A 144,179-nucleotide genomic window follows, 5' to 3' on the forward strand; every position below is an offset into this window, starting at 1 on the left:
ATCATCAAGAGAGCTCTCCAGTGTTCTACATGCGATCATCAAGAAAGCTCTCCAATGTGCTGCATATGATCATCACGAAAGCTCTTCAGTGTTCTACATACAATCATCAAGAAAGCTCTCCAGTGTAGTACATACGATCACCAAGAAACCTTTTCAGTGTTCTACATACAATCATCAAGAAAGTTCTCCAGTGTTCTACATACGATCATCAAGAAAGCTCTCCAGTGTGCTGCATATGATCATCACGAAAGCTCTTCAGTGTTCTACATACAATCATCAAGAAAGTTCTCCACTGTTCTACATACGATCATCAAGAAAGCTCTCCAGTGTTCTACATACGATCACCAAGAAACCTTTTCAGTGTGCTGCATATGATCATCAAGAAATCTCTCAAGTGTGCTGCATATGCTCATCAAGAAAGCTCTTCAGTGTTCTACATACAATCATCAAGAAACCTCTTCCGTGTACTGAATACGATCATCAAGAAAGCTCTCCAGTGTAGTACATACGATCACCAAGAAACCTTTTCAGTGTGCTGCATATGATCATCAAGAATGCTGTTCAGTGTTCTACATACGATTATCAAGAAAGCTCTCCAGTGTGCTGCATATGATCATCAAGAAAGCTCTCCAGTGTTCTACATATGATCATCATGAAAGCTCTCCAGTGTTCTACATACGATCACCAAGAAACCTTTTCAGTGTGCTGCATATGATCATCAATAAATCTCTCAAGTGTGCTGCATATGCTCATCAAGAAAGCTCTCCAGTGTAGTACATACGATCATCAAGAAAGCTCTCCAGTGTTCTACATACGATCATCAAGAAACCTTTTCAGTGTGCTGCATATGATCATCAAGAAATCTCTCCAGTGTGCTGCATACGATCATCAAGAAAGCTCTTCAGTGTTCTACATACAATCATCAAGAAAGCTCTCCAGTGTTCTACATATGATCGTCATGAAAGCTCTCCAGTGTTCTACATACGATCACCAAGAAACCTTTTCAGTGTGCTGCATATGATCATCAAGAAATCTCTCAAGTGTGCTGCATATGCTCATCAAGAAAGCTCTTCAGTGTTCTACATACAATCATCAAGAAAGCTCTCCAGTGTTCTACATATGATCATCAAGAAATCTCTCCAGTGTGCTGCATATGATCATCAAGAAATCTCTCCAGTGTGCTGCATATGATCATCAAGAAAGCTATCCAGTATACTTCATATGATCATCAAGAGAGCTCTCCAGTGTACTACATACGATCATCAAGAGAGCTCTCCAGTGTTCTACATGCGATTATCAAGAAACCTCTTTAGTATGCTACATATGACAACCAAGAAAGCTCTCAAGGATACTGCATATGGTCATCAAGAGAGCTCTCCAGTGTTCTACGTACGATCATCAAGAAACCTCTTCCGTGTACTACATACGATCATCAAGAAAACTCTTCAGTGTACTACATACGATCACCAAGAGAGCTCTCCAGTGTACTACATACGATCATCAAGAGAGCTCTCCAGTTTGCTACATACGATCATAAAGAAAGCTCTCCAGTTTGCTACATACGATCATCAAGAAAGCTCTCCAGTGTAGTACATACGATCACCAAGAAACCTTTTCAGTTTGCTACATACGATCATCAAGAAAGCTCTCCAGTGTAGTACATACGATCACCAAGAAACCTTTTCAGTGTTCTACATACAATCATCAAGAAAGCTCTCCAGTGTTCTATATACGATCATCAAGAAAGCTCTCCAGTGTGCTGCATATGATCATCACGAAAGCTCTCCAGTGTTCTACATATGATCATCACGAAAGCTCTTCAGTGTTCTACATACGATCATCAAGAAAGCTCTCCAGTGTAGTACATACAATCATCAAGAAAGTTATCCAGTGTTCTACATACGATCATCAAGAAAGCTCTCCAGTGTGCTGCATATGATCATCACGAAAGCTCTTCAGTGTTCTACATACAATCATCAAGAAAGTTCTCCACTGTTCTACATACGATCATCAAGAAAGCTCTCCAGTGTTCTACATACACTCATCAAGAAAGCTCAACAGTGTTCTACATACGATCATCAAGAAACCTCTTCCGTGTACTGAATACGATCATCAAGAAAGCTCTCCAGTGTAGTACATACGATCACCAAGAAACCTTTTCAGTGTGCTGCATATGATCATCAAGAATGCTCTTCAGTGTTCTACATACGATTATCAAGAAAGCTCTCCAGTGTGCTGCATATGATCATCAAGAAAGCTCTCCAGTGTTCTACATACGATCATCATGAAAGCTCTCCAGTGTTCTACATACGATCACCAAGAAACCTTTTCAGTGTGCTGCATATGATCATCAAGAAATCTCTCAAGTGTGCTGCATATGCTCATCAAGAAAGCTCTCCAGTGTAGTACATACGATCATCAAGAAAGCTCTCCAGTGTTCTACATACGATCATCAAGAAACCTTTTCAGTGTGCTGCATATGATCATCAAGAAATCTCTCCAGTGTGCTGCATACGATCATCAAGAAAGCTCTTCAGTGTTCTACATACAATCATCAAGAAAGCTCTCCAGTGTTCTACATATGATCATCATGAAAGCTCTCCAGTGTTCTACATACGATCACCAAGAAACCTTTTCAGTGTGCTGCATATGATCATCAAGAAATCTCTCAAGTGTGCTGCATATGCTCATCAAGAAAGCTCTTCAGTGTTCTACATACAATCATCAAGAAAGCTCTCCAGTGTTCTACATATGATCATCAAGAAATCTCTCCAGTGTGCTGCATATGATCATCAAGAAATCTCTCCAGTGTGCTGCATATGATCATCAAGAAAGCTCTCCAGTGTTCTACATACGATCATCATGAAAGCTCTCCAGTGTTCTACATACGATCATCAAGAAACCTTTTCAGTGTGCTGCATATGATCATCAAGAAATCTCTCAAGTGTGCTGCATATGCTCATCAAGAAAGCTCTTCAGTGTTCTACATACAATCATCAAGAAAGCTCTCCAGTGTTCTACATATGATCATCAAGAAATCTCTCCAGTGTGCTGCATATGATCATCAAGAAATCTCTCCAGTGTGCTGCATATGATCATCAAGAAAGCTCTCCAGTGTTCTACATACGATCATCAAGAAAGCTCTCCAGTGTTCTACATACGATCATCAAGAAACCTCTTCTGTGTACTAAATACGATCATCAAGAAACCTATCCAGTGTACTAGATACGATCTCCAAAAACGCTCTTCAGTGTTCTACATACGATCATCAAGAAAGCTCTCCAGTGTACTAGATACAATCAACAAGAAACCTCTTCCGTGTACTAAATACGATCATCAAGAAACCTCTCCAGTGTACTAGATACGATCACCAAAAAAGCTCTCCAGTGTACTGCATACGATCTATAATGTCTGTATATGTAATCAGTCACAATAATATATTTAAATCAATGTGTTTTTCGCATGCAGTTCTATAATGACTGTTTTGTATATGACGGTAGGTGAACACGTCAGAAACGAGAGTAACCACATGAAATCACACCCATAAATATGTACGGGTATATTGTTCAATGTCGTTTTGAGTGAGTGAGTACTAGTTTTACGTCCACTCTAACTTTGCGGTGACGCGTAGACGGGCGACTTAGATCTGCTTCACACAAACATGTGCCGACCACAGGAATCGAACCATCTCCCGTGCATATGGCCGACACCTTTTCCATTGAGCTCTCCCGCCGCGTGCGCCACTATTGCTTTAAAGTTCGTACACGACAAGGAATAATTTACTGGATTCCTGTCTAATATAAACGAGTAGACAAGTGAGGGACAGTTTCTCGCCGATGCAGTGATTAGACAATAATTACAAGCTTCAAATATTAATATAATTACTGAAAGGTGATCATAATGTGCGACCTGCAACTGCTTATCTTGTCACTATCATAACGTACAACATATATATCTTTTAAATTTATACATCAGTATCCGTTCACATGTATAGCCTACTGGTCATGGACTGTGCCCAAATGGGCCAATAACAGTTTGCTCAAATACATTGGCGACAATTTTACTTGCTAACTTCCTGATGGGACTTATCTTGATTATGTTGAATGAATTTGCTCATAATATCTTCATTTTCTTAAGTACTTTATACACTTGCGACAACAACCACTTGATCTCTGTTGTAAATGAATAAGTTCTAAACTAAAATCGGCGCAGAATATTAATGGACCTCACCGTCAATGATACCGGCATTTCCGTTATATACTGAACCAAATTAATAACCTCACAATCCTTAAATTTTAACATTTGGACCAGTTATCATTGTGGACCCTTATTGTGTATTTAAACAGTAATGGCCTACTATTGTCTTCAGATAACACCCGTTTTTGTGCAGGTGAATCGATCAAAATCATGTGCACAGCACTATAGTGGCAAAAGTGGTTTTTCACGTGCAACTGGTCACGTGTCCATTATACCGCACGTGTTTTCAGCCATACTTGTTAGCAGTCATTAACAAAAAAGGAAAAACACAAGAAAACAAAAGTCTTTACGGCCATTTGTCAGGCCACGCCTTTCAAATGTGCAACGTCAACGTGCCATCGGCATGTTGCAGACGGGAACGTCCGTAGCTGAAGTCGCAAGGACGATGGGTTGTAGTCGACGGACTGTTTATGATTTACAGACGCGTCTACAGCAAACGGGTACCACCGCTGATCGCCCTCGGCCAGGTCGACCACGTGTGACGTCACATGCAGAGGATCGTCAGATTGTCTTACGTCACCTCCGTGACCGATTTTTGACGGCTACATCAACCAGAAATGAACTGTTTAGGGGTAGACTGAGTGCGCAAACTGTTCGAAACCGTCTGAGAACTGCTCACCTTCAAGCACGACGGCCATACTGCGGGCCGATTCTGACTCAATTACACAGACGTCAACGTCATTTGTGGGCACAGCGACACCTAGGATGGACTAAGAAGAATTTGAATCAAGTCGTCTTCAGTGATGAATCCCGATTTAATCTTCGATTTGCTGATGGTAGGGCGAGGGTGTGGAGGCGCCGTCATGAACGTTACGCCCAGTGTTGTGTACAGGAAGGTAACAGATTTCGAGGCGGAAGTGTCATGGTGTAGGGTGCTTTCTGTGGCAATGCGCGTTCCAGGCTTCTTGTCATCCGTGGCAACCTCAACGCTGCTGCTTACCGCGACCAGGTACTGGCACCAGAACTTCTGCCTTTTATGGCAGCACATGGACCCGGTTTGATCTTCCATCACGACAATGTCAGACCCCACACAGCAATTTTGACAAGGAATTTCCTTCAGAATGCGGGAGTCAACGTCATGGACTGGCCGTCAACGTTTCCCGAACTTAATCCCATCGAACACGTCTGGGATGCTCTTGGCAGAAGACTGCACACTCTCCAGAACCAACCACAGAATTTGCAAGATCTTGGCACCATTTTGGAGCAACAATGGCGTCGTCTTCCCATTCATGTGTTCACAAGCATCACAAGGTCCATCCAGAGGCGTTGTGTGGCAGTTGTACACGCTACTGAACTTGTGTGCCATCAGATTCTCGTGCTTGGGACTTATGATTTAAAATGTTGATGTTATTACCGAATACCGTAGGTGCTTGGAACAAATTATGGTTACCACCGTTAATTAAAATCCTTCTTTGGACATTCATGATTAAAAACTACCTTCTCTGATACATTTGTCCGTTGTATATCATATATGGGATTACTTTTAAAAATGTGAAGTTTTTAATTTGACTCAATATATAAAACTTAGACTCCTAATATACAGAAAGTAAAACCTTCAGGGAAAATTTGAATTATCTTTCATTAACTAAACAACAAACTGAATGAATTATTAATTTAATGCATAGTAATTAATATTATAAAGTGCGCTGTCATCAAAGACAGCGATCATATGTCATCAGGTGTACACACTGTATATCGTTGCTACATACAGAAGTAAACTGTATCTGCGTCATCCAAGCTTTCACAATTCTTTTAAAAGAGTAATGAGTTTTGTCAGTATTGTTGAAAATTGTTTTCAGCGGTTTCAAGATAGAGGATTGTGTCATTCTAAAAACGGTGTACGGAAGTAAGAGGTTGGAGGCGGTGTTGAGCTTTCAAGCTTCCATATTTCGAAACAGATTTCGCACATGAGAAGTAGGTAGCGGTGTAGAGCTTTCAAGGTTTCTATCTTTCCTCAAAACGTTTGAAAAATGAATTGTCATGTGTTATATATGTTGAACCGCTCTACTAACTACAGCAAATGTCATTACAGTTTTGGTTTAGTTGATGAGTAATTGCCATAATATGGCTGTTGCGGGAATGAACGAATTCGAGAACCTAAAATCTCAAGTCTTTATTTCAGTAGTTTAGGCCTCCGGTCCAGAGAACATATTACAAACACAGAAGGCATGAATATCAATTATATGAAAAATTACTCTTTACTTGTGGACACATAAAGCATAATTCAATACAACTAAAGGGCACTACAAAGTTATTCAAGTATCAATTTCAAGTTTGCTTTCAGAAAAGCTTTCTTAACTGGTGTTTTACATAATTAGACAAAGCCACAGTTTCAAACATACTATTTTCAGTCAATATTTCAACACATATGTCCACATGTCTGGATGCTTAAGATGGCCAAAGCTTGTATCGCTGTTACAATGAACATGTTGTAATAACATGCACTTCATCTTCCGTAACAAATGTAGATTTTCATTACAAAATTTAAAAATCCAGTCTTCAGGGTCTATTCCACTCCACGATTTCTACACAGCTCAACTCTTAATCTTTTACTTGCAAAGATGAGTAGATTTCCTTTTCTCTGGTACTATAAAGGATTTAACCACTATAATGTCTTTATCATTCACCAGTCAGGTTTGTCACCTGCAATCATTCTTTAAGAGAAACAAGAATTAGAGCATATTATTTAAGTTTTGGTCCTTTTGATAAAATGACACGACATGTACTTTGACTTTTCTGCTTGTTGTGCTTAGTGTATTTCTGGTCTTATACCATAAAGAGTTTCGTGCAAAAATTACACCAAAATACTTTGGTAACAACTTAAACCATCATATCTCATTATATTTTTGTCTGATTACACCACCTTTTAAAAAAAACATTACTTTGGTCATGCCTAAATTAATTCTTAAACCATACAAATCTGATTATTCTAACTTTATCACCTACATTGGCAATGACATCAGCGATGAGGTAATGGTTTCAGCAAATTCATTCACAAATATGGATTACTGTTCTCATTAAGAAACAAAGTAAGCAGTAGAAAACTGATCCCGCACCCTTGCCTTGCGACCACTGTACATTCGAAGTCTGATATTGTAAAGCGATCTACCAACACACAAGATTGAATATCCGTATTAGTAAGAGATACAGTTATAACATTTAACATTTATTTCAATTTATAGACCCTTTATCTATTAAACAATATTTCTTGTAAAAAATCATTTGTTGTAAAAGAATGAAGAAACCACAACGGAATAATGATACTCATTCACAATTAACAATGTAAATATCAAGTCATAATCACAGGTGACAACAAACGCAGTATTTAGATATTGATTTGTCTAAATATAGAATACAATCAACAGTAGGGGCATGTTGATTGGAGCGACCGTGATGACTTCATCTGCATCGCAATCTCACGTAAGTGTAGTTCTCTACTTTAAATTTCCATTAATGCATTGTAGGGCTTATTAAAAAATGATATTGTAACATATATGGTCACATTATTGACAGTGTCTGCTCCAGAGAAATGGGTTGTTTTGATAAACGAACAAATGCATATATATATCATCGCAATGTAAACCAGAACAATTGTTCGTCAATATCGATAGCATATGGCCATTACAGGAATTGCACATGTGGACTGCCTTTCATTGAAACAAAGTGAAATTAAAGTTCTTAAAAGTGCATATTTTCTGTCTATATGTGATTACTATAATAGGAACATGAATGTTAAAGCTGGTATTTGTTATGGTCAAATACATATTTATGGTAAATCTACATAGATAACCATATAAACCACATACAATAACAGATTATATATACTCTATAGAGAAAGGTAAATAAAGGCTACAATTTGGACTAATATGCCATAACACATTGCATATAAGAATATTAAAAAATATATAAACATACATTTATTACAAACATAAGTTGAGTAAGAGAAGGAAACGTGATTTGTAACCCTTTTTGTAATAGTTGAGAGTTCACTGCATGTGTCATGCCTTCAGTGGTCTATACAGGATGCATGATTGTTTTAAGCATTATAGACCCCTGAAGATCCGGGTTAGAATAGGTCTTCAACAACCCACGCAGGCCGCAAGAGGCGACTAACGGGATCGGGTTGTCAGGCTCACTGACTTAGTTGATGCATGTCATCGTATCCAAGTTGCGTGGGTCGATGCTCATGACGTCAGTCACTGTATTGTCTGGTCCAGATTCGATTATTTACAGACCGCTGTCATACAGCTGCAAATTGCTGAGTGTGGCAAACAAACAAACAAAACAACAAACACACAAATTCAAGTCTTATAGTGTTTGTACGCATATTTCATCTCTAGATATTCATAGACACGTGTTGACTCTAAACAATGAACAACAAGACCAAACTCATTCTGATAAACCACCATATGAAATATTGTTTGTGCACTCCACCACAGCACAGCATGTTTCAATCTCTGGGGGGAGTCGGATAGATGTAGGTCCCACAATCCCTTGATGTTGCTATAAATGACCAGGCAATAACTAGTTAACCAGTGCTCATGCTGTCAGCCATCGGTTATCTGATCAGGACCAGGAATATTTATAGGTTGCTGTGACATAGCTGGAAAATTGCCTACTTCTGTCAAAAAACACCCACTCACTCCCTCAACCAATAAGGACGAAATGTTTCAGAACTATTTTCTACAACCTTCAATGTAATAATACCACGAGAAACATATCAAGATGACAAAATGTGTATTCAATTTTCTCTCCAATGGATAACAAATAAAGTGAAAATAGCAAATTTGAAAAATCTTTTTATCAATCTTTTAAAAGCATAACTTCCATCAGAGGTTTTTGTGGTTTCACACTGAACATTTTTATTTGAAACACCTTGTGTCAGTATTGTGTTCTCACTATTACACAGCCCGTCATTCAACGGAGAACAGCAGAATGTGTCATATTTTAGCTGCTACAAAAATGATATGATTATGAATCTATGAATGTGTGGATTCAATACAGTTATTATACACAGACAAGTGAAGTGAAATAAAGAAAATTGTTAATTGAAACAACTTTTGTAAAACTGCACTTCACTCATTTTCACATCACATTAAATATCAAAACATCACAGTGTCTCATATTGGAAGTCACTGCAACAATACTGTCAACATAGAGATACTCATGTGATAATTCTAAATACTTTTTATGCACAGTTCAACCCTCTCGTGCGGCAAAACATCACGTTTAGCAAACTTTGTTAGTTTTTGTAAACATGAAATAGCAGACAAACGGGACACTTTTATATCCGCTTCAGTTCAGTTCTCGTCCTTAACACAGCTGATTCTACAACCTTGAATTACACTGCTAACTTCACACAGCGTCATGTCCTAAGTCAGCGCATCGTGAATCAGTGACTTCTTGGTGTCGTTGATGACGATGTCTTCCCCGCTGATCAGTTTCATGTTGATAGTGTAGTTATCTGGCCACGGACTAACACCAAACAAGGGGTACAGGTCTTTCCTAAACCTCGCATCAAACTTGGCTAAAACAACGCCCCTGTTCAGATCGATAAAGGCAAGTCTGCCCCTCCCCACATCCAGCACAACACCATAGTGGAGGGTGGCCTCTGTGCCGTGGGTGCGGGACATGGTGTTCTGGTGACACTCGCCCAGATCCCTGTCCCGCCACACCCTGGTACAGAAACTCCTCCCGTGTCTGCCACAGCTCTTTACACTGACACACCAGGAGCGACGCTGTAGATGAGCCCACACCTCAATGTCCACCTGTCCTGCCTCCATCACGCCCATCTCCAGGAGAGGCCACAACCACCACCCTCCATCCACCACCCTCACCCAGGTTAATGTCTCCCAGTATCTGGGAGTGCTGTATACCGGGGTGAGAGCGGGGTTGGGTGGAGAAAGGGGGATAGGGGTGGAGGCACAGGTCCCCCAATACCTCCGTAGCCTTCGCCTGTTATCACTTGGCCGTGTGTCGGGCGGCGAGTTGACCAGCTCACCGTCTGTAGTTACGTGGCACCAGTCTGTGTTGGCTTGAGCGGCGTCCAGATGTAGTTTAGGACCTGGAAATATGAGTTTCACCAAGTTTATCAATTCTGTCACTATTGTGACTCATATCGGAATAGATATACTGTAAAACTATTTGTATGTGAATTCTAAATGTATTTTATACAAAGTTACACGGTTTAATGATCAAATTAACACCATGTAAAACATTTTTTGACAAACATTTGTTCCGCTCTGTTGCTGGGATATCGAAGTCAGACATCGAGGCTCTTTGTCAAAATAAGCAGTAATATTTACATTACTTCATGTTTAAATACCACTGTGTGAATTCTAAACTTCTCTTGTACAATAGAGAATACAATGAAACAGAAACCTACATCAAGTGGAGACATTTTGACATTTGTACAGACAACAGATATCACATGAACAGGTAACTTCTATGTCCGCTTCACAGTCACACCATCACACTCGCTGGGCGGGGAGACTGTCTTGTCTACTGGCGGGGAATAGCGGGGTGTATGTAATAACTATATGTGTGGGAATTCTAAATGTTTATTACACATAATCACAATAATTGATAAATGAATAAACACCAAAATAATATATTTATTACATCTGATATCAACGTTGTTTTGTCTATCTGTTTATACTGATATGTGAGAATACTTACACCGACACAGTTCTATTGTAAAATGGTACATCATATTCATATTGCCTCACTTAATCTATTTCTGGTTGATATTTCATTCAAAATCCTTCTTCAATCGTGCTGTTTGTAATCATGTATTTTTAAGGAAAGTAGCGTCTGTGCGAGCATTGCACAGCATCCAACTCATTCGTACCATCACCAATGTAATGTTTTGTTACTCTCCTCTGATGCGCTTCATCTTTTCACATACTTTTACTGACTTAGGGACATAACAATAATAATAATATGAAAGTTGTATATGGTGTGTTATAAATAACATTTATTTCCATACAATACTTTTATTACCTTCTCAATCATAATGTAGTTCATTACGGCTTCAACACAGACATATAGCTTGCTATACATGCAATTAAAACGCAGGTGAGAGATCTATTTTTGTGTTATTCAGGATTTAAGAAACCTAAAGTTCAGATTACGCACAAATAGCACTTCGTTAGTGATTAGCACATACTGATGTAATTTATTAAATCTAGTTATGATGTAACTCATTGTTTTCAAATTATGTTGAATTAAGACAAATCATAGACGATTATGCAGTGTATTATGTCTACATACTAATATCATAAATACCCTGGACTCATACGTCAACATAGCGTCTTACAGAGGCCGAACTGAAATACGCGACTTCAAGACTGACGACGTGCAATCAAATTACATTCGAGCGAGAAGAGTTATGATAACACAGATAACGGAACTTTGGCAGCTAATGGTTTCAATGTATTCATCCTAATTGAATTACGATATAATACACTGGAGGAGGATGAGGACATGGTAGAATAATACTTTGCTTTTGTAACTATCCACACATTTTTTATAATAGTAGGTGAGTGAGTGAATATGGTTTTACGCCGCCTTTAGCACTATTCCGGCAATATCACGCGGGGTACACCATAAATGGGCTTCACAACATTCAATGAACATTCAAAAAAATTAGATCTGACGTAGATTTCATCTAAGAGTTCGGATTTCGCCCAAATGGCATTTCGTATATGATTACGTGTACCAATCAATTCTTAGAAAACGTAAATATAGACATAATAGATCTAAATCCTTTGAAAAGTATGTTCAATTCTGACCTTTTGTCACTAAATATACATATAAATGCATTTTCAAGTTTCCTTTGTGCGAGACAACGAAACCAGTGTTTTCATGAGAAAAAAACATAAACTAAATGCCAATGATTGTCATTGACCTTATGATGGACACGAAATAAAGACTCAAGGTTTTTGACAGCCAACGTCTCGTACATCTGTCATTTTATACCACAAATAAGTTTTATCACGTTCTCTACTTAAAGTTTCACTTCTGAATCAATCGCCGCATCGCGCAAACGCAGCCGTTAGCTGGCTCTGCAATAAATAAGGAACTGCGCCCACATGTTTCATGTTATCACTACCTCCTTTGATCAACTGATGCATGTCTATCGATGTGATTTGAGAATATAAATACACGGAGATGTCAAGGGGAATTGTTGTAACCATACTGGAACATATACAACGGTCACTAGGTTCCACTGTCTGATGAAACCAGCTGGACAAAGCTTTCCGCGAATCGTACCTCGTGCAACCACGTACAATATTACCGAGTATATGCAGTTAACCAGCGCGCAACCATGTGAAACATTACCCAGTGTATTCAGTAAACCAATGTGTAATTAAAACGGCACCTAGCTTATGCAATGAACTCATGTGCAACCACCTGTAACATTACCCAGTGTATTCAGTGAACCTGTGTGCGATAAACTACATTATTACCGATTGGACTTAGTGAACCCCTGTCCAACAAACTGAAACATTGCCGAGTGTATTCAGTGAACCCGTGTTCAAACGCCTGAAACATTTTCTAGTGTATTCAGTGAACCCGTGTGCAGCTACCTGAATCATTACCGAGTGATTTGAGTGAACTACGAAACGGCCTTCTGAAACACTACCGAGTGTATTCAGTGAACCCTTGTGTAGCAAAATGAAACATTACAAAGTGTATCCAGTGAACCCGTGTGGAACGACCTGAAACATTACTGAGTGTATTCAGGAAAGCCGTGTGGAATCATCTCAAATATTACCCAGTGTATTTCACCTGCAACATTACTGAGTGTTTACGCTCAACCCGTGTGCGACCACCTGAAACATAAACAAGTGTATTACGTGACCCCGTGTATAACCACCTGAAACATTGTCCAGTGTATTCAGTGAACCCGTATGCGACCACATGAAACATTACTGAGTGTTTTCAGTTAATCTATGTGAAACCACCTGAAACATTACCGAGTGTATTCAGTGAACCCGTGGGCGACCACCTGAAACACTACCGAGTGTATTCAGTGAACCCATGTGCAACCACCTGTAACATTACCGAGTGTATTCAGTGAACCCGTGGGCGACCACCTGAAACATAACCGAGTGTATTCAGTGAACCCTTGTGCGACGACCTGAACATTAACGAGTGTATTCAGTGAACCCGTGTGCAACCACCTGAAACATTGCCGAGTGTATATACTCAATCCGTGTGTGAACGCGTGTATTCAGTGAACCCGTGTGCTGTCCCTTGAAAAATTACCGATTGTTTTCAGTGAACCCGTGTGCAACCATCTGAAACATTACCTAGTGTATTCAGTGAACCCATGTGCAACCATCTGGACATTGCCGAGAAGGCAGGGCGGGACAACTTAGGAATGGCCAGGAGTCCGAACTTGACCACACAGAAGGAAGCGAGCTACAAAAACATGTTTTATATCATTGGAAAGATCTCGAGGAGACAAATCCAAATAATGTGTGTCCCAGTGTGTACACATGTTTACAAGCTCAAAAATTGGCTCAGAAAATGCATTACTGCAGAAATTTCTGGCAGAATTTTTTTTTTCTGCAGAAATTTCTGGCAGTAATTTTTTTTTCTACAGAAATTACTGGCAGAATTTTTTTTTTTCTACAGAAATTTCTGGCAGATTTTTTTTCTGCAGTAATATTTAGCAGGATTATTTAAATTCAGGAGAAATAAGGTTCAATCATTGGATAGTTTAATCTGGAGATGCTTTAAATGACCTTTTTCTACAGAAATTTCTGGCAGATTTTTTTTTTCTTAGGGAAATTTCTGGCAGAATTTTTTTCTGCAGTAATATCAAGCATCAATCTTTGGAGAGTTTAACTTGAATTCAGCAATTGAATATATTTATCTTGGTATTATATTTACCAAATTTATCAGGAAAAGTTGACGTTACTCGAATTAAACAATGGAACAATAATATTATGTTGGCCTCATACATTTGTATACTAAACAGGTGCAAATCCTTGACCTTTGAGCTTACCGTATAATTATCTAAATTATTATGAGAATTTCAGTGACCATCTTCAATGGCCTTTTTACGACTTTGAAGTGTACAACATAAAAGGTGAATGTGATTCTCAAAAAATAAATTTCATAATTATTCCATGGGGCCAACCAATTATATAATCCCCTGTTGAAATTCAAAGAAACAACCTACATGTGATATACTGTACTCTGAAAGTAGGTTAACTTCAGACATGGAAAAATAAAAGAACACAACCAAGATTTTACGATATAACTGCATATATTGTTTCATAAATTTCATTGTGCACATCTCATCTAATATATATATATATATATATATATATATATATATATATATATATATATATATATATATATATATATATATATATACAATTCTAAATACACAGCTTTACTAAGAAACACAAAACATACAAAGTACAAAACTCCTGCAATGCAATCCTCGGCAATATCTTAGCCACATAGCTTAGACAAAAAATATGTACATTTCAGCAATACTTGCTGCTCCTTCATTATTGTTCTGATACTGACGCTTGTCTTCGGTGCTTTGTCAGAGTGATCTGAAAGTAATAAAATAAATGTAAAGAATATGAGAACATAATTAAAATCACAGTGCATCTATACAATAAAAGCAAAAATAGTAACCTCATGAAGTTGGGTTGTTTCTCTGCCCACATTACACATATTCTTAGTAACGCTGACTAACCCTAATATTACACATCACAATACATATTTCAAAAGAAATGCAATATTTATTGAAATTACCTTTGATTGTTTTTGCAGTTCTTCTCTATTGCCTCTTGAACTTTAGTTGGGAGGGTTGTCGCTTCCCTTGGGGCAGGCATGAAGGGCTTGAAGTCTGATAGCTTGGTGGTGGGTGTCCGGATGTCCCCAATCTTGAAGGAGGGCATCGCGGGTTGTTGCAGGCTTCTGTCTAAGTTCCCTTGCAAATACACTAAACAGTTGATCCAAATCTTCATGCGTGTGCCCCACCACGAGAAAGAAAGTTTCACCTGAAAATAGTATTTACATCAGTATTATCACTATGAAAACAAATCAAATCAAATTGTACAAATTGTACAGAATACTGATTTGAGTATTGAGAATATTAAGAGAAAAATCAATCTCATGCATTTTTCAAGTTTCAACATTGTGTGCAGATTCTTTTATACTGGGGATGAGCAATTGGACATGAAATGCTTTTGCTTCAAAACAATTCTAATGTGGTTTAAAACAATTTACATAAATTATAAAAATATTAACCACTGCTGTGATTTCAGCATTTACTTTGAATTGTATAGTATAGCCTCAAGGAATAAATACGCAATACATGATATTGTATGTGGAGTCATATACCAATAATTTCATTGATAACTATCTTCATGATAGCACTAAAAGTGATACCTTTGATTGCAGCATCCACTTTTGACTGGCCGACAAAATCTTGCAGCTTTACTGGTCCTGGAAATGTCAAATAAATATTTGAACAATACATAAATTGCAACTTTAATGTAATTGGATAGTCATACAAATATAACAATTGCCAATTTCCATTCTCAGAAATCCACAATGCCTCCAAAATTAGACAAGCCTACCAGACAAACATTGAATTTATTCAACAGGCCCGTACCAAGCATTTAGCTAAGACAAAGATAAATTTCTATCCTTCTAAACGTGTGTTACAAATATAATGTAGAAACAAATGTCTTGACATACATGGCACGATCCCATTACAAAACAAATCCCATTACATCCTTTACTAATAATACTGGATAAACTACAATAACATAACCCATATATGTGCACTGTGGATACTAAGCTCCACTGGTTTCTAAATAAGAATCTACATAACTCCCTACCAATAGGATATGTAGACAGTAATATATGTTTTGGTTACAAAAATACTGTTGCTAGGATGCAGCAGTGAACTTATTGTTATGTTTGTTTGCTTGTTTCTATACCAATATTCCAGCTATATGACAGCAGTCTGTAAATATTTGAGTTTGGACCAGTCCATCCAGGGACTGATATCTTCAGCATCAGGTTACGCAATTGGGATACGATGACACACATCAACCAAGTCAGGGAGCCTGACCACCCGATCCCGTTAGTCGCCTCTTACAACAAGCATAGTTGCCTCTTATGGCAAGCATGGGTTGCTGAAGACCTTTTGTGATGCATGCCATATATATAGCTAATATTAGCAAATTCCATTCAGGAGTATACACTGAGCAACAGCGGGCAGCTAATTTTGGCTTATGGCACATGTAACTAGTACTTTGGGGGAACTTTTGTACTGAAAGTGTTGTTTCATTGGTTGCCATCAGTTACAGAGACACATGGACAAATTGACTTACTATGAAACTGGATGTAACATTTAATTAAATAACTTTGTGCAACATACTTCCTTATAATAATTATGGTTTCTTTTATTCACTGTGGCACATGAACACTCGCTCACCTGGAATGAGTAAGTGAGTTAGGTTAGACGCCACTTTGAACAGTATTTCAGGTATATCACGGCGTGTCAACTTGATGTGGGAGGAAAGCCCAGTGTGATGTAGGTCTTAGACATTTACCACTGGTCAAACCCATGAGCATGTGTATGATGCTGAACCATGAACTGAACACATCCGGGGACAAAACTCTGCACTAAAGAATATAAACCGAGGAGTAAGAAGTGAAAAACTCCCTTAATATTGGAAGAATTATTATGGCATTATAATGTGAAAAGGAACAAGTCTTGAGTCCCACTACCAACTAACCACATTTCATTATTTTGAGCAATAACCGAGTTATGGGTGGCAAATTTCCAATTCAAGAAATTGGGATTGTCAATCAGGTAAAGTTTCATTGTCCAGTGGTCTCTGAGAAGATTGCTTGTATTGTGCAAAGAATTGCATTTTGAGAGAGTGCAAATTAAGGGCATGTAATGGTCAAAATATAAAATATTACGAAAACAGAATCTGTGATGATCCCCATTACAATCTCTACATACTGGATTTCATTAGAGCACTAAAATTACTGCGCATGTATCACCTTTCAAACAAAAATGAATTAAGAAGCAATGGTCGTAAATAGCTTTATCAATATTGGTGTTATGGCATCAACACACTTGAAGTTTTGGAGAATATTTGTTCTAAATCTAAGATGGCTAAGTGGCAGTCAATTCCAATTCCATTTTTGATGAGTTGATTTCCCACAAATACTTGATGGAAATAACTTGATTCTGATTGGACAATCAGGTTATGAAATCACAATAATCCCCCTCTTATTAAAAAGGCTGTTTTGAAACGGAAACTAATATTTTATAAAGTAGTAGTTTTTTACAGTCATTGTCTATAAGCAATTTAAAATATTTATATTTATAGGATACAACATGCAAAGTTTCACTACAATATTGAAAGGATGTGTGGCAATACATTTTGTGCAGAAAACCATAAAAATCTACAGAGAGAATGAATTTCAAGTTTTGAGGACAACAGAGGGCTTGACATTGGCACTTTTCATTTTAGAAATGTTACGTCATATCTTTTGTGTCACAGTGAGTGATATGTCATCCTAGTGGCTAGCTTAATTTTCTTTTGGGGTGCCCACTTCATGGTAGTTTTTGTGCTACATGCTTTCAATGCCTGACCTATGTGTAAACAAACTGTTTAAGCATATACAGCACCACTGTCGGTGATTTTGTTTGTTTGTTCACTTTCTTGTTTAACACTGCACTCCCAACAATATTTCAGCTATATGACGGTGGTCTGTACAGAAGTCTGGACCAGACAATAAAGTGATTGACATCATGAACATCAATCTATGAATTGGGATATGTTGACAAGCGTCAACCATGTCAATTAGCCTTACCACCCAATCCCGTTAGTCGCCTCTTACGACAAGCATAAACACAACATGTTTTTAATCTGGAGCACGGTTACCTGTAGATTTATCCATGCTTAATTTCAGATTTGAAACCTCATTCTCTGTTTTCGTTTCCAAGTTCAATTTAGTGCAGTTTACAAGTTACCAAGAGAAACATTGAAAACACAGTATTTTTATCTCCTGATATACTGAATAAAATTGGTAGCATATATATATAGGTATTAATAGAGTTAGATAAAGTGACAGTAACATGAGAATGATATGAATTTCAAGTCTAAAGACACTAGTTAGTCTGAAAATGTCATGTAATACTGAAAATGTCATGTTTTAATGAAAACTTGATTTTTAAACATTTTGATAATGCCATACAAAAAACATTCATAAACAAACATCTCACAAAACTGTGATGCAATAAGATCAGTGTCATGTATTTTCAAAATGGTATTCTATCATTAAGTATTGTGACAATGTCTTGCGCACTTAACATAAACTGTATGTTTTGGGCCATAATGTCAGTGCCCCAGCTGTAGTGTTCGGAACTGGTTGAAATTCACAACAAGAATGATGAATAAATCATACAACATTTGTCAAGATTAATCAAATTCTCTCAGATACATGTAGCCTATAGATCCTATAATTGCATCAGTGTTACAGTCGCGCTCGCATGTTGCTGTATATAAAATAATTAAACCTTTGAGACATTAAAACAGTATTATCTCACGTAATTATTCCAAGCTGATGTAATTATTCCAACTTTTTTATTTCCAAGTGTATATTTTTAAATGATATTGAAGTTTAAACAATTGACATAAGAATCGCAAGTGTGTGGTTTTTTGTTGTTGCTTGAATGGGCAGTTAAAATAATAATGTAAAAAGTATCCAGTTGGTTATTAAATTACATTCATTTTCCCTAAACCAATATCAGCAGTTATTGCTTTTTTATGACATAAGTAGAAATAAGTTATAATGTGTATTTTTATATAAAACATGAATTACCAATAAAAACATCATATTTGGAAGGCAATCTGCCATTAATATAATGTAAGTGTCTTGTAGGGATCAGCAAACAGTACCGACAAACATTAAGGATGTGCAGGGGCAACTTAAGATTAAAGATTTCTTGAAATGTTAATGGTTATCCAAAAACTTAAAAAAGCATCAATTAATCATCTCTTTTATAGCACTGCTTGTGAAAAAGAATTATTGTTGATTTGTCTCACGATTTCACTACTGAAAAAACTTTTCGTGAATATCAACTTTGTCTTTCATGCATTGTACACATGCTTCCATAAAAAAAACATTTTGTATAATAGAATGTTATGTTAATCATTATCAGATTTAACTCAAGAGTTACAAATATCTATTTAGATATTTATCTAGTTTACATAACCCTAACAATGACTACTGAATTTCTTCCATTTAAAATTCTTGTTATCATAAAAACTTTAAAATAGGCACGTCAAGATAAGTCGTATTCTACATCTGAAATCAATGTTAGTGACGAGACTTTAATAGACTTTTTAAAGCATTTTACACTGATGGACAGTCATGAACATGATTTTTTGTCCGCTTTCCTAAACTTACATTTAACCTAGCTGACAAACCCTTTGTGAAATAATAATATGAATACACTGAATGGTATGAATGACCTGACAAACATCAGACTATGTTTATTCATTGTCTTTTTCTTATGCATACTACTTAAGTTTGCCAAACTCTTAAAACATGTAAACACAATATATCATATTAAAGTTAACAAGTTATGTAAAGTATGTTTTAAAACTTTTGCTAGTTCACTTACTTAATAATATTTGTATCAAAATGGATATTAAATTGAACTAAACCTGTAAAGACAAATAAACAGGCAGAGATAAAACACAACAGCAAAATGTGAGCCTTCATGAAAACAAACACATGTGTGGATTTGAATCTCTCATAGTGCATGATCCTATCTGTATTACAACCACAAATTCTGACTGGTGATGAATGATTCTTGTCAATGTTTTTGATAACCTTGTTACCTCAGGGAGCAAAAACATGTTATTATTTTCACAAGATTATTCCTGTTTCACAAAATTTTGGTTGAAAAAGTATGTACCAAGGATGATAATTTGTGAGATTTGAGAATAGATGCCTTGAACATGAATAAATCCTAAGTTATGTTTTAAGACACTATGTCCCCAAAAGAGTTACCAGGTACATATGATCTGACACTCCCAACCTTTCGTAATCACAACATTCAACTTTTGGCTTTTGCATAGAGAATGGAATCTATTCATATACGTATGTGAAGGTTTTGCCTTATTGTATCAACAAGTTATTTCAATGAAAATTAATAATGTTTAACTTGTTTGTAAATTGATGAGAAATAAGTTAGGTTTATTATGCAGATAGCAAATGTGTGCTTGGTAGTAATAATGAAACAATAGTTCAAAGAAATACATTCATTGATACTGTGTATGTGCAATAACACTAATTACTTTCAGCACGTGATACTGTGTTATCACACAAGACCATATCAGACAACCCATTCACCTGTAATCAGACAACCCATTCACCTGTAATCAGACGTGACACACCTGCTTGTGTGGGCCACTTCACGTTCTTATTACATAGGAATTAGCAATCAATGCTGTCAACTTATTTGTATGTTATGATTACTGCTCCTGTGACAATATGACATATCGCTTTATAATAAAAATGTATGATGCATGTTTGGGTAACCTAAAATATACAGTTGTGACTCATCACTAACATAGCCCCACACGCACCAGAAAACATTGGATCATCGATAAAGATAAAGTTGTGAGTCTTGAATGAGTGAGTTTGGTTTAACACCGCTTTTAACAGTATTCCAGTTATATCGTGACGTGTCAGCTTAATGTGGGAGGAAAACCACGAGCACAGATATGGTGCTGACAACCTAGAAACATTGGACGAACCGGGATTCAAACCATAGGTTTCTGGCGTGCCCAAGGGACACAACTTTGCACGGTGAATTGCAATGCCTTAGACTACTGGTAGTGTCTGTATATAATTAGTATCAGGTCTTATCCATAAAACTCCTTGTCAAACCCTTACGTTTATCGAATTTTGTTTTCATGCTAAATTCGGTTCCATTTTGAAGATCACTTTTACATGTATCCAGTTGGAAACAGCAATTATTAATAAAGATTTTGCATTATTCCGGGGCTTTCAGAAATTCGATATCGACATGTCCTATAAAAACAAAGAAAGGGTTCTATCACTAGGATCACTCGAGAGTATGTCTCGTAAACTTGCCTAGCCCCACGCCTACTGTGTAAGCACCACAGAGTAGCCCGAGCCACCCACCAACTCACACCCTAATTAAGTCATGGCCTTGTCGGCAACGAGGGAAACACTTACCTGGTATACTACGTACGTAACACCAATATAATGCCACGTGAAGCCATATATAGGCTACACAATCCGCGAACTTTCACAGATCCCTGGCTCTTCGGCTCTTCCTTTCCCAGCTCATGTTGAAATTTTGATAAAAAATCATGCACCGTGCTTAGATTCCGAAACGAAATTTAAATTGGCAACACCATCGGCGATGGTAAAAACACCCAGCGAAACGCAAGACCGATGGAGTACCTCACCCCTACATTCGCCTGACATGTTTATTCTCGCGTTCGTAGCTCAACTCTATCTAATATTGCTGATGCAATAAATGAACTATATTTAACCATATTGCACATAAACATTACTTACCAATTTCAGTGCTTTTCTTTTTGGGCAGATTTCTTGAAGAAAGGTGTCTGTCTTGACTGTTGATGACGTTGGTAATATTTGTAATGGGTAGCAACATGTTCGATGAATATGTTCATAAAGAAACCATGATACAAACAGAAGGTCAACGTTCTTCAAGATATATACAGTGTTTGGTTTACAAAAATAGAATAAAATGCTCCTTACCCATGATAACGTTGTTGAAGCAGAGCTGGTGAACCCTGCTTAGGCATCCACAGCTTCTCACTGCGACCAGAACTTGGGTTATCGATGTGATTTACCTACTTGTCGAATAGTTATCAATTGACCGCCTGACTGAACGTTCTCGAAGATTTAACGATACGTAATTAGGGTTAAACTTACTTACTTTGGAGATTTAACGTGCGCTTTCCGACTGATGCGTATTTCGCACACGGTAGGGTTAAATCTTCAAACACCATTTTTATGGTCGGGCGTCCACGGCTGATTGGTTTTGCAAATCAAACACAAGGGTGTATATCACGCCCCCGTGAGTGTTCACTGGGTGGTCACGTAATCTGTTGTAAGGTTTGGCACCAGCATCTCAGGTTACAATTTGATATTAATTCAAGTAATCCACTGATAATGTACATAGGTAGTTAACCTAATTACATTTAGTTTTGTCCTACAAGGAGCGAGTTTACTCTTTTTTTAGACATAGACTTTGTAACAGGCTCTTCCCCTGGAAAAACCTATATTGTAAATAAATATTTTGCCGTTTCCATCAACCTTAACACGTGATGTTCTATAACTGTTGTCTTGTACACTATCCATAGTGTAAGTCAGCTCGAGGAATTTTCATATAGTATTATCATTAATCAACATATCCTATGCAACAGATATGTTGCTATCCGGACAAAACTATTTCAACATTCTATATTGTATCGCTAATGTAAACGAATAGTTTTTATTATAAATACAAACCTACATGTTAAGCGGTAATACCAATCACGCATTAAATAACATATATGAACAACTGTCGGATTATAAAGTCTCACGTCGGTTCCTTCGTGCAACTTCATGCCTGACTTACATTCATATTGTTCTTTCAACACACTTACGCTTCTCCAAATTGAGAAAGAAGCTGTGTACACAGTGTTCTTGCGAGGTACATTTACGCGTCCGGTTTGGCGGCAACTTCAAAGAGTGGACGAATGGTTGCTCCTTCAGGTAGCTATAATTACCCTCTCTATAATGCAATATCGTATTATCCATTTGTAATGAATGATAGTAACACTTGATTGGATTGGATTCAGTTAAATCTACATTTCTCAGGGTCTCTAACATCGAGATTTGAAATATCTTTCATGTAAATACCTTCTTTGTCTTGTGACTTGTATATATTCGTGTATATTCGGAATAGTACCTTCGCATTCCTGAAGTCTTTGCACAATGGCACAAACAACGTGGTCTCTTTCTGTGAAAAATAGCACTCTTTATTTCAGCCACGGCAAAGATCCCGAACCACGCGCAGTCAGCAATGTTACGTCTGGTTACCGTCTTGCAGTTACGATACAGGTAAGTCGTCAAAATATTTATTGTTTTATTTCTGGATACGCCGACCCTAGAACGTGGAAATATACAATTTAAATGTGTGGCTTTGCTGACATGCGAAACGCGTTTCGTAAGAGTCTAAGTGTAGTGTATTTATTTCTACCAATTTTGATAAAAGATACGCAAACAAACTAATCTGAAAAGGAGATAGATCCATCTCCTGTGGTTTTATTATGTCTTGTATAATGTCTATGACAATTTGGAATACCCAAGCGATGCATATTGTACGTGCTGTGCCGCCAGACTTCCTGCCAACAAGGCAATTAAATTTTCTCGGGTATTGTCACTTCATACGGTGATACATTGTCTCGCGCGCGTGGTCGAAGGGTATTGTTTATCAGCGCCACCTTTATCATGCCATGTGATCGTTTGGTTGATTACACTGTATGTTACGGTTTCGCCGATCCTCAACTTTCAAAGCCTCCAATAAAATTATGTGATCATTATCTTATCCTTATTCCCCCCCCCCCCCCCCCCCCCAACACACACACACACACTCCAAGAGCAAATTCACTGAGGCTTGACCACTACCAATTAACAGTTGTTAGTTAAACAGTTCGCATCTAGTATGTTATTGTATATATTGAAAACCGTGAGCGTGCTACTATGGGGTGGGGGAGGGTTTAGGGAGGGTGTTGGTTCTTCACCTGGTCACTCATCAATCAGACTGTATACGGTATACTTCAATAATGATAAAATACCATTAGTCCTTGGGGTGCCCGAGTTACTTTTCTTTTCGTCTGTCGATTCATATTTTGGAAAATCAAAGGGGAACCACTCCAGCTTATGCAGCACACACATTTGGGAAGGTGGCTTCAATCATTAATAATAATATTTCTTATCATGGCTTCACACTCGTTCCGAACTTTTTTAAGATCGGACACCAGGTTATGCTGTCGGAAATTCAAGACATTTCTTTATTTTCTTGAGTAGAGATAGGCCTATCGGAAATTCGAAATTGAACAGCAACGCCAAATATACATTCCGGCGCAGTGATCAGCTGGTGTCAGTGGTGAGGAGCAGCCTAGTCCTGTACCAGGCTGGCCGCATGGAGCTCTGGGTGGTTTGTGCATTATGTAAATCATGACAAGTTCAGTCCCTCGTGTTATTTAATGCCACACTTGGCAATATTCAAGCCATTTGAAGACAGCCTGGTCCGATGATTGTTGTTATGAGCAACAATCCATGCCACCATGCCATGACACTGTCAACATTGGTTGCTGTGGACCAATTCTAACCTGAAATTCCCCAGTTCAGTAGCATAAAAGCCCTATCTACTCCTACAAAATAAGAGATATGTGATAAGGACCTCTGTATTTGTTGCATTGTCTTGTTTACAGGTTTATGCATTCCATGATGATGACCAGGACCTACAAGTGACCCTAGTTCAGGTGAGTTACAACAATTCATACTCAATGAAAATGAACCATGTCACCTCATATGAGCTAATACTTTTACTTTATGTTTGGGGCTTATCAGGGACAATTACTTAATTATTTAATCTTGGTCATGAGGCCGTTAGCGGTGACATGATGACAACAGCAACCTACATGACATGTACAGGCTCCTAATTGGATAAGCAATGAAGCCCAGTTGCTGATTCTTTGAGTGGATAGTCTGAACTGGGCATTTCATTTATCCTCAGAAAAAATGTCATTTATATATAATGTACATTTTTCAACTGAATTAGTTTGACGTTGACATTATGTTGCAGGGGTTACTCCATGAGGAATCAGCACAGGAACATCATGAGGTTAGTAAAGCAGAAACAGAAACCCAGATAGCCCACCTGTACCTGTAAAGTTTGCATACTATTGTACCCGAGGACACAGGTGGCCTATTCATCTATGGCGCCGCAATTCGCTGTACAGAGTTGCATCCCCTGGGCACACCAGAAACCTATGATTGTGGGTTTGACTCCTGGTTTGCCCCGGTTCTAGGTTTGTCAGCACCATACCAGTGCTTGTGGGTTTCACCGAAGTGGTAAACGTCTGAGACCTGCATCACTTCGGGGTTTCCTCACACATTAAGCTGACACGCCGCGATATACATGTAACTGTAATACTGTTAAAAGCGGTGTTAAACTCACTAACTTCTTTATGAACGTATACTTAATCTTGCCATAGACTTAAAATGCCAGAAGTTTATAAAGCTATTTTGACCCAATATTCAGCACTGACTAGTGAGTAACATATTATGGAACCATACACCCATATGATATGTTTCTTTTATTAGAATCTACCCATCATGGAATACCAGGATCTTCCAGTAAGTACTTTGTCAGATTTGATACTACTTTAACCTCATTTTACAGTGCATATTAAACATTGTGTGTACACATGGTTTGTTATTCTTAATTATACTAAAATATTACTACATGTAACTGAAAGTTATTATGATTCACATGATCAAATAAGCTATTTTGAATACCTATGATAAGAGAAGTATGCAATTTATGTAACTTTATGTACCTACTAGGGTATCTTTTCGAAAAACTACTATTTTCAGGTGATACATTACAAAGGAAGAGCATCACAAAAGAGTAGAAAGGTAATTAAACTTTAATCATTTCATGAACAACATACCTGTATACTAAATGAATTACTATATTAGCTTGAAAAGTAATGTTATTGCTGTGATGGTAAGGCTCAGTGACTGCATGTCTTGAATATGTCTTGCAGACTTGAATATGAATACAATCAAAAATTATGTTGTTTTTGGTAATAGTTATTTTTTTGTAAGAGTGGTGTTTAAGTAACAATGATATCATTCATATGCATAAGGTATTTAATACTTTCTTTATCAGATTCCACATTCAAGTTCAAGGCTTAGAAGCGTGAGGAAAACAGGATCTGAAAAGGTAAGTTAGGAAACAATAACAATATGGATTGGATATATATAGACGGCTTAGTTTTGAATTAATGCTGTTTTCAAACATTCCTTTAACACTTAACCTTTTTAATAAATGGTTTCACACAAATAAATGCTCTCACTGCAATGTTCCTCAATCCATCTGTTATAAAACTTCCGTTTGTCATCTTCTCTGAACTAAGTGCCAAGTCATAGAAAAGGAATATCAATGTCAAATACATGTCAGGCAGACTGATCAAGTACCTGATTGTTTTTTTTGGTGTAGACTACATTTAAGTACCAAAATTCTATAAAAAGGACCCATTTTAGGATCTTTTTATGACCTTTTATGCTTCTAATTAATCTGACCTATTATTTTCAGGCATCTAAGATTGTGCAAACTGAGAAAATGGTAAGTTAATATATATGTAACTGATTTATAGTTAATTGACTAAACCCTAATATGTTAAAAATGGTAGATAGTTCCTGATATATGTAAACCAATAGTTTGATTCTCTTTCAGGTTGAGACATACTTGCAAAGAAGGCGGCACAATAAAAAGGTGAGCAGATTGTAGAAATAATGGGCAGTAACTGACACGTTCATATGCTAGTGTATACATGTATGTGGATTTTCATGGGCCATGGACACTGTTGCTGTGCATGCCTATAACTGAAATTGATGACTCACCCTGATTATGATCCTTGGCAACATTACTATCCACATGGGTTTCATTCAGATGAGAGCTAATGATTCACTGTCTTATCCAAATGATAATCACCACATTTCCTATAGCAAGATCAGTATTGTGAAAAACTGGAAATTAACACAGGCAATGGTACAGGCACTGTGTTAATACAATGTGGATGGTATTTGTGTATCTTTCTTCCCTTATTTGGCTTATTTGTCAAACAGCATCTGGTATGAATTATGATATGAATTATCAGTATCCAGTTCAAACAATCTGATATGCCCTTGCTTTAAATTGTTAAAATATAAATTGAAAACTTCAAAATAGAATATACAGAAATGACTGAATCCTCTTTTTCCACTTAGTACCATGCTTTAATATAAACACACATAACACTGATTTTGTCCATAGATGTCCCCCTGCAAATTCAATGTTGGCATGATTGTGGAGGCATTGAGGAGGATGGCTTTTGGTATGTAATTACTGTTTACATTGTTGAAGGAAATTTCATATATTGAATTGTTTTCATCATGCTTCACACAAGTATTTTTTTATGATTATGTTCAGATTGCAACGATTTGCTAAGATACTGATGGATCATGATCTTCCTTATGTATCAATATTTATTATTTCATATCAATTAATTGCTTTAACTCTCCTGACTGAAAATCAATTGTCTGTCCCCCTTCTTCATACTAGGCATTTCATCTGAACTTTTTAGCACTTTGAAACAGAAACTTTGCTTGAAGGATCACACTTTTTGTGACTCTTGAAACTGCTCACATAAATGCATTGCGGCAGTAGTGAAAACGACATTTGTGTTCATTACGGAACCATTTCTGCAGTTTATGCTGAATAACATAATGTCCTTTCTGTCTGATCATTCCCATCTGTTACCCAGCTACAACCTATGCCAAGTAACTCCTGTTTTCATCTCTTTTGAAACCTCTGGGTTTTAAGCTGACATTTTATGTGATGACATGCAGATTAACACATGTTAGTAGCATCTGAGTAGTATGATTCTTATAATTTGATGTTCTTTTTGAAGTCCAGTTCATGGTTACAGTTACTGACAAGAACTTGTTATTGTATTATCAAAATTAGGGAGACATGTGATAGAAGTTAAATGTTTTCTGACAGGAAGTGCATAGTGGTTTAAATTGGTTGGTTTGACTTATGTTTTTAAAAGAACTTCTATACACTTTGTATTCCAGTAGTGTTGTGTTTTCCATCTGCTAATAATAGATTCTGGGAAAATGTCAGTGGGGCAAAAGTTATTTACAGAACAGTGAAAATGGAAATTCATGTTATCCTTCATTTTCTGCCTCAATCATGATTTATTTTTTATCTTTATAAAACAAATACAGGTATAAAACCAAAATATTATCGGTCCAAAAGGAGAAAGTGAACCTACATTGGACTGGCTACAACTTAGACGAGTGGTTATCAACAAACAAGATTAGGTTAGAGGTAAGCAGAATACAAAGATAGAGCATAAACATAATCAGTTATAAAAGTTTTCACACAGATTACAACATGATTAATGATTTTCATACCATCAATAGTTTCTCATAGCTTTTTATCTGAATTTTTACATTTATCTTCGGAGCTCATCACTATTTACATATTTGTATTGTCTAAAACTTTTCACTGTGACTTTTTTAAGCCTTCAAGAATTGGTAAACATGTAACAAGAATTAATGAACAGGTTACAAGAATTAATATATAATTATATATCTGATTTAGTTAAAGAAAGGTGACGAGGTAGAGGCCCCATGGCTGGTGCACAGAGCAGATAGGTACCCAGGTCATGTGGAGCGCATTGATGGAGGTAACTCTAAGAACATTTAAATAGCCTATACCCCTTCAATTGTACGTATGCTAAGTGACCTTGAACTTTAAATATGCTATGATTCAAATTTATTAAGTCTTACATTGTCGATCCCTGACCTCGTCATACCAAAAGACGTTAAAAGATGGTACTTGTTGTTACCCTGTCTCGCTCTCTGCATTAGGGGGCTAAAACAGGGACTGGTCAGCTTGGAGTCATGTACTGTGTACTGAGTAGGGTATTCATGTTAAACTGCGGAATGGTATTTTAGTGGGCTAGAATCAGTCCGGACTAGTACAAGCAGCCACACACACACACACACACACACACACACACACACACACACACAGGTACGTGCATGCACGCCGCTATATATGTGCAATAATCTTGGACGCATCGTTAAACCCAATTTCAACTCACCTCACCTCACCTCTCTTACATTGTTCATGTGGCTAAGGCATGTGGAATGTGTTTATTACTGAAATGAAAAAGCATTTTAATGTTTCTTCATATCTTTTCAGAATATGTGCACATAGGTTTCAATGACCAGACGAAAAAAAGAATTCATTTCAAGTATGTTGAGAAGAAAACGTAAGTAAAGTAGACTATTTACATTCATAATACGTCTTATGCCCTAGACTCTATTGTAAACTCTAAGCTGCATATAGGCTTCTGATGCTATATTAGACAATATGGATCCACTCATCTATACAGCTATTTTCTTCTGTGATAGGACCCATTGCTGGAAACATCGCCTCACCCATGAGACATAGTGCAAAGTCGCCCAAGGACATGTCTTGTAATATAGCATGTGAATAAATATTTTTTTGAAAGATCTCATGAAAGAGTTTTATTTTTTGTGCTTGTAATCATGTGAACTAAAAATGTTTTTTTTGGGAAAAAGGTCATTTAAAGCAACTCCAGATTAAACTATCCAATGATTGAACCTTATTTCTCCTGAATTTAAACAATCCTGCTAAATATTACTGCAGAAAAAAAATCTGCCAGAAATTTCTGTAGAAAAAAAAAAATTCTGCCAGAAATTTCTGTAGAAAAAAAAAATACTGCCAGAAATTTCTGCAGAAAAAAAAAATTCTGCCAGAAATTTCTGCAGTAATGCATTTTCTGAGCCAATTTTTGAGCTTGTAAACATGTGTACACACTGGGACACACATTATTTGGATTTGTCTCCTCGAGATCTTTCCAATGATATAAAACATGTTTTTGTAGCTCGCTTCCTTCTGTGTGGTCAAGTTCGGACTCCTGGCCATTCCTAAGTTGTCCCGCCCTGCCTTCGAGTGTATTTCAGTGAACCCGTGTGCAACCACCTGAAACATTACTGCGTGTATTCAGTTAACCAGTGTACAAACGCCTAAAACATTGCCGAGTGTATTCAGAGAACCTATGTGCAACCACCTGTAACATTAACGAGTGTATTGAGTGAACCCGTGTGCGACCACCTGAAACATTAACGAGTACATTGAGGGAACCCGTGTGCGACCACCTGAAACATTAATGAGTACATTGAGGGAACCCGTGTGCAAGCACCTGAAACATTACTGAGTGTATTCAGTGAACCCGTGTGCAGTCTGTTGAAAAATTACCGAGTGTATTCAGTGAACCCGTGGGCAACCACCTGAAACATTACAAAGTGTATTCAGTGAACCCGTGTGCAAACACCTGAAACATTTTCTAGTGTATTCAGTGAACCCGTGTGCAGCTACCTGAATCATTACCGAGTGCTTTGAGTGAACCACGAAACAACCTTCTGAAACACTACCCACTGTATTCATTGAACCCGTGTGTAGCCAAATGAAACATCATCCCTTTCTGCTGGTTGAAGTGCTGTTCCAACATGTTCATAGAGAACGCAGAAGTAGATTTATTCGCCGGAGTAGGTAGAGACGCTGTGATAGGGTCAGTGGCTAGGTCTATAGCCGCAATGAGTTGACTGACTAACGGACACGCAATACCATAAGCTTACTAGGACCCTCGGCCATGGTTCGCTGAATCAATGGTACTCGTATAGGATCAAGCAAATGTTCTTAGGATCTGATTGATAAAACGACTAGCTCCGTCGTGTGTGTGCTTGCACTAGTCCCGAAATGGGCTTCACACATTGTACCCATGTCGGGGAGCGAACGCTTAAACAAGTAGCTAGGCTACTCTACCGCCCCTCAACATTATTCAGTGAACCCGTGGGCAACCACCTAGAACTTTTCTATTGTATTCAGTGATCTCGTGTGGAATGACCTGAAACATTACCGACTATATTCAGTGGACCCGTGTGTAGACACCTGAAACATTGCTGACTGTATGCAGTGAACCCATGTGGTACCAAATGAAACATTTTCTAGTGTACCCAGTGAACCCGTGAGCTACAACCTGAAACATTACCAAATGTATTGAGTGAACCTGTGTGCAGCCAAATAAAACATTACTGAGTGTATTCAGTGAACCAGTGTGCTACCACCTTAAATATTACCGCGTGTATTCATTGAACCCGTATGCAACCAAATGAAACATGATCGAGTGTCTTCAGTGAACCCGTGTGCAGTCACTTGAAACATTACCGAGTGCATTTAGTGAATTCGTGTGCTAACATATTTAACATTGACGAGTCTATTCAGTGAACCTGTATCCTACCAACTGAAACATTATCGTGTGTATTAAGTGATCCCACGAGCGGTCACTTGAAACATTACCGAGTGTATTCAGTAAATCCTGGTGCAACCACTTAAAACATTACCGTGTTTATTCAGTGAACCTCTGTGCAGCCACCTGAAACATTGCCGAGTATAATCAGCGAAACCTTGTTTAACAATCTGAAACATTATCGAGTGTATTCAGTGAACCTGTTTCAAACCACCTGAAACATTATCAAAGTGTTTTGAGTATACCCGTGTGCAAGTACCTGAGACATTGCCGAGTATATTCAGAGAAACCTTGTGTAACAATCTTAAAAATTACCGAGTGTATTCAGTGAAGCCATGTGCAGCCATCGGAAACATTATCGAGTGTATTCAGTGAACCTGTGTGCAACCACCTGAAACATTGCCGAGTATATTCAGCGAAACCTTGTTTAACAATCTGAAACATTATCGAGTGTAGTAGGTAAACCGGTGTGCTAACACCTGAAACAATACTCAGTGAACCTGTTTGAAACCACCTGAAACATTATCGAGTGTATTCAGTGAACCTGTTTCAAACCACCCGAAACATTAGCAGAGTGTATTGTTGTGCAGCCACCTGAAACATTGCCGAGTATATTCAGCGAAATCTTGTGCAAGTACCTGAAACATTATTGAGTGTATTCAGTGAACCTGTGCGCAAGTACCTGAGACATTGCCGAGTATATTCAGCGAAATCTTGTGCAAGTACCTGAAACATTATTGAGTGCATTCAGTGAACCTGTGCGCAAGTACCTGAGACATTGCCGAGTATATTCAGCGAAATCTTGTGCAAGTACCTGAAACATTATTGAGTGTATTCAGTGAACCTGTGTGCAAGTACCTGAGACATTGCCGAGTATATTCAGCGAAATCTTGTGCAAGTACCTGAAACATTACCGAGTGTATTCAGTGAACCTGTGTGCAAGTACCTGAGACATTGCCGAGTATATTCAGCGAAACCTTGTGCAAGTACCTGAAACATTACCGAGTATATTCAGTAAACTCGTGTTGAAGTACCTGAAACATTATCGAGGGTATTCAGTGAACCCGTGTGCTAGTACCTGAAACATTATCGAGTGTATTTAGTGAACCCGTGGGTAACCACCTAAAACATTGCCGAGTGTATTCAGAGAACCTATGTGCAGTCACTTGAAAAAATACCGAGTGTTTTCAGTGAACGTGTGTGCTACCACCTAAAAGATTACCGAGTGTATTCAATGAATCCGTGTGAAACCACTCGAAACATTACCAATTGTATTCAGCGAACCCGTGTGTAGCCAAATAAAACATTACCGAGAGTATTCAATGAACCCGTGTGCGACCATCTAAAACATTACTGAGTGTATTCAGTCAATCCGTGTGCAATCACTTGAAACATTTGCTGAGTGTATTCAGTCAGTCCGTGTGCAGCCACTTGAAACATTACCGAGTGTATTCAGTGATACCCTGTGCAACCACCTGAAACATTACCGAGTGTTTTCAGTAAACCTGTGTGCAACCATCTGAAACATTACCGACTATATTCAGTGAATCCGTGCACAGCCACCAGAAACATTGCTGAGTGTATTCAGTGAACCCATGTGGTACCAAATGAAACATTTTCTAGTGTACCCAGTGAACCCATTAGCTACAATCTGAAACATTTCTGAGTGTATTGAGTGAACATGTGTTCAGCCAAATGCAACAGAATCGAGTGTCTTCAGTAAACCCATGTGCAGTCACTTGAAACATTACCGAGTGTATTCAGTGAACCCGTGGGCAACTACCTGAAACATTACAGAGTGTATTCAGTGAACCCGTGGGCAACCACCTGAAACATTACAAAGTGTATTCAGTGAACCCGTGTGCAAACACCTGAAACATTACCGAGTGTATTCAGTGAACCCTTGTGCGACGACCTGAACATTAACGAGTGTATTCAGTGAACCCGTGTGCAACCACCCGAAACATTGCCGAGTGTATTCAGTGAACCCGTGTGTTGTCCCTTGAAAAATTACCGATTGTTTTCAGTGAACCCGTGTGCAACCATCTGAAACATTACCTTGTGTATTCAGTGAACCCATGTGCAACCATCTGGACATTGCCGAGTGTATTTCAGTGAACCTGTGTGCAACCACCTGAAACATTACTGCGTGTATTCAGTTAACCAGTGTACAAACGCCTAAAACATTGCCGAGTGTATTCAGAGAACCTATGTGCAACCACCTGAAACATTGCCGAGTGTATTGAGTGAACCCGTGTGCGACCACCTGTAACATTAACGAGTGTATTGAGTGAACCCGTGTGCGACCACCTGAAACATTAACGAGTGCATTGAGGGAACCCGTGTGGAAGCACCTGAAACATTACTGAGTGTATTCAGTGAACCCGTGTGCAGACTCTTGAAAAATTACCGAGTGTATTCAGTGAACGTGTGTGCTACCACCTGAAACATTACCGAGTGTATTAAGTGAACCCGTGTGCAACTACCTGAAACATTACCGAGTGTATTCAGTGAACACGTGTGGAGCCACCTGAAACATTACCGAGTGCTTTGAGTGAACCACGAAACAACCTTCTGAAACACTACCCACTGTATTCATTGAACCCGTGTGTAGCCAATTGAAACATTTTCTTGTGTATCCAATGAACCCGTGTTCAACAATCTAAAACATTACCGAGAATTTTCAGTGAAGCCGCGTGAAGTCGGGTCAGCTTGGGAGCTTCCTCCCGGCTGGTCTGTATGGCTGTGACTGTGGTCTGGACAGATTGCTGTCCCCAGATGCGGCCTCTTGGCCTTGACTCTTCTTAGCCAATACTGTCTGCTTCTTTTTAAGCATCTCCATCTCTTGAGATGTAGCGGAGAAGCAGGACTCAAACATCGACTCCATCATCCCTTTCTGCCGGTTGAAGTGCTGTTCCAACATGTTCATAGAGAACGCAGAAGTAGATTCATTCGCCGGAGTAGGTAGAGACGCTGTGATAGGGTCAGTGGCTAGGTCTATAGCCGCAATGAGTTGACTGACTAACGGACACGCAATACCATAAGCTTACTAGGACCCTCGGCCATGGTTCGCTGAATCAATGGTACTCGTATAGGTTCAAGCAAATGTTCTTAGGATCTGATTGATAAAACGACTAACTTCGTCGTGTGTGTGCTTGTACTAGTCCCGAAATGGGCTTCACACATTGTACCCATGTCGGGGAGCGAACGCTTAAACGAGTAGCTAGGCTACTCTACCGCCCCTTAACATTAAAACCCCATTCAGACACACTATACTGCCTCAGAGCCGACCAGTCCTTATTTTAGCCTCTTAATGCCGAGCGCCAGACAGCGTAACAACAAGTACGCGGCCAGGGATCGAACCACGGACTTTCGCAGGGATACGCGGAAATAACTTAAGAGATAGTATCTTCTAGTGATATTTATATGAGAATATTGAACAAATTACATTACAACCGGTAGTGAAGTGTGACTGTAAATGCTATGGCTACTGACGATCTTGTTAAGGAGTATGACGGGAAATTTGAAAATTGACGTTTTTGAATCAGTAGTGCATACTACCCCTACGATTTGTCAAACATTCATTCAGTCGACAAGGCATATCGCGTATGAGTATCCAAATGCCGACTTGAGGGAGTCTGGCCCACTCCTCCCGCCCCTAGACGCTCCGCGCCTTGCAGACGCCGCACCGCTTGTTCAGATACAAACATTACTTGGTATTAACATTTATAGTTCTGAATCATGATCTCCTACTTTTCTAAAGAGTACGTATACCGACCTGCCAAGTATCAAGAATTCCCTCACTAAATACACCACTACATACACCACCACACACCTCACTCGTAATAAGTCCAATGATTTTGGTCTCTCATTTCATTTCAATGAACAAATTCCTCATTCAAGAAAGAATGTCCAAAGTGTTATGTTTCTATGAAATGATTGATGCATTACATACAAAAGTATTGAAATTCTGTTATACACATTTTTGTAGTTGGAGCCCTATCAAATCGAATAATTCCTGCTAATGTTTGTGAATGAATACATTTGATGTTTGTATCGTATGGGATTTAAGTCAACTTACACAAAACAGGAAGCCATGAACTGACATCTCCCACATAGTGGAGGGCAGAACCATCTGAAACGACCATGGGAACGTCATACATTATGTCCACAGATCATTGCAAACACAGGCTGTTTAGACATTTAAGTATGATATGGTGCAGCATGTCTCATTCTGTAACTCAAACAAAAGATGTCAAGACAACATTGCCCTCGCACACACTGTGTACAATACAGGGGACCATTTTTTACTAATATTAGAGAACGACGATTTGATATTCCGAAAAACATTATTGCAAGGTTCATATCTGGAAATAAAAATATACATCTGGTTTTGTAGCTGTAGCTGAACCTCTCCCCTCCCAGAATCTCAAACGGTCTGTCCCTTATGTAATTATATAGCAATTTAGAATTAAGAGAGGTATGGTATCAAAGCATTAAGTAATTAATTACTATGGCTGTGCAAACATCCAAAGAAATTGTTTCTGTACTTTTACAGCATTTTCCCCAATGATCTCCACAGAATATACCAACCTTGCTTCATAGAGAAAATACTGTCTTGATAATGGGTCATGGCTGCCTTGTCGTCTGCAATCATCTGTATAACCAAGAAAAGTTACATGTATTTATCATAAGCATTATAACATCCTAAGAAACTATGGTAACAGGCCTTACAGGATGTAACATACCTTAAAGGATGTAACAGGCAATCCAGGATGAAACAGGCCATACAGGATGTAACATGCCTTACAGGATGTAACAGGCCTTACAGGATGTAACAGACCTTACAGGATGTAACAGGCCATAAAGGATGTAACAGGCCTGACAGGGTGTAACAGACCTTACAGGGTGTAACAGACCTTACAGGTGTAACAGGCCTTACAGGATGTAACAGACCTTACAGGATGTGACAGTCCTTACAGGGTGTAACAGACCTTACATGATGTAACAGGCCTTTCAAGATGTAACAGACCTTACAGGATGTAACAGGCCTTACAGGATGTAACAGAACTTACAGGGTGTAACAGGCCTTACAGGATGTAACAGGCCTTACAGGATGTAACAGAACTTACAGGGTGTAACAGGCAATACATGGTGTAACAGGCCTTACAGGATGTAACAGGCCTTTCAAGATGTAACAGACCTTACAGGGTGTAACAGGCCTTACATGGTGTAACAGGCCTTACAGGATGTAACAGGCCTTACAGGGTGTAACAGGCCTTACAGGATGTAACAGGCTTTACAGACTGTAACAGGCCTTAAAGGATGTAACAGGCCTTATGGAATGTAACAGGCCTTACAGGTTGTAACATGCCATACAGGATGCAGCAGGCCGTACAGGATGTAACAGGCCTTACAGAATGTAACAAACCTTACAGGGTGTAACAGGCCTTACATGGTGTAACAGGCCTTAAAGGATGTAACAGGCCTTACAGGATGTAACAGGCCTTACAGGGTGTAACAGGCCATACAGGATGTAACAGGCCTTACAGGGTGTAACAAGCCTTACAGGATGTAACAGTCCTTACAGGGTGTAACACGCCTTACATGATGTAACATGCCTTTCAAGATGTAACAGGCCTTACAGTATGTAACAGACCTTACAGGATGTAACATGCCTTACAGGGTGTAATAGGCCTTACATGGTGTAACAGGCCTTCAAGGATGTAACAGGCCTTACATGATGTAACAGGCCTTTCAAGATGTAACAGACCTTACAGGATGTAACAGGCCTTACAGGATGTAACAGAACTTACAGGGTGTAACAGGCCTTACAGGATGTAACAGGCCTTACAGGATGTAACAGAACTTACAGGGTGTAACAGGCAATACATGGTGTAACAGGCCTTACAGGATGTAACAGGCCTTTCAAGATGTAACAGACCTTACAGGGTGTAACAGGCCTTACATGGTGTAACAGGCCTTACAGGATGTAACAGGCCTTACAGGGTGTAACAGGCCTTACAGGATGTAACAGGCTTTACAGACTGTAACAGGCCTTAAAGGATGTAACAGGCCTTATGGAATGTAACAGGCCTTACAGGTTGTAACATGCCATACAGGATGCAGCAGGCCGTACAGGATGTAACAGGCCTTACAGAATGTAACAAACCTTACAGGGTGTAACAGGCCTTACATGGTGTAACAGGCCTTAAAGGATGTAACAGGCCTTACAGGATGTAACAGGCCTTACAGGGTGTAACAGGCCATACAGGATGTAACAGGCCTTACAGGGTGTAACAAGCCTTACAGGATGTAACAGTCCTTACAGGGTGTAACACGCCTTACATGATGTAACATGCCTTTCAAGATGTAACAGGCCTTACAGTATGTAACAGACCTTACAGGATGTAACATGCCTTACAGGGTGTAATAGGCCTTACATGGTGTAACAGGCCTTCAAGGATGTAACAGGCCTTACATGATGTAACAGGCCTTTCAAGATGTAACAGACCTTACAGGATGTAACAGGCCTTACAGGATGTAACAGAACTTACAGGGTGTAACAGGCCTTACAGGATGTAACAGGCCTTACAGGATGTAACAGAACTTACAGGGTGTAACAGGCAATACATGGTGTAACAGGCCTTACAGGATGTAACAGGTCTTTCAAGATGTAACAGACCTTACAGGGTGTAACAGGCCTTACATGGTGTAACAGGCCTTACAGGATGTAACAGACCTTACAGGGTGTAACAGGCCTTACAGGATGTAACAGGCTTTACAGAATGTAACAGGCCTTAAAGGATGTAACAGGCCTTGTGGAATGTAACAGGCCTTACAGGTTGTAACATGCCATACAGGATGCAGCAGGCCGTACAGGATGTAACAGGCCTTACAGAATGTAACAAACCTTACAGGATGTAACAGGCCTTACAGGGTGTAACAGACCTTACAGGGTGTAACAGGCCTTACATGGTGTAACAGGCCTTAAAGGATGTAATAGGCCTTACAGGATGTAACAGGCCTTACAGGGTGTAACAGGCCTTACAGGATGTAACAGGCCTTACAGGGTATAACAAGCCTTACAGGATGTAACAGGCCTTACAGGATGTAACAGTCCTTACAGGGTGTAACACGCCTTACATGATGTAACAGGCCTTTCAAGATGTAACAGGCCTTACAGTATGTAACAGACCTTACAGGATGTAACATGCCTTACAGGGTGTAACAGGCCTTACATGGTGTAACAGGCCTTAAAGGATGTAACAGGCCTTACAGGATGTAACAGTCCTTACAGGGTGTAAGACGCCTTACATGATGTAACAGGCCTTACAGGAGGTAACAAGCCTTACAGGATGTAACAGGCCTTACAGGATGTAACATGCCTTACAGGGTGTAACAGGCCTTACAGGATGTAACAGGCCGTACAGAATGTAACAGGCCTTAAAGGATGTAACAGGTCTTATGGAATGTAACAGGCCTTACAGGTTGTAACGTGCCATACAGGATGCAGCAGGCCGTACAGGATGTAACAGGCCTTACAGTAACAAGGTTGCCGATAAAAGGATAGGAAGGGCGTGTGTTACAGGTGTATAGTCGACGAAGTCATCTATGTCCCCCGCCCATTTTAACACGTTATGGTCCCAAACCAGGTAACTGACCCAACATTTCTCTTAGCCCATGTCAAAATAGCTGCAATGGAAACTCAAAAATAAACGTTTCATGCTGCAATGTTTGCCATGGAATATTTAACAGTTTATTTGTTATACTCCATAAGTGAACCCACCCTACATTAAAATTTAAATCCAACTTATTGCCATGGATACGTAAAAACATAAAAGTTTCTAAAATTCCTAAATAGCAAAAGGCACCAGTTAAGTATGTGCCTGGTAGACATCCAAAGCTTTGTAAGAAAGTATTTAACAGTTTTTGAGTTACCTTCCGGAAATGAATACCACCCTTATAGAACCTAAGTCCAACTTGTTGCCATGGAAACGTATAAAATATACATTTCCAAAATTCCTAAACAGCAAAAGGCACCAGTTCAGCATGAGTCTAATAGACATGCAAAGTTTCGTAGAGAAGTATTTAACGGTTTCTGAGTTATGCTCCGGAAACGATTTCGGGACGCACGCATGCACGCACGCACACACGCACACACGCACACACGGACGCACGGACGGACGAAACCCATTTCAATATCCCACGCCAACTTCGTAGGTCGTGTGTAATATCATTCCGATATTTACACATGTTCATTTAGCATTTCCCGATGCAGATTAAGTGTTGAAGCCAGATGACATCACAGTAGTTCAACCATTTGAGCAAAAAAACTGAAAATGACACCTTAATTCTTATTGGTGCTTTACTCCAACTCATTTTAGAAAGGCAACCCTAATCAGAATGCGCCACAAATCATAACAGAGGAAATTATATATAGTGAAATAATAATGTGATGACATATGTTTGATAATATAAGATATTTTCCATAAACGTATTGATAAAATCAATGACATATTTTTCGACTTTAAATCCAGCGCTTTGCGTCACCGACACTCGTCCTCTCCATGCAGGCGAGAAATAAGGCAGAGATTCCAGCTTTACCCGTATGATGAAACGTAATGGGTACGATGTGATTGTTGTTTACCTGGATTGTTTTGCTATTATTACGATGGATAAAGGCCACTGTGGGGACACGTTGCAATGTTTGCAGCGGCGTATTGAAGACTTAGGTTTCACATTAGTCTATGATAAATTTGTAGCACCAACCTCAAAAAGGACATTTTGACATAAATATAGACAGTGTTGTGGGAACTTTAATTCTCCCCGAAGATAAACACGTAGATCTGAAAGAATGTTTGGGTCAATTTGAAATAATTGTTGAAAAGTTAAAAAGTTACAAATACAGCAAATGCTAGGAAAACATCACGTGCGGTTCATGGCGGGCGGACATTTATGAGGCGTCTTATTGTCTTATATTAATCGGAAACGTAAGTTATTTATCCTTAATGCGTTGTCGAGGTAACATTCTGTGGACAGTTTAATGGAACTACTTTTGCTTTTAAAGGTAAAGTACTTCCCAATCAGGAATGTGCCACTGATGCATGCGAGGAACTACAAGAAAAATAGGAACCACAAAAGAGTGAATTTATGAGTACAAAGTGAGGGCACAGTTAAAATAGTTTTAGTCTGGTAACCAAAAAATATCGCCAGATAAAAGGACACAAGTAATCATGTTATGATCTCCTTCAGGGTTAAGTAAGAAATAGTTATATCCTTTGAAAATAACTTATACAGTTCTTTAACCGGAATTAAAGTAATCATATAGTCATTTTTAAATTGTATCTATCAATCTTACCTGAATATTTGATTTTAATTGCTTTTAATGTAATTGCTACAATTTCACAAACTAATAACTCGCCATGCAGTTCAACATTGCATAATCGGATGTTTAACAAATACTTACACTTTCAAGCATCGCGTACAAAGGTGTTCTGCTGAGTCTTCCCTGTTGAAACTGTCTTATTTGAAGGACGTGGCTTTTCTGTGCTTGTCTCCGTTGATTGTCAGTATCTAGATGCAATGTGTAAAAGTCAGTTTATGAGTTAGAGGCCATCATGATGATCAACGTGGTAATCAAACCTCGAACTGACAAACAGCTGGTTGATAGTGTGACAACGAATGTCTACATCGGGAAATGATCTTCTCAAAACTGCACGGACCACTAGGGAATACAAGCGACTAAACCTTTTCCGTGACCATAATAGGTATATATTTTTGTCCATTGTAAGATTCCGCCTATATTATAAGCATGTATTCATGAATCACTATCGTGTACTGGTGATAGAAGGTGTTCGCAAAAAGGTGAACTATCCTCCTGTCCTGTACATAAGGGGACATAATTTTGTGCGCACCATAGAACTAGACTAGTTTATTATCCCTACCAGTGCTGTCTGGTATTGATATCGGGAAACTTATTACATACATACATTTACACATCTGCCTCTGATATGGCATCGTCGTTCTTAACTCGTACAGTTAGCTGACACTTAAACCTAATATTTTACAACAACGAATAATTAATAGGTACAATAATTATCGAAAATGTTTGAGCAAAATGTGAACTTAGAAGATTTGAAAATGTGATATCTGAATACTAAAAATGCCAACCCATTACACACAACACTGAAGTTGTTACATTTACCTGGGAAGTCACGTGGTGTCTCAGAAGAATCTCCGAACATTAGATGGTCCTGGCGTTCATAGTCAGTCTGTAAAGGCAACACAGTTTGATGAAACAGATCAACCTCAACCCCTATGAAGATATGAGTATCAGGTTATAAGAGTGTATAACAGTTCAATGCTCCTAGGATCCTTTAATTAATTGATAGTGACTCTAAGACAACTTTCTACCGGTAAATGTTGTTGATCTGATATTCGTTTGTTGACACCAACATAACACTTACAGTATCAAGCCGTGGCTCTTTAAACCTTGAAATGATGCCTATGTTACGGTCCACGTAGCTTAATGTGTTCTGCCACTCAGCTGAGGAATGAAAAGAGAGTTTACATATCATGTTAATCGTATTTGTCAAATTGAATAGTTCTATGAGTGATCGAGGGATACATCTATTTCAAGTTCCCTACCTGTATATAGAGGACTCCCTACCTGTATATAGAGGACCCAGCTGTAGCATTACTTTGTCCTTCTCCTGAAACAAACAAAGTATCTTAGCTTTGCCTGATTCACGTGCGTGCGTGCGTGTGCGTCTATGTATGTATATTTAGTATTTATGTGAGCATGTGTACATGTGTGCGTGCGTTGAAGGACACGAGGAGCAAGGAGATGGGCACGAGGATGCACCATTGGCTTAAGGTGCAATACAACAAAAGTTGATACCAACGATTTGGCCATTCCTCTATCATTAATCCCGCCGTGATGTTGCTGGACTAGTGCTAACCATACTCACTCAGTCATTAAACTGACATTGTGTGATATAATTGAGTTCTAAACAGCGTTAATCCCAAAGCCTCAATCCATTCACTTTATTTTTTATAGCATAGTGTACTTAGTTCTAATCGATTTTGTTAGATATATAAAGTCTAGATCCCCTGAAATCACCCCCACCCCCTGGATCCGCCTATGACACACCACAGTCTGTAAATGTTTCGCAACACGTTCATTTGATTTGACTGTCATGTTGTAACCACGTTAAGGATACTGATGATTTCTGTACCATTATGTTAAATATATGTTACCTTTTCCACATTATCCAAGTCTGCTGCAAGCTTTTCTACGTCATCAAAACCTGCAGTAAAACCTTTTTTTAATGAAAAGACATCAACCATCAACGGAACCCTCACTACCACTAATGAAGATAAAATGAATAATGAATGACAGTCATTATTACAACCTTCGATAATTATACGCAAACAACATCCATTATAACAACACATTCTAACAGCTATAATACATGTACTAACACATTCTCCTATGACAACTTAGAATAGAACAATGTGATCAACCTCCTGCAATGTAAAAAAGAGGCTGTGAGCGAGGTAAAACATTTCTCACTTTGGAGACATTTCAGCCATACCGTGACGATCGGAAAAAAAAGAAAGTTTGTTGAAAAGCAGGATCGATTTACAATTCTAAATACTGATTTTACAATTTGTAACATGGACAGAGACTGGCACTTGGCACTATTCTACAACGACACATTGCAACCGTAGCTTCAAGATTGTATTGTCAATAACGACAGTGATGTATTATTGTGAAAAATAGGATTTTCCCATAGGATTTACTCATTGGTCCCTGAACTCCTATTGACTATACACCTTTAAGAAAGTTAAGCACCCCCAGAGAGTTTCAATGACTAATAAAAACCGTACAGGTATGAAGTTACTGACACAATGAGCTGGGATAAACGATTATGATGTAGAGAACAAGAAACCACCACCATTGTCAACGGGGATGAGATTTTAATCAAAGCATTGTAGCACAACAAGAGGGGACGTTTCCAACCTGAAACAAAACCCCTCTTACGTATGGAGCTGCAGAGTTGATATCAAGAGGCTATTCCTGGATACAAAATGTCACTTTGAATCCCCAGAGGACACCCGTTGTTCAAAGGTTCAGTTGTTACTAAAGCTACACTTGCCCGGAACACTGCCTGCACTCTGCATCTCATCCCTCAGTCAGACGTCGGATCTGCTGATTTATTTGTTTTCTAACGCCGCACTCAGCAATATCGGTGAAATAACGGCTGTCTATAAATAATTGAGTCTGGACCAGACAATCCAGTGATTGGCATCATGAGTATCGATTCACGCAATTGGGATACGATGACATGCATCAACCAAGTCAGCGAGCCTGACCACACGATCCTGTTAGTCGCCTCTTACGATATACTGCAATTCACGTAGATCCTGTGAAGGAGGCTCCAGTGACTGTGTACGACGCATAAGGAAGTCTGACTCATGGCGGGCAATGACAGAGTCATCACAGCGTTGTTTAACGCCGCACTCATCAATACTCCATCTATTTGATGTTTCATTATAACCTCCGTGAAGGTTTTACTTTTTCTCTTGTAACACTGGGTATGAGATTTTACTTTTTCCAAGCAAGACGCGGTGAGTTTAGTACCAGATATAGCTTGGACATTCAATGTTCTATAATCGGAGACCAGAATAAAAACGGCTCGGTAATGGATGATGGAATCTATCACACAACCTCCTGATCTTTTATCAGGCACTTTGACCATTAGACCACAGAACCAGATAAAGAGACATGTGGTTCATTCGAAGGTACTGTGTGTAGTGTGTATTTCCTGTATTTTACGAGCTTTTTTCAGTCTATGGTAACGCACTTTTACAAATGATTTTAAGCAAATAGTAATTAATGTTGGTTAAACTGTCCTCGTTTTATTCCCTCCACTCGTGTTTTACATTTTCAACTAAAACCTCGGAGACGTGTTTTCTCCTGTGCCTAAACATTGCAAGACAGCAGATTTAAATACCTAAATTTGATTCTGAACAAACTGCATTTTGGAGAAGGCATATTTGACATGCTGAAGTTCTGATGTCACCGTCAAACATGAACTGTCACATTCCTACGACTAAACATCATTCTTATAATCAGCAGAATATTGTCATCACTTACTCTCTTGACTTTCCTCCGGATCCTTCAGTGATGTAACAGTAGCCGGATCCTTCAGTGATGTAACAGAAGCCGGATCATTCAGTGATGTAACAGACGCCGGATCCTTCAGTGATGTAACAGAAGTCGGATCCTTCAGTGATGTAACAGAAGCCGGATCCTTCAGTGATGTAACAGTAGCCGGATCCTTCAGTGATGTAACAGAAGCCGGATCCTTCAGTGATGTAACAGACGCCGGATCCTTTAGTGATGTAACAGACGCCGGATCCTCCGGTGATGTAACAGAAGCCGGATCCTCCAGTGATGTAATAGAACAGTTTTATATGTAAATACGTCATGTGCAATTAACTCTACTACGGTAAGATAGTGTCAGCTCTTAAAAAATGTACAGGAAGGTAAATTATCTTGTTTACGCTTGTATAGTGTACATCCTCCCGTGCTATAACTGTTTGCTGTTTATATCTTTTATAAGTATCAACTGAAGACTTATAGCATATGAATTACAGAAAGGGACATTGTGGCATAATAGACAAACTGTGAAGTGTCACACCAACATTCCCAGTTGAGTTGGATGTACATGTACGACGGCATCATCCCGACCCACATAAACTGCAACACATGGCACATGCACACCAGGGCCAACATTCCCCCACTTGTGATCCGTACTCTTATTTCAAATGCGACTTGCTAGGCAATACTTTACGCTGATGGTAAACATTTTTAGACAAACTTCCATCCATCCCAAATATATATTGCTAAATCCATCGGCTCATTGGGACTGGAAGATTATCCTGATGGTTAAAAGATCTCAAATTTTGCATTGCCAACAATTCGCAGTTGATATAAATAATGTTGTTGGTTTGATATTAAATAAATATCTGTTTTACCAATCGAAAGATATGCTCCTGTTACAAATGTACCCACTTACCCCTCGATTTCCAGCAGCCAAGACTTACTTAATCATACTTGCTCCATAGAGGTTAACTGAATTATTTTGAAGCTTAAAGGAATTCCGGTGATGCCATTTGTTTATTTGCTGCTCACATAGCCCGTGCATGGTTAAAAAATCGTGACGTTTACAAAGTATAAATTTCACCTTTTGAGGTAAACACGATTTTGGACCGGAACTACTTTTCATGAGGAATCCCCGAGTGAAACAATTCTGTTGCCACCCCCACCACCACCACCACCACCACAACCCCCACCCCCACCCCCATCCCCACCCGACCCCACCACCGTCTACCACGATCTTGAGGATCGGCAATATCGGACAATAAATTAACATTTATTTTCGCACAAGGTTTCATAAGAACGTTTATTTACATATTCGCGTTACATTAAATAAATATTACCCAGTACAACTTCAACGTTCAACGTATTAAGCCCGCCCCTACCCTGCCGATGTAACTCGGCAATCTCATTAAAATCAAGTCACCGACCAATCTGGAGCATTGTTACCAGATAGAGAAAGTGACAGTTGGAGTTTTCGAAATCATGCAAGGTTTGCTAATGACAGTTACGGGCTGTGTGACCGATTCCGTTTCTCCTGCTTCAATGGGATAAACATTTGAAACGGAAGAGACTTCCCCCAGGTCGTCGAATTGGAATTGGAATTGAAGTCGCCAGTAACATGCCACTAGAAAACTTCAGAAAGGTCTTAAAGTTGTACATGTAATTAAAACGAATAATGATTAAAGCCAATATTTCTAAAGAAAAGCAAATAGATGATGAAGCAAGGTATCACAGTGATTGAAGGATGAGAGAAGACAGTCGAGAAATGATAGTTGTAATTGCAAAATACATCATGATATTAGAAATAATCCAGTGGTAAGTTGATAAAATAAAGGGTATATGGGCTCAATTAGGAAGCTGCGGCGAGTTTAGATGCAACCGTTAACTAAAGCGTCTAAGGTCAGTACTGGTGATGAAAATAATGTTCACTCACATGACAGAATTAGTGAGAACAAATACTTAACGTTTCGAATTATGTCCATGTTTTCCAGATTTAATCCAACTGTAGTAGAGGCATAAACACATATAACGCATGTGCTGTGACCTATTGCATGGCCATGGACTACGACTGACGCGCAAATATACGAAAGAACCCCTTGAGTTACTACAATTTACGAAAAATACGACATTTTGGTTACTTGTCGCGTATTCACACTTTTTCCATTTTTGACTGCTTACCAACAGATCGCACGAACGAGACCATATCTTTCACATTATTCATACACACCTTCTGGATTTTATTACATAAAACACAAAACGAACATTGTGACATTATTACGTTCCACAGAAAGGACCTTGAATCAAAGTGAAGAAGAATTGCAAACATACCTGTTTTGTCTTTTGTCCCGGATGCTTCCCCCTCTTCCGGAATCCACTCACTGCAAGGACAAACAGTTGAATATTACTGATTTGAGAAGATCTAGCCTGAAATATAGACTCCTATAAGAATAATATGGACTCCATTCATATGCTGCTACATTTTGATTTATTGTTCTGTATGTGCTGATCTGAACATTCGTTTTCTTGTCCTCTTTGTCCATGTCACAAAATTACTCTCCAATAAATGCTTTTATCATATAATGGGTAGGTTTCTCGGCAGGATAAAGCCAACGGATAAAAACGATATCCGTTGGGGTCATATGCGGATAGAGATGCAAATATCAAAGGTCAAGTAGGGAGTACTTTCACTGTTTATAAACAAACATGGCGTCGTCCTCGTCATTCGGCGATCGAGTCAGAATTAACCATCTGGAATCTGGATAAACTACAGGGATAATTGCTATCATTAGTTTAATATACTGAAAATCAGTGTCTAACTGTGTCCATGTCACAAAATTACTCTCCAATAAATGCATTGATACCTCCCACATTTTTAGCTGTTGATACCTTTCATACCTTTTTTTCTAACCGTTGCCACTACCTTGCCTACGAGCCTCTTTGGCTTTTCTTCAACGAACTGCTTTGCTGAAATTATGAAAACAGGGACGTTTTGCCGAGAAACGATCTAAATATATGTCAAGACAGCGTCGTTGTAAGTGTTACACTGCTTAAAGTTACAGAAACATTTCGATTGTCTCCTGGGGAGAGTGGTCCTTGTTGATATCAAATGTCATACTATAAATGAATATGTGACATGAGTTATACTCAATCCGGATGAAGGGGCGGTCGGGTAACCAAGAGGTTAAAGCGTTCGCTCGTCACGCCGAAGACCCGGGTTCGATTCCCGACATGGGTAAAATATGTGAAGCCCGTTTCTGGTGTCCCCCGCCGTGATATTGCTGGAATATTGGTAAAAGCGGCGTAAAGCCAAAACTCACTCAATCACATTCCGGATGAAATACTGTCAATACAATACCAATGGTACCTGACTGATACATATATATTTTAGTTCACGCGCTTTGATTCCATTGTTTTGCTTGTGAAGCGGTAATTAGCAAAGTGTGTTCATACCAGCGCCTTGAATGAGCCTCTTGGCAGGTTCAATAGCTGAAAAGTAGGAAAGTGGTGAATTTTTTTTTGAACAATTTGACTATAAAAGACCCACAAATATAAGAGACACGATCATTGAAATTATGTCTTTGTTGTTTTATGCCAGTTATACCACAGCCGATTGTAGAAAATCGAGTCTAGACGAGATATACCAGTGGTGTTATGAACAATATCCAATGTCAATGAAGTATGCTGACATATAATGCACCAAATCGTTGAACCTGACCCCACGATTAACTCAGTTGCCACATATGACAAGTAACAGAGGCTTAGGTCTTATTCTAACCTGTGTCCCGACGCGATTGAAAGAATGATTATACACTTTGGATCCTCTTCTGAGGAAATTGATGATTTGTCAATCCAATTGTAAAATTGGATACCATACATAAATATGTGACATGCATGATTTGTCAGTTAGTGACGTCTTAATTTGAATTTCCATAGTTTCTTTACAATGTGTACACAGCCATATATCGACTAAACACTGTGGACACATGGAGTGCCGATATTGACCTTTTCCACATTTCGCCACCTCTGGTTTGAAATCGGCACATTTTCAAACTGAAGTTTTGTTCACTAACTGTTATTCTAGAAGATTCCGCAAAAATTCTGTAGTTATATTTAGTAGAGTTGATGTATGAATAGTTTTGTTATTGGTGGCTTCAGGATCAGAAAAAAACATACAAAGTTATGCCAAAAGGCACGTTATTTGTATTCTTATGTCACTCTGTAAAAAAATATATTGACAGACCAACATCGCCACCTTAATTCATACTGTGGCAAGGTTGTTATTGACAATTTGAAATGACACAAATAATTAATTATTGTCTAGCTACTACTATTTGGTGTGCAATTTGTCATATTGTAACTTGTTTTTAACAGTGATGGATATTTACTGATTATTTTATATATTTATGCACAATGAAATACGTATATCGAAATGCACTACTCGATTCATTTCCGGTTTCCTGGCAGCAAAATGCGAATTCCAGTGTATCTCAAGCATACGTTTGTTGGACCTCAGCTCACTTTTCTGTATTCGACACAGAGGATACAATTCTTTGGCAGAAATGTCCTTTTGTTAAATGCACGGACAGAGAGTTAAAACATGCTCTCTGTTCCCGTTAAATGGATGTGACTCACTCTGCACAGAGCTATGCAGTCGAAACTTCGTTTTGATCCAAGATGGCGAAAGTGTGAAAAAGGTCGATAAGACCCTAGTACCGATAATGAGGTTTCTCGGTGTACATGTCGCAAATTTGCCAAAGTGTTTATCTGCAATAACCCCTACCAGACGAAAACTGTGGATCGGGTTGTTGCAATGAGCAGCCTGGTCGATTGGGTGTCCTTGTCATCCTGTCACCAACTGTATTATTTGTCCTTTCACCCATTGTATAAGTTGTATTATGTAGCCGACACATCCCTACCTTTGCCTAGATGCATCAAATATTTTTCAGAAAAGAAAATATACTCTGGCTACATTAACAGTCAACAAGAACGTTTTCACGCACTTCTGGTTTCCCGGGTTTGGAGAAGAACATATCATGCAAGACATATTTGAAGTCACACACCTTGAGCTACCTTAAAGATATATACACTTTCAGTTTAATGACCTTGAACCTCAATTACAGCCAATCACATGCTGGAATATACAAGAAAATATGGGTCCTTGCTTTTACAAGCATCTCATAGAAACGAATGTACAAAATGTCTTCATTTTCCAGTGAATGTTTCTAGCGAACATAATGCTTTTTGTAAATGTATACCCTGAGTGTAAATATGACCTTCAAGGTATTCAAGAAATTTCAAAATCTCATGCAAATATGACGTCATGCAGGTCACCGTGACCTACTTTTGGTATTAAAAGAATGTCATCTCTTGTTATACATTCAAACAATATTATAACCATACATATAAGCCTTTAATAAGTCTGATGAAGCTGTATTATTTGTGAAAATTACCAACATAGTTTTAGAAGGACCTCAAATGTGACCTTGATCGTATATGTAGGCCCCATCCCAAGAATGACATGTGCCATCTTTCATTGACATAGTACTGTGTTATTGTCCAAACAATCTTTACGTCAAGATGTGACCTCGTCCTTGGCCTTGACATGACAGGTGACTGTGTCAAATATTTCCCATGGTAATGAAAGAAACACATGATATAATACCCCCGGGATGTCCAAGTACTGCGTGGTTTCAATAACATATCCTGCGCTGTGGTCATATTCTGAAAAGGATCCAACACAATGATTTACATACCCTTTGCAAATGATATTCCTCTATCTTGGAGATTGATAAGCTTGGTCTTATCATCAATGAGTGCCTGTTGAAACAGATAACGTTGATATTAACAGATGTTCTTGTATAATGTATCATAATGTTCACTGTATTATATATAAAGGGTGCGTATACCTCCGACCTCGCTCTGTTATTTATTGATTCAGAACATCAACTTCCACAACATGATGGAGATAATGATATCCTTACAATTTAGTGTAATCATCTTACCGATCTTAAAAGTTGGAAAAGGTCCTTCTGGTTTTCCATTCCGTCCTGGAGCTTAATCATCTGTGTTCGACGAACATCGGTCTGCCGGTCACGATCCTCCTCCGCTGTAACACCGACATGATAAAACTGAACCATTGACAGCAAACGGTACATAACCAGCCTTACCATTATCACTCTCTACAAAACATAGGACGTGTCACAGTTAGCACTAACGCAGTCATATGAGACACCACGTCGCTGGATACAATAATGTGAAAAGTGAATATGGTATGCATACCTAATGATAATCCCTTCTTTAATGGTTCAGCAATCATGCTCGATCTGAGAATGTTGGACTGAAAATAAAAATGTCAATGTTACAATTAAAGTTGCCATTATTTGCTGAAATATACATTTGTTAGTTAAACATTGACTAAAAAGCAGATTGTTAACAAGATTTTCACTGCCCACGATGCAATTTTGGAAAGGGGAAAAGTGAACTTTACCTTTTCAAGTGCTATATACTAGTATCTTTGTGCCAATAATATTTTATTCCAAGACGGTTTAATATCGCCTTGAGTGTTGGTTATTATCAGTTCAACTTTGCAGTTCAATATGGTATCAAGAATAAGATCTATAAATTGCAATTGCTTCAATTGCGTTTGCATAGAAAGTTTGTGTTTAGAACAAATTCATTGTAAAGATCCATCAAAATAACTGTGAATACATGATTACAACTACATGTATACATGTGTTTAAATCCATGATCGTCCCAAATAGTTGTTGTTTCCGTTCAGTGAATTGCCAAAATGATAGTCGCAATCAGATATATCGATAGCTTTTTCTCGTAATGCAGTGGAGCTATTGTGAAACACGAGGAAGGGTTCGGAAGAACACGTGGTCAGAAAATACCCCAGAAATACATCTTACACTTGCAACATCCCAGAGCCATTCCGAGGAGACGAGAACAAACATAAAACTTACGACATCAAGTTCCTGTACCAAACGGAGTAACTTGAGAGCATCCACTTCCCACAATAAGTACTCCATCTGTCTTTTCCACTTATCTGAATAGAAATGAAACAAGCTAAATTGTGCGTCATTTCTTTGTGCAACTCACCACTAAACATAATGTAAAGAGAACTTTACCAAATCATATTTTCAATGTCAGAAGCATTTTTAAAAGTCATACCATCGTGCAGACCAGAGAGTTGTCTCTTCATCTCGTGTACTTCCTGAAAGATAGCGTAAGACAATATAAGTTGTCCACCAGTTTCGAGGGGGCCATGAGTTGATGTACTCTCTGTGCTACTTGATGTTCCCCGAGCCCGACTGAACAAGTCTGCAGTCTGCACCGAGTCCTCGAAGGACGAGGGGAACATAAACTAACAAAGTGTTTATCAACCCATCTCATCATTGAGACCAGTGAACTGGTTATAATGCAGGTCTGTCCTAGGCATGCATGATTTTGTCCGAATCGGTAAGAAGACCACAGTTAGCGATTTAACCACTTCGATTTTTATTAGCTGACTAAATCAAACACATAGTTATTTCCCCTAGATCTGTTTCATTCGGAAAAGTTCGTAAATATCCGGAGAATGGCCTCTTACATAATTAATTCGATACAAAATTGCGGTTGGTAGGTTGCAAATGTAATGCCAAAAGTTCGAACAGGTAAGAAACAAATGTGCTGGAGTACATTGAAAAAAATAGAATGGGTTTCAGCCAATCAAAATCCGACATTCACGTGTAAGGTAAGATAAAAACAGATGCACTTCATATTGCCTTTTACCTGCGTATATATTTCATAAATAATATATCTTGATGCTAATACTTTGAACTGTCCAAGATTAATATATCGATATTTGTTATGTGAGGGCACCGGTAGTCCAGTCGTCTATGGCGCCGCAATTCGCTGTGCAGAGTCGCGTCCCTTGGGCACGCCAGAAACCGTTGATTGTAGGTCAGAATCCCGGTTCGCCCTAAATTATGTTTTTAAATTTGTCAGCATCATAATCGTGCTCGTGAGTTTCACAAAAGTGATAAATGTCTGATGCTTGTATCACTTCGGACTTTCCTTCCCACATGAAACTGACATTCCGTGATATAACTGTGACTGTGACTATTGTTAAAAACGGCGTTAAACCAGACTCACACACTCACTTACCTACTGTTCTGTAAGGATGACATACAACGCTTTGGAATATTGCTGAAAGCGGCGTAAAACCATATTCACCCCCCCCTCCCTGCAAAGCACTCAGTTCACGGAACCACGTTTTCAAAAGGCTGTCTAATCGACTCTGTCAGGGTCTTATATACTTACAGTCAGAACATATAAAGTTAAAAAATATCTGAATGTTGTTTTTACCTTCTCTGCTTTCTGTAACCGCATCCTCAATTCTTTAACACTGGTAGGATCTTCGTTGAAAGCAATATGTTTGAATGGCTATTTATCTAACATGATGAATACATAAACTCCTCAGAACAAATTTAAAAATGCTTGCACTTACCAATATTGTTTATACCACAAAATGCCATATATGACAAGGATGTGAAGCTATTATTAACGGGGTCACGTTTATTGATTTTATTTCTAGATAGCAAAATCTACGTTTATACATTATAATAATGAGGTGAAAAGTGAAATTAAATCGTTTACGGCATATGCATACCATTGTTTATATGTAACAACGTTATTCACCTGTCATCATATGCATATATGTTACTATTAATGTCAACAATAAATCCACTTAAAAAATATTTCTTCCGTTACTTTACGCATTGTCATTTCATTGATTTATTTGTCAGATTGACTGAGCTTAATTATTGTCTCCTTAACTTAGCTTACTGCTCATGCATGCAAAGAGAACAACAACCGTCTAATGCATATCAATTCATGTTGATCTACATGAACATTGCTTCATAACAACCATAGTATGTTGTAAATTGCAATGATTCCGTTGATAGTTTGGATAGTTGAAATGAAACTATCAACGATTGCAACTTGGATTAAATCTTACAAGGTTTGTGTGTACATGTATTTGCATGTCCTACCAATAGATCGGTTGGATGTGTGAGAAAATAATTGTAACCGATTCACTTATTTTAGAAACTCTTGCGGTAAAACAACTACATCTCTCATACATTATACGAATACACATACCCGTTTGAAATCGCCACGCTCGACCTCTGGGCCTGCAGGGCAAAATGCGGGCATCAATAACAATGTTCTCATACGCTGATAGATCCCACTTCCAGACATCAATCAGTGATATTGTTGATGCGTGCACTGATCTGGAAATGAAAAAAAGTCGTCCTGACATGGAATCGAACATGAGATACATGTCACTGGCTACTGGGAAAACTATCTTTAGAACCAGGTAGATCATAACGGTCGAGCCGTTCTATTGAACCTACCTTAATGTGTCCCTCTCTTCCCTTGACCGACAGACCAGCAGAGTGTCGCCCAGTCTGCTCAGTCTCCTTGCCACCTCCAGCATCAGGACGGTGGCTTCACGTTTAGAATGAAGCCTCACCTCAACGTTGTTACTGTTTATATTTTCTAACAAAAGGATGCAGTGTTCTTTGGTAAGAAATCCTAACTGACTCTCGTTTGCATCTACCTTTGTCTCAGCTAATGCTGCCCAGAATGCCATAAGTATTTGGTCATACTTGAATGAATTCATCAACAAGGAAGTTTTGGAAACGAATGCTGAAGATATTACGGCAAGACTTTGTAACTTTGCAAAGAACACTCCAGGATCTTTCATATCATTCGTGCAAACAGCTCCATGTATAACATTAATGCTTTCATTGGTAAACCGACGTAATTTTGCAGTCACTTCTCTGGCCACTGAGGTGTTGTAACTCTGCACCATATCAGCTTCCTTGTCACAGGTTATCACTGTCAGTACAACCGGGGGCTGGTTGGGAATGGCTAGAAACATGTCACATCTTATTGGAATTGGTCTTTCTAATACTGGAAAATCTAGTGTTATTGCTAAGGATTCTGTCAAATGCACAAAACACGTTGTGTCATCACAGGTGTCCGGTTCTGCACCAGTGACAAGGTTGCAACGATACAGGGATTCATCAGCTTCCAGTAGTGAAAGCAGCATGTCCTTGATGTCCACTATGTTGCCCGGCAGGTTGGTTGGAGCGATGTTGACGCCGCCTGTGGATATCAAGGTCGGTTAATTCACTTCTTGAAGTAAGTATATACAGCGAAACAAAAGTATTCTGCTTGCCACGGAAATGTGTTGGATTTTGTTTGCCAATGATAATAACTGTCTTTTCAAGTTATTGGTTTCGTATCTGAATTTCCTTACATATGGCAAACCATCAGGAATCACATGATCAGTGACTAGAAACAGTTCATATCGTAGTCAGAAGCAATAAACGTTGTGAGGAAGTTACCAAAACGCAATGTATTCGCAGAAAAATGCAGAAAGCATGCTGGTATCACATGCACGACTATGCAACCTCCGAAAATGATAAGAAATTGTTGCTTTGAATCAGTGATCATCACGATACCATTAAACCAAACATGACAGTAGCGCACACTGGAAATCATGATAACAACAAACTGTGAAGACTGTGAGGTACGATTCATCACATTAGGGGATAGACTTAGATCATCATCAAGTATAAACACAATTTAGAGCCATAGCTCACAAGGGAATAAGCTATCAACGAAAGTTTAAATGTAGCATGACCATGGCAGTAGCGTCAGAAACACTCAACCGTTTTCAGTGACGAATCGATTTTCCTTCGTCTCTACTGAGTTGTATTTGACACAGCACGACCTCAGTGGTGGTGGTTTAGTGATTGTGTGGGATGGCATCACTCACAGCCACACGACAGTATTCCTCAAGTCTTGATTGACAACTCATAGCTTTGTTATCATGATGTGATTTAGAGGCTGGTCATGGTTCATCACCACTAACTTTCCAACAATTCATGTGAACACTTGTTTTTTACACGAGTGTATATGAATTAAACTACTCAAAGTTTGCTAAGGATCAAGTTTTGAAGATATCAAAATATCCTCCAACAAATACAGATTGAAATATCGCGGTACACAATGATTTGGAACACCTATAGAGCCTCAATTTCATGATGAACGGTCATGATGTCATTGGCACTATTTGCACAAGGTGCTAAAAAAATGTTTGGAGGTACAGTGAGATAATCGCTGTAGATCATTATCAGAGAGCAAAACCAACAACATTTGCTACTACGGATTACAACAACTAATGCAATTATGTCTACTCAACGCCAAAGACGTTGTTTGACGCATAGTCATGCTTGAAACTAGGTCACCACAACGTCTTGTTGCAGATGTCATTGGGTGTTAGCCAAAGTGTGATCAGCAGGGCATAGAATCGATGCCAGACATTTGTATCAGCTTCCCAGCGACATTCAGGTCGACTACATCCCATCACACAGCCGGAAAATAGGTGTCTGCTGATTGTAGCAAGATGTCACCACTTTGTGACTGCCACCACACTCAGAAATAACCTGCGGAACGCCAGTGGCGTTAACGTTTTTCCTTAGACAGTACGCAATCGTCTCCGTGATCCTGCTATTACTGAAGACAATTTTCACATAGCACCATCCAAACACTTATAGGGAGCAGAGATTGCTTCACGTGGATTACCACATTGACCCTGTCTTCTCGCAATATAGTCGTTGGCTACTTCAACAGATGCACATAATTTACCTTTTAAGGTGGTGAACCTTAACAAATGTTGAGTGATATATTTCTGCTATTCTAATTAATCATATCAACTGCATTTACCTTACTTGTTAACCCAAAGAAAAGCAACAAGTGTACCTTTGCTCATGTAGTGACGCTTAATGCCAGTGATATGTTCTCTTGTCTGCTGTAACTGCGGGCGCAGAAAGTCTTTGCTGTTGAAATAATTGAAACCATCCTCCTTCCCGTTTGATGTTTTAATCTGAAAATACTGTCACATGTAACAATCAGCAGTTCTAAAACATACAGAAAGTCAGTGATAACTGATATTTCAAGTAAATATAAAACAGTGGCCACAAGCACATATGCTTTACCTGTATCTGTATCTTTGCTACTGATACAAACATTATGATCAACAGGTCATTTTCGTTTTCAGGTGTATATTGAGTGATCCTGCGATACATTTGTCCAAATAAGTATATACAAATACTAATTTACAGACATGTATTTAGTTTGGACTTACTGTTTGTACATGTGTATCACGTGACCAGCTTGGAGTACCTGAAAGTCAACATTCAGTTATAAGTCAAGTCTGGTGTATTTAGTACCTGATAAACGCCGTCTTTGAATTAAAATTTAGGGATTACCGATAATAACTTTTAATTATTGTATGTTTGAATATGATGCATTGTCAGCAAAGTTCTCATATACATGTAAATGAACGTATTAACCATGACCCTAAAACAACATATAATATACATAACTTCACGTTACATCAATACCTTTCAGGAACAGCCATTGTCGACCACAAGGTTCCAACAGATAACTTCCAGTTTCATGCACCACATTCTCAAACTTGGACATGTTCAGATCTTCCACATCAAATGTTGAGATTGTGGACGAGTGAACTGACCTGGAAAGGGAACATATAATAATAATAATGTTTCATTTGAACCAGAAACTGTGAGAAAGTTATCATCCCATTGCTCCTTTTCTCCACCATATTCTCGGACACACGTCAGACACGTCAGAGATGGGAGTACTTGAGAATATATCTGACACTCACTTGTCTTATTTGAAGGTCAGTCTCACCTATTGTAACAGACAAGTATATGATATAGGCAGGCAACATGGGAACGGTTACGTTTAAGGTTAAAGTCACTGGTTCCATATCGAAAAGCATGACGTCAAATTGAAAATCTTTCATTCTTGTGAGAATACAAACCATTTTGGTTTTAGAATGACATATGAACGAAAATATAAACTGTCAATGCAATAGAATAACCAGTATAGATTATCCGCCGAAACAGATTCTATTTATCGTAAAGAGCAAACTAGCGGTGAAAACTATATGAATGGATCACTGAAAATCAGTGATGACACCAGGTAGCACCAGCGGCAGTACCGACAGCATCAGCCACTCACACGATTTGAACATAAGTTTCTGTGTTTTCTTGTCATCTAATTTAAAAGACGAATTACAATAAATGGCATCAAATTGAGTACCTGTATTGGGTCGTATCTGATGTTAAGTGCATGTATTAGGTCTCATGTTGAGTACATTGAGGATTATACAATATCGAATTCAATACATGTATTGTGTCGTATCTAATATTGAGTACATGTATTGTGTCGCATCTAATGTTGAGTACCTGTATTGTGTCGTATCTAATGTTGAGTACGTGTATTGTGTCGTATATAATGTTGAGTACATGTATTGTGTCGCATCTAATGTTGAGTACAGGTATTGTGTCGCATCTAATGTTGAGTACATGTATTGTGTCGTATCTTAAGCTGAGTACATGTATTGTGTCGTATCTAATGTTGAGTACATGTATTGTGTCGTATCTTATGTTGAGTACCTGTTTTGTGTCATATCTCATGTTGAGTACATGCATTGTGTCATATGTTATGTTTAGTACCTGTATTATGTCATATCTAATGTTGAGTACCTGTATTGTCTCATATCTCATGTTGAGTACATGTATTGTGTAGAATCTTATGTTGAGTACATGTAATGTGTCGTATCTAATATTGAGTACGTGTATTGTGTCGTATATAATATTGAGTACATCTATTGTGTCATATCTTATGTTGAGTACCTGTATTGTGTCTTATCTTATGTTGAGTACCTGTATTGTGTCATATCTTATGTTGAGTACATATATTGTGTCGTATCTAATGTTGAGTACATGTATTGTGTCGTATATTATGTTGCGTACAGGTATTGTGTCGTATCTAATATTGAATACATATATTGTGTCGTATCTTATGTTGCGTACATGTATTGTGTCGTATCTACTATTGAGTAAATACATTGTGTCGTAACTAATGTTGATTACATGTATTGTGTCATATCTTATGTTGAGTACCTGTATTGTGTCATATCTTATTTTGAGTACATGTATTGTGTCGCATCTAATGTTGAGTACATGTATTGTGTCGTATATAAATTTGAGTACGTGTATTGTGTCTTATCTAATATTGAGTACGTGTATTGTGTTGTATATAATATTGAGTACGTGTATTGTGTCTTATCTTATGTTGAGTATCTGTATTGTGTTGTATCTTATGTTGCGTACATGTATTGTGTCGTATCTAATGTTGAGTACGTGTATTGTGTCGTACATAATGTCGATTACATGTATTGTGTGATATCTTATGTCAAGTGCCTGTATTGTGTCACATCTAATCTTGATAATATGTGTTGTGTCGTGTCGAATGTTAAGTGCCTGTGATGTTGGGTACATGTTTTGTGTCATATCTTATGTTGAGTACATGTATTTTGTCACATCTAATGTTGAGTACATGTATTTTGTCGTATCTTATGTTGAGCACATGTAATGTGTCGTATCTAATATTGAGTACGTGTATTGTGTCGTATCTAATTTGAGTACCTGTATTGTGTCTTATCGAATGGGGAGTACATGTATTGTGTCTTATCGAATGGCGAGTGCTTGAATTGTGTCGTATCTCATCTTGATAACATGTATTGTGTCCTGTCGAATGTTGAGTGCATGTATCGTGTCTTATCGAATGGCGAGTACCTGTATTGTGTCTTATGGTATGTTGAGTGCCTGAATTGTGTCATATCTAATCTTCATAATATGTATTGTGTCGTGTCGAATGTTAAGTGCCTCTAATGTTGAGTACATGTTTTGTGTCATATCTAATGTTGAGTACATGTATTGTGTCGAATCTAATGTGGAGTACCTGTATTGTGTCATATCTAATGTTGAGTACATGTATTGTGTCGTATCTTATGTTGAGCACATGTATTGTGTCATATCTAATGTTGAGTACATGTATTGTGTCATATCTTATGTTGAGTACCTGTATTGTGTCATATCTTATTTTGAGTACATGTATTGTGTCGCATCTAATGTTGAGTACATGTATTGTGTCGTATATAAATTTGAGTACGTGTATTGTGTCTTATCTAATATTGAGTACGTGTATTGTGTTGTATATAATATTGAGTACGTGTATTGTGTCTTATCTTATGTTGAGTATCTGTATTGTGTTGTATCTTATGTTGCGTACATGTATTGTGTCGTATCTAATGTTGAGTACGTGTATTGTGTCGTACATAATGTCGATTACATGTATTGTGTGATATCTTATGTCAAGTGCCTGTATTGTGTCACATCTAATCTTGATAATATGTGTTGTGTCGTGTCGAATGTTAAGTGCCTGTGATGTTGGGTACATGTTTTGTGTCATATCTTATGTTGAGTACATGTATTTTGTCACATCTAATGTTGAGTACATGTATTTTGTCGTATCTTATGTTGAGCACATGTAATGTGTCGTATCTAATATTGAGTACGTGTATTGTGTCGTATCTAATTTGAGTACCTGTATTGTGTCTTATCGAATGGGGAGTACATGTATTGTGTCTTATCGAATGGCGAGTGCTTGAATTGTGTCGTATCTCATCTTGATAATATGTATTGTGTCGTGTCGAATGTTGAGTGCATGTATCGTGTCTTATCGAATGGCGAGTACCTGTATTGTGTCTTATGGTATGTTGAGTGCCTGAATTGTGTCATATCTAATCTTCATAATATGTATTGTGTCGTGTCGAATGTTAAGTGCCTCTAATGTTGAGTACATGTTTTGTGTCATATCTAATGTTGAGTACATGTATTGTGTCGAATCTAATGTGGAGTACCTGTATTGTGTCATATCTAATGTTGAGTACATGTATTGTGTCGTATCTTATGTTGAGCACATGTATTGTGTCATATCTAATGTTGAGTACATGTATTGTGTCATATCTAATGTTGAGCACATGTATTGTGTCATATCTCATGTTGATTACATGTTTTGTGTAGAATCTTATGTTGAGTACATGTATTATGTCATATCTTATGTTGAGTACATGTATTGTGTCATGTCTCATTTTGAGTACCTGTATTGTGTCATATCTAATGTTGAGTACATGTATTGTGTCGTATCTTATGTTGAGCACATGTATTGTGTCATATCTAATGTTGAGTACATGTATTGTGTCATATCTTATGTTGAGCACATGTATTGTGTCATATCTCATGTTGATTACATGTATTGTGTAGAATCTTATGTTGAGTACATGTATTATGTCATATCTTATCTTGATTACATGTATTGTGTCGTATCTTATGTTGAGTACCTGTATTGTGTCATATCTTATGTTGAGTACATGTATTGTGTCGTATCTAATATTGAGTACGTGTATTGTGTCGTATATAGTATTGAGTACATGTATTGTGTCATATCTTATGTTAATTGCATGTATTGTGTCGTATCTTATGTTGATTACATCTATTGTGTCTTATCTTATGTTGAGTACATGTATTGTGTCATATCTAATGTTGAGTACCTGTTTTGTGTCATATCTCATGTTGAGTACATGTATTGTGTCTTATCTTATGTTGAGTACATGTATTGTGTCGTATCTAATATTGAGTACGTGTATTGTGTTGTATATAATATTGAGTACATCTATTGTGTCATATCTTATGTTAATTGCATGTATTATGTCGTATCTTATGTTGAGTATCTGTATCGTGTCATATCTTATATTGAGTACATGTTTTGTGTCATATCTAATGTTGAGTACCTGTTTTGTGTCATATCTCATGTTGAGTACATGTATTGTGTCGTATATAATATTGAGTACATCTGTTGTGTCATATCTTATGATGAGTACCTGTATTCTGTAGAATCTTATGTTGAGTACATGTATTGTGTCGTATCTCATATTGAGTACATGTATTGTGTCGTATATAATATTGAGTACATGTATTGTGTCATATCTTATGTTAATTACATGTATTGTGCCGTATCTTATTTTGAGTACCTGCTTTGTGTCTTATCTTATGTTGAGTACCTGCTTTGTGTCTTATCTTATGTTGAGTACATGTATTGTGTCATATCTTATGTTGAGTCCCTGTATTGTGTCTTATCTTATGTTGAGTACATTTATTGTGTCAAATCTTATGTTGAGTACCTGTATGGTGTCTTATCTTATGTTGAGTACATGTATTGTGTCGTATATAATATTGAGTGTGTGTATTGTGTCTTATCTTATTTTGCGTACATGTATTGCGTCGTATCTAATGTTGAGTACGTGTATTGTGTCGTATATAATGTTGAGTACATGTATTTTGTCGTATCTAATATTGAGTACGTGTATTGTGTCGTATATAATGTTGAGTACCTGTTTTGTGTCATATCTCATGTTGAGTACATGCATTGTGTCGTATCTAATATTGAGTACATGTATTGTGTCATATCTTATGTTAATTGCATGTATTGGGTCGTATCTTATGTTGAGTACCTTTTTTGTGTCTTATCTTATGTTGATTACATGTATTTTGTCATACATTATGTTGAGTACCTGTATTGTGTCTTATCTTCTGTTGAGTACCTGTATTGTGTCATATCTTATGTTGAGTCCCTGTATTGTGTCTGATCTTATGTTGAGTACCTGTATTGTGTCAAATCTTATGTTGAGTACCTGTATTGTGTCTTATCTTATGTTGAGTACATGTTTTGTGTCGTATATAATATTGAGTACATGTATTGTGTCTTATCTTATTTTGCGTACATGTATTGTGTCGTATCTATTGTTGAGTACGTGTATTGTGTCGTATATAATGTTGATTAGATGTATTGTGTCATATCTAATATTGAGTATATGTATTGTGTCGTATATAGATTTGAGTGCGTGTATTGTGTTTTATCTTATATTGAGCATCTGTATTGTGTTGTATCTTATGTTGCGTACATGTATTGTGTCGTATCTAATGTTGAGTACGTGTATTGTGTCGTATATAATGTCGATTACATGTATTGTGTGATGTCTTATGTCAAGTGCCTGTATCATGTCATATCTAATCTTGATAATATGTATTGTGTCGTGTCGAATGTTAAGTGCCTGTAATGTTGGGTACATGTTTTGTGTCATATCTTATGTTGAGTACATGTATTTTGTCACATCTAATGTTGAGTACATGTATTGTGTCGTATCTTATGTTGAGCACATGTATTGTGTCGTATCTAATATTGAGTACGTGTATTGTGTCGTATCTAATTTGAGTACCTGTATTGTGTCTTATCGAATGGGGAGTACCTGTATTGTGTCTTATCGAATGGCGAGTGCTTGAATTATGTTGTATCTCATCTTGATAACATGTATTGTGTCTTATCGAATGTTGAGTGCATGTATCGTGTCTTATCGAATGGCGAGTACCTGAATTGTGTCATATGTAATCTTGATAATATGTATTGTTCGTGTCGAATGTTAAGTGCCTGTAATGTTGGGTACATGTATTGTGTCATATCTTATGTTGAGTACATGTATTGTGTCATGTCTAATTTTGAGTACATGTATTGTGTCATATCTAATGTTGAGTACATGTATTGTGTCATATCTTATGTTGAGTACATGTATTGTGTCATATCTCATTTGAGAACATGTATTGTGTAGAATCTTATGTTGAGTACATGTATTGTGTCATATCTTATGTTGAGTACATGCATTATATCATATATTATGTTGAGTACATGTATTGTGTCGTATCTTATGTTGAGTACATGTATTGTGTCGTATCTAATATTGAGTGCGTGTATTGTGTCGTATATAATATTGAGTACATGTATTGTGTCATATTTTTTGTTAATTGCATGTATTGTGTGGTATCTTATGTTGAGTATCTGTATTGTGTCTTATCTTATGTTGAGTAAATGTATTGTGTCATATCTAATGTTGAGTACCTGTTTTGTGTCATATCTCATGTTGAGTACATGTATTGTGTAGAATCTTATGTTGAGTACATGTATTGTGTCGTATCTAATATTGAGTACGTGTATTGTGTCGTATATAGTATTGAGTACATGTATTGTGTCATATCTTATGTTTATTGCATGTATTGTGTCGTATCTTATGTTGAGTACCTGTATTGTGTCTTATTTTATGTTGATTACATGTATTGTGTCATATCTAATGTTGAGTACCTGTTTTGTGTCATATCTCATGTTGAGTACATGTATTGTGTCTTATCTTATGTTGAGTACATGTTTTGTGTCGTATCTAATGTTGAGTACGTGTATTGTGTCGTATATAATGTCGATTACATGTATTGTGTGATATCTTATGTCTAGTGCATGTATTGTGTCATATGTAATCTTGATAATATGTATTGTGTCGTGTCGAATGTTAGGTGCCTCTAATGTTGGGTACATGTTTTGTGTCATATCTAATGTTGAGTACCTGTTTTGTATCATATCTCATGTTGAGTACATGTATTGTGTCTGATCTTAGTTTGAGTACATGTATTGTGTCGTATATAATATTGAGTACGTGTATTGTGCTTTATCTTATTTTGCGTACATGTATTGTGTCGTATCTAATGTTGAGTACGTGTATTGTGTCGTATATAATGTTGAGTACCTGTTTTGTGTCATATCTCATGTTGAGTACATGCATTGTGTCGTATCTAATATTGAGTACATGTATTGTGTCATATCTTATGTTAATTGCATGTATTGGGTCGTATCTTATGTTGAGTACCTTTTTTGTGTCTTATCTTATGTTGATTACATGTATTTTGTCATACATTATGTTGAGTACCTGTATTGTGTCTTATCTTCTGTTGAGTACCTGTATTGTGTCATATCTTATGTTGAGTCCCTGTATTGTGTCTGATCTTATGTTGAGTACCTGTATTGTGTCAAATCTTATGTTGAGTACCTGTATTGTGTCTTATCTTATGTTGAGTACATGTTTTGTGTCGTATATAATATTGAGTACATGTATTGTGTCTTATCTTATTTTGCGTACATGTATTGTGTCGTATCTATTGTTGAGTACGTGTATTGTGTCGTATATAATGTTGATTAGATGTATTGTGTCATATCTAATATTGAGTATATGTATTGTGTCGTATATAGATTTGAGTGCGTGTATTGTGTTTTATCTTATATTGAGTATCTGTATTGTGTTGTATCTTATGTTGCGTACATGTATTGTGTCGTATCTAATGTTGAGTACGTGTATTGTGTCGTATATAATGTCGATTACATGTATTGTGTGATGTCTTATGTCAAGTGCCTGTATCATGTCATATCTAATCTTGATAATATGTATTGTGTCGTGTCGAATGTTAAGTGCCTGTAATGTTGGGTACATGTTTTGTGTCATATCTTATGTTGAGTACATGTATTTTGTCACATCTAATGTTGAGTACATGTATTGTGTCGTATCTTATGTTGAGCACATGTATTGTGTCGTATCTAATATTGAGTACGTGTATTGTGTCGTATCTAATTTGAGTACCTGTATTGTGTCTTATCGAATGGGGAGTACCTGTATTGTGTCTTATCGAATGGCGAGTGCTTGAATTATGTTGTATCTCATCTTGATAACATGTATTGTGTCTTATCGAATGTTGAGTGCATGTATCGTGTCTTATCGAATGGCGAGTACCTGAATTGTGTCATATGTAATCTTGATAATATGTATTGTTCGTGTCGAATGTTAAGTGCCTGTAATGTTGGGTACATGTATTGTGTCATATCTTATGTTGAGTACATGTATTGTGTCATGTCTAATTTTGAGTACATGTATTGTGTCATATCTAATGTTGAGTACATGTATTGTGTCATATCTTATGTTGAGTACATGTATTGTGTCATATCTCATTTGAGAACATGTATTGTGTAGAATCTTATGTTGAGTACATGTATTGTGTCATATCTTATGTTGAGTACATGCATTATATCATATATTATGTTGAGTACATGTATTGTGTCGTATCTTATGTTGAGTACATGTATTGTGTCGTATCTAATATTGAGTGCGTGTATTGTGTCGTATATAATATTGAGTACATGTATTGTGTCATATTTTTTGTTAATTGCATGTATTGTGTGGTATCTTATGTTGAGTATCTGTATTGTGTCTTATCTTATGTTGAGTAAATGTATTGTGTCATATCTAATGTTGAGTACCTGTTTTGTGTCATATCTCATGTTGAGTACATGTATTGTGTAGAATCTTATGTTGAGTACATGTATTGTGTCGTATCTAATATTGAGTACGTGTATTGTGTCGTATATAGTATTGAGTACATGTATTGTGTCATATCTTATGTTTATTGCATGTATTGTGTCGTATCTTATGTTGAGTACCTGTATTGTGTCTTATTTTATGTTGATTACATGTATTGTGTCATATCTAATGTTGAGTACCTGTTTTGTGTCATATCTCATGTTGAGTACATGTATTGTGTCTTATCTTATGTTGAGTACATGTTTTGTGTCGTATCTAATGTTGAGTACGTGTATTGTGTCGTATATAATGTCGATTACATGTATTGTGTGATATCTTATGTCTAGTGCATGTATTGTGTCATATGTAATCTTGATAATATGTATTGTGTCGTGTCGAATGTTAGGTGCCTCTAATGTTGGGTACATGTTTTGTGTCATATCTAATGTTGAGTACCTGTTTTGTATCATATCTCATGTTGAGTACATGTATTGTGTCTGATCTTAGTTTGAGTACATGTATTGTGTCGTATATAATATTGAGTACGTGTATTGTGCTTTATCTTATTTTGCGTACATGTATTGTGTCGTATCTAATGTTGAGTACGTGTATTGTGTCGTATATAATGTCGATTACATGTATTGTGTGATATCTTATGTCTAGTTCCTGTATTGTGTCATATGTAATCTTGATAATATGTATTGTGTCGTGTCGAATGTTAAGTGCCTGTAATGATGAATACATGTATTGTGTCGTATCTCATGTTGATTACTTGTATTGTGTCGTATCTTATGTTGAGTACCTGTATTGTGTCGTATATAATGTCGATTACATGTATTGTGTGATATCTTATGTCTAGTTCCTGTATTGTGTCATATGTAATCTTGATAATATGTATTGTGTCGTGTCGAATGTTAAGTGCCTGTAATGTTGGGTACATGTTTTGTGTCATATCTTATGTTGAGTACATGTATTTTGTCATATCTAATGTTGAGTACATGTATTTTGTCGTATCTTATGTTGAGCAGATGTATTGTGTCGTATCTAATATTGAGTACGTGTATTGTGTCGTATCTAATTTGAGTACCTATATTGTGTCTTATCGAATGGCGAGTACCTGTATTGTGTCTTATCGAATGGCGAGTGCTTGAATTGTGTCGTATCTCATCTTGATAATATGTATTGTGTCGTGTCGAATGTTGAGTGCTTGTATCGTGTCTTATCAAATGGTGAGTGCCTGTATTGTGCAATATCTAATCTTGATAAGATGTTTTGTGTTGTGTCGAATGTTAAGTGCCTCTAATGTTGAGTACATGTACTGTGTCATATCTTATGTTGAGTACAGGTATTTTGTCATATCTAATGTTGAGTACATGTTTTGTGTCATATCTAATGTTGAGTACATGTATTGTGTCGAATCTAATGTGGAGTACCTGTATTGTGTCATATCTAATGTTGATTACATGTATTGTATCCAGATTAAATGAAAGATTTGGCAGTATTTTAGGGACAACCCAGTTGACAAACTACAAAAATCCCAACTTATCTAATCTTAATAATATGTATTATGTCGTGTCGAATGTTAAGTGCCTGTAATGATGAATACATGTATTGTGTCGTATCTCATGTTGATTACTTGTATTGTGTCGTATCTTATGTTGAGTACCTGTATTGTGTCGTATCTTAAGTTGCGTACATGTATTGTGTCGTATCTAATATTGAGTACATGTATTGTGTCATATCACATGTTAAGTACATGTTTTGTGTCATATCTAATGTTGAGTACATGTATTGTGTCATATCTGATATCGAGTACATGTATTATCAATTCTTTATTCATGTACATGTGTAGCGGCCCATGGTACAATATTTGGTCCATCATTAACATTTATAGGCTTAGTGTTTGGAGTCTAACATTCATAGCATGGTATATAAAAGTTGCAACATTTCTAATTACAGTTTCATTGTTTACCGCCATAAGCATACTGAATTTAGCAAGAGTAGGGTGTACAAAATACTTCTGTGGTAAATACTGAAGACGAAGTTCATCATAAGGGTTACAAATTAATAAAAAATGATATTCATTCTCGACATATCTTTGGTTGCAACTATTGCACAATCTCTGCTCTCGTGGAGTATTAACGTTTCCACCAGTCTCAATATGGAGAGTGTGGGAGCTACAGCGAAACTGGGCTAGTGCAACACGAAATTTGTTGATAGTGATAGCAGACAAATACAACTCTAGAATAAATGAATTTTTGAAAAGTGTATAATGGAACATTTTAGAACTATTTGCTAAAGACCAATGCCAGTCCTGTTCGTAAGCAAATTATAACCGATCTTCACATTTGGAAATAAATGATTCGGGGCAAATAACATATTGGTTCTCCCATATATATCCAAATCCAAGGCTGTATAAAAGAGTTTTGACTTTTGTAGCCCAATTAGTTTTACCATGTGTGGCTAGCTGAAATAACATATCATAACTTTTCTTAGGATATCGTGAATTTGGTAGGGACATAAGTTTACACAAATATTTTATACAGAGTGTATACGCAAAAATGTACAGTGGGTATCTTCCACACTCTCCTCGCACAACATGATTGGGAGTAGACGTTTTAACACCTAGCAGACGTTTACAAACAAGTACATGTGTACATGGATACTTTCTATTTCTTTGCAGTTTTCAAAACTCCACATTTCTGCCCCATATAACATAATTGGAGCAATTTTAGTATCGAATATTTTAAAAAATAGTTTATGTTGAGTACATGTATTGTGTCGTATCTAATATTGAGTACGTGTATTGTGTCGTATATAATATTGAGTACATGTATTGTGTCGTACCTAATGTTGAGTACCTGTATTTTGTCATATGTTATGTTGAGAACCTGTATTGTGTCATATCTAATGTCGAGTACCTGCCTTGTGTAGAATCTTATGTTGAGTACATGTATTGTGTCATATCTTATGTTGAGTACATGTATTGTGTAGTATCTTATGTTGGGTATCTGTATTGTGTCGTATCTAATATTGAGTACATATATTGTATCGTATCTAATGTTGATTACATGTATTGTATCCAGATTAAATGAAAGATTTGGCAGTATTTTAGAGACAACCCAGTTGACAAACCACAAAAAAACCAATTTATTTACAACAATGACTAGTCCATGGAAACAGCAGCACTATTTACAACCTTGAACAACTGGTTTTGTTCATTCTCGATATTCGTGAGGACAGATCTTTAACACCTACAACTCTAACATGGCCATCTTTGCCTGGGTAAGTCTTCAATATCCTTCCCATTGGCCAAGTTCTTCTTGGATTATCTTGTGATACGACAATCAGCACATCATCAACTTGGAAGGCTCTTGATGACGTGACCCACTTTTTTCTGACATTCAACGTTGGAAGCCACTCTCTCACCCATCTCCTCCAGATATGCCGGATGAGTTCCTGGATCCTCCGCCAACGCTTCTGTCACTTCTTGTATAAAACCCACACGTTTGGCCACAAATGGCTTGAAGCTTCTACTGTGGCTTTTTATCCACCACAACACGTTCATGCTATCAGACCAGATCCTTGCATTATAAGGTGACATTTCTAGGCCTTTTGCAATAGTAGGCAGAAGTTTCACCCCAAGAACCGCTGCCATCAACTCTAGTCGTCGAACACTGATAGCCTTCAGTGGAGCAACATGACTTTTTGCAGTTACAAGTTGACTCGCTGTCCTGTGATCATTAACACTCACCAGATAAATGACTGCACCAAAAGCATCTTGTAGGCATGTAGGCATGGATTGGCGATTTCTGTTCGAAATTCTATCCATCTTGGGAAATATTAAGACTTCAAATCTGCCAATTCCTTATACCATTGCAAGACCTTTTCTTCTAGATCAGGATGCAGACAGTCATCCCAACGTACACCAGGCACCCAAATGTGTTGCAATATTATCTTTGCCCGAATGGTAAATGGAGCTAACAGTCCTAAAGGATCAAATATCTTTGCAATCTCCATCAAGAAAACTCTTTTTGACATTCTAAAAGACCTCCTGGTCTATCAAACTCAGCATCTGATTCTGAGCCTTTGTCAATGCAGATTTTGCTGCCGTCTTGTGTTTCTTAAGCTGAGCTATTTTTAACTCAAGCTTATCTACATCACTATTACTTGTAGCTTTTTCAGAATTTATTATCCCACCTTTAGACTTTGCTATCTTAGACATGATTGTTGCTTTGTCAGCCACTGAACAAACAAGCATCAAACTACACCTGAAAATGTATCCTATCTTTGAATAACGTACGTTGACCCTAAGAACTTTCAACACCAGTCACTATTACTAACTAGCCCATATTCAAAGCAACCACGCTCTGCTACCAATGGTTCGCAGTGGAAGACTAAACTCAGATTAAACATGAACTAAACATGAACTTACCTTGCAATCAACTAAACGTGAAATCCCCTTGTAATCAACTAAACGTGAATCCCCTTGTAATCAACTAAACGTGAAATCCCCTTGTAATGTAATGAACAATGAAAATGTGATAAGATAAAATGAAATGGATTTGAAACTTAAAATGAAGTTGCCGTTTGATAAGCGTATGTTAAAAATGTAATTGGGTAACTCTCTCAACTATTTCTATTCTATTCTATTCTATGCTGGCCGTAAAGGGCGACTATGCTTGTCGTAAGAGCCGACTAACGTAATCGGGTGGTCAGACTCGCTGACTTGGTTGATGCATGTCATCGTGTCCCAATTGTGTGGGACCCGTGAAGATCCGAGGTAGAACAGGTCTTCAGCAAATCATGCTTGCCTTAAAAGGCGACTATGCTTGTCGTAAGAGCTGGCTAATGTAATCGGGTGGTCAGGCTCGCTGACTTGGTTGATGCATGTCATCGTATCTCAATTGCGTGGATCGATGCTTATGATATTAATCACTGGATTGTCTGGTCCAAGCTCGATTATTTACAGACCCCCGTCATATAGCTGGAATATTGCTGAGTGCGGCGTTAAACAACAAACCAACCAACCGAGTAAACTATGTTTATAACGAACACGCTTATAACGAACTGACGGATATAACGAAATGTGTTTTGATCCCGTTCATTTGCTGAATTTATGCCTATAACGAACTACGGTTATAACGAACTAAATAAGTGGTCCCTTTGAGTTCGTTATAACCATAGTATACTGTATCGTACTTAGTTTCATTCAATGATAATAAGATGAAAAAAATCGACATATTTCGTGATAATTAATGGTTAGTACTACAGATGTGAATAATGGTCGCCTGATATTTAAGAATGTCATCTCACTATTGTCCAGAAGAGCAACACAAAGTTTGTTGTTGGTAGTCATATAATTAAGGCCACAATATCATACTACCTGAGTCTGTCCCTCTCTTCCAGTGAGTTGCATATCAGGAGAGTTTCCCCTGTTCTGCTCAGCCTCCTGGCCACCTCCAGCATCAGAGTTGTGGTTCCACTGCCGGGCTCACATCTTGCCTGAACATATTTACTGTCAATGTTCTCCACAAGATATACACACTGATCTGTGGTGAGAAAGTTGATACAACTGTCATCTACTTCACCTGTCTCTGTCAGGATTGACTTTGTCTCAGCAACAGCTGCCCAGAAGGCCATCATCACGTGTTCATATTTTGATGGCGTCATCAATAGAGAAGTCTTCGGAACAAAGAATGCAGCTAATGCTGCAGTTCTCTGTAACTTTATGAAGCACGTATCAGTGTCTGTCAGGTCACTCAAACTCAAAACTCCATGAATGACGTTGATGCTCTCATTGGTAAACCTGCGTAGTTTTGAAGTCACTTCTCTAGCCACACTGGTGTTATAATTTCTTATCTCCTCGGTTTCACTGCCATCGTCAATCAGAGTCAGCACCATGAGGGGTTGATGGGGCATTGCTATGAAGATGTCACATCTCGTATTTCCTTGCGTCCTCGACACAGGGAAATCTAATAATGTTGCTAATGATTCTGATAAATACAAAAGGCACGTGGTGTCTCTTTCACTCGTATATTCACCAGTAACAATGTTTTCATTGTACAGAACTCCGTCCGTCTTCAGCAGTGAAATGAAGGCATCTCTGACATCTAACAGGTGCGCGGGTATCCTTGATGGAACTACATTCAGTGTACCTGTAATATTAGTGTTATTTGTATTATTTCATCGCTTCTGGGACATTAGTATGAACAACTGACAATTGTTTATGATCATAACATGTAGTCATGACGCATTTTGTCATGACATATCAATATATTAATATATTTATATTTAAAAAAGTAAGATTTTATGATTTACCTTTCTTCACAAAATTACTTATAATCGCAGAAATGCTCTCTTTGATTGGTGTCAAACGAGGACGCCGAAAATCCTTGCTGTTTAAGCACAATTCTCGCCCTGGCATGTTCTGCATTATTACCTGAAACATTGACATTGAAATCCGTGAGACATGAGACCTAAATTACATCATTGTGCCATTTCAACAAACACAAAGAGTACTGAGAGAAATTAGTTTAGAATCCATCTCATTCATAATCATGTCTTTTGTACCACTTGACTGTCACCATAATTTTGATTTAGAGAGTATCAGAGAATTATAAACTGATTTTACCTTTTATATATGTGTTCCTCTGTACACGTATTTCCAATCATAACTGTAATAAGGTTACAGGTCACTAAGGTTAATTTCACATGTTGCGCTTTGAACATTTAGTTACATTACACTTAAAACATTTCAATGTTTGTAACATTTGGACCATTCATTGCCATACTTATTGATTAACATGTTTCTGATTCTGAAAGCATTCTTTTCTTCCCTGACGTCATCACGTTATGTCTTTATTGGTAGGTGATAATGTGCAAGTGAGGACAGAAACGTATGGTTTCACATAATATGTGTGTCACTGCGTCGCTATTTGTTGTACCTAAACTTGGTCTTTTAAGAAGCAATAGCAAAAGAAATATATTGTTCAACCATTACAGTAAATGTAACTGACACGTATAATTAAAATACCAAATGATGCATAAACTATGTACACTTACTGAGTTATCTGTGATGTTTTTGTCTACCTCACTACGCTGTTCTCAATGACGGCATGGAACCACTCTTCAACAGAGTATGCTGTGACTGTGTCCCCTTCCACTCTGTAAGCCAGCGGTCCCTGGTTGTCATAGAACACTATACCGCTGACGGGCTGGGCGTGTATTTCGATTACAAAGTCTCCAGGCCCCTTCTTGGCAGCATCCTGCACTTCACTGCATGTTGGAATGAAAAATACCTCCACCAGGCCATTTTGTATTTCATGTCCATCATAGTCACAGATTAACACACCCTTTGAAACACCCTCCTTTATTTCAGCTTCTACAGTCTGTTGACTACTGATCGGAACTTGCTGAATGTCATTAAACCTTGACTTATAAAGACTTCCATTGAAAGAGCGGTCTTTCTCTGCTATGCCAAGGAAGTAGGTGCCACCATCTGTGTTCTTTGTAAATGCACTAACGTATTCAAGAAGTTTGTGGTCATCAAACATGTAACCAACGATGTTCTCATCTGTTTCCTTCCCTTTGAAGTAACCTTTGAATTGAACTGATCTACTCTCGTGTAGTGTGGTTAAATCCTGCAATGTATGCCCAGAAGGATGCACTGATTTAAACTGAGTTCTTTTTTTCAGGAATTTTATCAAAGTTTGATCAGATGGACTGATGATTCGTTCATCAAGAGCTATTTTGGTTTTAGAGTCAGATGTTGTGAGATAAACACCACCTTCAACATACAGTACAAGGAAATCTTTATACTGATGTGTATCCTTTAATTTATCCTTATCAACACACACAGACAGTTTCTTTTCTTCTTTTGACTTAATTTTCTTCAACCATTCAATTTCCTTCGATGTCTCAACTATATTCTGTTTCAGTATTTTCCGTATCTTCTCAAACAGCTCCTCGCCTAGTGTCTCCTTGGCCTTCAGGTCTAGCTTGGCCAGCTCTTCCTGTTGACTTTGATGTTCTTTGGTTTTCTCCACCAGCTTCCCAGATATTTGTTCAAGTACTCCCTGTTGCTTCTTCTGCAGTTTGTCTAGATCTGTGGCATAATCACTCAAGAACCGTTTCGTGTAGACATCAGTGAACATGCTTCCATCTTGAAGTAAAGTCTGAAGTTTGTCATCAGCAAATTCATCAAAGGCCCCATGAAAGGTGTCCTCATCTTTTCGTCCAACAAAGTGAATCAGTAGATGACCAGAATTAGAATTGCGGAGTGCAGTTGCATTTTTCAACAATTCCTTGGTTTTGATAGCCCGCTTTTCCTTCTTCCTTTTATTTTGTTCCCTGTTTTCCTTTGCTAGTCCGTGTATATAGTTGACATGTATGGCCATGCACAAAACATTGGACTGTGTGGAAATGTTTCTGAAGGTCTTAAGTGCTTCCTGCCCTCTTGGAATATTTAGACTGAAACGTTAAAGATATTTTCTATTTCCGTAACACTTGGTTGAAGAATCTAATCGATGAAAAAAAGATTTGACTCTTTATCCATATCTCCTCATAATAGTATAGTCTAATAAGAAGGATACGTAACTTATGAATAGTTACAGGCTTTTTCATCAATCTGTAAGAGATAACTAAACCCTCGCGCACAGGACCCTGCAGCAGGATAGCGATATTAATGAAACACTTAACCCATATATATAAATAGACATATAAGAAAATAACTTGGCCGAAGTTGAAATCGGCTGTATCGTTTAGATTAAATGTATGTTTGTCATGTTCACAATACTTCGCCCTCTCCCTCCACATACGATCTGCATTCCACAAACCTTTATTTTTGCAATTGATTACCTATATCGGGTGATATTATCCAAATATTAGCTCAGTCGCGGCTGTGGGTTACGGAAGTAAAGACAAATCTCCGCATTCAATGCCCCCGAGCGCTCTGATTGGTAAATATCCCCATGTGCGTTTGTTACGGTTGGAGCGCGGACCAATCACAGCACTCGACGCCATTGATCATTGCGATTTGTTGTTTACTTCCGTGACCCATAGCCGCGACTGGGCTAAGCATCTTCCAATTAAATTTGAAAATGTATTACCTTGGCTCCAGCATTACTCTGTTTTCTTACCCATTTTTCTTATATCATGATTTACTAAAGGTTTCAGTTTACAGTATACGGATCCGACCGGACCGATGCCTGCCCAAAACCTAAGGTCCGCCGCGCAGCTCCCACAAGTGGTAAGAACCCAATTACATAAAGAAATATATGTTTGGCAGAGTTATCGTGCCCTTTAACAAACCTCCATTTCTAGACGTTAAAGCTCACCGATACGCCTGGCAGGTACAAAGGTGTCGGTCACCACTGATTGTACGAACAGGCTGAAACTGCATCTTACATACAAGGGGCAAGGGCCCCGAGCTGATGATAAGCCTCACCATGGCCAGACTGACTGTAACAGGATCACCCAAACAATCTTTGTTCCATTTTTTATTTTAACCTTTACATAATAATAAGGGACTGATGATGGGCACCACTCCTCGGTAGGCCTAGATAGGGAGGAATTATTCCCCTGAACCAAACCTACATCACCAAGCTAGAGCTAACCCCCCGAAACTGGTTCAAAACTGGGTTACAGAACGACAACAAGAAAGTCGTCTTTTAACTCCGCAGGCCAGTCAGCCTTCCTCCGGTATAAAAACCAACCAAACGTGAGATGGGAAGGCACAGAACCCATCCAAGAATATCATGGATGTACCAACTGAAGTCCACACTTCCTGAGTGTGCGAAAGCAACTGGGTGGTCAGAAATACCATTAAAGCGACATTGGGACAAAGCCATGCCAATGCATGCATACCTGACAGAATGAAAAGAACCTGATCAGCTCTGGCGACTCAAATTATATATGCGCCCTGAAACTGGTGAGCTAGCTGCCAACACTCGTCAGGCGCTTTTGTATGAACCCTCAATTACAACAACAGAAGACCCGAAATTGCAAATGATAAGAATGGGTGCCGTCCGTCCATCCGTCCTGCCATCCTTCCGTCCGTACGTCACATTTCGTTTCCGGAGCAGAACACCAAAACCATGAAAGATATCTTAACCAAACTTGGCACATAGATAGGTCTAGTGGTAAATGGTACCTTTTGATAGTTTTGGATTTTTGAAAAAAATATTTTTCGAGTTTCCATGGCAACGACTTTGACTTTGACTGAAAATGGTGGTAGTGCTCGTTTCTGGAGCAGATCTTGAAAACCGTACAATACATGAATTCCTTCGCCAAACTTGGCACATAAATAGGTCTAGTGGTAAACCGGTGCCTTTTGTTACTTTGGGATTTAAAAAATATACTTTACGAGTTCCCTAGTCCTCGACTTTGCATGGACACGGTTGTCGCATTCACTTCCTAACTTCATGCAGAAACTTCAGGATCTCTCCAAGCAGCATGAATGTGAACATGTCCTAGTTACTGGGGATTTCAACTGTGATCTTTAATGTGAGGACAATGACTCAACTCATTCACTCTCCAACTCATTGTCTTGGAGCTACACTGGACTTGTTGTTTACTGATCATGCCAGTGCTGTAGCATTCCAGACTCCAGTCTACTACTCAGATCATCAGATGATTGGTGCTGTACTTCTCAGTACACCTCATGGTGACCCCTGCTCTCATTAATCTCTAAGTAAAGTAAGAACTCCCTCACTTCTCTGATTATTGTTTAAGTAATAACACAACTCATTATAAATACAACGCTGAACTGCATCTTAAACCTACTCAACTGTATAAACACTGCCCCTTATGCTGTGTATATTCTTGTCAACCATACTCTGTACTCCACTTGCTTGAGAACGGACCGCCTCCGTGGTCTAGAGGTAGAGTGTCCACCCAGAGAGCGGAAGGTCCTTGGTTCGATCACCGGCCGCGTCATACAAAAAGGCGTTAAAAGATGGTACTCGTTGTTAACCTGTCTTGTGTCTCGGCATTGAGGGCATTAAGGGGCTAAAACAAGGACAGGTCGCCTCAGAGTCAGTATACTGTGTCTGAGTGGGGTATTCATCTTAAACTGCGGCATGGTATCTCAGTGAGCTAGCAATATAAATCGGCATCAGTCCGAACTAGAATAAGCAGCCACACCCACCCACACATCCACGTGCATGCACGTCGCTATATAAGTGCAATAATCTTGGACGCGACGTTAAACCCAATTTCACCTCATCTCACCTGGTGTTAGAACCTACCTTGAACGTCGCTCCTAATTGTAATAAAGAAGTTGTTCGTCAATATGGCTCATCCTCATTACAAATACAGTTACGTATTCTATTATAAACTGCAGATGGCAAAACAACACCAGTAATAACTTTTTTGGTGCTGCAATTAGGCTGTTTACAAAAAGATCCAGTGAGCATTGCACACAACCAGACATATCATATTGGCGGGGCATATGAGTATTTTATGCTTGTTCTGCTGATGCAGTTGTCACTGATGACCCGCACATGGGCTCACAAAATGAAATTCCTGACGGTAGCCTCGAAGATGTTCAGTTCTCTCCCGATTCCTACCCCTCTTCTGTCAGTGATCTTTCTGATGACCCCTTGTATATTTTGTTTTTTGCATTTCATAATCAAATTCGTGATTTACCGATCGAGAAGCGAAGGCCAAGTAAACCATTTAACCGATCATTTCCACAGAAACGACTTGATACATTGCTGATATTATTTCAGTCACTCTTAAATGCTCTTTGTATGACATTAACTGTTGCGTGTATGCTGCTGCTTGAACATTCCATACAGTTTCCAAAGACAATGAACCTCAAAAGGATAATAAACAAGCTCATCAAAAGAAAACCGGTTCGAAATTAAATTAAATTTGAAAAATTGTTGTGCAAAACTTCCACCCTAGTACTTGTGTGAATACATATTACAAAATATTTATAGGGTGTCTTACAAATCTTGTCTCATCATACTGATGGTCTGGAGGAAGAGCTATCCATGATAACGGCTTATGTGGTGTATATGCACACTGAGTTCAAACAAATCTCAGAAAGTCGCCGAGACAAATCACAGCTAAAAAACATCAAGCTTAAAATCAAGTCAAAATTAGGCTGGTCTAAACTGTAATCATTATCATCGAAGTCGTAGTCAGCAACATGTCATTGTAACTCAACTCTCTTAAAGCTCAGTATCTTCCAATATGCCACACTGGCACAATTCAGAACATTTAATGTTTTTACTTTTAAAGGAGCATTTTCTTTTGGCAGAGAGACAGTGATTCAAATTTTCGCTTTCTGGAATACCTCCCAGTGAAATATCTGTTTTCCTGCCCATAAGACAATATATCGTTGCTTTGGAAACCATAGTATGCCTTATTTGCTAGATGGAGCCTGAGTGTTTACATGAGTGGAAGATGGGAAACAGTAATTGAGACAAAGATCTGATCTAAGATAGCGTTTAAAACTGGGTTCAGGATAATACATTATGCTATTTGATCCTTCAGTGGTCATTGCCTTTTTCTTGGCTGCATCAATCTTTGTACGGTCAGTGTATCTCATATACATGTAAATGGCGCTCTCCTACAGTCAAGAACAAACTGACCCTTATACTACCGCGCCTTCAGGCAGGGGGGAATAACTCTCTCTATGATAGCCCATGTGGGAGGCAGGGAGAAATTTCAGTGGTTTCCGAGGTAAGGATAGACAGTTGCTGTGAAGTTTCATTCTCTTTCCCATGCAGTAGGAGCCAAGAATGCATGGGTTCCTTAACTTTGAAGAAAACTTGCCTGAGAAAAATGTAGAAGTTGACCATCTTCCCTACATGCCATATGAATGCAGCACTCCATGGAGGCAGACCTATTGGAATCTTATGGAATGAAAAAAGCACTGTGATTGGTCAGCATATTTTTCAAGGAATTTCGTTGCAAGACGTTGGAATTACAAAATGATAAATTATAGGTGAATCTGCAAACGTTCGACAGCTGATTGCAAATTATTGTGCAAAACTTAGGATTAGGAAAATACTTTTCATGCAGAAAGTTTGTGGTTCCATGAATTGTTAAACGAAAAATGATACGAGACCTTGGACCATAGCCTACATGCTAAATCGCAATACCTGACAAAACTTCAATACTTGATGACGACATAACAACACTTTTATGCCAATAACTGTGCAGTGGGAAACGTATTTTTAATTAAGGACGGATAATTTTAAGATTATGATAATCATAATTGAGTATAAGATCAGTGATTCGTTACTGATACACAAAAAGGTGTACATAGTCTATTGAATCTAGTATGATATACTCTGCAATATACTGTCGTTTTCATACAACTCAACGCATAAAACAATTAGTTTAAATGTCTTGCCCGTGGTGTATTAAACTATTATATCTTTTGAAGCAGAAAATAAATAGCTGAGTAATAAATTCAGGAAGAAGTGGACTTGTTATGGAGTTATACCTGACTAAAACTGTTCGTTTTCAAGCTGACATATCAATTGGAAATAGATGTTTTAAAGAATTCTCAGAGGAGAAGATGTTGAAATTAAGCCTGTTTTATTCGAAAGACAAACACGACACAAAAAGCATATTTCAAAACGTATTCTTGACTCAATAAATATCTTCTCCTCTGAAACGGATGGACTGTTTGAAGCTGAAATCTCGCATGTTTGTTGCTTCTGTGACGGCATCATAGTGTGTTCAAATCATTGTAATGGTATTATTTGTTTCGTTAGCTTTTCAGAGTATAGGAAATACAACTATCATTGAAGTATACAACAACCACGTCAAAGATGAGGTTATATAATGGTTATGACAAATTATGTATTGTGGTTGATATTTTACTTCACAGTCATGCACGATTTTACAAACAAGATTGTCTCCCTTTTCAAAGTATATATGGCCCAAAATGTGAATAATGAAACAATAGATGGTTGTCACCATCAAAGTTTGAAGTGTTATTGAGTCATCAGCAATAATAAAAATAAAAATGTTGGGTTTTTAATAAATTTTAAAACAGTTACGAAGTCAAATAAAATTCATGACAACGTGTGACATATCCTGAGATGCATATGGTCAAATTTCAAGGTAATTAAATGAGAGCTGTGATGGCACTTTCTCATGAAATATGAATGTTTTGTCACCAAACTATGTCTATAACCTCTGGGATGTGAACCTACCATGACAGGGTTCAATCAAGATTACTCAATTTAGTCACCAATCAGGTTGGGGTGGCACAGTTACATGTCATTCTCAGTTTCTACCATTCTTACCCCCACCAATGTCTTGTTAATAGTATGATTATCAAAGTCATGCTTTATGTTATTGTGTATATAGTGGTTGAAGCATTGATTCTCAGTTATGAATGCAATCATATATAGTCGTATCCTATAATGCAAGTTAAGATTACAGCAAAACAGACATGCTGATTTGGATCTTTTGCAAGCAATGTCTATTAACTATTGATATGATCATACCACTGTGAGGTAATCAAGTAGTTCTATCAGCCACATATGCAACTGCAGATACACAATGGCATAAGTGACTACCATGTGTTAACGCCCTGGAATATTGCTGAGTGCGGCGTTAAATAACAAACAACTGTTAACGTCATTTGAAATGACCCGGCAAGGATATTGAACATTTAAACTTCTGTTGTCCGGGCTTATCGAACGCATACGGTACAGACCTTAAAGGCATATTCGGAACATTCCAGCCTTAGGTGTCTACATTTCACAACTTCTGTGAAATCGAGCATGTCCTTCCTACCAAGATTCCGAAGAGCACCATATGACTTTTACTGAAAAGCTCCTTGATATAATCAACATTCAAGGCATTAGTGAAGCTTTCCAATTTTCGGGGTAGACATCTGGATACGTTTCCACATTGGATGCATCAGTGACAAAGATGATGTCCGATGGTATTCGCTATTTCGGCTTGTACCATATATGCACGTATTTCTTAAGTGAACAGTTGACTGGCCTTCTCATGTATTTGTGGCAGGTCCCACCAGTGAACAGCTGGTATAATCACAATGTGATGATTATTATTAAACACTTGCTTATGATGTAGTCTGAATCGTACAATAGACTATGCTTTTAGCAGAGAGATTAGGTGAGGTGAAATGTTGTTTAACGTGGCGTCCAAGATTATTGCACTTATAAAGTGACGTGCATGTAAGCAAGTGTGGCTGCTGGTTCTAGTCCGGACTGATGCCGATTTATAGTGCTACCTCCCTGAGATACCATGCCGCAGTTTAACATGAATACCCCACTCAGACACAGTATACTGACTCCGAGCCGACCAGTCTTTGTTTTTTTGCCCCGTAATCCCGAGCTCCAGACAGGGTAACAACAAGTACCATCTTTTAACGTCTTTTGTTATGACGCGTGGATCGACCCCAGGACCTTTCGCTCTCCACTAGACCATGGAGGCGGTCTTTTAGCAGAGAAGTGTCATGATCATTGAAATAGTTTTTCACTTTTTGTTTGGTCGGTCCCTGTAGTTGTTAAATGGGAAATGAACCATGGTACATGGAATGGGTTTTCTTTTAAATGGGCAAGACTATGGCATATAGGTAGTGTGTTGATGTTTTTAAGATTCAGGTTAACTTATGATAGTTTAACATCGTTTCTTTCTTATCCACTCTTACATACATATCATACAATGGAACAACAAGTGACAATTCTTCCATGTCAATGAAATATTCCTCAAAACACTCGCTTATGATATGTGCGGAATCGTACGGTAAACACTGCTTTGAGCAGATATTCCTTATGAACATGCAAACACCTATCTAGATTTTGATTTGATTATAGAAGATAACTGCTGGCTGAGATATTCAAATTCGTGATATGGATGTTGGTTGGCATGGCGTATTCCATTGGTGAAACACATCAAAATCTCTCTTTTGTGAAATAATTGGATAGACATATAGTGAGAAAATGTGATAATGTATTTGCTGACTTCATATTCAAGTGATTTACAGTGCGTTGCAGCTTGTTTCAATGTGCTTTATTTGTTGGTTGGTTGTCAGTTCATTCATTTATTTAAACAAATAAATAACCATTGCATAGTCCTGGAGTTTTAAATGAACAGATATTTATAATTCCATTTTTTTAAAGATTCTATCTTGCAAGATTCATACATTAAACGTATTTGTTTCCCTTAAAGGTCACGTGGAAGTGCAACTGAACAGAAACCCGAGACAGATGTAAAACAGAACAGAGACTTGTAATAAAACCGACAAACTCACTTGATACATTCTTCTACATTGTACATCTTTTACTTTTAATCATTTTTCATTTAAACAGATAAATAACCCTTGAAACATAAGTCCTCTAGTTTAAGATGAACAGTTATTAAAGTTTTTAATGATTTGTGAAGTTTCATACATTAGAAAATAGGGTTACACATTAAAGGTCACGTGGAAGTGCAACTGAACAGAAACCCGAGACAGATGTAAAACAGAACAGAGACTTGTTGTAAAAAAACAAACTCACTTGATACATTCCTCATGGTACTTCTTTTCTCCCTGTACACTTTTAGTCTCCGGTGGGAGATCTTCACCACAGTATCCACATAGTGACATCTCATCGGGAATCCTTTTACTTTACATTACCTAGAATGAAAAACGGAGAAATCTGAAATAAGATTACATTGAAACAATTTATGACGCTGTTGCACATGAAAGAAACACAGAGTAGTCACTGCAACTGATAAATATGTTAAACAAAAGATTTTGGTCTCAATAATAAAAGTGATAAAACCATTCCATATTAATAAGAAATATCTGCCAAAAACAGAGTCGATTGTGTGATTCAGACTATATCATGAGCTTGTGTTAATGAATCACCGGTGGAACCGTCACAAACACATGGAAATGCAAGTCAAGTGTTCATCTGAAAAAACACGGGAACATATGCTACAAGTGAAAATAGGGAATTGCGTCAAATCTGGAAATGTCTTCCACATGTTTGCCATAAAACCTTTTGAAAGCTTTACTGAGGCCTTGAGTGTTGTAACCTTGATCAAACAATTTCTGAGCAAGAGATGTATGACACTTTTTGAAATCTTGGTAGAAAAAGCATCCTGGATTGTATTAAAAAGTTATGAAATGTAGACACCAAGGGCTGGAGATGCAGGAATATTGCTCATAAAGGGAAGCCAAATTACTTCGTTTTGACTTTACATAAAGAAACAGATCAATAAGTAGGGGAACGCAAATGGTGGCCATGGGGACGCCTATTTTTTGCCGAAATGTCTTACCCCAAATCTTAAATAGATGTTATCAAATAGAAAGTCCAGTATTTCACAAATTGTTTCTCAGTATTGCCTTTGCGTTCATTTTTGACAAATTGACAAACATGTAGCTGCTCTCCATTGCCTTGTGTGATCGTCCTTTCATCGATATGCTATACTGACGGCAAAACATTACTTTGCTTCTTAAAAAAGTAGCTGTTTGTAGGTGTATTGATCATTGAGGATGTTGTCGGTTAAGGTATTGAAGTGGGTGGTGTCCATGATGACAGTTGCCTTGCCTTTATATAACCCAGCAGACAAAGGCAAGGCAACTGTCATCATGGACATCACCCACTTCAATACCTTAACCGACAACATCCTCAATGATCAATCAAGCTACACACAGCTAACGAAATAACTCACAAACAGCCTACAGAGAGAGATCAAGACCTTACTCAACCAACTTCGGGACAGCAATGAAATCGGCCCCACCCTCCACAAAAAAAACTCATCACCCGGGCAAACATAAAAATTCATAAAGACCCCGTCAAAGCCCGTCTCCTAGTCTGCTCCAAAGACACAGTCCACAACAATACGGTCGAGTACCTAGCCCGCCTCCTCGCACCTCCGACTCATACACTCCTGTGTCAGCTCAACATACTTCACTTACTGAGTACTCCAACTTTTAAATGCCTATCAGAGAAGAAAATAAAAATATATTTTGAAATATAAAATAAACATCTTTTAAAACCTATTCATGAAGACATGCTATCGACTTTAAGGTCGTGATTCAGAAGTTAATGTTTGTGCTCAGGGCCAGATGATGTATGCCTCTCTAGATAGGGAGGAATTATTCCCTGAAGTAAGAGTAAATCACCCAGTTAGGGCTAGACCCCTCTTCTTTGCCCCCTTGTATATTTTGTTTATGTCATTTTATATTTAAATTTGTGATTTTCCGATTGAGAATGGAGGCCGAAACAAATTAATCAAATCATTTACACAGAATTAACTTGATAAATTAAATGACATTATTTCAGTCACTCTCAATGCGAACTGTTCTCTGCATGACATTAACTGTTGCGTCTGTGTTGCTGCTCGAACACTAGAGGAACTCATACAGTTTCCAATGGCACTGAACCACAAAAAGGTAACAAATCATCAAAAGAAAACCGGTTCCAAATTAAACGAAATGAAACAAGGAAAGACATATCCTGGATGGAACTTTCCTAACAATTACGTTGCTAAAGGCAATCAATTTCAAAACGACATTGGAAAACATTAAAAACAAAAGAAAAAACATTTTAATCAATTTCCTGAGATGTATTCGCAGGGACACGTGGTGATTTCGAAACCCTTCTATTAGAAGAGGAATATTTCAGGGCGATTCTTTCAGTCCTTTCCCTCTGTTTGTCACCAAATCTATTAAGCGTTTTGCTTTGCAAAGAGGAAGGTTAAATTTAACATTTGAAACCTCACGCTGCGCGTTCGGTTCCAAATTCAATTTAGCGCGGTTAAATATACAGGTAACCTAGCTCTACATTGAAAACAAAGTATGTTTATCTCTGCACATGACCTTATCATTAGTTGTCACAAACGCTTTATTCGTCATGTGAGACCACCTCCATGGTCTGGTGAAAGAGCGTCCGCCCGGAAAGCGGAAGTTCCAGGGTTTGATTCCCGGCCGCGTCATACCAAACGAAGTTAAAAGATGGTACGTGTTGTTACCCTGCCTGGCGCTCAGCATTAAGGGGCTAAAACAAGGACTTCGTCGGCTCTGAGTCAGTATACTGTGTCTGAGTGGGGTATTCATGTTCAACTGCGGCATGGTATCTCAATGAGTTAGCAATATAAATCGGCATCAGTCCAGACTAAGCAGAACAAGCACACACACACACACACACACACACACACACACACACACGCACACACACACACACATTCACGCACGTCGATATATAAGTTCAATAATCTTGGACGCGACGTTAAACAACATTTCACCTCACCTCATCTCTAAAAGCATAGTCTATTGTACGATTCAGACTACATCATAAGCATGTGTTTAATAAACACCATCACATAGTGATGATACAACTGTTCACTGGTGGCACCTGCCACAAATACATGAGAAGGCGAGTCAACTGTTCACTTAAAAAATACGTGACCATCCGGTACAAGTCGAAATAACGAATTCAATCGCACATCATCTTTGTCACTGATACATCCAATTTGGAAATGTATCCAGATGTCGACACCGAAAATTTGAAAGCTTTACTAATGCCTTGAATGTTGATTATATCAAGGAACTTTTCAGTAAAAGTCATATGATGCTCTTGAGAATCTTGGTTGGTAGAATATGCTCGATTGTACCCCAGAGGTTGTGAAATGTAGACACCTAAGGCTGGAATATTGCTCGTTAAACCTAATTTCACCTTACCTTATTCGTCATTTTGTATTGCACGTGTAAGGCTGCGTTCACACTGTGCCGATTATGGCTCCCGTTTCAGATCAGACAGAGCTATGATACGAAAAGTGAACAAGTCGGATTACTATCCTCAATGATCTTGAATGTCCTATCATTGTCTGAACGTTCGTAACAGAGTCCTACGGATCGGGAAAGGACCAGAGAGTTCAGCCAAGCACTCCCGACCGTATGGTGCGTCCCGTAACATTCAGGAAACTCAGCCGATTTTGTCTACTCGGATTACAATCGTGACTATGTCGTGACAGATTCTGCTGTAACGGATCAAAATTGTAACAATGTCCTGCCTTGTCTGGACGGCGTCCTGTGGATACGGACGCTGTCTTGATGAACGGGCATGATTCGGAGAAATTGTTTATTGCCGTTACTTGACGATTGTGACCAGATTGCGTCCAGATCTTGCCGAAAGTGAAGCGTCTTTGTCGATTCACTGTCCGGCCACTGTCTGATCTCTTTCGGACAGACCCGGTCGTTTTTTACCATGCAGAAGATACAAATCGGATCAGATTCGGATTGAAACGGGAGAATCGGGATGAATTCGGCTGGAAACGGCTGAATCGGTGCGCTTCTTGAACAAATCTGATTGTTGTCGTGATTAAATAAGTGCTTTTACAAATTTGTGAATTTCCCGAATCACGGGATCTTGAACAGTATTTTGGAAATGGTCCTATCAAGGACGGCAGTAGAAATCCTGAATGTATGACTGAGCCCTAAAGGGTAAGTGAGGGGTCATCAAAGGACTCGAGCATGACCAAACATTCTCTTCAGTATTTAATTACATGTTCGCAGCACATAAAGTGCTTCATAATTACTCGTTGTATTTGACCAGTCACCTGCTATATCAAACACTATAAGACACGGTGGTGTAAGTAAGTCATCATGTCAAAAGACTAATGTAGTACATACATGTATGTATCATGAAGATTAAAGTGCTATTTAGTTTTGAATATGGAGAAATTTTCGTTTTGCAGGTTCAGAAGTTATTTATAATATCATTCAAAATCATTTTCAATTTTGTTACATAGAGCATGGAACAATTGCATCCGATCCCTCCTTGGAATTCAGTTTTGGTGTTACACCTTCGGCTAAGGAAGCTTCAAGATGACGAAGTGTATGCAACGTTGTTTGTGAATTTTTGAGGTCGCGGAGATACCTTTCCATCTCACAACCCAAATGTACGAACGGTCTTCGGCGCCACGTTGTTGTCACAGGAACTCGATGATAGCGTGTATAACTCAATATATTCGTATAGAAAAAAATCACACCCCTCTATAAACATAGAGACAAGGAGTGACACCCGCCATCTTGGTTCTTATTCAAGATTTCGCACTCGGTTCGAATCATAGATCATTATCGCATGAATATGAATGTCTCTTATTTCAACCTATTGGAACTTGCTTGATAAACCTCAAGCTACACAATTATGTTTATCTGTGGTCACCTTACCTCGTATTTGTTTTAAAACAACCACCAAATCTTCGCCGCAGAGGGAAACGAGAAAAAGGTGGCCGGAAATAACGGCGGTACACGGTCTTGAACTCGTCAAACGTTTCTGATTGGCTAAAATAGTGTATCGAAATATTAGCACACAGTGAAGAGAGGGAAATTCAAAACCGTCAATGGTAGGCCTGCTTGCAAAATGTCGGGGTTGACATGAACATCTACAGCACAATTCAACATTTCGAAGCAGATTATCATTGACGGTCTTTAATTTCCCTCCGTTCACCATGTCCTGATATTATGATACACATTTTAACCAATCAGAAACGTTTGCTGAGCTCAAGCCCGTGTAGCGCCGTAATTTCCGGCCATCTTTTTCTTGTTTACCTCAGCGGCACAGCATAGAGCTGACAATTGATGGTTGTTTTAAGAAAAATACGAGGTGTGACCACAGATGAACATGATTGTATAGCCTATGGATTGTTTAGCAGGTGCCAAAAGGTTGAAATAAGTGACATTCATATTTCATGCGATATCGAGCTGTGATTCGAACCGAGTGCGAAATCTTGAATAAGAACCAAGATGGCGGGTGTCACTCCTTGTCTCTATGTATATAGAGGGGTGTGATTTTTTTCTATACGAATATATTGTGTTATACACGCTATCATCGAGTTCCTGTGGTTGTTGTGTTGCAGAAGGTGAGCCCGTGACATCTTAGGAACGACAATACACGTACAGAGTTCAAATTAACAGCAGCAACGACCAGTTACTGTCACTGGTGACGATCGCTCCCAATATCATTATCCTGCGTGTGAGATAAAGCAGGATAAGGGATTCAGTTAAGACCACTTCAACCAAACTGTTCAAGTGCACCACCTAGCAAGGATACCCAAAACACGAAGATGTTGTACTGTTCATGGTACCGTCCTATGTCAATCATGGCTTGCTGAACGTGGCTTGAAGAATCAAGATTGAATCAAACTGGCCTGGCGTTGAAATGTTACTACAGTTGTCTTCCACTTCGTGGTAGATCTGTTCGTTTTTCTCTTGCTGGTGCGTCCTTCACTGACGCAATACTGCTGTCCATTCACAAGTGTTATAGTGTTTTCTCGAATCCCTATATACCCTATATTGGCATTTACATATGAAAATGAAATAAGTCGCTTTCAGCTGTATATCATATATTATAACATGGGGAAAACGAACAAAGTTTAACAAATCTTTTATCACGTAAAGTGCCACTTATTAAGAATTGGAAATTGTAAAATAAGGGAATATTCCAACTAACGACCACGTTGCATTGTCTTTAGACTGCCAAGGGTCATCCCGATAACACCTATCGGACAGGACCCGCATCTCTCATGCTGCTGGTCTGATAGAGTTAGGCAAACGTTAATATCTTTATCATCCAACCTTATCAAATCACCCGTACCGTGTATACATTCATTGCATATAAGCAGCTGGTAAACTATTATTCTTGCTATCATCAATGTCTTGGTCAAACTAAATTATATAATTCTGTCTAAAAAGGGCCCCTTAAGTTCGCAATAACAATTTTATCGTCAGTTGTAATCAGTCAATGAGATTATCTGTACTTGCTAGAATAGGTATAAATATGGACGACAGACAGTCAGAAATCATTCTGTGGCTGTCTAATAAACTGACTGTTTATTCACTCAGGTAAGAAACTGTACTATCTTGTACAATGTTAAGTCTTAACAATATACTATTACCCATAGTAGTATAGGTAATGATGGTTCTGGACCACTTCCACTGGAGCCAGATTCATATACCTATACTGCTACTACAGGGGGAATTTTTTATGCCAAAATGATTATGCGATTCAACGATAGTCATGAGATTCAGCTAAATTGACTCCAGCTCACCACCACCCTGGAGTCAATGATATAATTTTTTTATAGGTAATAGGGGTTCTGGCTCACTTCCACTACAGATGGAATTTTTTATGCCAAAATGATGATGCGATTCAACGATAGTCATGAGATTGGCTCTAGCTCACCAATACCTGGGGCCAATCATTGCCTTAGATGAGTCTAAATGGTAATAAAAATATTCTTTATTATTTTTATCGATAAAGCGATATTCAACATTTTTATTAAGTTCTTCACTCATTTTACTAGGAGACCAGACTATATAACTACACTCTTTTTGTAAATTGAGAAGAAACAATTGATTACCGTATTTGGTTGGTTTGACATCACTGATATAATAAAAACCTTGTGGTAATTCTCTCCATTTAATAGTTTTTTCCATTATTATATATTTATGTAAGCATTTGTCTAAATGTGATCAAACGATAGTAAGCAATTTATTTTTAATCTCCAACCAGTTCTTTGGTTTTGGCACGGAATAATTGACGCGCTTGTTGCCTCCCCTGTTCTATGAACTTTTTTTTCTCGTCTTCGCTAATACCATTGGTCTTACGAGATTTTGATCGAATCTCCTGCTTCATTTCATTGTATTTGGTGAGTTCTGACAACACTAAACGAAACTCATCCTCGGATATCTTACAATCGACCATTGCTGTCGAAATATGATCCTCAATGCTGTTCAACTTTGCTTCGGCGAGTATTCGAATACTATCGTGTTTTAATGCTTTCTTTTGTAACCTACGAGAAATGAATTTTATCACTATTCCTGCCAGTCCCGAGACTCCAGCGGTTATTTCCATGCCGAGCACGATAGGCGCGGCGATTATAGTTGATAGAAAACCGACACCGGCTACACCGAGTCCCATGCCAGCTACTACAAGAGCGGTGTCAACTCCGTCCAGAGCATTCACGGCTCTGCGATACTTTTTTATACAATCCAAGTCTCAACTCCCTATCCTTTTCTATTCGATGTTTTATGTCGCTTATTTGATGTAATCGAAATCCGTCAACAGTTTCCATCTTTTCATCGAGCGCCGGATATAAGCTCATAGTGTATATTACGAATATATAATAGTCTTTAATTGGTCTTGCTTAAATGTTTTGAGAGTATACATCAACCTTATCAAATGTATATTATACGGCAAGAATATCTTAGAAAGAGAAATTCTGTCACTTTTAATAATTTGAACCCCCTCGAGGGTTGCAACGGGTGATGCACCGACATGAATAATACTGCAACGTTGATGCTCGTGTTTCTTGAGCCATTTAATCGATAGACCTGGTAATATTTCGAAGGCATCTACTGGTGCATCTCCGAACAAGACTTCAATAATAAGCGTAGAAATATTAGGTATTGCACTCAAGTTAACTTTAATATCATCGAATTCTGTAACCAAATTTAAACTAACATTTTGGATTGCCGGACGACTATATAACATATGACCTGGTTTTTCTGGCAGGGGAGAGACTAACACACTTTTTCGTTTTGACGTGATATAGGCCGCGAGTACGATGCCACTATTTATTATCTTAGTTAAATTATGTCCCTTACCCATCATCGCATAAGGTGGGGTAATGACGATATTCAGTAGCCACTTGATGTTTGCTTCGACCATAGTCCATTTATTCTCACTGTTGTAAATAATATTGTACGGAGTGGTTTTAAGGAGTCTACTAACGTCGACATCGCTTAAATCTTCTAGATTTTCCGGGAATATAACTTCTTTCCGCTTGTATACATTATCGTGTAAGTGCAAAGCGTATAACTTACCATTGCTACCGGGTTTACCGAATCCTTCCGTGTCTCCGAGATCGGAAAGCACAATTGTATTACATTGTCTTATCGTTCCAGGGCCTGATGCATCAACCATTATTTATAATATGGAGTGTTACACTTAAGTATCCTATATGTACAGGTTGATGTTTTACATCTAATACAGAAATTTTGAGGTCTGAAATAATACCCCGCTTCAATTTTTTATATTGTAATGACGAGAAAGATTCCGTTCTACCGCTATTATATTTTTCATTTTTCACTGGAACACTCCTGAGCAGAGTTGAAGGACTTTCTAGTTGAATATTATCCGTCGTGCTGATTTGATCAAGATGGATGAACAACTCTTTATAGGGAACTAAATCGGGTAATGTATCTCCATGTTTTGTTCCATTGGGTTTTATTATGTTCATAGATTCAGAGTTGAGTGCAAATCCAAATTTAGATGCTAAGTTGTTGGGAATAACTACTACCTTTTCTCCAGCGACTAATTTCAGCATCCCATTCGACTCATTTTGTGTGAGACTCATTCCATTAGGCTTAAAAATTTCATCATTGAGTGAGCATAAGCTGTAATACCCATCAGGTATAATAATGAATTTTTCAACAATATTTTGTTCAATTGATAAATACATCTCATTATTTCTTTTCGCAGCACTTATATTGGTCCACCGTGGGTAATACGTTACATCGCATAGTGCGACTTCGAGTTGTCCATCAGAGTTATAGATAGTATGAAGCAGTTGAATAGACTGACCATTTGTTATTCCCAGGAGTGTAACATACATATCAAATATACAATGATACTATATCATAACTTAAATATGGAATCAACCATTATTTATAATATGGAGTGTTACACTTAAGTATCCTATATGTACAGGTTGGTGTTTTACATATAATACAGAAATTTTGAGGTCTGAAATAATACCCCGCTTCAATTTTTTATATTGTAATGGAGAGAAAGATTCCGTTCTACCGCTATTATATTTTTCATCTTTCACTGGAACACTTCTGAGCAGAGTTGAAGGACTTTCTAGTTGAATATTATCCGTCGTGCTTATTTGATCAAGATGGATACACAACTCTTTATAGGGAACTAAATCAGGTAATTTCTCTACAACAAATGTTGAGCTGCGTAGTAATGTTATTTCATGCTCCAATCCAAGTGTAATTGCTAAGTTATAATCAATAAATATACTACTTCTTTCTCCATTGTAGATTTTCACTGTCCCAGTCGCCCCATTTTGTGTGATACTCATTCCAATAGGCTTAAAAATTTCATCGTTGAGTGAGCATACGCTGTAATACCCATCAGGTATAATAATGGATTTAACAGTATCATTTGAGTATAATATAATTATCTTATTATTTCTTTTCGCAGCATTTATATTGGTCAACCGTGGGTAATACGTTATATCACATAGTGCTACTTCGAGTTGTCCATCCGAGTTATCGATTGTATGATAATAGCAGTTCAATAGACTGGCCATTTGTTATTCCCGGGAGTGTAACATACATATTAAATATACAATGATACTATATCATAACTTAAATATGAAATCGACTTACATTACTAATCAATCGATTATAGTAACTGCCTCTGGTGCTGAATTTTTCGTTAAATTACCCGATATCTTTGAAAATTACAGGGTCACGGCAACTAGCGATAAAATGGTGCACGATTGGTTTCACAATCCGATGCAATTTTGGCAGAATCAGTTAAACTTTGCCGTATGGTGTGACACAACGGGATGTGGCGTATCTCTTTATGCTCCAGGATTTGAACTGAATAAGTCTGTTATGTCATTTCACGTGTACTATCAGATTAGACGTATACTTAAAGAAAGTAGTGCTCCATTACCGCAGGATCGAGCGTGGAATTCCACAAATAATAATTATGATAGGTCCGCGTATGAGCGTATTTGTCAGGAATTTAATGTTTCTACGAGTAAAGATTGGCGTATTAAAGGAGCAAACCATGGTCTAGGTGTTCCTTACACAGAGGAAAAAATATCCGTCAAAGAAGAAAGCGATTATGTATATAAAGTACTTAATAAACTTCCAGTTAATTTTGGTAAATTGTATAGTACCAGCAAATTTTACGCAAGAATATATGATCATTGGCATAAAACCGGTGATTGGTATAAAGGCTGGGAACTTTATAGTAACGATTGGAGAGGAGATATTATGAGTTTTAAGAGTGGTTTAATTTATATTGTTAAAAAATTTGTACAAATGAACGATACCGAAAACGCTTGGAATGAATTTCTTAATGATAAAACGCAAAATAATTTTACTAACCCAGGATTTGTAAGAGTTAATGAATCGATAAGAACTTATGTATGGGCAATTCTCGGAGCGCAATCGCCAACACGAACGTCCATTATCGGTTCTGGGACGGCGCTTGATGCGCAAAAACAGTTTGTCTCAAACGTGGAGGACGCCATTAATTCACCAGTTGACATACCATCGTCTATAAAGCGTTTTCAAGATGCATTACAGTACGCTCAATCCAAAGTGGACTTTGTTTATGCACCGGGACTATACATGTCTCCGAGGAATATGGAACTTAAGATAGGTCAAGTGATCGGTTATAATAATAAAATTGTTATCGCTACCGATCAACAAAAACCAGGTATAAATTCAGATATGAACGTCGAATTAATAACGCAAACGATCACGGGCGAAAAGGGAATAGCCAAGCCACAAACACCAACTATCACACAACCATCTACTGATGTACAAGTGTCATCGCATATTGCGGCTAAAAATCAACAACATATCGATGAAAAAACAGCGCTTGTAGTGGGTGGAGTCTCGGTTGGTTTACTCATGATTTGGTGGTTAAATAGTTCTTAGCGAATACGTACAACAGCCCTGCAATTGCTACGATCAGCCCCCACAAGTTTTGACTAAGCCAAGTGGTGGTCTTCGCTAATAAATTCAATAGCCAGGAAACTATACTCCCTATTATACCAGGAAGTGCAGCCGCGGCTTTCTCAGCTAGCTTTCCCAGTGCTGAACCTAATGCTTTTAAATTCTTTTTTATCCACTCTTTAATACCGTTTTTATCACTAGGGGGTGATCCGCCTCCACCTGTACCACCTGTACCACCTGTACCACCTGTAACACCTGTTAACGTGAGAGTCAAAGTCGATGTAATAAATCCCAACGCGGTTAAAATACTGGTAATTGTTATTCCCTGTTCTCTGAACAATGTTTTAATTTTATCGGCCAGTGTAGTGTCATCGTTGAGGACTTGATCGATAGTTTCTCGAATACGACTGATTTGCGAACGAAGTGCCTTTCTATTACTGGAAGCTGCATCGAGGTGGGCCAATCTTTCCTCTTCTAAGTTACGCAATTTTTCCGCTACGCGGCGTCTACTGAACTCATCGCCCGCCTGTTCGAGTTTTGTTTTCTCGTAAGTTATATGCTTGTCGATTTCGGATATCTTGGCTGTATTATTGATGAGTTCTCCCCGCATTGTTCGCATTGCCTTGTCAAGACCTCGTAATTCCCTAATACTGAACTCTGAATGTGGTACTTGTAACGTGGAATTATCGTAAAAGGTATCTAAGATTTCTCCGAGTCCGTCCGAGGCCACCATCGAGGCTGCTTCCAAATCATCTGTATTACCGAGTTCAGTACGCACGGTTCGAAGAACCTTAGTAGTCTTCGCGGAAAGCCGCGAGTAGTCTACAAAACCTAATTTATCATGAACAAACACGATGCCGTATTTAACGGGTATAGTAGACAAGGCTAGGGGCTTACGAGTACGAGAATTCATAAGATCGATATCCGGAGAGTCACGCAGTCGCAATATTCCTTTACTATCTATCGTAAACTATGAATAGTCACGGCCTATTGGGTTAACATAATTTTTATCTTCTTTTAAGGCATCGTAATAATCATTGACGTTTGATTGTAAAAGTTCATCGTTAAGACTACTAAACCTGGTTTCCTTAGTATCTTCGATTGTATTCTGGTTATCATGTTTATCAAATGTACGTAGATCATAGTCATCCATTTTTATATTAAACATAGGGTACATGTTTTCAATATAACAATGTCTTCGCAATACGGACGCAAGTTAAACCCACAACGTAGACAATCCCAAGATTACGAAAGTAGAATTGACTATCGAGGGCGTTCCTAATCAACTATATAGCAAAGGAATGCTAGCGTATCACCAGTGGGATGAGATTAAAAAACTTCCTTCTATAAAACGTTCTCCGGAAGTTAACGCGGTGGTGAAAGATCTGTCTCTCAGGAGTGTATCGATGGGTGAATACCTCACCACGAAGTACGCGCTATGGCTCGACATGCGAACAACGGACGATGACCAACTACACGGCAGTGGGAGGAGAATAGAAAATGCCAGCGAGGGTGCCACAATACAGATAACGAAGCTCCAGGAATCAGCTGGTAAATTAAACATATATTTGTACGTGATTATGGATGCGCAACTTAATATACAGAATGGGAGATTCGTGCAAGCAATCTATTGATAATCTTTTACCTAAAGATCCGCACTGCGCTATCATATGCGGGCAAACGGGCTGCGGAAAAACAGCTTTTATTCTAGATATTTTACAAAGTCATTATCGGGACGTTTTCGATCATATTATTATTCTGTGCCCGACTATAAGCGTTAATAAAACGTAGTTATCGAGAGATTGGGTAATGAATGACGACGGGGTACACAGAGTCGATCCGGGCGATCGTTTACAAGACTGTCTCCGAGTATGTCACGAAAAATACAAAGGAGAATCAACCCTTTTCGTAATAGACGACTGCAGCGCGAGTAAAGAACTCACAAAAAAGAAAGATATGCTTTCGTATTTAGCATTCTCCGGACGGCATACCCAATATAGCGTTTGGGTACTTACTCAAAAATACAACTCTGTCCTGAAAGATCTCAGAGAGCAGACCAAATGGGTAGCGCTGTTTCATTGCAAAAACCGAGATTCATTCGAGGAATGTTTACGCGAAAATGACGTCATTTATACCAAGGGTGAACCAGATAAAGTCAGAAAAGTGTTAGCAGCAACGAAGCACTGTAAACTCGTATTAAAAACCGATCAACCAGCTGCTTATGCAATTGCTTAGCAAAATGTAGCAAAAATGCAGCAAAATTATAGCAAAATTATAGCAAATTGTAGCAAAATTATAGTAAAATTATAGCAAAATGTAGCAAATTGAACATTAGCGGTTAATATTACATAAAATGTGGTTCGAAATCATCATTCTTTCGCAACAGTTCATTATTACGGGATGTATTGGATACGTCATATTATATTATGTTAGACTTAAATATCTCCTTAGGTATTACATTATGGAATGCGACAAACTCATCGAACAAATGCTCAAAGAATCTGATGTAGATAAATCTTTAGATAAACATAGAGAAAGACTCGCGGCTTTGGTAGCCGGTGGAAAATGTTCCCAATATTTGGGAGAAAATTATACCATCGAAAAAATTGATAACATGACCGACGAAGAGATTAAAAAACTGCACGCGCGTTACGAGTTTGGACTTGGAGCTACCATGACTAAAACGATAGGGTCGTCTATATTACAACTATACACAGTCGTAGCTAGTACGTTTCTCCCCATCCCGGCAGAACATCGCATGTATTTATGCGAATCTCTAGAGAAAGACCCATTCATCGAACACGCTATAAGCTCAGTGAGCTGTGAGTTTTATCATAGATTCGGAATGTTCTTAGCTCCGTTCACCACAGCTTTAATAACGGCTAGGTATTGTCAATTTAAACATACGTGCCCACCTAATAATATAAATGGAGACTCAACAGACTGCGGAAACACAATCACAACAGGTGACACCACAACAGATTGTGAACACGCAACCACAACAGATTGCGGAAACGGAACAACAAGTGAATGAGGAACCACAAAAACAACCCAGAGTTACTAAGAACCCCAAAAAAATAGCTGCAGGAAGAAAGGGAGGGCTGGCGCGCAAAGCAAAATTAATAAATAATTCAAATCCGATTAAAACATGGGCACTAGTAGGAGTTGCTGGTATAGCGGCTGTATGGTTCTTTTATAAGACCGGAGAAGAGAAAATGTCACCCCCGCCGCAACAACAAGTTCAATTAGAGGTTAGTCCTCATATAATGCTATAAGAAGCATGACTACTCCAGTTACAGACGGTAAAATGTTGGTAAACGCGACGTATCATTGAGCGGTGGTCACCGGCTTGGCCATTGGCTATGCTCGTATGGCTAAAATGATTACTAAAGCCACACCTCCCAAGCTAGATTTTAATGGATTTGACATCGGTATGATGGTTATGGATATTGGATTGGCTATGGCAACGAAGGATATGCTCATCAAACAAGGACTTATCCCGGAAGACATAATGAAGTAATTAAACATTTGAATATTTTATATTATATGGCATCAATTGCGATGATGGTCGGTGGAGCTGTTGTTAATGCTCTAGCTTTTTCGGGGAGTAATTATTTATTTTCCAGTATGAGGGAATCAAATGCTAAAGAAGTTGAAGAGGAGCGTAAATGACATAACGAAGCTTTAGAACAATACCAAGCAGCCCAGTTACAATATACGCAGCAGAGAATGAAGAGATTAGACTTTATTCATGAAAAAATGATTAAGGAAGGACATTCAATTCAAACGTTTAAGGATGTTGAATCCGCCATGCACGAATACTACCTCGTTTATGGGAAAAAACTCGACCCGATACCTAGACCAACAATGAGTCAGTTTTATACACCGTCAGAGGAACAAAAGAACCGCGAGGTCACATTTGTGATTATGGGATTGACTGCTGTATTGATTTTCAGCTATACCTTGACTACTCATAAATAACCACAGCTGTGGCTATGCATAAACCATGACCTAGTTATAGCGATCTATAAATAGCCTAATCAATAGTGTAGATGTGATTTACCTTTTAGACAAATGATACGATATGTGTATAACAATGAATCTATGCAAATATACACTCATGGGGAAATCGATTCAATGTCAGAAGCCATCGGTGGGTATTTACTGTGGCACTCACGCTTATAACATCAGAAAGGGTTTTAAAAATTACGTTTGTTCTGTATGTGGGATTGGAGTCAAATGTAGTTACTGTTTATGTAAGAGTCACGGTGCTGATAAGGTCAGGAAGCAGATTATTTATGCTAGGAAGAGAGATTACATCAACGAGAGGAATAGGTTGGGGAGAATACGTATTTATATATGAAAAACAACCATTTAGACAAATGAATCATTTTGTATATACCATTCAACCACAATGGTTTTTGTCAGAGAGTTGAAGGCAATGGCAAAGCAAAGTGGCCTACGTGGATATTCTCGTATGAGAAAAGCTGAATTGATTACCTTACTCGGTTTGGAATACAACAGACCACCCCAGACTGTTAGAGAACTCAAAGTTCGAGCGAGAAACAGTGGGCTGAGAGGTTATTCTCGAATGAGAAGAGCTGAATTGATCACTTTACTAGATAATAATGATGATGATGTTGATAATAAACAACAAGAATTAATATTTGTACCCACATCCGCCGGCGTTGGTAAATATCTAAGAGGTTGGAAGACAATTCCAACATGGATGTTAACGATATTAAGCCCATCATATCGAGTAAAATTAGCGAGGAGTTAGATGATTTACATAGTATAAAATACCAGTTGACGATTAAAATGTCATTGAGTAAAAGTAACACAGACGATAGCGTCGAATATACCGAACCATATTTCCCGAAGCAATCAAGAAGTTATAACCAAATCCGATACTATAAACGCATCATTAGATACATCAATTCAGAGGATACAGGAGACTTTAGAACGCTGGACTAATAGAGGTTCGGGTTGGGGTGTGGATAAAATCGATAGTTTATATTTAGATATAGCGAATTATATGCCCTTCAAAGGTGGATCTTATATAGATTTACCCCCGTATTATAAGAAGAAAAAAGCCATAATTAACGTAAAAAATAAATCCGATGACTGTTTAAGAATGATGATAAGATCTGCATTGTTCCCCGTAGACAAGCATCCGGATAGACCTTCTAGCTATCCCCAAAACGATGGACTCAACTTCGATGGTATAGACGAACCTACACCAATATCACAAATTGATAAGGTGGAAAAGCAAAATAATTTAGCTATAAATGTTTTCGGACATTCTAAAGGAATTGTTGTACACAGGATAAGCTCCGCTCCAGAACATATTCCCAGAATCAATTCATTTCTGATCGAAAAAGATGGTAAATATCATTATACGTGGATAAAGAGTTTAAACAGACTATTATACGATCAAACAAAACATGCTAGAAAGAAATATTTCTGCGAAAGATGCCTGCATGGGTACAGCAGACAAGATCTATTAGAAGCGCATAAAGAAGACTGTAGAGGTGTTGGACAGACCGCTATCAGGATCGATATGCCTAAAGAGGGAAAAAATATATTAAACTTTGAACACTATTGTAATCAAATGCCAGTACCGTACGTAATTTACGCCGACTTCGAAGCGCTTATCAAACCCATAGAAAATACCAACCATAATAATCAAGGTAGTTTTACCTACAAAACTCAAGAACATATTCCTTGTGGGTTTGGATATATAGTTGTAAGGTATGATGGGAAAACAAACCCGCCCGTGATTTACAGAGGTCCCGATGCAGCATGAAAGTTCCTAGAATATTTACAAAATGAAGAGAGAATAATCAGGGAAAAATTATCGTGTAAGAAACCCATGCGTATGACGATAGATGATTGGAGGGGCCACAAGAAGTCAACGAGTTGTCACGTTTGTAATAAACCCCTGAATAGGGATTCCGTAAGAGATCATTGTCACGTCACGGGTAATTATCGGGGAGCCGCTCATAACGAGTGTAACTTGAAACTAAAAATGAATTCTCAAACAATACCCATCCCCGTTGTGTTTCATAACCTTAGAGGATACGATTCACATCTCATTATGCAAGCTATCTCAAAGACCGACGGCGCCCTAACGTGCATTCCTAACAATATGGAAAAATACATATCGTTCTCGTTGACTAAACCTATACATTATAGGGACAAGGATGGGAAATCTAGAATGAAACAAAGTAATGGGCTTAGATTCATAGACTCCGTACAGTTTCTGTTATCTTCCCTGGACAATTTAGCTAAAGCGAACAATCCCGATGACTTCGCGATAACAAATCAATATACAGATAAGATAACTCGTCATTTGCTGCTGAGAAAAGGTGTATATCCGAATATATGGATGATTGGTCAAGATTCGAAGAAACTGAATTACCACCCCTCGAATCATTCTATAGTAACTTAACGGAATCTAGAATAACAGATGCCGATTATGAACATGCTCTGACGGTCTGGGATAAATTAGGTTGTAAGAATTTAGGTGATTATCATGATCTGTACTTAAAAACCGATGTACTGTTACTCGCCGATATATTCGAGATATTTAGAAAGACGTGTTTAAAACAATACGGATTGGACCCGGCATGGTACTATTCCAGTCCCGGACTATCGTGGGATGCATTGTTGAAGAAGACCGGCGTAGAACTAAAATTACTCACAGATTACGATATGCACTTGTTTATTGAGAAAGGATTAAGAGGTGGTATATCAATGGCAGCGAAAAGGTATTCTAAGGCTAATAATAAATTAGTGGAAGGATACGATACGAGTAAACCCAACACGCATATATTATATCTCGACGCTAACAATTTGTACGGATGGGCTATGAGTCAACCTTTACCCACGGGTGGTTTTGAGTGGGTCAATGATATCGATAATAATGATGCGAATAAAGGGTACATACTAGAAGTTGACTTGGAATATCCGAGTTCCTTACATAAAGACCATAACAGTTATCCGCTGGCTCCCGAAAGATTAATGGTTAAAAAAGACTGGATGTCGGAATATCAACGTTCATTGATGGGTAATAGTAGGTTAGCTAACGTAGAAAAACTCGTACCAAATTTGATGGATAAAACAAAATATATAGTTCACTACAGAAATCTCCAGTTGTATCTATCGTTAGGTATGAAACTAAAGAAAATACACAGAGTTCTAAAGTTTGATCAAAGCCCTTGGATGGAGCCCTATATAAAGCTGAACACAGATTTAAGAAAGATAGCTACCAGCGATTTCGAAAAGAATCTATATAAGCTCATGAATAACTCAGTATTCGGTAAAACTATGGAGAATCTAAGGAAGCGTGTTGATGTTAAATTTGTCAGATCTAATGAGGAAGAAAGTCTCAGGAAACTTATAGCCAGTCCGGCTTTTAACAGAAGCAAGATATTCAATAACGACTTAGCCGCGTTGCATATGCAGAAGAGTAATATAAAATTTAACAGACCGGTGTACGTCGGTATGAGTATTCTCGACTTGTCAAAACACTGAATGTATGACTTTTATTACAACGAACTTAAGAAGCAATACGGCGATAGATGCGAGGTGTTATATACCGACACAGATTCTTTGTTGATGGAAATACAAACCGAGGATGTATATAAAGATATGACAGAAAAAATAGATATGTACGACACGAGCGATTACCCTAAAGATAATCCACTGCACAGCGTTGTAAATAAAAAGGTGTTAGGTAAGATGAAGGATGAATGTGCTGGGACTCCTATAGTGGAGTATGTAGGATTAAGACCTAAGATGTATTCTATAAAAAAAGTCCGATAATGGAGAGATAAGAAAAGCCAAGGGCGTTAAGAAGTCTGTTGTAAAAAAGCATATCAAACACGAACAGTATAAAGAATCATTATTCAACGTTAGAACGTTCAAACACGAGATGAACTCTTTAAGAAGTTACGATCATAGGATATATGGATTAAGAATGAACAAGACATCATTATCCCCCTTAGATACAAAGAGATGGATTGATAATGATGGTGTAACTACCTATGCTTATGGTTATGGTGGTAATACCGTACCGTCGGGAACTATGAACAACTCTTCTCGTACAAATGCCCTACCCGGTCCATCTTGAAGATAATAAAGAATATGCACTCCTTCTTTCGTAACCAATCGAATAATGTTATATGTCTTAAGGGACCATATGGGATCGGTTGCGCGACGTAGGCCTCCTTCGAGTTCACCGGGCTGGTATAAATATCTTACCCTTACTCTATCCGGAAGTTTTTGTTCTTTACCTCTCCTCGGTGCTGAAGATTCGGAAGTCACGGATTTCATTTTAATCGCATCGGATGGTTTCTTCCCTATTAATCTCATTACTTCATTATTCAGCGCTGATACAACGGCTGATAATCGTGTCACCCATTCGGTTGATCTCAATCGCTCGGATTTCATTTCGATCCCATACTGATAGCCAAATAAACGTTCCGCTAGAGTCCGGTTAAATCTTTCAACAATGGCTTGACTGCGGTGGGCCTCTCTTTCACCACGGACGATTTTGACATCGTGCTTTGTTAACAGTTTAGTTACCGATCCCATAAACTCTCGATCGGGATCTACTTGAAATAGCTTAGGCCATTTTAGTGGTCCGCGTTTATATATGTGACTCAGTGCATTAGCTACTTCTGTTGATTCTTTCGATGTTAATGGCTCAGCCTCTTTGTATCGACTAGCCACATCCACTACTGTTAAAGCGTATTTATACGTTTTGCGTTTTACCTTATCGTGGGGAAGAAACAAGAGGTCAGCCTGATGAACTTCATTCGTTGTAAAAATATCAAACTTCTTCCTTGGTATATAACGCGGTGCCGGTAAGTATATTTGCCACAACGCTTGTTTCTTTAACCAATTCTTGGCTACATCTTTAGATACCTTAGCCGCGGTGGCTAATTTTTTTATTGCTCCTATACCTTTCCAATATCCTCGTGGGCTATAGTAAATTTTATTCATTATTAATTAATATTGATGTTTCGTTTAATACAAATCCGTCTCCAGTGGAAGTGGTCCAGAACCATCATTACCTATAAAAATTTATATCATTGGCTCCAGGTGGTGGTCAATTTAGCTGAATCTTATGACTATCGTTGAATCGCATAATCATTTTGGCATAAAAAATTCCCCCTGTAGTGGTGGTATAGGTATATAAATCCGGCTCCAGTGGAAGTGGTCCAGAACCATCATTACCTATACTACTCCCATTGCAATACCTGCAAGTTAAGTTGGTTACTGAAAATGTCATACTTGTGTGTAAGCTGACGTCCAAAAGAAACTTTACCAACTGAAAATATAAATTTCAGACAAAGTATAACATTTTTTTCGATGAAGTCTTTCTAAAACACATAACCTAAATACAACAATAGTGTATGCAGAAAATGTTAATCGTCTGTTTCATGTTTGCGAGATAACACGCGAAAAAGTGAAAAACACGAGCACCACGGACAACTGCAAATGCACGTGCGGGTAAGGGTATAAAACGATTGCAACGGCAAGTCAGACATCCACAGTGATAAAAAAACACAAAAGAAATGCCACGACTCACAGTCGTACAACGTGAACGAGCCTTGGGTGCAGATGTGAGCCACCCACCCCCACGTTACCAACTTGATGCAACGTTACTGACACACAGGGCGGACTGCTGACAGGCCAAGAACAGGCAGACCCAGGGTGACCACAACCCATTATGACCGGTACTTGCGTACCTTGCACCTCCGAAATCGCTTCCTGACAGTGACGTCATCAGCGACAAATGCCTTAGGTCACAGGGTTAGTCGACAGACAGTGGCCAGGAGACCCAGGGCTCTTGGAATCAGGGCTTTTAGACAATACAGAGGGCAGCTATTGACAGCGCAACATCGTCGTCGTCGACGTTGGCAGATGAATGTCTTCACTGACGAAGAACATTCTGCATGTTTAGGGCTCATGGAAGACAACGTGTTCACTGCCGAAGGGGTGAACGAACGGTGGCGTGTTGCGTGCAGGACGTCGTACCATATGGTGGGAGTGTCATGGGAGGGAGGGATATGTGGGCAGGAGAGGAAACCGCTAGACATCGTTGACAGAAACTTGACAGGTCAGCGTTACATGGATAATATTTTTCGTCCAGTTGTCCTACCATTTCTCCAACAGCAGCAATGTGGTGTCATTTATCAGCATGACAACGCTAGAGCCCATACAGCCAGAATTGTCACTAACTTCCTCGCAGCCAACAACGTCAACGTCCTGCCGTTGCCTACACGCTCACCCGACATGTCCCCCATAGAACACCTCTGGGACTTGATGGATCGTCGTGTTCGACAACGACCACATTCTCCAGCCAACCGGCAAGAACTGATCTTCGCCCTCGAAGAAGAATGGCGTCAAATCCCAACGTGACCTCATCAGACGACTGACTTTTGCTGTGCGTCGAAGAGTTTTTGCGTGTATTGAGGCATTTGGTGGTCACACACGCTACTAATGACTTGTTATTGAACGTGAGCGATTGTTCATGATTCTGAAAGCTCGAGTTTTGTACCACACCGAACTTTGGGGGGCTCTGACGTCATTCTCGTTCGCGGTATGATTATCATTTTCAGTGATGATTATGTTGATATATTGATCTTCGCAATACACTTTACTTCATGCATGTATGTTTTGTTGTTTTTGAGCAAGAGTGATTCAAACTCTGGTAAAGATTCTTTTGGACGTCAGTTTATATCTTAGATATTCCCATGGACCACTTCTGTGTTTAGATCATGACAATAGTGATAACAGTGTTACGTTGTTTACCTTTTGGAATATGTATTGTGGCTGAACTGAATGTATCTTGTGTGAATGCCCACTCGGGTAATGTATCAGCTAGTGTTTATCGCATATACTATATTCAACCATATGTAAACTGTTGTATTACCTTGATTACCTTGGAATACTTATCGTGACTAATGTTTAACGTGTATATATCTTGTGTAATGATTCCGTAGCATGTTCTTCACATATGTACCTCTCTATAACTGAGTGTAAATCTTCTATAATAATTGATTGTAAAGGTTCTATTTTTGACTGATTATTATTTATATATAATTTGATTATTTGTTTGATTAGGAAACCAGTTTAACACCTACCTTGCAGCAGTGTCGGAGTCAACCAGTAAATTGAAACGTGTGAGCGACTTATACCCCGTTCACATGCCCTCTGATACTCATGTGAGTATCTATACATATGTGAGTAAATTTACTCCTGGTGTGCAAATGGGTCATGTGAACGCATTTACTTACATATGTAACGTTGCTCCTGGAGTATATTTACATGACCTAAAGAGGTCATGCAAAAGTATATTTACTTATAAGTATATTTACATGGTAAGTATTTTGTGCCATGTGAACGCAAAATACTTTTGCTTAGGTTCGCAATACTGATTCATCATGACTAAAAATAGCAACAGGTGACAGGATATATATTAATAGCTCGGATCAGGCGATCATTCAAAACATGTACACAGGTATAGTTGCTTACAAGCTGAACAGAGGTAAAATAACTACCAGAAAATATAAAAACAAGGTTCTTCTTGGACTGATGAAGAAACCGAGGCTCCTCTCGCGTTTGGAGTGATGAAAACATAGAAGACCAGTTGGACGATCCAAAACGGATCAAAGGTGCAATATATGAACATTTGTCATCTGAATTGCAGAATCTCGGCTTTGAAAGCGGAGATTGATCGAATCTGATGATACAGATAACTCTGATATTGGTAATGGTGATGATCTGGAGATGGAGACAGACATAGTAGATACTGAAGCAAGAGAGACGGGTACATATTTAGTAATTGAATCCAGAGAAGACGAACAGAATGAAGGTCGTGGAGAAAATAGTACAGAGGGTGGAGAAATAAAGTCAAAGGAAGCTGAAAGGGGATTCCTTCTATATATTCTACACATTTCGGATATCCCCAAACCGATTCCAAGCCATCCAGCACTGCTTTCAAATCCTTCACACACATCTCTCAGGCACTTCCAAACTGTTGATTTCCCAACTCTGCAGAGGATGCAAGCCAGTAGACTGCTACAGCTACTTTATGGTCAATTTCTAAAAGCTAAAAGCAATTTTCAATGCTAACCTTGCATTTGAGGTCCCACAGTGTTTTATTGCTCATTTTATAAGTTAAAGATATGTAGATCAAGAAACAACTGGATGCCAACTTGGCACCCTTGAGGATTTTTATTAAAATGTGTTTTAAAATATACCCTTGGAATCTCAAGCGCCAGCAGAGGACCGTATGGAGGCAAAATAAGTTGTTCGGTAAGTAGCACAAAATTGAGTACTTCCTGTACTGACTGTTTACATTAGTTACTCATTTTCTACCTCATTTTCACAATTAATATGGCACAATGTTAAGTTATTTTTGTTGTCCAACTGATTTATGACATAGACATTGCAGTTATGCAGAGTAATTGAATGAGAGATAAGTGGGAAAAATAATTCAGATCAAAATGCAAACTAGTGAAGTGTCGTCTGCTAGGCTAAGCATACCAATGCTATCAAAAGCTGCATTAAACTTTATTTGTTGTTGAAATATATAACAACTGTTTATATATGCATCAATATATTCATGTTTGCAAACTGTATGCAAAATATCTCATGGAAATTCACTTGAATTGATAGTTTGATGAAAACTGTATATACTACTTTCCAAACCACTTATCATACTGCCATAGGGTCTCTATTGACTATGCAAGTAAGGAAGAGATTTTATTTTATTTTTGTTTCTAAATTGATTACTAAAATAAATTGAAAGGGTTTGATTTGTAGATACTATTTTCCTGAGAACTATTATGTTTGATATCAACCTACAAAGGACAAAAAAAAGACGTATTTGGCAATATGAGCCCTAAATGATTCAAATGAAATGTTACATAATTTTCATCAAATGCAATATTGATTATTGGTACAGGTGCACTGGAAATATGTTAAATAATTGATGTATGTCTGTCAGTGGCTACAATTTCATAAATCAATTTCATATTTATTTGAATTTTAAACTTTTTGAAACATTATAGTTAATATTTTGCTATTCAACTACCTTTCAATATATCATTAATATTTTTGCATATTTTAAGAGAAATAATGAATCCTTTCTTTCTTCAATTTCAGTCGGGTATTGAATGTTTATTCCAGCTGATTGGCTGTTGCAATAACCCAAATCAGAAGCTGACAGCTAATTCAACTAGTCAACGTATCATATCTATCATTGATGCTAGCAAGACCAGACAGGATGGCCTACATTTACCAATTGAAAAAAATAAATCTTCTTCTGATGTTAATGAATTATTTTACCACAGAAACTGTGTTTCTACTTACACATCAAAGACCCACCTTAAAAGACTTTCAAAATCTTGTTCAGATAAATGCCTGCCAGAACCATCCAAAAAGAGAAGGCGTCGTTCAGTTTCAAGCACTGACTTTAACTTTCTAAAACATTGCTTATTCTGTGGGAACCCATGTGAAATTGAAAAAGACTCTAGAAATCCTGGACAATGGAAGAGATCTCTTCTTTGCAGAACTGCAGATGATGGCCAAAGATCATTCAAGAATATAATTCTTGGGACATGCGATATACGCCAGGATAAGTGGGGAGATGAAGTTCGACTTTGAGTAGATGGTGCCATAAGAGATCTTCATGCTGCAGATGCAAGATATCATGACAGATGCAGAACAAATTTTATGGCCCCTAAATCTGTACAATTAGCTACTTCAAAACTGAAAGGAAACGAATCAATTTCAGATGAATCACTCTATTATGTGATCAGATCAATGAATGCTGATCGGAAACAAATTAGAAATTCCACAGAAGTATACAATCAGTACCTAGAGAGTGGAAGGGTCATGCTTTCAAAAAGACAGTTTATTGAAGAAATATCAAGGTGCTTTGCTGATGAACTGATTATTCTTAAAGGAAATGGAATAGCCAGTATTCTTGTTTTCCGTGAAACTGCCACAGACACCCTTAAGTTGGTTGTTTATGAAACTGTAGATGATGATTTGACTTCTTCCATGAAGAAACTTTCAAAACAAGTAAGAAAGGAAACTAAAGAAATACCACTTTCCAAAGAAGAATACCAGACAAGAATAGACTGCCAAGTTGCTTGGGAAAGTTGTAGCCCAACACTTCAGGAACTCTTGAGTAACATTCTTCAAGGTGAAGATCATGCACTACCAGTCCTGATGATTTGTAACATGATGACTGGACTACTAAGAAAGCAACCAACACCACTACAGACAACTCTTGGAGTTTTCATCAAAGCAAAAGATCTCATTCAAGAACTGAACAATTTGGCATTGTGTGTACTTACGATGAAGTTCTTCGATTTAAGAAGTCAGCCGCACTTGCATCCGATGATGTTACATCTAGAGGCCTGAGCTCTTCATCACAAACAGAAACTCCCCTTGTACAAGTCATAGTTGACAACTTTGATGCTAATATTTCCAGTCAGAATGGACTCCAATCAACACATGCTCTTGCTATGCTTCTTACTCAGACACTTGATGATGGCAAAGACACTGATGACAAAGGTACATTTCGTCGGATAAAGAAAGAGGAAATGACACAGAAAGTAGAAGATGACATCACACAAGAACGGTACACAGGTCCAAAAAAGCCACACATGCCCAAGGACTCCACCATGAAGACAGTGTTACCACTGAAAATTTTAGCCATGCAGGTAGTCTCAGCATCACGTGCAATTGTTAGGGATGTTCACTTCTTGTCTGAAGTTGTTCAAGACACATCCTGTCCAGAATGGAATGGATACAATAGTGCCCTAAACAGAAAAGAAGGTCAGACAGTGAGATCAAAAACAACATCAGTTTACACGCCTTTGATAGACATGAAACCGGCTGACCCTGACACCATTTTAACTGCTATGAAGGAAGCTGACAGATTAACTAAACAAGTTGGTCAAGATATTGTTGTTTTCACATGTGACCAACAACTGTACAGGGTGGCAGTTCACATTTCATGGGCATACCCAGAAAGATTTCATAATTTCTTTCTGCGTCTTGGAGGAATGCATTTCCTTATGAACTTTATTGGATGTGTTGGCACACTGATGGCTGGAAGTGGATTGTCAGACATTCTTGAGAGCTCTTTCGGAAGTGTAGCAAACATGATGTCAGGAAAAAGATACCCTCAAAACTTACGAGCGTTAAGAATTCTTGTTGAAGAGCTGTTAAGGAATGTGATAACAGAAGTATCCAAGCCAGAAGACTTATTGAACATCTTGGAAGGCAGAACAAGACATGCCAGAACAACGCGACTGTGGTTGGATATGCTAATCAAACCAGTTTTGCTGATGCTACAGTTTGTCCGAGCTGAAAAAGAGGCTGATTGGCCACTCCATTTGCTTGCAGTGAAACTGATGATGCCATATTTCTTTGCTGCTGGACATCAGAACTATGCTCGTTATGGCCTCTATTATCTTAGAACAGCAGAAGATCTAAATCCAGAACTACTTGAGAAGTTTCTCAAAGGGGAACACGTCACGCGTCATACACCTGGTACTTGGAATGGAATATGGACAGACATGATGATTGAAACTACTGTCATGAAATATGGAAAGGGTCCAGATGGCATCATTGGCATCACCTTAAAGCCAAACACTCTGAAGACATGGGCCTTGAGTCTTCATATTTGCAGTGTTTTGTCAAATGATATCTATGACATGACAAACCAGGACAAATCAACAAATCAAGTTCATAAAGAAGAAATGAAAGGCCGAATTGCAGCAGATGCAAAAGATCGGGAAAACATTCGGCAGAAGCTGCAAGAGTCAAGTGAACCACTAGACGTATCGCAACTCCCTACTGATAAACTTTTGCAGGTTGTGAGTGGCAGATTTGCAGACAGTACTGTGAATGTTGATAAGGCATTGGCAGTGGGTCAGAAAGAAATGGAGAAATTTGAAAGGTCATGGCCAGATGGATTTCATAGGCCCTTGTCAAAGAAGATAAAGACTATGGCTGTCTTGAAGAATCATGTTCAGAATGGATCTGCCACGTTATATGACACAAATCTGATCTACTCCAGAATCATTGGACTTCAGGCCTCAGGAAGAGACATCAACATTTCTGAGGTCTTAACGTTTGAGTTGGCACCAGTGCCTACTTCTATGTTTACAGATGCAGGTGTCATGAGAACAGCCACAAACAAAGCTACTTTGAGGAATCAATTGCAGGTTGAATTGTCAGAAAGCCTCCCCTCGGACCAAAAAAGCATTATCATTGATGGTTCTGCAATGCTATGGGTGGTTCACTGGCCGAAAGATGGAAAAGTGAAAGATTTCATTGACAATGTTGCTTCATATGTAATGAGGAAACTGAAAGACGCTGATGTGTACCTTGTATTTGACAGATACTTTGAATACAGCATCAAAGGTGTCACAAGATCATCACGGGACAAAGAAGCCAACCGACAACACAAGATTTCTCTGTCCATGCCCCTCCCACCACAGAAAATTCTACTCACAGTTACTTCAAACAAAGTTCAACTGATAGATCTAGTAGTAGATTATCTGCAAGAGATGAGAGAATCGTTGAAAGTCTGTTCACACAAGCTAGTATTAACTGGAAGTTCCTTGGTACCTGTGGAGGTCAACAATGGTTTACTGATTCATCGACAAGATCTCAAGACAACCCATGAAGAGGCTGATGTTATTATCATTCAGCAGGTGATATCTGTTGCAGAGTCAGTTGCCAATGCATCTATCACAGTGGTGTGTGACGACACTGATGTGTTTGTGCTGCTACTGCATTTCTACCTATACCAACAATTAACGTGTCAGATATGCATGGAGTCAACATCATCTGTCAACAAGAAGTGCATTGACATCAAAGCCACAGTTGAGAAACACTCTGCTATTGTTCCCAAATTCTTGCAGCTCATGCTCTCACAGGCTGTGACACAGTGGCTCAGTGCTGGGGTGTTGGAAAATCTACTGCTGTCAAATTGTTGAAAGGTAATTGTAATCATGTTGGGGACCTGTCTGCTTCCTCCAAAGAAATAACAGAAGAATCCATGTTATTTCTGTCATCATGTTATGGTCACACTGCATCTACAATGCATGAGCTACGTTTCAAAGTATGGAAATCAAAAGTTTGAAGAAGATCATGTCATTGCCATTTGAACAGAATGCATTGAGAGCTCATCTGCAAACCTGCATCTGGAAACATGATTTAGATGAAGACCCTCCGACTCTAGATCCTCTCAAGCATGGCTGGATGAAAGACACCCTCAACCAGACTTTGCTTCCAGTGCTGCTGCCACCAGGAACGCCATCAGCTCCTGACTACATTCTCAAACTGTTGAAATGTAGCTGTGAAAACTGCGCCTCAGCAAAGTGTGGATGTGCTGTTGCTCGACTTCCATGTACAATGTTCTGTGAATGTGAAGGATGTGATGATTGTTATAACCAGCACACCAGAACTGCACAGAGTGTGTTAGATGAAAGTGACTGATGTGACTGATCTGATGTGTCAATAGACTCAAACAGACTTTGGCTATGACTCTCTCATGAATATTGTGACTTAAATTGATTCAAGAATGGGACCTGACTGATTATCCTGGATAAGGATTTGTATGATGCATGTTCTTCATCTGATAGTATTGTAAGTACCATACAATCCATAAATCAAACAATTCAGTCATGGGTTTATGTTATTTCCAACTCATGCATTATATTTATATATTCATTGAAACAATGAGTTAAAATACTTTTATGGATATTGTCAAAGCACTCTTTTATCCATACAATTTATTAGTAAACATCTGAAAGGTCTCTAAAAAAGGTTTACTTATCCTATTTTCTAGATATAAATCAAAGTAATTATTGCTTAATTCATATTAGAAATTTCAAAATCAAATAATTGTTTTTTTATCTACTGTAATACATTGATATTTCACAATTCAACAGTAATATGGTATGGATTACATTTCGTCTGGATAAAAGAGGTTTAGAAAATCATAAATCCCTATGTTTTAATACTTAAAAGAACTTCTACCACATGTCTGACCAAAACTTTTAAACATATATGTTGTATTTCAAGTGTATTTAACATCTATATACTCTGAAAAGTTCATTATGTGTTTCTTTCTGACTACACAAATGATGCCGAATATGAAAATTGGGCCAATTTTTTAAAATCTTTTTTTTTCAAAACCCTCAAGGGTGCCAAAGTGGCATCCATTAGTTTATTTATATGTAGTGTCTGAACAAATGAAATCATGCAAAAACAACTGTGGGACCTAAATTGTAAGGTCATGTCAACCTTCTGCCGGACTATATCTGGCACAGACTCATTGGACAGGGATTCCTGCAGTTCCTGACAAAGGAAGTAGAATGTTTCCTTTGCCATCCGACCCGTGAAGACCCGGGGTAGGATAGGTCTTAAGCAACCCGTAAATGGCGACTATGCTAGTCGTAAGAGGGATCAGGTGGTCAGGCTTGCTGACTTGGTTGATGCATGTCATCGACCCCAATCACGTGGATCGATGGTCATGGCGTCAATCACTGGAGTGTCTGGTCTAGACTGGATTATTTACAGACCGCTGTAATATAGCTGGAACATTGTTGAGTGTGGCGTTAAACAACAAACCAACCAACCAACCAAATCCTTTGTCATCCGAAAATTTTCCACCCAGTCTTTATCTGTCAACTTTCCTTTTAGGATGTTATTCCAGGTTTTACCTCTGTTGTATCCACACTTTTCTATCATGAGTAAGACCCATAGAAGTGCATAGAAATATAGGAAAGTCTCGTCTTCTCTTCACAATGAGTAGCCTGTTCTTCTTGGTTTTAAGAGCGAGTGAGTGAATAAGTTGTAGAGATTGAATTACTCTGAAACTTACATTAGCAAATATATTTTGCACACGGTGCATTTTCTTCATGTGAACGCAAAGTATTTTTACTTTTGCTTTTATGTACAAAATTACTCTGTATGTAAAGATACTCATGTGTGTATATTTGGGCATGTGAACAGCGTATTAGACACACATATCACAGATAACACATGCTGGTCTTAACACAGCGGACTCACGTCAAAAGCTACTTGAATTACCAGTCAGCTCCCAAATATTAATCCGGGTTAGAATAGTTCCCCATTATAATATTCTTGTTCTCAGGTGCATTTTACTGGTTCAGGTGGCCAGGCTAGATGACGTGGAGGATTACCTACCTTCGTACCCCGACGGCGATATGTGGATCAAAGTAGCAATATATCATATCAACACCCGCTGTGTTATATACAGAATGTGGCATGCAATGTTCCTGTTTGACAATACTTGACATTGATTGGAAGCTGTTAAATATAAAGGCTGTATTGCATTTGCCCCTTCAATTTATATGGGACAGGTTTGCCTCTATAACGATGAGGAATGTGATGTGATGTTACCGCATTCGTTACAAGTGACACGTTTAGAAAGTGAAATATGTAATTTATGCACTAAAGTTCATATAAACTCTACGAAAACGTGGGGGATCATGAAATATAAATGTTAATACCAAGTATTTATATCTGTAAAGCGTAACACGGAAACACGCCTGACATACTGAACCGCAAAAGAAACGTCACCATTGGTAGATATATGAGAAACCTTATTTGTCCAAAACCTGTAAACATACTTTGAGACATATTAAAAAGATGAAACTTGGCAAAACTGATCATCAAGATTGAAATTAAAGTGTAAAATATTCTTCAAGTGAAACACAACACTAGTCTCTGTGAAAATGCCATCAAAAGTCAGTATCTTGTGTGTCTGCCATTGTGTATCTTGTGCATTTATGACTGCCGTGCAACGTCGATACATGGAATGGATGAGGCGGTTGATGAAGGCCATAGGCACTTGAGCCTTACTCTGTGGAACGCCTGACGCAGTTCAGCTGCAGTTGTCGGCCTCATTCAGCAGTCTTTGAATCTCGCCACACAGGTGCTCAATGGGATTTATATCGGGACTGATGGCAGGCCACTCCATTGTTCTGATGCCATTCTGCTGGAGGACGTCTCATGCTGAAACTCGTGCCAAATGAGGTGTGGCGTGTGGTCTCAAGACTTGAGCTGCCGGGCTGCTGCTGACACCATTGCCTCTCCATGGACCGATGTTCTGTAAGACCACAGGGCCGACCCTCGGTGCAAGACCAATTCCACCCCACACCATGATGCTCGGACCACCCCACGAGTCTCTCTCAACAACACAAGCATCCGAATAACGTTCCCCCACGGCGTCGCCACACTCTCTCTCTCTCTCTGCCATCTGCTGTTGAGATACAGTAACGACTCTCGTCTGAGAAGAGAACTCTTCTCAACTGCTGGTGGTGCCAATGCTAGTGCTGTGTTGCCCACTGAAGATGGTCCCGGCGATGACGTGGTGTCAGAATGGGTCCGCGGTGTGGCCTGTGACAGTGGAGGTGTCTGCTCGTGAATCGTCGACGCACGGTGGCCGCACTAATTTGTCGACGGTGTTTCCCCATGGTCTGTCGAGCAGTTTCTGCAGCAAAGCGATCTTGAAGATGCTTTCGCACAATCTGACGATCCTGATGTCGGGTGGTGACCCTTGATCTTCCACTACATGGTCGGCCATCTGTAGTGTTGGTGGTCTGGTACCGTTGCTGGAGCCTGTATATGGTCCTTACGTGGACTTGATGCATTGCCTACGTGCTGGGCGGTTTGTCCAGCTCGCAATCGTCAATCTTGGTATGTGGTAGCAATTCAATAACGAAAGAATTTTATCCGATCTTGGTGGAATTTTTATAGGACAAGAAATGGGGGAACGCATGTGCATTTCAAGTTGCACGGAACTAACGTGCAACGGGTTACTATGGCCGTTGCCGTGATGCGTTTGGGCTGTCAACGTGCATGTTGACGGGGAATTAGCTCTTGGGGGAATAAAGGACAAAATCGACATCACTGTCCCGGAACGCTTTATGCACAACATGTAAACAATAAACAACAATTGCACAATGGGCGGAATACCTGCTCTGACAACACAAACACAGCGATGAGCGGACCTTCCAGCTCAGGCGTACAAGAGGTGAGCGGAGCTCCAGCTCACCTCAGGGCGTTTCCTACGAGCGGCACATCCTGCTCGAGGTCGTCCCTATGCCAGCACTCGGAATACCCAGCCTGACTAACACCGTAGTAACTGTGTAATGGTAGCACATATATAGTAATGAACAACAATGGACAGACAAGGAGACAACGACGTTGCTTTGGACATTGGACATGTGGGCGTGATTAACCAACACAGTTCATGGGATGATCAATAAGGGCAATAAATGCCATACTATAAAAAAACAGTAATTAACGGGAAGTGATAAAGTAGCCCAGTTTGGCTGTCAGTCAATATACAATGGAATGTTGGTGATGATTAACAACAGGGATTAGCGCCTAAAACGTAATTACAATTAAGTTATGGAGACATGGCTACAGGGTAATTTGCCTTTGGAGTCAAATGTACTGCAGACAATGGTAGTCATAAATCAGTCGCTATAACAACTTCCCTCCGTTCCGTGAAGCTTGGACCCCAAGCTTACATGAGTCCAAACTGATATGTGTGACACGTTTTCACCAACGAAAACAACAGTGAAAAATGTTAACATAATCAGTTAGATGAGTTCAGGATATTGTTGAAATACGTGTGCACATAATTATACCTATCCAATGACAGTATGAAAGTGATCATCTAGCCAGTTTGATTTAGTGCCAGTTTGAAAACTGACCCAGTGATCTTTATAATGTGCAATTTCACTACAAGGTAATTACCACTTTGCACAGATTCAATAAATATATCATGGAGGTTCTTTGAATTCAGGAGTCTGGCTTGGCGGGGCGACTCAGTACCGATTAATGATAATGAGTAATGTCATAAAAGTACGACTTAAACATCTCAGCAAATATTTCGCATAAAGAAATTTGAAACCAGGAGTCTAGCTTTACCGCGTGACTCAAACGGTACTTGTGGGAACGTTTGCCCCTTTTAGATACAATGGGTGCTCTTCCCGTGTCTTTGACGGAGCTTGCCCAGATATTGTGGGTGCGTTGCCCAAGGAAAAAAATAATCCTTAATTCCGACATCAAAACTCTGAAAAGCTGAATACTGCTGTGCTGTTAATTACTTAATACTGACATACAATATACATGTGTGTGGGTGGCTTACCCAAGAATATCCCTAATCTGAATTCAAAGTCCTAGACAATACATTCAATATTGTACCAAACTGTGCACATTAAAACTTGTAACAAAGGACAAATTTGGTCGTTTAGATTTTTTTAATTACGAGTCTTACTTTCAGGTGTGACCCGATAACCCTACAGCTTAGGTTCGTATGGGCCCTAGCTGTATCTATATGTCTGGCGTGGCCTAGAGACATTTCAAAGATGCCCTACACAATAACTTCAAAGATCTAGCTTGACCAAAGATGTAATTTGGAGTATATTGCACATATACAAAACTGAATTTTGTAAAGACACATTTTGGTATTAATATACTGGCTTTGATTAAACATACCTGGTTGCACTATTCAACAGTCACACAATATATATCCTTGATTGAGTCCATGTAAGTAAACACAAATTAGTAAGTCCCAATGAGATATCTTGTACACAGTGTCCATCTTGTAGGTGCCCGTGAGGTGGTTTCTGTATGGTGCAGGATCTGCATCATGATGGCTGTGGTCAGGATCACTGTAGGATAGACGTTTATACTTCTTTGGTCCTGTGTATGAACGAAATCTTGAGAGATTCGGAGAGATTCCTGTTGTATTCTTCAACCTTGTTTCTTTATGGCTTGAGTTGATGATTGTTCTTCAGGAAGGTAGGCATACAGAGAGGTTACTGGATCGGGAGTTAACTCAAAAGTTACTCCAGCCGGATTCTAAAACCAGTTGTCAACGCGCATGTTGACGGGGAATTAGCTCTTGGGGGAATAAAGGACAAAATCGACATCACTGTCCCGGAACGCTTTATGCACAACATGTAAACAATAAACAACAATTGCACAATGGGCGGAATACCTGCTCTGACAACACAAACACAGCGATGAGCGGACCTTCCAGCTCAGGCGTACAAGAGGTGAGCGGAGCTCCAGCTCACCTCAGGGCGTTTCCTACGAGCGGCACATCCTGCTCGAGGTCGTCCCTATGCCAGCACTCGGAATAACGGGGGTACCCAGCCTGACTAACACCGTAGTAACTGTGTAATGGTAGCACATATATAGTAATGAACAACAATGGACAGACAAGGAGACAACGACGTTGCTTTGGACATTGGACATGTGGGCGTGATTAACCAACACAGTTCATGGGATGATCAATTAGGGCAATAAATGCCATACTATAAAAAACAGTAATTAACGGGAAGTGATAAAGTAGCCCAGTTTGGCTGTCAGTCAATATACAATGGAATGTTGGTGATGATTAACAACAGGGATTAGCGCCTAAAACGTAATTACAATTAAGTTATGGAGACATGGCTACAGGGTAATTTGCCTTTGGAGTCAAATGTACTGCAGACAATGGTAGTCATAAATCAGTCGCTATAACAAGTGGTAAAACAAGGACTGGTCGGCTCGGAGTCAGTATACTGTGTCTGAGTGGGGTATTCATTTTAAACTGCGGTATGGTATCTCAGTGAGCTAGCACTATAAATCTGCATCAGTCCGGACTAGTACAAGCAGCCACACACTCACACGTGCATGCACGCCGTTATATAAGTGTAATAATCTTGGACGCGACGTTAAAACCTCGCCTCACCTCACCAACTGTGTTGGAAGTAATGAATGGAATTTCGGTTGCCCCGCTAGTGACACATGGATAGTACTTATAATTTAGAGTTACAAAACATATTTTCGGTAAAAAATATCTACGAATTCGATAAGAAAAATTACCTATGAATTCGATCTATCTTGTGACTGACATCCGATTTCAGCATGGGAACTGGAAGTGCGAATTATTACGTCAATTATTACGTGACACTTAAATCATACATAATGACGTCACGGTATCTGTACAGGCCGACCAGCCGACCAATAGGGGTTTGCTACAAGACGGTTACTGGCATTGAGATAGCTAGGCTTTTCCACCAGATATAATGGCTTATGGATATTTCCCTTCGTTTGGGTGTATTTTCACCCTATTGTTCATTCCTATTCTCTCTTGCCTTTGTATTTTATTTGTAAGTTATTGTCAACCATACGGAGTCATATTTTTAAAATACACATTGAATCTAAACAAACTGAACAGGTACTCACTCCCAGTGTTATCCCCTATGGGTTTGTACGATCCAAAGGACAGTCTGTTCGAAACATGGGTCATTCAAGTTCTCAAACATGTGCCTGTCAACCTTATCTAATGTAACTGTGTCGAATTGCTAGGTAACTATGCTCCCTTGACCTGTGCAAGTTACACTTGGGTAACGTTATCTTGAAATCGATTTCAAGTGCACAGCCGATAAACACTGTAACCATTCGAAAAATAAAAACCGTCAACATATTTGTAAAGGAATATTTTTGTTGTGCCGTGGATGGGTGTTTCCAAGGGTAACTCATTATGGTGGCAGCTCCGAGTTTATAAGATGGTAAGTGTACATTTGTTAGTTATGTCAGGGTTAAGGCAGTAGGAGCAATAAGAGTAAGTCAAACATGTTATCTCTTGCCAAGGTACCATGTTCATTTTCGTTTGGTGGTAACTTATTTTATATGTCACACATGCTTCAGGCTCGCTGACTTGGTTGAAGCATGTCATCGATCCCAGTTGCGTGGATCCTTGCCCATGATGTCACTCACTGGATTGTCTGGTCCAGAGTCGATTATTTACAGACCGCCGTCATATAGCTGGAATATTGCGGCGTAAAACAACAAACCAACCAAACCAACATGATTTAGCACTCTCAATTGTAATAAATAACACAAACATGTAACACACATGCTTTAGGCTCGCTGACTTGGTTGAAGCATGTCATCGATCCCAGTTGCGTGGATCCTTGCCCATGATGTCACTCACTGGATTGTCTGGTCCAGAGTCGATTATTTACAGACCGCCGTCATATAGCTGGAATATTGCTAAGTGCGGCGTAAAACAACAAACCAACCAAACCAACATGATTTAGCACTCTCAATTGTAATAAATAACACAAACATGTAACACACATGCTTTAGGCTCGCTGACTTGGTTGAAGCATGTCATCGATCCCAGTTGCGTGGATCCTTGCCCATGATGTCACTCACTGGATTGTCTGGTCCAGAGTCGATTATTTACAGACCGCCGTCATATAGCTGGAATATTGCTAAGTGCGGCATAAAACAACAAACCAACCAAACCAACATGATTTAGCACTCTCAATTGTAATAAATAACACAAACATGTAACTGGACGGCAGCATCATGGTAAAAATACCTAATCCGTTTCACCCTATACCTATATATACATCAGTCGCAATCGACGTATGAGCAAACAGAGAAATTGGTAATATCTTCATTTATATAGTGATTCAAGAACCAAAAAAAATAGAATATACCACGGATTTTTAGAATCGTCTTTCTGACTTCTTTTATACGAGAGTGTAAGCCGCTCTCAGCAATATTCTAGCTAAATGACGGCGGTCTGTAAATAATCGAGTCTGGACCAGCCAATCCAGTGATTGACATCATGAGCAATGATCCACGCATGTGGGATACGATGGCATGCACGTCTGTATGCATGTAAGGCACCATGTTGCTCACACATGGGTATTGCTGTTCCCAACCCAGACTGTTGTACATAGGTGCGCACCTCGAAGTAATTCCATAGAGATGCTAGCGACTCATATTAATGTACATTTTAGTAGCTTCTTGATATTTGTCTTGTGATTAGATGCTGACAAGTGATTGTCTCGGACAAATACTTGTTTTACAGGCTGATATGAATACATCCTCGGTGCCTACATTAACCTAACAAAAACATCGAATTCTCTATCAGCATGGTCAGTACACGTACATAAGATGACAGATACCTAATATCCGACAATACATGTTTTACAAGAGGGCTACAGGGCGTATGTGCCTCGTCAGGCCTAGCATTTAACACTGTGGATACATGGAAGAAGGACACTAGCTAAGGAGCGTGTTACGTTTATAAATGCAGCTATGCAATATATATATATATATAATATACACATATGCCAGGAGAAGGATGACGATATAGATATAGGATGAAACTTACCCACATCATGCAATAATTTAGCTATTTTGCTCCATGAATATCCAATGCCATTTAGAAAGTGGCCAAATGTGACATATGTTAATATTTGGGACAGCTATGAATACCCAATGCCATTTAGAAAGTGGCAAAATGTGACATGTGTTAATATTTGGGACAGCTATGAATACCCAATGCCATTTAGAAAGTGGCCAAATGTGACATATGTTAATATTTGGGACAGCTATGAACACACAATGCCATTTAGAAAGTGGCCAAATGTGACATATGTTAATATTTGAGACAGCTATGAACACACAATGCCATTTAGAAAGTGACCAAATGTGACAAATGTTAATATTTGGGACAGCCATGAACACACAATGCCATTTAGAAAGTGGCCAAATGTGACACATGTTAATATTTGGGACAGCCATGAACACACAATGCCATTTAGAAAGTGGCCAAATGTGACAAATGTTAATATTTGGGACGGCCATGAACAGACAATGCCATTTAGAAAGTGGCCAAATGTGACAAATGTTAATATTTGGGACAACTATGAACACACAATGCCATTTAGAAAGTGACCAAATGTGACAAATGTTAATATTTGGGACAGCTATGAACACACAATGCCATTTAGAAAGTAGCCAAATGTGACAAATGTTAATATTTGGGAAAGCTTTGAACACACAATACCATTTAGAAAGTGGCCAAATGTGACATATGTTAATATTTGGGACAGCTATGAACACACAATGCCATTTAGAAAGTGGCCAATGTGACATATGTTAATATTTGGGACAGCCATGAACACACAATGCCATTTAGAAAGTGGCCAATGTGACATATGTTAATATTTGGGACAGCTATGAATACCCAATGCCATTTTGAAATTACTTGAATATATGATCCAAAATATAACATTTGTTATATTTTACCACTTTCTAAATGGCATTGTGTTCATAGGTTGTGGTCGTGTGGGAGCCGTGCCAATTTACAATTGATCCGTGAAGATCCGGGGTAGAATAGGTCTTCAGCAACCCATGCTTGTCGTAAAAGGCGACAATGCTTGTCGTAAGAGGCGAATAACAGGATCGGGTGGTCAGGCCAATTGCGTGGATCGATGCTCATGATATCATTCACAGGTCCAGACTCCCTTATTTACAGAGCGCTGTCATATAGCTGTAATATTGCTGGGTGCGGCGTTAAACAACAAACCAACCAACCAGCAAAAAAATTACACAAGTACACAAAGAACGTTATCTAGACTTCCAGTTGTCGGACTTTCATTTTGAGGAAGCCTCGGTGTCTGAGTTGGTTAGATCCCTGACTATGTGTGCTGGCGACTAGGTGCCTCAGTCTGGCAGTGTGGGTTCGAATCCAGCATGGGACTCAAACCAAAAAGGTACAAGAATGAGTACTTTACTATAAAATTGTTATCTTAAATATAACATTTTTTTGCTAATGTTTTCATCTATTTCGCAGAAACGGCTTTAGTTCAGTACAAATCACAATCTGCAATGAGTCATCCACATAGTGTTATAACTATTTTAAAACCTGTTGAGACTTAAACCTAATGTCATGTTTACATGTTTACAGGCACGTCAATCAATATATTCGCACCCGTGAGCTATTGTCTCATCATGCGGTTGTTCTTGTCAGCGATTTACTGGGAGAGGAAAACAAAGTTGCGATTACAAATACTTAAGAGGCGAGTGAGTTGCGACGGGCTAACATGTTTGCTCAGTGTTAAAATATACTATACTAAATATACTATATAACTGTAACTATCGACGGAGATGTTTGAAATTGTGCCCAACAGCATGTAGATGTGACTATGTTCCTATAGTTCTTCAGTGTGTTGCCTATTGAACTTACTTCTTCATTCCAAATCTGGTTTTAGACCTTCATTATACAGATAATGATAACTGAATCGTTAAGCTTCATGACCTGTTTGCTGAACAGCGTTTCCTCTACTGTAGGCGAGGTATCACGTGTGAATTGTCAATGCAAGAGAATAACTAACCTAGATATTCTGCCGAAACAGATTTCACTTGGCATAAAGGGCAAATAATCAAAATCAACTTAAAACACACAGATGTATCTTCGAATGTGTTTACATCTACAGATTAGTGTTATATCAACCTATATACCACTTTATGATGTCACGATACATCGTATTTAAAGAAAACAAGGTGCTCAAAGTGAAGCATTTCTACTGTATTTTCTTAAGAAATTCTATGTCAGAAGTGTTCGCGTATTTTTGTGCTTAAGTCACTTGGACATTGTTTAGGTTCATAAACTGTTCATAAGAAACATGTCAGACAGCTTTGACATCATTGATGACTTAGTCTTATGAGATGTGTAAACCTTAGGGGAAATGAGCTCAAGTAAATACAGAAACAGAGGGTCTAAAATTGCCACAGTGTTAGGCCCGAAAGTCTATTTAGGATTTAAATTGTGATTAAGGAAGTAGAGGGTAGAGAGAAATCAAATCTTAACAAAACCTACCTGCCAAACAAGTGCTAGTTCGTTGTTATCCGTAATCCGTCACATACTGTGATGAACGCATAGTGTGTTCGATGAAGGAAATACAGCCCTTCAGATCTTTGTTTACTGTGTTCACCTTGACCTATGTTCAGTGATATAATTTATAAGATATTGAAGCTACATGGCCGTCTATAGTTTCGAGGAAATGTCCTGGCTACACTTCAAGGTTTCGTGCTCAACTAATATGTAGTTGCCATTATCTCGCCGTCACATCTGTACACAAAGCAAGTGCATAGTCTAAACTAGGCAACATTTGCATTTCTTTAGCCGTTTACAGATGCCTCGACAACATTTTTCACACATGAATGACTTCAACCTTGGCTCTCAACTAGTACAGGTAAACATGGCTATTAATGCCCATGTGTGTCAGTTTGCCCTAACCTAGCCGTCGCATCTGTACACAAAACAAGTGCATCGTCTAAACTAGGCTACATATGCATTTCTTCAGCCGTTTCAATAATGCAGTGCGCTGTCACAGCATGCTGCATAGGTCTGTACAGCACAAGGTATTTTATTAGTAATTGGTCGATCCTTCATAAATCATAATTTTGCCATTCATTTCACATATGCCTCGGTAGAATTGAGGTAGGGGAGGGATTTCTGGTCAGATAACAAGGTATTCAGATATCCAGAAACTCGTTTATCCGGACAACATTTTAGAAAAAGCAATTGTCCGGATAAGCGAGGTTCGACTGTATAGCGCGTGATACATGACAAAACAGATGTGTTAGGACCTGATTCGCACTTGCTGAAGGGACACCAATGGACCCTGATCATAATACATTAGTTGCTTATTATTATTATTATTATTATTATTATTATTATTATTATTATTATTAAACATATTGTATTGTTCAAAAAGACAAAGGGATTGGGCACAAGTGCAGCTCTTATTACCACCATCTCCCTATATATAGTTATACATAATATTGCATAAAGAAAAATTAACAATTTACATGTGAAGCATCACATTGTGGAAACATTGTGCGCAATATAAATTTATATACAGTGCTCATATGAAGGATATGTACAATGTGCTGGAAAGTGAAGACTGTGTGCATCTCATACATATGCTAATATTATACATGTTAGTGTTGTATATAGATTTAACAATATTAATGATTAACAGTTTGGAAACAATAATATGCTAGCTACTGAATCTGTCTGTCGTTTCTATAAATTTGTGTACAGACAAGAATATTTTTGTATTCAGGAAAACATCTAAGTTTGGATCACAAAAAAAGAATACAATTTAGAGTTTTTTGTCCTCCAAGATTATCGATAGCTGTCAGTAATGTCTCCTTAATATCATCATATAAGGTACATTGGAAGAAGAAATGGAATGAATTTTCACAAGGAGCTCCGCATTTACAGGAAATAGTATCAGATAATTAACACGAAACAGGTTGGAATTTAGTGTGCTACAATTGTGTCTCAATCTAGTGTGCAATATGTTTGTAGATCTCTCACCGCAATTATAGTGCATAGGTGGTGATGTAGGCTACTCAGATTCGACAGCTTTAAAATAAGATATTGACGGACTATCCCTGATTCCTGATGATAGATTTTTCTATTGGTCTAATGTATCTATAATATAAGACCTTTTAAACGTAGATGTCCGTGCAAATGGAACTACAAAACCATGGCGGTTTCTGAGATTATAACTGACCTTCTGTGACACAGCTGGTGGTATAAGATCAGTTATATATGAAGGACATGGCTTATTTATTATTTTATACATAGTTACAAGCTTGTTGACGTTTCTTCTATACGCTTATATATATATGTATCCACGTCACACACACCTAGAACAAGTACACTTATTTGAATATTACTAATATTACATGAATGTTACTGAGCAGTCAGTTAGAGTTTATATCTTTGCACTTAATCAGCAACATTAAGCCTTTCACGTATATTACAACTTTGTAAGTTAACTTTCCTTTCCAGAAATAACATAGCATGGTGACAGAGATGAACTTCCACCCCAAGCGATGTGTCATTGACTAAAATCTGCTTTGTTAATTTGATTTCAAGTGATAGCCTTCACTTGGAAGGAATTTATATTTGTATTATTTCAATTTTTCTTTTCATATATATCTCTCTGAATTTTGGGTTTTGAAATAGCATGTCGCAGAAATAACTCCTGTTGGACCCTTAGACTTGCAAGAATACTCTAATCATTGGCCGAAACATGCCCCATTTGTGCTTCTTGCTTCGTCAGACCCAACCCATACTGTTGAATTTCTCAAAAGCTTTAAAAGGGTTTGGAAGTATAAATGGGTTGATTGGTAACTACCACAGAAGTAGCAAATGGAGTTTTGTCCGATGAAATTCTCTGTTTTGACTTGTGCTAATCGTTTCCGTGCTTTTCGGGTTTAACAACTAACTTGCCTTTGCGTGTGTTTGTTCCACCGGTGGTGCAGGATACGCTCACCTCCATGCAAACACCTGTTATCCTCACTGTTTGATAGTAGTTTATACACGCAAGTATGTATAAGTTGTATGTCATCTTAATATATCACTTGTGTTATCCCTCTTTTTGGGGTGTACTACAAACATAAATCAAAGTTTCTTTTGAGCTATCATGAATATCATAAAATACTTAGCAAGTCTATGCTTATCATTCCTTCTACTCCTACCAAAGGCTCTAATTGTGGCTAATTGTTACATATTCTTCACGAATACTGTAAATCATAAAACGTGTAACCAAATTAATGCGAGTTTAGACCGCTGGCTAGACTAGCATCTAGTTTCTGAAATGAACATATTTTACAAAAATAAAATTAATTGTTTGATTATATTGATAAAATATATAACTGCAGTAATCTAGTCTTGCCAAATGGATATATTTGTTTCAGGAACAGTATGACAGGCCTAAAATGCGTCACGAAAGTAATGCGATTAACTTTGCTTTTGACCTGTAAAAGCTAACCAGCAAACGAAAACACGGCGCCGTTGTTTATGTCATAGTCCTAAAATCACTATAATTAACCCATCATTATAGTGGTCATATTTCAATAATATGTTTTGTATTTTTCTCAATATTTTATCTTACAACTAACTATACCTAAATATATTTCTGTAGATCATGTAGTCAGTTACCATGCACGTAACTGACCGTCACAAACCAGTGACTCCTGATTATCAAACTCAGCCAGGTGGCCAGGCTAGGGTTATGCCCCAGGCTATAACATGCTGTGTATGGCCGGACGCATCTTCATTTTAGTATCAGATAGGTGGAATATAAAGGATAGTACGCGGTCGGTGCGCTCCGTAACTGTCGAATAATTGTAATTAATACGCCACGCATGTAGCAGATTTAGATCTTAGTTTCAATATTAGGTAACTAACGCATTCCATAGAAGGCCTGAGTCCCTATATATACGGAGTCCAGTGGCAGATACTTCACTCTGCCACGAATAAAGTCGTAAAGGGACTCAGCAGCCTTCTCTCTGTTTTAAGGTAAGATAACATTATTTTCTTGTTAAATTCTCCTTGCCTTTAACTTATATGATATCCTGTGCAAGCAACTATATAATTACCATGGTTTGTAATATTTAAGAATAAGTTATATGTCATTCATTATACCGCAAAGTAACTTGAATGTTAATTGTATGTGTGTATTTATATAGATGTTAGTAGATTAATTCACTTGTACATTAACTGTTGATATGCCAAGTGATAGATAAAGCCGTACATTACATAGCATGAGAAAGAGTACATTGTGGTAAATACCCTCGGGTAATCTCACGTAAATACCGTCTCATGCGAATATTGGCCATGTTACGTCTATCATTTGGTTAAGCATTTACGGCAATGAAATTATACAGTATGTTAAATACATTTGTATGTTAATACACGAGTAACGCTAGAATACCGTAAAAGTAAATGTTAACAGTTCCTGTATGAAATGTTGTAGCTAGAATAACATGAAATATCTCCCAGTCGCTTATTATTCACAATTCGTTTTTGTACCTTATTTATTAGAACAGTCCTGTTAAGAAAGTTTAAACGAGTCGCTATCAATTCATGTATGGTTGTCAATTATATATTTAATGTAACAAGTCATTGACTGCATCTATCTTGTAATGTAATATTGTTTAAATATCTCTCTATATATTAAATTTGACTCTGCCACGAATAAAGACGTAAAGGGACTCAGCAGCCTTCTCTCTGTTTTTAAGCTGATAGCCGAGTAATCAGCTCTACCAAGTTAATTCCCCCACTATCTTGGCTATTGTGACGTAGCAAACGGGACCACGCCCACACAAGTCAAAACGGCCCGAACACAAGCTACGTCAGTTGATGGAGATCAAAGTTTCCGGTGCTGATGAAAGGCAGAACACAGAGAACAGGATGAGGCTGCAGTCTTTTAGTCTTGACTCGTTGTAACCCTGAGTTACCAGGCAGAGTCATCATCAACAACAGCTCCACATTACAGACGCCAACCTCTACAATACCAACATCACCAGCAACATACACAACGTCAACATCAACGGTACCAACGTCAACGTCAACATCAACATCAACATCTACGTCAGTATCAACAACCGTATCAACGTTATCAACAACATCCTCAACAGCAGCTACTCGAAGTATTTCCTCCACAAGCATGGCCATGTCACATATTCAGCTTCCTAAATATTCCGGTAAGCAGGATGCAAATAACTGGTGGTCAGATCTAGAAACTTGGGTTAAACTCCAAGGTACTGACCAAGACAGAGCGTGTTTAATGTTGAACTTCCTCTTAGAAGGACCAGCCAAACATTGGCATCATGCCTTGAGTGACGATATCAAGTCAGACTGGAATAGCTTGAAACAAGCTTTCATTACTAGATTTCAACCATCAGGACAATTTGATCTGTCAGTATTGGCAATCAATCAGCAACCTGCTGAATCAGTATCAGATTACATCAGTAGGTTACAGCAGTCCACCTCTAGTAAATCCATACCAGTCGACATCTTAGTTGCCATAGCTGTGAATGGTCTGTGCCCTTCCGTCAGACAATGGGTCTATAACAAAGAACCCAAAACATTGGAAGAAGTGCGTCAACAGGGTGAACTAGCGGCCAAGTCATACTCAGCATCCAACAGCCAGATCAAGCTAGTCTCACAGACCAGGTGACTTAGCTATGAACACTAGTGATGTCGCTAATGGAGAGCCAACAGAAGCCTTTGGCAGCAGCAATGTCAACACAGCAGGGGACGCTCCATGATGACTGTCAGCGAAGAGTCAGGTTCCAGTCACCACCTCGACTTGATGACTACAGCTCGAGACCAAGTCATCAGTCATCTTATGCCAGTCCACAGTCGCAGCACAGACCATGTGACTTCAGTCGAGAGCAACTCCGATCATCCAGCAGAAACAACAGAGAAAGATGCTCAGGATGTGGTGGGTATTGTTCTCAGCGTAATTACTGTCCCCATCGGCATACCATTTGCAATGTTTGTAGAAAGAAAGGTCACCATACATCTGTATGTTACCAGGTTACATCTGTATGTTACCAGGTTCTTCTGTCAAAGATAGATAATAAATAGGGACGCGTGCCTGATTCCAAGGATCCACCTAGAATCAGGCACCCATTCAAACAACCCAAACCATCTGACCCACCCACAAGGCATACTGCCCCTACTTCCCCATCCTCTACTAACGCTAAACAACATCATGTATCTCTTGTAGCCCCATTATCTAAAAACACCATTCAAGTTAAGGTCAGACAAGTCAAAACAACAGCATTGATAGATACTGGAGCAACAATCAGCTGTGTTCATATGAAATTTCTGAAGAAAATAGGACTCACTGAGTCTCACCTTCAGAAATCTCATCTAACAGAGATTATTGGTGTAGGAGGAGAACACCTTCCTGTGTCAGGTTTAGTCACTCTACAACTTAACATCGGCCATGCTTCTTATTCACAAGATTTTCATGTCTTCGAATCATTACATCATACCATCATTCTTGGTTTAGACTTTCTCCAGTCAAACCATGTCAAGATTGATCTATCAAACCGCACTGTTCACCTGCATGATGGTTTAATATCCGTAAGCTTGGTGGATGCCAATGCAGGGTTTGCTAGACCTCGCAAAACAGTTCAGATTCCTCCCCACTCCCAGGCTGATATTCCTGTTAAAATCTCCCGTTGTGAGAGCAACAGAGTATTGCTACTGGAACCATTTCCTGGCCTAGAGGCACTCCCACTCCAAGGAGCCAAATGTCTCATTCCAAGTGCCAAGGGTAGACCATGTATGAGGTTTCTCAACCCAACTGATAAACCTGTCACACTTCGTTGTCAACGAATAGTAGCCACAGCATCCATCATTGACCCATCATCTGTCCATACATTGGAATCTGAGCCAATCTTAGACCATCCTTCAGTCAACACTGCAGTCCCTTCTAACCCATCAATGCTAAGTGCTGCCCTGAATTTTGACCTGAGTGACTCAGATCTCACAGAGACCCAGAAGCAACAGCTTGAGTGCTTCCTGTTGGCTCAAAGATCTGTTTTTGCACGAGAATGGTCAGAGCTAGGCAAAACACATCTGATCAACATAAGATTGAAACAGAGCATACCCGTCCTGTTAGACTCCCCTTCTACCGCCAGTCATCTTTAGTTAGAAAAGAATGTGCTAAGCAAATCAAAGAAATGTTAGACGCAGGCATAATAGAACCAAGTCATTCTGAATGGCATTCGCCAGTAGTCATGGTCAAGAAATCTGACAACAGTTATCGATTTGCTGTAGATTATCGTAGGCTCAATGCGGTTACGAAACCAATATTTTTCCCTCTACCACGTTTGGAAGATGTCATCGATGCTATTGGTGAAAAACATGCTCAGATGTTCTCTGTTCTTGATTGTGCAAGTGGATTTTGGCAGATACCACTTCACCCAGAAACAAAGCATAAATCCGCCTTCATCACGCAAGATGGCATTTTTGAATTCAATCGTCTTCCTTTCGGTCTCAAAAATGCACCAGCAGCTTTCCAGCAAACCATTTGTTCTGCTCTTCAAGCCATGAATTGGAAACATATTTTAATATATGTCGATGATATCATAATCTTTAGCAGAACATTTGAAGAACATTTAAATCATCTGAAATGCGTTTTTGGCAAACTTAAAGAAGCTGGTCTTACCTTAAAACCAAGCAAATGTAGATTTACAGCTTAGAGGGTAACGTATTTAGGACACGTCTTCAGCAAAGATGGAGTAGAAGTTGACAAATCAAAGGTAGAAGTTGTTAAAAGCATCCCTTCTCCCAAAAATGTCCATGACATCAGACATTTCTTGGGTCTTGCAAGTTACTACCGCAAATTTGTCCCAAATTTTTCCCGCATAGCATCACCATTGTATAACTTGCTTCAAAAGGATGCCACCTTTGATTGGTCAGCCCAGTGTGAGCAGGCACTTAACAAATTGAAAGGATGCCTAACTTCAGCCCCTGTCTTAACATATCCTGATCCCAATAAACCATTCATTCTAACAACAGATGCTTCTACCTCAGCCATAGGGTATATCTTAGGTCAACGAGATGCTTCTGGCCAAGAATACGTCATCTGCTATGGTGGCCGTGCCCTTCATGCTGCTGAGAAGAAATGGGGCATCACTCAACTAGAATGTTTGGCTGTATTAGAAGGCATTAGAACTTTCAGGGTGTATCTCACATCGCAAAAGTTTAAAGTCTTCACAGATCATCATCCTCTGAAATGGCTTAAGGACATCAAACAGGAAACAGGTCGTCTTGCTAGATGGTCTCTCATGCTGCAGGAATATGATTATGAGATCGAGCATAGAGCAGGCAAAGCCAGTACAAATGCTGATGCTCTATCGCGCATTCCATATCCTGCACAGATCATAGAACCTGTCACTGATGATTTCCCTGTCCCACCAGTCCCCTCTATCAGCTACACCTCAGCCACCATCCAGTCAAATCATCATCCAATCCAGCATTCATATGCTGATGTGGTTTCAACACCACCCAAAAATCCATCATCAACAACCCATCACCAGATTGCTAGTCAGCTCACTGCAGCAGATAATGACTATGGGATATCTCCTGAATGTTCAACTTCAGAAAACCCTCATTTATCTGGTCAGAAGGCTATAGCACCTTCTTCAGCATCGTCGATAGATCTGTATGATGAATTCTGTTATCAAGATGAGATTCCATCAGGACCAACAGTTCAAACAATTGGAACTGATATCCCGGAAAACAATCTTGCAGAAAGACAGCAAAGTTCACCAGATTTCAAGCCTATCATTGACTTTCTAGAGAATGGCGAGATTCCCTCTCATTACACTGATTCTCAAGTCAAAGGTCTCCAACGTCTCTCACAGGAGTATGATCTATGTGATGGCATCTTGTATCATTTCTACCTGCCAAAGCATAGAGGACACAAGAACGGACGTCACCCAATGGTTACACAACTGGCAGTTCCTATTTCTGACAGGAAATCCCTGCTTTATGCTTACCATGATTCAAAAGCAGGTGGGTGCCACTTTGGTCATGATGCTACTCGTCAATCCATTTTGACCAAATACCATTGGCCAGGCTTGTACCAAGATGTCGAAACATACATCAAATCTTGTGAAGAATGTCAAAAAAGCAAACGTTGGGCCCATTCAAAACCAGCTCCAATGGTACCAATGCCTATTGAAGACAACTTTTCCAGGTTACATGTTGACATCCTTGGACCTCTTCCTCAAACAAAGGATGGGCATAAGTATGTTCTTGTAGCTGTGGATTCATTCTCAAGGTGGATTGAAGCATTTCCATTACACATTCAAGATGCTGTGGAAGTAGCAACAAAACTCTTTAATGAGGTCTTCACAAGGTACAGTGCACCTCGAACTCTAGTCACCGATAGAGGTCGCCAGTTCACATCAAAGCTGGTCAATGCTATTTGTGAAATCTTTGAGGTTAAGCACCACTTCACATCGTCATACCATCCTCAGAAAAATGGAATGGTTGAACGACGTAACAGTACAATTGCACAAGCCTTAAAATCTTACAGTAACACTGACCAATCCAACTGGGCTGATATTCTTCCATGTGTTCTCATGTCAATGCGAAACACACCGTGCCAATCAACTGGTTACTCACCACACCATATGCTCTTTGGCAGAGAGATGTGTCTTCCATTTGATACTACACTCACACCAAAGCCAACACTTGGTAAAAATGCAGAGACACATCTCCAGCAGCTCATCGACAATCTAAAGGTTGTCAAATCTATTGCTCGCGACAACATGTCTGTAAGTCAACAGATAGACAAGGAGCATCAAGAGCTAAAATCATCAGAACCTTCATTCATGTTAGGTCAACAGGTGCTTCTACACAGCCCTGTGGTCAAACAAGGACTTTCCCCGAAGCTGTCCCAATCATGGACAGGTCCTTATTATATCACAGACATTGGTCCAAACCACACCTTCAAAATTCACAGATGTTCAGATGACAAAGAACATAAATCTTTGGTCCATGCCAATCGCCTGAAACCCTATGTCCTCAGAGGTAATGTTGCACGGCATGTTGACGCATCAGGTTCTTCTGCACCTACATTGGTTTCAAGCAGAGCACAGGAACCGTTACCAGACCCTCCTGCACAAACTTTGCAAGGCAGTCCTCCACTAGAATCACCAGTCTCTAGTGAAAAGCCAACTGCAAAAGCAGATGAAACTGTGCCATCAGAGCACAATCACAAGCAAACAAAAGATCACAATCAAGATCAATTCTATGATGTTGAAAAACTCTTGAAGTACAAAGACATCAATGGCATACGCCATTTTCTTGTCAAATGGGTTGCGCATCCTACACCAACATGGGAGCCACACCATAATATAGGACAAGGACTTATCAGAGACTTCCACGTGCATAAAACACAGTCTGGACGCAGTCGTAAGCACAAACGATCACACAAATATTTTGTCTTATCTCTAATAATATAGTTATCCTTGACTTTGATAGTACCTGGCAGTTAGTTTCATTGTGAGTAGTTAGATGTTGTCGACAAACCTGCAGGGCCTCCTGTGTTATTAAGTGCTAGAAGGATGATAGTTGCAAATGTCATCTCTTCAAACCGTTGTCAACACTGATCTACCCACTTTATCTTCTCTCAGAGTTGTCAGATTCACTTATCTATTATTATAGATTATGCTGTTATAATGGTGTATATTTCAAAATCGAGACAAAGGTTATATCCAAATATGACACTACTTAGCCACCTCACATCCCATAACTATTTAAAACTTTAAGCTTAATAGAAAAAAAAAAAACAGTTAACGTTGTATGAACTGTTACTCATCCATGAACTAAACCGATACATATACATGTATATGACCTCTTTCATCAAGTAAAGTTTTCAAACTGCCGAATTCCTGCTGAGAACAATACTCTACATGTTCTATTAAGCCAGATGTTGCTAAAACTATTGTATTATGCTTCATTAGGTTGTACCTTTTTGGGTTCTCATAACAGAACGATACCCTGTCATAACATGTTTTGTTTGGTAGACTATTGCACAAATATTGTATTCTTTTTTCAATACCTACTTTATGTTTGTGACCATGACAAATGGATATTGTATCTTTCAGTAGCACAAGTTCCATGTAACATATATTTTGTGCTTTTGCGGTCAAAAGCTTCCCACAGCGGAGGGATATTGTCATAGTCCTAAAATCACTATAATTAACCCATCATTATAGTGGTCATATTTCAATAATATGTTTTGTATTTTTCTCAATATTTTATCTTACAACTAGCTATACCTAAATATATTTCTGTAGATCATGTTAGTCGGTTACCATGCACGTAACTGACCGTCACAAACCAGTGACTCCAGATTATCTAACTCAGCCAGGTGGCCAGGCTAGGGTTATGCCCCAGGCTATAACATGCTGTGTATGGCCGGACGCATCTTCATTTTAGTATCAGATAGGTGGAATATAAAGGATAGTACGCGGTCGGTGCGCTCCGTAACTGTCGAATAATTGTAATTAATACACCACGCATGTAGCAGATTTAGATCATAGCTTCACTATTAGGTAACTAACGCATTCTATAGAAGGCCTGAGTCCCTATATATACGGAGTCCAGTGGCAGATACTTCACTCTGCCACGAATAAAGACGTAAAGGGACTCAGCAGCCTTCTCTCTGTTTTAAGGTAAGATAACATTATTTTCTTGTTAAATTCTCCTTGCCTTTAACTTATATGATATCCTGTGCAAGCAACTATATAATTACCATGGTTTGTAATATTTAAGAATAAGTTATATGTCATTCATTATACCGCAAAGTAACTTGAATGTTAATTGTATGTGTGTATTTATATAGATGTTAGTAGATTAATTCACTTGTACATTAACTGTTGATATGCCAAGTGATAGATAAAGCCGTACATTACATAGCATGAGAAAGAGTACATTGTGGTAAATACCCTCGGGTAATCTCACGTAAATACCGTCTCATGCGAATATTGGCCATGCTGCGTCTATCATTTGGTTAAGCATTTACGGCAATGAAATTATACAGTATGTTAAATACATTTGTATGTTAATACACGAGTAACGCTAGAATACCGTAAATGTAAATGTTAACAGTTCCTGTATGAAATGTTGTAGCTAGAATAACATGAAATATCTCCCAGTCGCTTATTATTCACAATTCGTTTTTGTACCTTATTTATTAGAACAGTCCTGTTAAGAAAGTTTAAACGAGTCGCTATCAATTCATGTATGGTTGTCAATTATATATTTATTGTAACAAGTCATTGACTGCATCTATCTTGTAATGTAATATTGTTTAAATATCTCTCTATATATTAAATTTGACTCTGCCACGAATAAAGACGTAAAGGGACTCAGCAGCCTTCTCTCTGTTTTTAAGCTGATAGCCGAGTAATCAGCTCTACCAAGTTAATTCCCCCACTATCTTGGCTATTGTGACGTAGCAAACAGGACCACGCCCACACAAGTCAAAACGGCCCGAAACACAAGCTACGTCATTTACAATGAAAGCATGTCTAAACAAACATCTTTTTTTTATATACTTAATTAGAAGTATCACGATGGACAGTGCATACAACTGTTTGGCAAACAATATCAAGCAATACGTTAGATTCAGAGTCAACATACCATGACATAACAGAAACATATATATTAAATTGTATATATTCATATTTGCCGCTATTCACGATAAATATATTTTACCGTTACTGTTTAAAACTACTTTGAACTACTTGTGTGTATAGATCATCTTATTTGTAAACAGTAGGCGGACATATTATATATCTTACAGTTACAAAAGTCTGCTGAGATCTTCTATTTCTTTATTTATGTAAAACACTCCAAATAAAGTTGTCATAAAGAACATAGTTTTAAAGTATATTTGTCACATGCAATAATATTGTCCGGTATTATTAGTAATATTTTCAATATAAACCACATATTGTGAGAATCCAGCAAAAAGGAACTGAGTAAAGCAGTGGTAAAATCTATCCATATATACAAAATTGTATATTTTTGGATATACCATATATAAAAAATTGTACATTTTGTATATATTGGAATTTTCCCTTGTGATACATTCACTGGCCACTGACAAAGATTAGCAGTATTAGAATAAGAAACTAAATTAAATCCAGTATGACGTGATGATGTGTAAGCATACAGAAAACTAAGAGTGCCCAAGTTACTTCAGTTTCTGTACCGTACTAGCGTTTACCTCCTTTTGCATCCTGCGTATCATTCAACCTGTCGGATCGACTTGTCCCGGGTGGTTAATAATCTTAAACATCTTGCTTGCTTGCTTGCTTGCTTGCTTGCTTGCTTGCTTGCTTGCTTGCTTGCTTGCTTACTTACTTACTTACTTTGGAGATTTAACGTGCACTTTCCGACTGATGCGTATTTCGCACACGGGCCCGGCCAGGCCATTTAATGTGTTTCCGAAAGGTGCGAAAGTGGTGTGTGCAACCCATACACTCATAGATAATAGAAGCATTAAGCAGGGTTGAGGGAGAGGTTTATCCTGAAATGCAAAGTGTCCCACCTTACCTTCTCCAAGTGTTACCCTGTGAGTATGATCCTTGAAAAAAACACGACGGATTAGGTAAAAGCAAGGGATTTTCCGACCAGACACATACCATGAAAAAAAAGGCTTCACTGTAAAGAGTATACTTCACTCAAACATATTTGGTGATATTTTCTTGAGAAGATACAGTGAAAGTGCGCGACTTTAACAGACCAGTTTTCTTTGAGTTATCGTGCGACATTTTTAAGTGTTAAATAGGTACACATAATACTAGTCATGTTTAGAATGTAGAGGAAAAAGGGCTTCACTTTGAACTCATGGTTTTCTTTAAATGCGATAAACTGTGACATAATAAAGTGGTATATAGGTAGATATAACACTAATCTATAGATGTAAACACATTTGAAGATACGTCTGTGTGTTTAAAGTTGATTTGAGAGCCCGGGCCAAGTCGGACCCAACACAAGCAAAACACTTCAGATAGAGACTATGTTGAGAATGTAGAAGGAAAAGGGCTTCACTTTGAGCCCCTTCTTTTCTTTAAATACGATGTACCGTGACATTATAAAGTGGTATATAGGTTGTTATAACACTAATCTATAGATGTAAACACATTTGAAGATACGTCTGTGTGTTTAAAGTTGATATTGACCGCCCGGGCCAAGTCGGACCCAACACAAGCAAAACACTTCTGAGAATGTAAAGGGAAAAGGGCTTCACTTTTGAGCACCGTGTTTGCTATATGAGACACTAAAGTGTTCTATAGGTAAATATGATATTATAATTAGTCTATAGATGTAAAGTATGTGTTGTATTTTTAGAAGCACTTTGACAGTTATTAACACGTGTCGTGTCAGTCCTATGACATTCGCGAATATCCACTTGCAGAAAACATCCTGTGTTGGTTTAACATGAATTAGTAAAGGTTAATTAGGTATGCCAAACACGTTAATTAATGAAAGAAGAGTAGTCAAAACACTGTCATTTCGAATTCCTGCCCAGGACATCACACCCCTGCACGCTAAGTACGGTGAGAAACCGTCTCATCAAAGTAAAGACACAGTCAAGACACTGACTTTTCGGTATGAACTCTCGGTATGTAGCTATAATTATCAGTTAATTACATTGCTGAAGATACATTTTGATTCAAACTCAATTAAATGAGCAAAACTATCCGTTTCTGGACATTTGAGATCTGCCTAGATATGCACGTTTCGTTTTATTATTCTGCAATCCATTTTTAGTATTAACCGCTGGCCCGGCCCGGCCCGACTTTTCTTGGCCCGACTTTTAGGCAATCCCCTACACAACCCTATGATTAATCAAGGAAAAGGAGACACGACCTGTTATGAAAAATAAGGCATGTATTAATTCAACATACCAAGTCGAGGTGGGGGTGTTGCAATATATGTTAAAAATAACTATATGTAAAAGACATGAACCAGTTATGCACTAATGATCTTGAGGCAATATGGGTAGAAATTAGATGTAAAGGTGGCAAATATCTGATAGGAACATTTTATAGAGCAGACAAGAGTGATGCATATTGGGAACTGATTGATCAGTCAATAGGTAATGCGGTAGATTTGAATATGCAATTGTTATTGCTGGGGATTTTAATTTAGATGTCTATGGGGTAAGTAAACACAAAATTGGAGTACTTTCAAAAAACATATAAAGAGGACTTCAAAAAATATGATAAGTTTTGATCTAAATTACGGGTCCAGAATTTGTCAAATTGTGCACGCCCGCCTTCGACTTGGATGCAGTGATCTTAATGCAGACCGGGTCGCACGATATTTAGATAATCGTTTCAGATAATCCCGCATGTAGCTGTGGCCATCACACTGAATATGCACTTCACTTCTTTCTCATATGCCCAAATTACAATGATTTAAGACAGAATATGTACTATTATGTTATGGGATATGATCTAAATTCAATTCTATTAGGTAATCCTGAAAGGAGGTAAAAAATAAACTTAGAAATTCTTAAATCAGTACTAGACTACATTCAGCTATCCAATAGGTTTTGTGATTTTACATAGCGTCTTAAATCTATAATACTATTCCTTGCCGTATATTGCAGTACAATATTACTACTAAAAATGAGACTTGACAGCGCCGACAACGTAGTTTCAACGTAGTTTCTATAATAAGAACATGTATATAATTGTATTCCTTGACTGTACTTTTGTCATATTATATTGTATTCTAATTCTGGAGCGGTATTCAAATAAGCTTTTGCTTCTTTAGCAATCCAGTTCGCAAGTTGTGAAATAAATATGTTTAAAACAATTCAACATACAATATAAGAAGAACTCGAAATAAACTTTATTGTGAATTAATACATCTGAGCTTTATACATATACCGAATCACCTTCTGTAATGCAGTTTTACCTGCAAAGTCTAGTTAACTCAAATAAACATGACAATACAATGTTTACCCTGCACTCGTGTCAGGTTTCTAATTAATCTACTTGTCGTCTGCGCCAGAAACCATAGGCTATTGCGCAGTAATTTTAAAATCTTTGAAATATTTGGAGAGTTGGTTGTCTCTGGGTTGTGTTGAAGGCAATAGGTTGGGGTACTTTGCATATTTACATATTCAAAACGTTTCTAGCATCATTCGTGTTTGTCAATAGAAACCATACCGAGACGACACATGTTCAATCTCATTAAAATCAAATCTTAGTTCTCGCTATCGCTAAACAAAGATCTGAAGACATCCCATTACCGGTCACGTCAGAACGACCTTTCATCCGACCAATCGAAGCATCGCTTACCACATCATGAAAGTGACAGTTGAAATGTGATTTCTAATCGTGCAACCTCGAAAACGTTAACACGGGGGTATTCCGAACGACAGTTTCGGCCCGTACGACTGATTCCGTCAAAATTATTGTCTGTCTATCGCTTTTGTGGGATAAACATTTGAACGGAGAAGGCGTTGCACAGTACGTGGGAAGCACTGCTATACAATCTCAACAGTACGTGGGAAGCACTGCTATACAATCTCAATTCCGGAATGTTCGTTTGTTCAGTTTTCAAAATTTTAATCGAGAACTGTGTCAACATATTTTTCAAGCGTAGTCTGAAATGTCGCCAGGTTTAAACGAGTGCCTTAAAGATCGAGAAAGCAGCTTCCTGATTGGCTGACATCGACTTCTTCTTAGTCATTTCAGCGGTCGGTCAAAGTTCGGGAAAGCTCTGTCGTGACCCGGAATGGGATCTCATCAGATCTTTGTTTAGCGAGATATCTTTACAGCGAGACTGACACATGTTTTTTTGTTTTACAGTGCTGTCGGAAATATGTCAGGGCAACCTATAAATAATCGAGTCTGGACAGGACAAACCAGTGTTTGCTATCACGAGAAACCACTGTCGGGGTACGACTAAACTTATTCAACTAATACGCCCCTTTCGACAAGGATCAAGAGTGCTGGGGATCCATTCCAACCAATGTTCACATGGGATCATTTAGAATGCGTATGCTAATACATCTCTTAATCAAATAAATTGTATTTTTGTTACTGCACAAGAAAAACATTTTTGCCTTGTTATATTTGCATATTCTGTTATTATATTTTTTTTTTATCTTTTGGATCATGTTTTTTTTTAAGTGAATATTAAAGCGACTTAACTCTCATAAACAAAGGGTCATATTTCGTGTGTATTGAGTGAGTGACTTAGTTGAGTTTAATGCCGCTTTTAACATTATTCCAATCATATCATGGCGTGTCAGCACGATGTGGGAGGAAAGCCCGAAGTGGTGCAGGTTTTAGACGTTTATCACTTCAGTGAAACCCACGAGCAGAGGTATGGTGCTGACAAACCTAGAAACTTAATCGGGGCGAACCGATATTTCTTGTGTAAGATATTCCCGTATTTCACATACTTCCTGCATATCACATTGACGTAGCCCGTTAAACAAAAATGGTGCTTCGCGGCCATCTCTACGGTGCAACTGTTTCATAAAAGTTAGTGTTATCTATTGTGTTAAATTTATATTGCCTGATACCCTTGATGGGAGAATCACTTCCTATTCAGCAAATATCTTTCCACTGGGAACAAAAATAAATGTCATATTATTTCATATTATTTCTGAAATCACTTAAATTATTATCTAAAATACAATTTTCTACAAACACGTTTTTGTTGTTTTGTTGTAGTTTTTTTTTGCTCTTTGTTGTATCACTATGCATAAAACAACGTAGACTGTGTTGTAGCATTATCTATAAGACAATGTAGACTCTGTGTTGTATCACTATGCATAAGACAACGTAGACTCTGTGTTGTATCATTATATATATGACAATGTAGACTCTGTGTTGTATCATTATATATATGACAATGTAGACTCTGGGTTGTATCACTATGTATCAGACAACGTAGACTGTGTTATATCACTATCTATAAGACAATGTAGACTCTGTGTTGTAACATTATGTATAAGACAATGTAGACTCTGTGTTGTATCACTATGTATAAGACAATGTAGACTCTGTGTTGTAACATTATGTTTAAGACAATGTAGGTTCTGGGTTGTATCACTATGTATAAGACAATGTAGACTATGTGTTGTATCACTATGTATAAGACAATGTAGGTTCTGGGTTGTATCACTATGTATAAGACAATGTAGACTCTGTGTTGTATCACTATGTATAAGACAATGTAGGTTCTGGGTTGTATCACTATGTATAAGATAATGTAGACTCTGTGTTGTATCACTATGTATAAGACAATGTAGGTTCTGGGTTGTATCACTATCTATAAGACAACGTAGACTCTGTGTTGTATCACTATCTATAAGACAATGTAGACTCTGTGTTGTATCACTATGTATAAGACAATGTAGACTCTGTGTTGTATCATTATGTATAAGACAATGTAGACTCTGTGTTGTAACATTATGTTTAAGACAATGTAGGTTCTGGGTTGTATCACTATGTATAAGACAATGTAGACTATGTGTTGTATCACTATGTATAAGACAATGTAGGTTCTGGGTTGTATCACTATGTATGAGACAATGTAGACTCTGTGTTGTATCACTATGTATAAGACAATGTAGGTTCTGGGTTGTATTACTATGTATAAGATAATGTAGACTCTGTGTTGTATCACTATGTATAAGACAATGTAGGTTCTGGGTTGTATCACTATCTATAAGACAACGTAGACTCTATGTTGTATCATTGTGTATAAGACAATGTAGACTCTGTGTTGTATCACTATGTATAAGACAATGTAGACTCTGTGTTGTAACATTATGTTTAAGACAATGTAGGTTCTGGGTTGTATCACTATGTATAAGACAATGTAGACTCTGTGTTGTATCACTATGTATAAGACGATGTAGGTTCTGTGTTGTATCACTATGTATAAGACAATGTAGACTCTGTGTTGTATCACTATGTACAAGACAACGTAGACTCTGTGTTGTAACATTATGTATAAGACAATGTAGACTCTGTGTTGTAACATTATGTTTAAGACAATGTAGACTCTGTGTTGTATCACTATGTATAAGACGATGTAGACTCTGTGTTGTATCACTATGTATAAGACAATGTAGACTCTGTGTTGTATCACTATGTATAAGACAATGTAGACTCTGTGTTGTATCACTATCTATAAGACAATGTAGACTCTGTGTTGTATCACTATGTATAAGACAATGTAGACTCTGTGTTGTATCACTATGTATAAGACAATGTAGACTCTGTGTTGTAACATTATGTTTAAGACAATGTAGGTTCTGGGTTGTATCACTATGTATAAGACAATGTAGACTCTGTGTTGTATCACTATGTATAAGACAATGTAGGTTCTGGGTTGTATCACTATGTATAAGACAATGTAGACTCTGTGTTGTATCACTTTGTATAAGACAATGTAGGTTCTGGGTTGTATCACTATGTATAAGATAATGTAGACTCTGTGTTGTATCACTATGTATAAGACAATGTAGGTTCTGGGTTGTATCACTATCTATAAGACAACGTAGACTCTGTGTTGTATCATTGTGTATAAGACAATGTAGACTCTGTGTTGTATCACTATGTATAAGACAATGTAGACTCTGTGTTGTATCATTATGTATAAGACAATGTAGACTCTGTGTTGTATCACTATGTATAAGACAATGTAGACTCTGTGTTGTAACATTATGTTTAAGACAATGTAGGTTCTGGGTTGTATCACTATGTATAAGACAATGTAGACTCTGTGTTGTATCACTATGTATAAGACGATGTAGGTTCTGTGTTGTATCACTATGTATAAGACAATGTAGACTCTGTGTTGTATCACTATGTACAAGACAACGTAGACTCTGTGTTGTAACATTATGTATAAGACAATGTAGACTCTGTGTTGTAACATTATGTTTAAGACAATGTAGACTCTGTGTTGTATCACTATGTATAAGACGATGTAGACTCTGTGTTGTATCACTATGTATAAGACAATGTAGACTCTGTGTTGTATCACTATGTATAAGACAATGTAGACTCTGTTTTGTATCACTATCTATAAGACAATGTAGACTCTGTGTTGTATCACTATGTATAAGACAATGTAGACTCTGTGTTGTATCACTATGTATAAGACAATGTAGACTCTGTGTTGTAACATTATGTTTAAGACAATGTAGGTTCTGGGTTGTATCACTATGTATAAGACAATGTAGACTCTGTGTTGTATCACTATGTATTAGACAATGTAGACTCTGTGTTGTATCACTATGTATAAGACAATGTAGACTCTGTGTTGTATCACTATGTATAAGACAATGTAGGTTCTGGGTTGTATCACTATGTATAAGACAATGTAGACTCTGTGTTGTATCACTATGTATAAGACAATGTAGGTTCTGGGTTGTATCACTATCTATAAGACAACGTAGACTCTGTGTTGTATCATTATGTATAAGACAATGTAGACTGTGTTGTATCACTGTGTATAAGACAATGTAGACTCTGTGTTGTAACATTATGTTTAAGACAATGTAGGTTCTGGGTTGTATCACTATGTATAAGACAATGTAGACTCTGTGTTGTATCACTATGTACAAGACAACGTAGACTCTGTGTTGTAACATTATGTTTAAGACAATGTAGACTCTGTGTTGTATCACTATGTATAAGACGATGTAGACTCTGTGTTGTATCACTATGTATAAGACAATGTAGACTCTGTGTTGTATCACTATGTATAAGACAATGTAGACTCTGTGTTGTAACATTATGTATAAGACAATGTAGACTCTGTGTTGTAACATTATGTTTAAGACAATGTAGACTCTGTGTTGTATCACTATGTATAAGACGATGTAGACTCTGTGTTGTATCACTATGTATAAGACAATGTAGACTCTGTGTTGTATCATTATGTATAAGACAATGTAGACTGTGTTGTATCCCTATGTATAAGACAATGTAGACTCTGTGTTGTATCATTATGTATAAGACAATGTAGACTGTGTTGTATCCCTATGTATAAGACAATGTAGACTCTGTGTTGTATCACTATGTATAAGACAATGTAGACTCTGTGTTGTATCATTATGTATAAGACAATGTAGACTGTGTTGTATCCCTATGTATAAGACAATGTAGACTCTGTGTTGTATCATTATGTATAAGACAATGTAGACTGTGTTGTATCCCTATGTATAAGACAATGTAGACTCTGTGTTGTATCACTATGTATAAACTGTTAACAAAGCACGATATCGAAATTACGCGTGGTGAAAAAGAGGCCCACCGTAGTCAAGCTATCATTGAAAGATTTAACCGGACATTAGCGGAACGTTTGTTTGACTATCAGTATGGGATCGAAATGAAATCGGAACGATTGAGATCAACCGAATGGGTGACACGTTTATCAGGTGTTGTACCAGCGCTGAATAATGAAGTAACGAGATTAATCGGGAAGAAACCATCCGATGCGATTAAAATTAAATCTGTGACTTCCGAATCTTCAGCACCGAGGAGAGGTAAAGAACAAAAACCTTCCGGATAGAGTAAGCGTAAGATATTTATACCAGCCCGGTGAACTCGAAGGAGGCCTACGTCGCGCAACCAATCCGATTTGGTCCCTTAAGACATATAACATTAGTCGATTGGTTATGAAAGACGGAGAGCATATTCTTTATTATCTTAAAGAAGGACCAGGCAGGGCATTTGTACGAGAAGAGTTGCTCATAGTTCCGAGCGATACAGTATTACCGCCCTAAGTAACCAAAAGCATAGGTAGTTGCACCATCCTCATCAATCTATCTCTTTGTATCTAAGGGGGATAATGATTTCTTGTTCATTCTTAATCCATATATCCTATGATTGTAACTTCTTAAAGAGTGCATTTCGTGTTTGAACGTTCTACCGTTGAATAATGATGCTTTATACTGTTCGTGTTTGATACGCTTTTTTACAACATACGTCTTAACACCCTTAGCTTTGGTTATCTCTCCGGAGATCTTAATCCGACATACTCCGCTATAGGAGTCCCAGCACATTCATCCTTCATCCTTCATCTTACCTAATACCTTTTTACCTTTTTACCTAATTTACTACGTTGTGCAGTGGATTATCTTTTGGGTAATCGCTCGTGTCGTACATATCTATTTTTTCTGCCATATCATTATATACATCCTCGGTTTGTATTTCCATCAACAAAGAATCTGTGTCGGTATATAACACCTCGCATCTATCGCCGTATTGCTTCTTAAGTTCGTTGTAATA

At 38.3% G+C, this 144,179-nt stretch overlaps 2 protein-coding genes and 1 pseudogene across 6 annotated transcripts; 1 reads left to right on the forward strand and 2 right to left on the reverse strand.

Moving 5' to 3' along the window:
• Nucleotides 1–6,369: 6,369 nt before the first annotated feature.
• On the reverse strand, nt 6,370–73,039 carry LOC139447930 (uncharacterized). Of its 5 annotated transcripts, none has more exons than XM_071229417.1 (26): nt 72,962–73,039; nt 72,218–72,338; nt 71,283–72,054; nt 57,141–57,271; nt 56,882–56,919; nt 56,497–56,620; nt 54,078–54,834; nt 53,824–53,954; nt 53,029–53,078; nt 51,853–51,895; nt 51,645–51,727; nt 50,959–51,016; nt 50,682–50,785; nt 50,433–50,496; nt 48,130–48,165; nt 47,575–47,643; nt 47,008–47,057; nt 44,671–44,962; nt 42,768–42,817; nt 42,178–42,220; nt 41,975–42,054; nt 41,713–41,779; nt 40,975–41,081; nt 36,099–36,162; nt 35,587–35,640; nt 6,370–10,321 (listed from the first exon to the last, which is right to left on the reverse strand). In XM_071229417.1, the coding sequence occupies exons 2-26, from the start codon at nt 72,330–72,332 to the stop codon at nt 9,630–9,632; spliced, it is 4,074 nt and encodes a 1,357-aa protein (XP_071085518.1). In that variant the 5' UTR covers nt 72,333–72,338; nt 72,962–73,039; the 3' UTR covers nt 6,370–9,629. The 5 variants fall into 5 exon arrangements, with proteins under 5 accessions (XP_071085518.1, XP_071085517.1, XP_071085520.1 ...); XM_071229416.1 differs by having other exon boundaries at nt 56,497–56,629; XM_071229419.1 differs by lacking the exon at nt 48,130–48,165.
• Nucleotides 15,071–21,985, reverse strand: LOC139447806 (uncharacterized). Its single transcript, XM_071229294.1, has 3 exons — nt 21,889–21,985; nt 15,685–15,741; nt 15,071–15,293 (listed from the first exon to the last, which is right to left on the reverse strand). Exons 1-3 carry the CDS (start codon nt 21,983–21,985, stop codon nt 15,088–15,090), a joined length of 360 nt encoding a protein of 119 aa, XP_071085395.1. The 3' UTR covers nt 15,071–15,087.
• On the forward strand, nt 23,405–29,658 carry LOC139447807 (uncharacterized; annotated as a pseudogene).
• Nucleotides 73,040–144,179: the final 71,140 nt, after the last annotated feature.

The sequence above is a fragment of the Haliotis cracherodii genome, unplaced genomic scaffold (genome assembly GCF_022045235.1).
Source record: "Haliotis cracherodii isolate W230 unplaced genomic scaffold, xgHalCrac1.p SCAF_7, whole genome shotgun sequence".
NCBI classification, from domain to species: domain Eukaryota; kingdom Metazoa; phylum Mollusca; class Gastropoda; order Lepetellida; family Haliotidae; genus Haliotis; species Haliotis cracherodii.

What these genes read in the sequence shown, in the direction of transcription:
- LOC139447930 (XM_071229416.1), bottom strand. Translation starts at nt 72,332, where the DNA reads ATGCAGAACATGCCAGGGCGAGAATTGTGCTTAAACAGCAAGGATTTT. An exon ending in AGCGTGGCGATTTCAAACGG is followed by an intron (nt 53,079 to 53,823) that starts GTATGTGTATTC and finishes CTTTCAACGAAG; the next exon opens with ATCCTACCAGTGTTAAAGAA. An exon ending in GAGGCTCATTCAAGGCGCTG is followed by an intron (nt 47,644 to 48,129) that starts GTATGAACACAC and finishes TCATAATTTCAG; the next exon opens with CAAAGCAGTTCGTTGAAGAA.
- LOC139447806 (XM_071229294.1), bottom strand. Translation starts at nt 21,985, where the DNA reads ATGTTGCTACCCATTACAAATATTACCAACGTCATCAACAGTCAAGAC. An exon ending in AAAGAAAAGCACTGAAATTG is followed by an intron (nt 15,742 to 21,888) that starts GTAAGTAATGTT and finishes TGACATTTCCAG; the next exon opens with GACCAGTAAAGCTGCAAGAT. An exon ending in AGTGGATGCTGCAATCAAAG is followed by an intron (nt 15,294 to 15,684) that starts GTATCACTTTTA and finishes TACTATTTTCAG; the next exon opens with GTGAAACTTTCTTTCTCGTG.